The sequence below is a fragment of the Phascolarctos cinereus genome, unplaced genomic scaffold (assembly GCF_003287225.1).
Source record: "Phascolarctos cinereus isolate Bilbo 61053 unplaced genomic scaffold, phaCin_HiC Scaffold_726;HRSCAF=1367, whole genome shotgun sequence".
Lineage (NCBI taxonomy): Eukaryota > Metazoa > Chordata > Mammalia > Diprotodontia > Phascolarctidae > Phascolarctos > Phascolarctos cinereus.
In genome coordinates this window covers 359,394,562-359,532,748 of record NW_027556098.1, presented here as the reverse complement: position 1 = coordinate 359,532,748, position 138,187 = coordinate 359,394,562, and the positions used below count along the sequence as shown (strand labels likewise).

The 138,187-nt window shown below is 41.9% G+C and overlaps 4 protein-coding genes across 13 annotated transcripts; 3 read left to right on the top strand and 1 right to left on the bottom strand.

Moving 5' to 3' along the window:
- The first annotated feature begins 30,577 nt into the window (after positions 1-30,577).
- Positions 30,578-53,936, top strand: GNL2 (G protein nucleolar 2). Its single transcript, XM_020983629.2, has 16 exons — positions 30,578-30,784; positions 34,762-34,846; positions 35,709-35,803; positions 37,504-37,643; positions 42,106-42,290; positions 43,726-43,792; positions 45,097-45,255; positions 46,050-46,163; positions 47,171-47,299; positions 48,255-48,359; positions 49,790-49,948; positions 50,158-50,271; positions 51,946-52,388; positions 52,739-52,818; positions 53,331-53,413; positions 53,750-53,936. The coding sequence occupies exons 1-16, from the start codon at positions 30,721-30,723 to the stop codon at positions 53,900-53,902; spliced, it is 2,175 nt and encodes a 724-aa protein (XP_020839288.1). The 5' UTR covers positions 30,578-30,720; the 3' UTR covers positions 53,903-53,936.
- Positions 53,885-77,738, bottom strand: DNALI1 (dynein axonemal light intermediate chain 1). 2 transcript variants are annotated; one of them, XM_020983631.2, is made up of 6 exons: positions 74,681-75,097; positions 73,791-73,939; positions 61,489-61,658; positions 58,258-58,436; positions 57,540-57,704; positions 53,885-55,811 (listed from the first exon to the last, which is right to left on the bottom strand). In XM_020983631.2, exons 1-6 carry the CDS (start codon positions 74,759-74,761, stop codon positions 55,776-55,778), a joined length of 780 nt encoding a protein of 259 aa, XP_020839290.1. In that variant the 5' UTR covers positions 74,762-75,097; the 3' UTR covers positions 53,885-55,775. The 2 variants fall into 2 exon arrangements, with proteins under 2 accessions (XP_020839290.1, XP_020839292.1); XM_020983633.2 differs by lacking the exons at positions 73,791-73,939; positions 74,681-75,097 and adding an exon at positions 77,316-77,738.
- Positions 77,721-87,073, top strand: SNIP1 (Smad nuclear interacting protein 1). Its single transcript, XM_020983630.2, has 4 exons — positions 77,721-78,116; positions 81,081-81,183; positions 82,004-82,599; positions 83,487-87,073. Exons 1-4 carry the CDS (start codon positions 77,800-77,802, stop codon positions 83,746-83,748), a joined length of 1,278 nt encoding a protein of 425 aa, XP_020839289.1. The 5' UTR covers positions 77,721-77,799; the 3' UTR covers positions 83,749-87,073.
- A 9,526-nt stretch (positions 87,074-96,599) lies between these two features.
- Positions 96,600-127,608, top strand: MEAF6 (MYST/Esa1 associated factor 6). Of its 9 annotated transcripts, none has more exons than XR_002323886.2 (9): positions 96,601-97,487; positions 98,885-99,000; positions 110,057-110,153; positions 110,435-110,480; positions 118,762-118,954; positions 125,226-125,255; positions 125,361-125,418; positions 126,064-126,097; positions 126,799-127,608. XR_002323886.2 is itself a non-coding variant. In XM_020983634.2 (8 exons), exons 1-8 carry the CDS (start codon positions 97,398-97,400, stop codon positions 126,805-126,807), a joined length of 615 nt encoding a protein of 204 aa, XP_020839293.1. In that variant the 5' UTR covers positions 96,601-97,397; the 3' UTR covers positions 126,808-127,608. The 9 variants fall into 9 exon arrangements, 6 of the variants coding, with proteins under 6 accessions (XP_078001584.1, XP_020839293.1, XP_020839297.1 ...); XR_013482479.1 differs by lacking the exon at positions 125,226-125,255 and adding an exon at positions 124,588-124,754 and having other exon boundaries at positions 96,604-97,487; XM_020983634.2 differs by lacking the exon at positions 125,361-125,418.
- Positions 127,609-138,187: the final 10,579 nt, after the last annotated feature.

The window sequence follows — 138,187 nt, the reverse complement described above, 5'->3', positions numbered from 1 at the left end:
ACCAAGGTCTTCTTAACTTTAAGTCCAGCACACTACACTGTATGCTATACTACCCACTCCTTTGAAAAAATGGAGGAGGACTTGAAATGAGTTATAAGGAAAAAGTTCTTGACTGTGAAAATCCTAGAATGTGAAAGTGGGAAGGCACCTCAGGCCTCTAGTTGAACTCAGGTGAACAGGTTTCCCCATTAGAGGCAACTAGGTGGTACAATGGGTAGGGTTAGAGGAGACAATATTTGTAAAGGACTTAGTACCTGGCACTTAGTTGATGCTTAATAAATGCTTGTTCCTTCCCTCCCTCGAGCCCTAGGTCTGAAGTCAGGAAAACCTGAGTTCAGATCTGACCTCAGACACTCTGAGGGGCTGAGGCCCTAGGGACCCAAGGCAAGTCGTTCAACTTCTGTCTGCCTCAATTTCCTCAACTGCAAAACAGGAAAAAAATAGCACCTGTCTTCCAGGATTGTCGTGAAGTTCAGACAAGATAGCAATTGTAAAGTGTGTGGCACAGCTCCTTGCACACAATAGGTACTTAACAAGATAAGCCCATTCCGCTTTTGTTCAGCCCTGTTGGTTAAGAAGCTTTCCTTTCTGCAGAGACCAAGTCTTTCTTTCCATGACTTCCCTGCATTGGTCCTTCCTTGTTTTGCTTGCTGGCGCTATTCCCTCCCCATGTCTTCCCTTTGCTAAATGGATCAGAGAATTGGTGAGAACCTCAGAGGGCATCTAGTCCAACCCTCACCTGATTAGAATGGTAGGTCATAGATCTTCTAACTTTAAATCTGTGATCCCCTGACCCCTTGTTCTAGAGCTGAGAAAAAACTCAGAAGGCATCTAGTCCAACCTCTTCATTTTGCAGAAGAGGAAACAGCGGCTCAGAAAGAGCAAGTGATTTGCCCAAGGTCACACTGGTAGTATCAGAGGTGTGATTTTGACTTCAATTGTCTGAGTCCAGAGCCTACATGCACTATCCTCCCTTCAGCAGTCCCTAAGGCACAACAACAACATTATTCATCCAGCCTGTCCTTGAAGACCTCTAGTGATGGGAAGCTCACACTCTCTGCAGAGGTAGCTCACTCATCCCTACTTAGGACAATCATCATTAAACATCTTTAGATCCTCCAACCAATCCTTGTATGGCAGGGCTTGGAGTCTCCTTGAATGTAGAATAGGTTGTGAAGATCTTCAAGAGGGTAGACCCCTGGGCCTCCTTGTGAAGCAGGGTGCAACACATTGTTCTGGAGGAAAACATATGGAAGAAATAACAGTTTCAACTTTCTCCTGAATTTCCTACCTTACCTACTTCTTTGCTCTATAAGCCCTTTGGCTACTGACGAGAACTCAGAGTGTAGGCTAGAGCTTGGTCTGGTCTATCCACAGGCAACTGAGAGGGACCGGGGCTAAGAGGTCTTAGGTAGTACAGTGCTGGCCCTCAAGTCAGGAAGACTTAAGTTCAAATCCAGCCTCAGATACTTTACAGTTGTGTGACTCTGGATAAGTCACTTCATCTCTATGTGCCTTGGTTTCCTCATCTGTTAAATGGGGCTAATAATAACACCCACCTCCCAGTGTTGTTATGAGAATCAAACAAGATAATAATTGCAAAGTACTTTGTAAACCTTAAAGTAATATATAAATGCTAGTTATTATTATTATTACTAGATGTTACTCATCATAGGGCAGCTAGGTGGCGCAGTGGATAGAGTGTCTGGTTCATCTTCCTAATGAGCTCATAATGATGAACTTCTCCTCAAACCCAATACCCTGATGAATTCATCTTCCTGTGTTCAAATCTGACCCAGACATAACTAGTTGTGTGACTCTGAGCAAGTCACTTAACCCTGTTTGCCTCAATTTCTTCATCTGTTCAAATGAGCTGGAGAAGGAAATGGCAAACGCTTCCAATATCTGCCAAGGAAACCCCAAATGGGGTCAAGAAGAGTTGGATGTGACTGAAACAACTGAACCACAACATTATGCATCAGATGCTTGAAATAGATGTAGGTCCTAGTCCCAGCTCCACCATTAACTTACTATGTTTCTTTGAACTCTGGGCCACCATTTCCTCATCTATAAAATGAAGGCTTTGGGCTTCTGGGACTAAGACTTAGCAATGAAGTAGTTCATGTAAAAAGAAAAAACCTAGGGATTTTAGTTGGGCAGCAAGTTCAATATTAGTCAACAGACTGCCATGTTAGCCAAAAAAGCAAATGCATTCTTGTTACATTAAGTCAGGCACAGTGTTCAGAGCCATGGCCGTGATGGTCTGGCTGTAATCTGCCCCAGGCAGACCCCATATAGAGTACTGTGGCCAGTTCAAGGAGCCACATTTTCAGAATGATATTGACAAATAGGAACTTGTCTAGAGGAAGATGGTTAGGATGGTAGAGATACAGGACCATGACTTTGAAGATGAAGTGAAGGAACCAGAAATATTTAGCTTGCGTAAAAGAAGGTTTGGGGAGAGATGATAGCTGTTGTTATAATTAAAAGGTTCAAGAGACATAGTTTCTGGGTAATTTAATAATTTTATCAATAAGGACAGCATGTTTATTAATAAAAGATGGTCATGTGGCTGTCTGTCTTAGATAAAGATAATTATGGCAGCTGGTTTACAATTTATATACCCTTCCAAGAGTAGGTGTTCCCCAGAGTGGAAATCAATCCTGATTGGTTTACAATTAATGAGAGAATGAATATTACAATGAGGGGCTAAGAGTGACATCATGTCATTCTTGGACAGAGAGACTATCTGTATACCCAGACCACCCCCAGCCTTGGGCAATTTAGATGAAAAGGATCTGTCTCCACCCAAGCTTGATTGAATGGAATTTACCTTAGACTAGAGATTCCTTGTAAGGTTGGGTGGGGTCAGATGGAGGAGAAGGTTAACTCAACCTTCAGAGACTGAGGTCTTGAAAATAGAAAGAGGGGAAACTCTGAATCTCCCCAAATCATTAATCACTTCTCTCACTGTCTTCAAATATTTTGTGTTAAATTTGTTCTATTTAGCCCCAAAGGGCCAAATTAGAACTGTATAAATTCAAATTTGAACTATATGCAAGTCTAATATTAAAAATTATTGGTGGAGTGTACCCTCTACCCCCCATGAGGGGGATTCACACATGTGGCCAGACTGGGTTCACTCCTGCTATAACCTGGATTATAGTGAGAAAGCTTAAGTTCCTTTCTCACATACTTTGACTTTTTACTCTCCCCCACCCTATGTCCCTGAGGGAATATTACTAAAGGAATTAAGTTTGACTGCTGTCTGGAGTCCCCCCCCCCACAAAGAGGGGAACAGAAAGGTACTCAGTGTACAATATGAATCAGGTAGGGCACAGGTATTTATTTCCTATGCACAAAAAGAATGCTAAACACAAAACACAAGTATATAATGATAGAAAGACTTACACCATGATTCAGTAACTTATAACCACTGGTCTACTTTTCTAGGAGACTGAGATTTTAAACTCATTAGAGCATAAAGTAGTTTGTGAAGACACTGAATAGGCATTGTTAAATTTCACCTCGACTCTGCACTGTCCCCTCAAAGTCCACGTCTTCTGGCCAGCCAGGCTCAGGCTGGGGTTACTCTTCTTATGGTGGTCGTGTTATTTGATGTAGAAACTTCTCCTTCTGCCAGTCATTTCTACCTAATGGACACAGGACAGGCAAACCTCTCAAAATCATAAGGTCTCCCCCAAGCCTGGACAAGTCTATCTCAAAATTAATGTTTAGTCATCTATATTCAGGAAAGAAGCACATAATAGAAGAGGTAGCTAAGACTCTGAGATCCAGTCTCAGGCTTGCCTAGACAAGGATATGCATGTTAGGTTCTATGAGACTCAGGTCACTGTGAGGATGACACCTGTTTCCTCTCCATCGCCTCTTCTCATCTGGAAGAGTCAGAGACTAAAAGGGCCAGAGTCACTCCCCTTTTAAAGACCTGGTGCGTCATCTGCTCTTTCTTACCATCGTCAAAACACCCAAACATGGAGCTGTCACATATGGTCAGCTGGCAGTAGGCAGGGTATCTCTTTGTATACCCTGTTCAACTCCCCTGTTATTAGAGGGGAAACTTCCTAAGCATTAGAGCTATCCTAAAGGGAATGGAGTCAGAAAGTAATAGGTTCCCCTCACTAGAGGTCTTGAAGCAAAAGCTGGATGGCCATTTTTCAGGGATGGGGTGGAATGCATTTCTGTTCAGATACATTTTGGTCTAGGTCAGGGTGGGGAACCTGCAGCCTTGAGGCTGCACATAACTCTCTAAGTCTTCAAGTGCGGCCCTTTGGCTGAATTCGAACTTCACAGAACAAGGCCACAGGTTGCCCACCTCTGGTCTAGGTTGTCTCCTGCAGCTTGATGATTCTATTTAACCAAATGATCTGTAAATTCTTTCTAATCATACATCCTATGCTATCTTAGATACCATTGTTTCTTATTTTGTTTCTTCTGCCTTTCTTACTTTCTAATATCCTTCTGTTTCTGGCTATTTTTCTCTCTCTATGTTCCTTTTTTTTTTGATGGGGGGGGGAAGTAGGAAGGGATTAGAGGGGAGGAGGCAAAACCTAGGTCTTGTAATTTCACCAGGGCACCATAAGGAGCTGCCTTCCTCTACCGGTGCGAGTTGGTCCCTTCAATGCCACTTAGTTTTAGAGAGTTGCCTGAGGGCACTGAAAGGATGAGTGACTTGCTCAGGGTCACAGGGCCAGTATGTGGCAGGGACAGGACTTGAACTCAGGTATCATTGACTCTTAGGCTGGATCTCTACAAGACTATGTCAAGCTGATTTTTTCTATGTTTCTCAAGTTTTAAAAAAAAATGACCTGAGGAGAAAAGTTCAAGAAAGAGCCAGTTCTCACTAACTTTCTCCTCTCTCTCTCTCTCTCTCTCTCTCTCTCTCTCTCTCTCTCTCTCTCTCTCTCTCCTCTCTCTATTTCTCAATCTCACTCTGTCTCTGTCTCTTTTTCTGTCTCTCTCTCCATCTCTTTCTTGCTCTCTGTCTCTGTCTCTCTATCTTTCTGTGTCACTCTGTCTCTGTTTCTCTCTCTTTCTGTCTCTTTGTCTATTTCTTTCTGTCTGTGTCTCTCTGCCTCTCTCTCCCCTTCCTCCTCTTTCAACATACTGAATGCTAAAGCTATAGGTGACTAATGAGAGGAGAAATACAACTGCATTTTATTGTGATAATTTAGACAGAAGGGACTCCTGGATCCATTGGGAGATGATGAAGGGAAAATTGCACTGGATTTGGAGTCAGAGGGTAAACCTTAGGCAAGTCATTTCTCCCTTCTGAGCCTCAGTTTCCTCATCTGTGAAATAGGGGAATTAGATCAGGTAATTTTGAGGTCCCTTCTAGCTCATGGTCCATTCTTGGGCCTCCCCTAGTTCTCCCATCCTGATTCCTCAGATCCTCATCTACAAAGTGGGGAGCTGTTTCACCCTCAAACCCAGCACCCTGGCTCTGCAGTACTTATGAGAGGAGGGTGAATATGATTGGTCACCCAGGTTTGATCTCGTATCTTTCCTATGACTCCATTCTCACTTTGGCATCCTAGGTCAGGGAGTTTTCTACACTATGAGATGGGTTCTAGGATAGGGTGGGGAGGAGGGTGGAGGTACAGAGGGATCTGAACACCTGGCCCAGGCATCAGGTGTCTTTCTATTTGAGGCCAGAGACAGAAGGCATTGAGAATGGTCCAAGGACAAGGCCCCTGCCTGGCTCAGAAGCTCACACCTTGATGTATTTTCCAGTCCCAGCAAGTACTAGGAAAGGGCAATCTGTGTCATAGATTCTTTCCCCTTCCCCCAGGTTTTCGGCAACAATAACGCATGGTTTGGAAGTGGCTGTTATCTGCCCACAGTGTTATTTGGAAAATGTTAGCTTTTTCTTCCATGGGCCCGGCGGATTGCACCACATCAGAATGCTGGCGTTTCTGGCTACCGTACCCGGCTCTGGTATGTTCCAGACCAAGTCCCCAGCGAATGGACTTGTTTCCCATTTCAGTCTTTCAGGAGATGGGAATTTTTTGTGTTCTGGGTTTGCTTTTGTTGGATTTGTTGTTTTTTGTTTGGGTTTGGTTTTTTTTTAAAAACTGCTGCAGAGAATGGACAGGGAGAAAGTTTAGGACAGACATCAGCTCTCTGGTCCCCTGACACATTTCCATAATGAAGGTCAGCGGCCAGGGATGTGTCTGTTGTCTCTCCAGCTGCTGGCCATGGGTCCGTTTAGATGGGGCGCATCCAGGGACCCCAGAGAGGGCGTGGGAGCAGAAGAAAACAAGGCCCAGGCAAAAACAATAATTTCCATTTTTACTGCCTAAGTGGATTAATTGCAAAGGAACCAAATTAGCCTGACCCTGAACACTCAGCCAAAAGGAAAGCACAACCATATCAGAAGGACGATGCTCTTGGGACCAAAGTCTGGGCTTGCTTCAGCACACAGCAAGCACCTGCTTGGGGGGTGGGGTGGCCTGGATTCATGCTCTGTAGACCCCCTGGCCCTCCACAGGGAAAGAAACGCTACAGGGAGCTGAAGGCTTAGGCCACAAATCAAGCCAAGTCAACAAATATTTATGAGGGACGTACTATGTGCCTAGCACTGTGCTAAGCACTGGGGGTACAAAGAAAAGCAAAAGCAGTCCCTGACCTCAAGGAGCTCACGTTTTAGAGGTGGAGACAACATGCAAATATTAGGGGTCAGCTAGGTGGTGCCAGGGCTGGAGTCAGGAAGACCTGAGTTCAAATGCTGCCTCAGACACTTATATTTGTGTGACCCTGGGCAAGTCATTTAGCTTCATCATCTATAAAATGGGGCTAATAATAACACGTACCTCCCAAGGTTGTTGTGAGAATCAAATGATATAATAATTGTGAAGTGCTTAGCACAGTGCCTAGCACGTAGTGCTACATAAATGTTAGCTATTATTATCATTATTATGATGTACATAGAAGACATATGATAAATTAGAGAAAATTTTGGAGGGGAGGCATTAGTGTGGGACAGGGACAGGGTGAGGAGGAAAAAAGGACCAGGATAGACTTTTAGAAAAAATGCAGGATTTGAGCGAAGTCTTGAAAGAAGTCAGGAGGCGGAGATGAGGAGAGAAATCATTCCAATCATTGAAGGACAATGAAAAAGTATGAAGTCTGGAGACAGTGTCATGCACAAGAAACAACAAGGAAACCAGTGTCCAGTGTGGAAATATGGCTTGTCTCTCTGCAATATATGCATTGATAACTGAGGTTTTGTTTTTATTTTGTTCTCAGGGGGTGGGTATAAGGGAAAGAGGGCAAAATCTTGCTGATTAAAAAATATATGTGTGTGAGTGCATGTGTAATTTTTTTTTTTAAAAGGCATTACCACTGGATTATAAAGTACACGGAAGGGAGTAAGAAGATTAGAAATGTAGGAAAGGGCCAGGTTGTGAAGGGTTTTAAAAGACAAACAGGATTTTATATTCAATCCTGAAGGTACTAGGGAGCTGCTGGAGTTTGCTGAGCACTCCTGATCTCCTTCAACTTCAAGCTTGGTGACCCAATAGAGAATTTGTTTTGTTTTGTTTCTTTTAAACCATCTTGATGGCATCTTGGATGAAACCGCAGAGGATGGGGGAGAAGAGCAGAGGGCATGATGATGAGGATGGATAGTTAGGACCTTTTCTTCTCCTTCCCTGAGGGTTTCAGGGCACCTCTAGCTGCCCTTCCTTGGTGGTGCTCAGAAAACTGAAATGAGGGCCAGTTGTTGGGGGAATGGGGAGGAGGTGCTGGTGAGGGAAAGGTGGGTCAGATTCTGCCCTAAAGCCTTTCAAGAGCTTAAGTAGGAAATTGCAAAACACATCTACTTTTTGAAAAGAGAAAGTATGTGAAAAATGGTTCCTCCCTCATCCTCCTGGGGCTTGGTGCATGGAGGTGGGTGAGATGGATTCTTGGCTGGAGCCAGACCTGTGTGGGGAGGAGGGCATAGCCAAGCCCCTTGGGGCCCTCAGGTCACAGCAGCAGCCAACCCCTGGTTATTGATTATTGTTATCAGCACGAGCTTGCTCCATCCCTAGGTGAGGGTCATCAGGGCCCAGGGGGAAGAAGTCTGGACTGTCTGCTCTCATTCATGGTTCAAGCTTTTTTTTTTTAAGAGTCGACTTCTGAGGGGCTCCCACCGCAATCCAGTCTGTACCACAAGTTGCTGATTAAATAGTTGGAATGTGCCAGGTGGAGCCAGGCCTGTCCATAAAATGGGAGTCCTTTTGGCAACTTCTGAAGTTCCTGGCACCCTGTCTTGGCACATGCCAGCTTCTCTTCTTCAAGGAGTGGCTTTGGGCTGCATGCCATCACACTTTCCTGGGAAACATAGAAGAGAATTAAAGTCAACACTGTGCTCATCCCCAAAAGGAATAAACCCACATCCCTTCAGGGCAGGGGAAGGGAAAGAGGAGAGAGAGCTGGGAGCAGAGGGGCTGGTGGTGGAAGGGATGCCAAAGAAATAGCTGATCCTTTTGTAAGCCTATCAGTCAATCATTCAACAAGGATCTACTTTGTGCCAGTCACTAGGCTCAGGGCTAAGGATATAGAGATAGAAGTGAGAGTCCCTGATTTCAAGGAGTCTACTACAACCTGCTGGGTGCATGCAGCAATCATAGTTTTAGAGACAGAAGGGACATATGATGTCTTCTGGTCCACTGCCCTCATCTTGCAGATGAAGAATGGCCATACAGAGAGATTATACCACACAGGTAGTTCTGTAAATGGCAGAGCTGGGATTTAAACTTAGATCCTCTGATTCCAAACTCTCCACCTTTTCACTATACCATGATGACTTGTGTGTTTATAGTTATGCAAGCACAGAATATATACATAATAAATACAAAGTGATTTGGGGGTGGGGACACTTACAACTTGGGGGATCAGAAGTCTCTTAGAGGAGGAGGCACTTAAGCAGAGTCTTGAAGTCGGCTAAGAGTTTTAAGAGGGGGAGTTGAGGGGGGGAGCCTTCCAGGCATGGGAGAACAGACTGCAAAGGCCACGGAGATGGGAGATGGAATGTTATATATAGAGAACTGCAAGTAGGCCATCTTGGCCGAAATTTAGAATGTGTAAGGGGAGCAATGTGTGATTAGCCTGGAATGATAGGCCGGAGCCAGACTATGAAGGGCTTTTAATGCCAAACAGATGAAATCGGTTTATGTTGGGTTGTTTTTTTTTTTTTTATCCTAGAAGCAACAGGGAGCTACTGGGACTTCTTGAGCAGGGGAGTGATGTGGTCAGGCTTGCACTGTATGGCTAACCTTTTGGCAGCTGAGGGGAGAATGAATTGGCGCTGGAAAGGGCTGGATGCAGGCAGACAAATTTGGAGGCTGTTGAAAGAGTCCTGGCAAGAAGCAATGAGGATCTGACCTGGGGTGGTTATAGGGATTCTGGAATTGTTGAAGGGGCAGAAACCACAACACTTGGCAGCTGACTAGGTGTGGGGGTCAGGGAAGGGAAGAGTTGAGGGTAACTTCCATGCGGCACAACTGAGTCACTGGACGAATGATAATTCCCTGGGGGCAAAAAGGGAGGTTAGGGAGATGGGAGAGTCTGTGGGTTTGGACATGTCGTATTTGAGAGGCATGTGGGACATCCAGGTTGGAGATGTCTAGTAGCCAGTTGGAAGTGCAGGACTGAAGCCACAGGGAAAGATAAGTAGGTCTGGGAGTCATCTACCTGAAGATGATCATTGAATCCATGAAAATCCTTCAGGCCACTTGGCTATCTGCCTGTGTCTCCTGTGACTGGCATTAAGGCACAGTGGAGAGACTTCTGGTCTTGGAGTCAGGAAAACCTGTATTCAAATACATTCTCCAGAGTTTAATAGCTGATTGTCCATGGGACAGTCACTCTCTGAGCCTCAGTTTCCTCATCTGTAAAATGGGGACAATAGTTTCATCTACCTTACAGGGATATGGGGATCAAAATAAGATGATGTGTGGAAAGCACTTTGCAAAACTTCAGGCTACACACACACACACACACACACACAGAGATATCTACAAGTTATTGTGAGAACAACAGGTAAAAACCTTGGCAGTGATTCTCTCTAGTGGGTGCACTGTGACTCTACTGGGGCACTGGAAGCCATAGGAAGTGGCCTGAAACATTCCTCTACTTGCTCTGCTGAGTCCAAGTCAGCCTTGTGCACGTGCTAATGCCACCACCAAGTCAAGGTCCGCTGTCCCCGTTCAGCCTGCCTTGGGTCTGTGAGTGCTGAGGCTCCAGAACTCCAACAAGAGGAAACAGAGAAAAATAAGAAAAGAAAAGCCTCAAGAAAAATAGACCACTTCCCTCCTGGGGTCCATTGTTTTAATTCATAGACCTGTCACATTAGAATTTAGGTTAGTTGGCATTGCCAAAATGTGGGAAGGATCTCTGATTTTTGTCTACAGGAAGCAGTAGAAAGAGTGTTGCATTTGGAGTCAGAGGACCTGGTTTCAAATCCTAGCTCTGACACTTAACCACCTTGGGCAAATCCCTCAAATTCCCTGGGCCTCAGTTTCTTCCTTTGTAAAATGAGGGGGTTGGATGAGATGCCTTTGAGGTCCCTTCCAGCTCTAGATCAACTCTCCTGGCTTAGAGTATTCACTGAATAAATAACAGCAATAATAACTAACGTTCACATATCGCCTACTTTGTACCAGACACTGTGCCAAGTACTCTACAGTTATTTTCTCACTTGATCCTCACAACAACCCTGGGAAGTTTTTTTTTCAATTGTGTCTGACTCTTCGTGACCCCATTTGGGGTTTTCTTGGCAAAGACACTGGAATGGTTTGCCATTTGCTTCTCCAGCTCATTTGACAGATGAGGAAACTGAGGGGAGTAGGGTTAAGTGACTTACCCAGGGTCACACAGCTAGTAAGTGTCTGAGACCAGATTTGGATTCAGAAAGATAAATCTTCCTGACTCCAGGCTCAGAGCTATGTGCATTATGGCACCACCTAGCTGCTTACTCTGGGAGGTAGGTGCTGTGAATACCCCACTTTTACAGATGAAGAAACCTAGGCAAACAAAGGTTAAGTGACTTGCCCAGGTTCTCTTAGCTGGCAAGTGGCTGAGGTCACATTTGAACTCAGGTCTTCCTGACTTGTTCCCTTGGTATAGTCGGACAGAGAACTGGCCTCAAAGCCATGAAGATGAGTTCAAATCCTCTCTCTGACACATATTGACTATGTGACCCAGGGCGTGTTCCTTAACATCTCAGTGGTCTAGGCAACCCACTAAGAAGATAATTAGCAAAGAAGGTGCTGACCGAACATGGTAGAGGGAATTTCCTCACTTGGGAGTTCCCTATACTAATGAAATTACCAGTCCAGTCCTTCTCTGCTATTTGCTAACCTATTTGCTGTCTGTTGCCGTAGGCCTGAGGGACCCCCAAATGCTACATGTTCCAGACTGATTTGACCTCAGTCCATTGTTCATCCTCTCATAAAAGAGTCCAGGGGTGTCCATACCTGAGGTCTCTCAACAGGCTCTGATGTGAGGAGGAACTAGAGCAGGTTCCCCCAATGTCCACTCCAGAGTGAGCAAGGATGGAGGAAAACAAGGAAGCCTGTCAATGTCCAAGATATTAGAGGAGGCAAGAAACAGCATGGCATAATGGAATGAGCTCTGGATGGCTAACCAGAGGATCTGGATTTGAATCCTGACTCTGCTAGTTAATTGCTCCCTCTATGGCAAAGATCTACATTAGTCAATATCTAGTCAATACAGATCTTGGGAAAGAGTAATAATGGTGATACTTCAAGGAGCCAGAGTTTCACTGATGTGGATACACCTCCTACTAATACAGATAGCAACCCTTCTGTGACTTGGTAGATAGTCTTTAAGACACGCTGCAGCCAATATATGTGTACGTGTGTATTATGGATATGTGTACATGCATGTATATATACATATGTATGTATGTATGATACATTACATACATACATACATACATATATATTCACCTTGAACACAACCGAGTTTTATGGCATTAGGAGAATACAGACCAGACTGTTATTTCACTAGTAGAAAGGAAACTTTAGCAATGCAGCTCATTCTCTGCAACACATAGTTTGTTGCCTAAGTGACTTGTCCAGGGTCACTCAGCCAGGATGTGTCAGAAGCAAAATTTGGATCCTGGTTTTCTTAGCCTCAAGGCTAGCTCTCTAGCCACTAAACCATACTGCCTCTTTTATTATAATAGCTCACATTTACATATGTCTTCAAGGTTTGCAATGTTCCTCACAGCAGCTCTGTGAGATCAGTCAAGTAGTACAAGCATCCTTAGGTCTATTACAGAGAAGGAAAGTGAGATGCAGAGAATAGATCCAAATCCACCTAGGCTACCAGGGGACACAATAGATAGGGCACTGGGCCTGTTATCAGGGAGATCTGAGTTCAGATCCTGCCTCAGACACTTACTTAGCTGTGTGATCCTGGACAAGTCACGTAATCTCTCTGCGCCTTAGGTTCCTCCTCTGTAAAAATGGAAAAATAATAATGCTTATTTGGCATTATGAAGATCAAATGATATAATATATGTAAAGTATTTTGCAAACCTTAAAGCACTATATAAATGCCAACTCCCACCATCATCCTGTGATTCTTTAGAGGACCTAAGTGACCTGGGTCATAGAATTTTAGAGCTGGAGGATGACCTTAGTTCAACCTTCCTATGGGACTGATGAGGAAATGGAGGCCAGTAGGCATTAAGTGACTTGCCCAGGGTTCCACAGCTAGTAGATATCTGAGACCAGATCTAAACTCAGGTCTTCCTAACTTCATGTCCAGGTCTCTATCCCCTGTATCAACTAGCAGCCTATAATTTGATTGGGGGGGGGTAGAGAATATCTATTGGGGCTGAGATATAAGAAGATGGCAATTAGGGATCACGAAAGGCTGCCCAGGAAGATGACTCCTGAGCTGAGCCTTGAGGGAAACCATGGGATTCTAAGACATGAAAATGAAGGGTGAGTTCAAATTCAGTCATGGGGGGCAGCCTATGCAAAGTCTCAGAGAAGGAACATGGGATGCCATGTTTGAGAAACCTCTATTAGACCAGTTTATATGGAGAGGAATAAATATGAAAGGGAATGAATATGAAATAAATTTGAAAAGGTAGGTGGGAGCCAGAGTGTGCAGAAAGAGTTTATATTTTATGTCCTAGCCTCAGAACGGAATTCCTGGAGGCTCTTGAGTTGGGCAGTGACTTGTCCATACTTGGCTTTTTAAAACATTATTTGGCAGCTGGGTGGAGGATGAGAGGGGAGAGATTGGATGCATGAATACTACTTAGCCAATAGGAGACTATTGCAATAATCCAACAGAGAGGTGATGAAGGTGATGACTGAATTGAAGTGGTGGTGGCCACATGAGTAGAGGGATGTTGTGGAGGTAAAATCCACAAGACTTGGCAGTAAATTGGATGGAAGGGACAAGGAAGAAGGGAAGGGTTAGGAGATACTCTGAGGTTGTAAAGCTGGGTAAGGAAGGTGGAGCTCTCTAAAGAAATAAGGTAGTTTTGGGGCAGCTAGGTGGCACAGTGGATAGAGCTCTGGCCTTGGAGTCAGGAGGACCTGAGTTCAAACCTGGCCTCAAACACTTGACAATTACTAACTGTGTGACCCTGGGCAAGTCACTTAACCCCGATTATCTCACCAAAAAAAAATAAGGAAGTTTTGAGGAGGGGTAGGTTGGGGTATGTGGAAGTGAATGATGAGTTCCATTTTGGATATGCTGAGTTTGAAATGCCAATAGGACATCTTGGTGAAAAGATTTAACAGGCTATTGGTGATGGAGTTCAGGGGGGAAAAGATTAAAGCTGGATATAGAGATCTGAGAGTCATCAAGATCATTTAGCCAATGAGAGCTGATGAGATCCCCAAGAGCCAGAGGAGAGAGAGAGAAAAGAGAAGAAGGTCCAGGAGAGATCCTTGAGGAATGCCCATACATGGGGGATGGTAATATCATGCCGGACTAAAATGATCTCTCTTCTTCTCCTCCATCTTTTGGAATCCCTAACTTCATTCAAGACTAAGCCCCAGGCCCAACTCCTACCCAAGGCATTTCCTGATTTCCCCCATTATTAGTTCTCTCCCTGGCAAATTATTTTGTATTTACTTTTCTCTGTGCTTTTTGCCCTTCTTTCCCCAGTAAGATATAAGCCTCCTGAAGACAGGGGCTGTTTTAATTTTTGTCTTTGTATCCCCAGCATGTAGCAGGATGAAGAAGACACTTAATCGATGATTGGGGAATTATATCCAGGAAAGGACACTGAGGAATGGTCAGATGGTTAGGAAAAGAACCAAGAGACAGTCGTGTTCCAGAAGCCAAGGAAAAAGAGAGCCTCCAGGAGAAACAAGCAGTTGCCAGTTTCAAAAAGTGGAATGAGAGCTGAGAAAAAGACACTAGACTTAGCCGTGGAGAGATTTCGGTAGAGAGGTGGTGCCAGAAACCAGATTGCAAGGACAGTTGAGATGTGAATGGGAGATGAGGAACAGAGACAAGAAGCATAGGAGATGCTAGCCAAAAGTGTGGCCGTGAAAAGGAAAAGCTAGAAAACTGAAGAGGGATGTCGGGGTCAAGTGAGGATTTCTTTAAGGATGGAGGAGACCTGGCAAAGGTGAAGGAGAAGGGGGAGAGCTTCCAGAGGAGACTAGGAGAGATGGGATCCAGGGCACAAGCAAGCATTAGCTTTGGCAAAGAAAAGGGCTGTCTCTTCTTCAGAAACTGGAGCAAAGCACAGAAGAATGAGGGATGCTGTCTGGGAGCTTCGCAGTCAGGTGTAGGTGAGAAAAAGGAGCCCAGAAAAATAGGCTCTATTTTCTTAATACACTAGGCAGTGGAGTCCTCTGCTGAGGGGTTATAGAGGGCCTGAGGAAAAGAGAAAAGGAATGTGATCAGTATAATATATAACAATGTGTAAGGCATCTAGTTAGAAAATTTGTGTGACTTTTTATTTGTTTTTATAAATACATATATATATATATATATATATGTGTGTGTGTACACACACACACACACACACACAGAGTATAGCCTCTATTGGATTGCTTGCCTTTTCAATAAGGGGTCAGGGCAGGGGGAGGAGGGAGAGAGAGATTTTGGAACTCAAAAATTTTAAAAGATGAATATTAGAAATTGTTTTTGCATGTAACTGGGGAAAATAAAATATTAAATTATAAAAAATAAGAGCTATGCATTTTTCTAGTCATAGGGTCACAGATTCAGAACTAGAAAGGACCTTGGAAGCTATAATGTTGCTGCTGGTCTTCAGTTGTTTCAGTCGTGTTATAGTCTTTGTGACCCCATTTGGGGTCTTCTTGGCAGAGATGCTGGACTGGTTTGCCCTTTGCTTCGCCAGCTCATTTTACAGATGAGGAAACTGAGGCAAACAAGGTTAAGTGGCTTGCCCAGGGTCACACAACTAGTGTCTGAGTCCAGATTTGAACTCAGGTCTTTCTTGGGTTTATCAAACACTAGGATGCTATGTTCAACTGAGATGCCAGCTCCTGAGATGCCTTTCCTGATCCCCCTTCCCTAGCTGTTAGCATTCTCTTCTTACTGGAATTATTTTGTATGTCTTTGTAGATTCTTTGTATTTGCTTTGCTCAGTACATGTCAGGAGATTATGATAGTTAGTCTGGGCCATTACAAAAGTAAGCATGTTGGTCAGGGCTCATGAGCTATATAGTCTTATGTGGGTAGTTCCTGTCATTGGCTTCACAAAGTCCTGGCCCCTGCATAGGCTGCAGAAATAAATACTGCAAATGTGTCATGGGGGAAAAGTTTAGAACAGGCCTGCACAACATATGGCCAGCCAAAGGATTTCAGGTAGCCTGCAAAAAATGTAGAGCTACCACTGAGCACTCTCCTATTTGTCATGTGGTGACCCACAGCAACCAACCACCACTGGTCTCTTTCTAGTCTAACCTATCTGTGGCCTGGAGAAGTTTACAAGTTGTGCCCATCTGGTTTAGACTATAAATTTGTTTGTAAACTACAACAAAGGAGGCTGCTGGGAAATTTTGAGTAGAATCGATCCATAAACCAGCAAAAAGCAGTGGTGGGAAAATGATATTTACAGAAAATTTAAGGGGTTAAATGAAGTCAGATCATCCCAAGGGCGTTTAAGGCCAAAACTGAAAGGAGAGCAAAAGATGGAAAAGATCAAGTCATACGTCTACACTGTCTGGGACAATCCCACTTTGGGATGCTGCAACATCCATAGAACAAGAAGCCTAGGAAGAAGTGGAGGCCAGTTCAACTCCCAACCCCAGAATCCAGAATCACTATAATACAGTGGTCACTATCCACCAGAGTAGGCTGCCTACACTTTCAGCCTTCCCAATTACTTCTGCACAAGGTCTTATAAATTTAGGTGGAAAGGACTCATGAACTGTTGGTGATGAGATCAGGCTCAGGGGCTTCTGGATCTGAAATGACCTGAAGATGCAATTTCTGGGCATTGTGAGGTTGAAGAGCAGATGGGTATGACCAGCTGTTGCAAGGACTGAGTAGACAATACAAAGAAGGAAGAGGTACAAGACAAAGAAAACCAATTTCTACCAGTCCTAGCACATTTTCTTGCAGAAGCAAGGTAATAGAGACCTTCTGGCTGCCCATATCTGACTGAAGGAAAAAGCTCAACGAAAGCTGGCCAAGAAATGGAAGAGTACATTTACTAGCTGTGTGACCCTGGGCAAGTCACTTAACCCCATTGCCTAACCAAAAAAAAAAAAAGAAAAAAAAAGAAATGGAAGAGTGAATAGAACCAACTCCATTGGAAGCCACACAGGACAGTGGAGCCAAAAGTCGCCATCTTATACACAAACATCACCAGCAGAACATAGTCAGAGGTAGTGCTACCAGAAGGTAACTAACACTGTGGACTAGAAGACCAACAACATATAATGAGTGCCTCCAAGAAAGACCTTGAACCTGGGGCAGCATATTGGGGAGCACATATGCATGAGTTGGGGAGGGCCCCAAGTATTGAAGATATTTACAATTCCTCTTAACACCCCTCAACAAACAAACATTTCCACAAATACCACTTGTCAATTTCTCATAGACACAATAAACTCACATCTCTGTTGTTCCCCCTTCTCTTCTTTTTCTCTCTTTATCTCTAGAATGTGTAGGGTATAGCCTTCTGACCGAGTCTTCACCTGATTCTGCTACACATTTGCGGGCCTTTGCATTTCTGCTTTCCCAGAAATTCTTTATCCTCAAGAGCATGATTCTTAGTTCTTTCCTTAAAAAAAGAAAAAAAAGAAAGAAAATTTCCTTCTGTCTTTATCTTTTCTTCTGATCAACAAAAATTTATTTTCTATCTCCCATTTGCCCACTTATCGAACAATAAATAAAATAAAACGAAATTGTCACAACAAATATGCATTGTCCAATGAAATAAATTCCCCCATTGACCATGTCCAAAAATAGATGTCCTATCCTGCATTTTAGTCCCTTATTTCTCTAACAAGAAATGGGTAGCATATATGTTTTGTCGTTGCACTGATCAGCTTTGTCTTTTTTTTTTTTAACTCTTTTTAGTCATATCTTGACTACTGTTTTGCACACACACATCTTGGCCAACTGACTCCAAAAATCTTTTGCTATGGGACAGCATTGGAAAATAAATATGGCTAACATTTATTATACATTATGGGCAGCTATGTGATGCAGTGGATAGAGTACAAGGCCTAGAGTTAGGAAGACTCATCTTTCTGAGTTCAAATCTGGCATTAGACACTTACTAGCTGTGTGACCCTGGGCAAGTCAACCCTGTTTGCCTCAGTTTCCTCATATATAAAATGACCTGGAGGAAGAAATGCCAAGTCACTGCAGTATCTTTGCCAAGAAAACTCCAAATGGGGTCACGAAGAGTCAGACATGACTGAAAAACAACTCAACTCAACAACATTTATTATTTCATAGTGGAGTGGGTGATAGATTGGGGAGCATAGAAGACCTGAATTTGAGACTTGAAATTCATGGTCTCTAATAGTTCTGAGTCTCAGGCAACAACAAATGATTGCTGTGGTGACTCAGCACTTGGGCTGTGAGCTGAACTCATGGTCAGTGATTTTCCTGCCATCCCAAAATGGCAGGTTAGGAAGCAAGCCCAGAAGATATCCCGGAATCAAGCGCTCATGTCTCCTGTGTCCTGGCTCTGCTATTTACCTGTTGTGAGATATTGAGCAAGTTTTATCATCTCTGGACCTCAGTTCCCTCATCTATAGAACAGGAGTAATAGCTCTGTACTATCCACCTTCTGTAAAAATCTGTTGTAAAAATCAAATAAAATAGATAAAATGATGTGTAAATATCAGATTTCTTTAATTTTTATAAGGACATCCTTTAGAGGCCATAATTGTTATTACTCCTTTCCCCCATTTTTATTTCTTTAAAGAGAGAAACCAAAGAGTTTGGTGGCAGCAGAGTCAGAGGAGAAAAGAACACGTCAGCACCCATGTGGAGGTGTCCATATATGTGAGGGGAAGAGTCCAGGATTCCCAGGGGTCATGGAACAAAAGCCCAGGATGTAGAAATAACTTTTGCTGTTGACATTTTTCTGGTGGAACAGGAGAAGAAGGAGCTGCGGAAGCCCATGGGTACTCCACCAACAGGCTCCTAGTATCTCTTGATCTAGAACCAGGAGGAGTCTTCAAGAGCAGGATTTCCTAGCTTTTGCAAGTATGGGGACCCCTTTTAATGTCGAAAAATTTCTCCAACCTCCACATAACAGTACTTGTACTGTTGGTAGTTATTGGTTGAGAAAATACATAATGGTGAAAAGCTATTTATGAATTCAATAATACTTCTAAATGAAGTTGTATTTTAGTTAAGTGGCTCAATAGACAGAGCACTAGAATTGGAATCAGAAGACCTGAGCTCAGATCCTGACTCAAGTACTTACCAGATGTGTGACCCTAGGCAAATTACTTAACCTCTTTCAACCTCTCTGTAAAATAAAGGGATTGGGGGAGAGAGAGGAGCCAAATTTTACTGACTGAGAAAATAGATAACTTGTAATAGTATTTTATTTTTTCCAATTACATGTAAAGACAATTTTTGACATTCATTTTTTAAAAGTTTTGTGTTTCAAATAACCTCCCTCCCTTACCCCTTCTTAAAATGACAAGCAATTTAATTTAGGTTATATATGTGCAACCATGTAAAACAGAAAATAGATAATTTTAAAAAATAAAATAAAATAAAATATCAGGGGACTAGACTCAATAACCTTTAAGGCCACTGTCAGCTCTAAGTCTTTGATCCTATGATAATCACAACAGTATCTACATACATTTACCAAATAGTAATATATGTTTATGTGAAACAATATTCAGCCCAGAAAGTTGACATTTGCTTATTTATCATACTATCTTGCTGCATATTTTGTTAATAATAAAGACTGAAATAATTATGATTAAATCCCCCTAACCCTGAAATGACCCTGTGAGACCACAGTGGTCTATAGCTCAGGGTCACAGTGGATAGAATATTAGACCTGGAGTAAGTAAGGCCTGAATTAAAATCCAGCCTCAGATATTTATTGGCTGTATGACTTTGGGCAAGTCACTTATCCTCTGCCTCAATTTCCTCATCCATGAAATGGGTACAACAATAGCATCTACCTCTCAGGGTGTATGTCTCTGTGTGTGTGTGTGTGTGTGTGTGTGTGTGTGTCTGTGTGTGTGTGTCTGTGTCTGTGTGTCTCTCTGCATGTCTCTCTCTGTCTGTCTCTGTCTCTCTGTCTTTCTCTGTCTCTCTCTCTGTCTCTCTTTGTCTGTCTGTCTGTCTGTCTGTCTGTCTGTCTGTCTCTGTCTCTCTCTCTCTCTCTCTCTCTCTCTCTCTCTCCTCTCTCTCTCTCTCTCATTCTGTCACTCTGAACGTAGAAAGCTTTCCAGCTAGCTAGCAGGAGCCTGGAGCTACCAGCAGCCTACTAGAGCTCCAACCAAGGGCAAGCCTACAGTTGTGCTGCCCAGACCCATATTGGGGTCAGGAGCTTGCAGAGCTCAGACCTACAGGGGAACATTCAGACTTTGCCCAGCACCAGACATCTGAAAGCTTTCAAGTACCCAACCTAAGTCTCCCCTGAGATCTTTGAAGAACACAGCACCTAATACCTGGAGAAAGCAAGTGTAGGACCTTAGAGAATACAAATCAGAACCAAACAAAGCCAGATATTTCTTCCAGAGATTCACAGAGCTTAGCCCCAACACAAAGTTCCAATTCAGGGAGTAAGGTAGGAAGAATGAGTAAACAACAACAATAAAAACCTCTCACTATAAAGAACTATGATGATGACAGGGACACCCAAGACATAAACCCAGAAGAAAAGATTTATTCCAAAACATCTCTACAAGCAAAGTCTCAAAGAACAATCCAGCTTGGATACAAGTTGAACTAGTATTCCTGGAAGAAATAAAGCAAGAATTTTAAAATGACTTTATAAATGAAATGAGTGGACTAGAGAAAAGATTTGGGGAGGAAATGAGAAATTTGAAGGAAAGACTTAGAAGGAATAATTAACTAACAGTGTAATACAAGAGGTATAAAATCTTACCCAATCAATAGACTCCTTGAAAATTATAATGGACCACACAGAATTTAATGACTTCATGATACAATAAGAAATATTTTGAAAAAACAAAATAACTGTGGAGGCAAAATGCATCAATAAAATCTTCATTTTAAAAAAGTAAAAACTACTTTCTTGAACTAGAGAAAATAGTGGATTTTTCTCTCTGTAAAATGAAGCAAATAAAAATTCTTGGTCAGTATTCTCTCTGTTGCTTGGGAACACAGGTTATCCACCCACCCCCTCCTCCACATCCCAGCCTAAAGTCTTTGTCTAGGGTGGGATTTCATTCTTAGTCTAAGCCGGCATAGGAACACAAGGGACAGAGAAGGCCCCTCTAAAACCCCAGCATGTTGCTGGGTAGAATCAGCCCCCAAGGCAGGACTGACCCTTCTAACAGCTCTCACTTGCTGGACATGATTCGAGATCTGGTTACTGGAGCTCACTTCCATGTCCTTTAAAGTCACATTATTTTCTGGAAACTCTCCAAGATATTTTGTTAACTATTTTTTAAAGTGTTTTCCTAAGGAAAGGAGGTGAGGGGTGGGGAGGTGGACAGGAGTGCCAGGGGGTTAAAAAAAATTGGTCTCACGGGCTTAAAAATCAAAAGGCTGGCTTAACTGATTAATATCAATTGTAATAGGAAACACACTGATACTAAGGGAGACAGCTTTGAGTGGGCCTCTAGCCTTAATACAAGCTTAAACAATTACCTACAATTTGGACCTCTTTTTCAAGTTGTCACATCAGTGTGTGTTCTGGACCAATTTTCCCAAGCTCAAGCCAGGAACCTTAGCTTATACAAACCAGACCCAAAATTAGAGAGCTCTCTAATAGCGCCTTGGAAAACTCATGTTGGGTTTTAGTGTACTCAGAAGGGCCACGGGGATTCTGAGATATCTCACAGTCAGTAAGAGTGCTGCTGGTTATTTTGTCAAAACTTGATCTTAGGGAGCTTTTTGAAGAGCTCCTTAGCCGTCACATGAAGCTGGCCAAGACTAATAGAGGCTATTTGTCTCCCAACTTCACAACCCTGACCAGGCCAAATAATAACCTATGAGGAAAAAAAAGTTTCAATAGTCCAGAGTTAAACTCTCCAGCATGTCTTCTTCAAAAGAGGTAGACGAACATCCCCATGGCCTGCCATAGCCTTGAACACAAACACCCCAGTGGCGTGGAAAAACTCAAATATCCTTGACAGAGAACCAAGGGATGCTGGTCCACGAAGCCCCAATTTACTGGCACCTTGTTATTCTTGGATCTGCTTGCAAATGTAAACTCTCAGCACTTAGCTTTCCTGACAAAGGTTTCTCCCCTCTATCTTCCTAGGGATAAGAAAGAAGAGGGAGGGAGAAAAGAGAGCCCTGAAAATGGACACTGAGTGTCAGCTTCTCAGCTCTGCAACAGCCCCAGAGTCTCCTGCCATGGGGCTGGGAAAGTTTCTCAAGGGCATGGCTCCAAGCCCTAGCAGGAAGGGGTCAGTTCATCATCAAATTGCTAAAGGAGAACCGTAAGGGGAATATACTGTACTCCAGCTATACTGGAGATGTGCACACCAACAAGCTGGCCCTAATTAAGGGCTAATGGCCTGATAGTGGAATGCTGCCTGGGGATGACGACCCTCTGGCTGCAACGTAAACATCAAGGCATTTAGGACAAAGCCAAGACATGCATTTTCAGAACTGGTATGTGTATATTTTAGCCACTACCATAGTCTTCCTCTCCAAGGATTCCAAGACTCTCCTGAGAAAACAGAAGGGGAGTTAATTTGTTAGATTCCCTATTATAGTGTTGTACTTTTGGGTGCTCAAGCTATCACCCCAGAGATGCTTGTCATCCACTGCTGCTCTTGCTGAAGAGTAACCCTGGCTACTATGTTAGCAGGAGAGGGAATAATAGTAAGAATAATAAAAAATAATGGCAGTCACCATTTATATAGGGGCAGCGAGGTGGGCCTGGAGTCAGGAAGACCTGAGTTCAAATCCAGCCTCAGACACTTATTGGCTGTGTGACCCTGGGCAAGGTGCTTAACCGTGTTTACCTGAGTTTCCTCAGCTGTAAAACTCCAGTATCTTTGCCAAGAAAACCCCAAAAAGGGTCACGAAGAGTCAGAAACAACTGAAACTATTGAACAATAACAACAAGTACATAGCATAAACTTTAAGATTTTCAAAATGCTTTAGATATATGGCATTCCAGGAGCACATTGATTCTGACTCTCACTTGCAGATCATGTCTCTTGGAGCTTGGCTACTCCAGGTTCAAGGTATGCTTCTGCATCAACATTCTTCAAACTATAGCTTAGGAGCCCCCATTGATGCATTTACCATTCAGTAATCAGTCAGAGGACATAATTATTTTCAATGCAAAGGCATTTAATGAAATAACATAATCAGAAGATGTTACAATAGAACATTATCTCTGAAAACTTAGGGAGCACTCTCACAAAAACTCACCCTACATCGAGCAGAGAAAGTAGATACATATAGAAGTCATGAATAGAGAGGCACACAAATAGGAAATGTGCATGATGAAGGCATGGGCAAGAAAAAGATACATATCACCTTGTGGTCTAAGGCCATTGAAGTTCTGGTACTACTCCTCCTCACTTGGATCTTAGATGCTACTCCCTGGGTTGCTGCTGGGTGTTGCTTTCTTCATCACCTACACCTTCTGGTTTAGCTAAAATCTCAGTGGATCTGTGCTCTAACTAGAACATGTGCTAAAACCATTAAGACTATCTTTTTCTTACTCTGAGAAACAAGAAACACTAGAAAATTTTCTCTCCTTAAAAGATTCAATGCCTTAGAAATCTCAAACCCAGAAATTCGTTAAATTGAAATTAGTCACAAGGCAACTCTCAAAATTTCTTTGCTAGAAGGCTTGATTCCAAGATTATTCTATCTAAGGGATGAAGAATCTCTCATTCTCTACAAAGAAGGTTGGGATTCAAAAAGCAATGACCTTGAATACATGCAAGCGCATCTATACTATGGCCAGGTGCTTCTGCTGCAAGATGCCATTGCTAGTAGTAGGAAGAAGAGAGAAATCCCCTCCCCTTTTGCTGTACTCTGCAAGAGGCCCAAAAGAAAAGGTAACGAGTGAGTCCTCAGTGGCTCAGTTCTCCCAAAATTGACTGTCCTGTGCTTAATTTAGGTTCTGAGATTTGTCATCTCCCAAGAATCAGGATCCCAGCTCTAGACCCCAAACTCTCTTCTCAAATCCCTCCACTAGAATTGGTTCCCCTCTTTTTGAACTCTCATTTTCTCCCATTCATCCATGTACAGGAGTAGGCAAAGACAAGGAACCAAGTCAGTTCATAACCACGTTATAAATCTAGTTTCTGCCAAGCATCAGGCATATTTCCTGACCCTTATATATACAAACATAATTACTCAAAGTCTGACAGTCTTAAAGCTACAAATGGGCCATTCAAAGAATGGCAAAGTCTAAAGGGGCTTTGCCCCAAACTCTTACATGATCTTCCATATGTGATACTTGAACTCACTTGATCCTCATAACAGCCCTGTGATGTGGGTACTGGATTCACAGTCAGAACTGGGGTTTAATTACTGCCTCTACCACTACCTAGATGACCTTGGACAAGTCACTTTACCTCTGAAGGCCTCAGTTTCCTCATCTACAAAATGAAGGAACTCTAAGGTCCCTTCCTGCCTCAAATCCATGGGGATAATCTATCATCATCCTCATTTTAGAGATGAGGACACTGAGGTCCTTAGAAGTTAAAGGACTTGCCCAGGGTCACACAATAACAACAAATATCTGAGAGAGAATCTGCTTCCAATTTCAGGGTTCAATGAACTATGATACACTGAGTAAAGTGAAAATGGTGCTGTGGCCTCTGTCAAAATACCCCATGTTTTGCTCTGATCAACCTTTAGCTTTGGGTTTCCTCAAAAAGGTGGTATCTCTATCCAGTTAAAGTTAAAGTCTTTTCATCCAGAGTCTTTGAGTTCTATTCAATATGATCATCAGGCCAAACTTGAGTGAAGGTCTAACAAGTGAGGAATATTGCAGATAACACTGGACTTTTGTGATTTGTTGACTGGTCTGCTAGGCTTTTTTCCTTCTCCTCTTCTTCCTTTTAGGAATCCTTTGTCATAAAAGATGGCACTCTGGGAGGGTGTAGGAAAAGACATACAAGGGGAAATTTAAGCAATATAAAAACACACTATATCAATAATACACATATATGTGTGGGTATGTGTATGTGTGTGTGTGTGTATAAAACTGTGGTCACTTGGGACAGGATTACAGGAAATCAAGGAATTGCCATTAGGGCAAAAGGAAAGAGTAGGGCAAGAACATATTAAAAGATGAAAATAAATAGCTAGTATATGTATAAGGAGGCTAAGTGGTACAGTGGATAGAGTCAGGAAGAGTCATCTTCCTGAGTTCAAATCCAGCCTCAGACACTTACTAGCTATGTGACCCTGGGCAAGTCTCTTAACACAGTTTGCCTCAGTTTCCTCATCTGTAACAAGCTGGAAAAGGAAATGGCAAATCACTCCAGTATCTCCACCAAGAAAATTCCAAATGGGGACGTGAGGAATCAGATATGACTGAAAAGTGATGGAACCTAAACCTTTAGGTTTGCAAAGCACTTTACGAATATTTCATATGATTCTCTCATCAAACCCATTATCCCCATTTTACAGATAAGGAAACTGAGGCTGATAATGGTTTGGTGACTTGCCTACACAGCTACCGATTGTTTCCTCAATGACATGTCCACAGAATCACAAGAGCTACAACTAGAATGGACCTTAGGAATCTTGAAACACTACAGAGGCCTAGAGTTGTGAAGAGACTTGATTGGTCACCAGTGGAGGAAAGTATTAAGAGTCTGGTTTTCAACCGAGAACCATGCTTTGGACACGGCAGACGTCAGGAAACACTATCAACATTTTTAAAAAAATTGTGTTTAGCTAAAAAAAGTGGTTCAGGCCCTAAAGAATGGAAACTTCCCGGGTGCAGAGACTGCTTCATCTTTAGCTTTTGTGTCCTCAGCACAGCTCCAGGAATAGAATTGATACTTAATAAATGCTTGCTAATTAATTGATTGAAGAAAAGAGAGGGCCAGGCCACAGCCACACCAGACTGATCACCATTAATCATGGCTGATTGCTAACTCAGGTTCAAAATTGAAGACAATTTCTGGAGTTCAGAAGAGGCCGTAGCAAAGGGCCAGGAACTATAAATAGAGGAGAAAGTTAATATGGTAAACCCAAATGGAGTGCAAAAGAGGAGAGAAATAACCCTCCGTATCATCTGGGAAAATGAAACTCCTTGGCAGGACTTCACAACAGTCTGATTCAAAATTTCATAATGAAATTATGTCTCTGACCAAAGACCATATGAGCTCTTGAGGCTGATTTTTTGCCATCCGTGTTTATTCTGTTTTTGTACCAAGTTGAAGCATTGGACAGTACTTTAAGCTTTCATCTCTCTGGGGCTAATCTATTATGATTTTGATTCTGGGGGTCAAAAAGTGTTTTGGGGGAGTTTGAGAAAGTACCATCAATCCTTATAGACCATGAAGATGTCCTCACATTAGGTTTTGAAGGTCCTCTCAATATCAGCATTAGGTCTAGAACCTTTGAACCAGGGTTGAGTTTCATCTCAGCTCTCTCCTTGACCTTGGGAGAACAAGTGAAGAGAATGTCTTTCCAGCTTATGTCTGGGATTTGGTCTGGTTTTGCTCTAAGAGGAATGTTTCCAGGCTCGGGTACTAGGTTTATTTGTTTTCATTTGGACACAGGAAAACAAATAAAACACCAAATCCCCCGAAATGAGGGTGCCTCCCTTCATAAAAAGGTATTTGTTTTTACTAAATAAGCTGTAACATAGGCCCAAATTTGCCCTCACCCCAGCCCCACACTCCTGCTTAACAACTTTTTCTCTGGGCCTATCCTGAGGACACACAAGGTATACTAAAAGATGGTGGGGGCAATTTGGGAACAAAGACATGCTAATTTCTGAAGAAAAGGTAGATAGCCAAATTGTGAAGGGCTTTAAATTCCAGACTGAGAATTGGAGGTGCCAGGGATAAAATTCTGAGCTGTCAAACCTTTTGCTTTGGCCATTGGAACCAGAGACCTCAGAACTGGTCCTTGCTGGGGCTTCGCTTGGTGTGCAGCTTCAGGCATGATACATTTCACATAATTTGTAACTGGAAGGGACTTGGTACAATGCCTCCATTTTATAGATGGCAAGACTGAGGCCCAGAAAATGGACATGATTTGCCTGTTTCCTAACTTCCTCTGAAACCTCGGATCTGTGGAGGCAGGATTCTGTTTTATACTGAAGGGGAATGGCCTGGTGTCCTAAGATTCTCTGGCAGAAAGTAGCTTAGCACTCATTGGAATCCACTTGACTTTTTCCAATTCAATTCAAAAAGCATTTATTAAGCACTTACTAAGTGCAAGGCACTGTGTCAAACACTGGGACATTGAGGGACACAAGGACAAAAAAAAATGAAGCAGTTTCTTACCTTCAAGAAACACATGGTCTATATTCTATTAGTATGTGTGTGTTTGTATGTGTGTGGGTGGAGGTAGGTGGGTGGGTAGGTAGGTGGTGGAGGGGGATGCAATATGTATATAAGTACATTCTAAGTAAACAACATACATACAAGTAAATTCTAAGTAACAGAGTTTAAGTTTAAAATAAAAGTCAGTTTTAAAAATTAAGTAATACTGAGTAATTTCCAGAAGGAGAGGGTGCTTAATAGGGGAGGGATAAGAATTGGAAAGGTGTTGCATAGGCAATCGCAACTGCACTATGTTTGGAAGGAGGCTAAGGATTCAGAGGTAGAAGTAAACAAGTAGAGCATTCCCTATACAGCAGACCATTTGCGGCAAGGAGCAGGGAGATGGGATGTTAAGGGTTAGGGATGGCAATCAGTTGAGTTTGACTGAAATGGAGAGTGTATGATAGAAAGGAAAAGCAAATAAGAATGAAAAGGTAGGTGGGAGCTAAATTGTGGATAGTTTTAAATATTTAACTGAAGATTTTGGATCTCCTCCTAGAGGGAATAAGGAGTTCCTTGCAGTGGTGTTATAGAAAGAATGCTGGATTTGAAATGAGAGAACCTGGGTTCAAATCCTACTCCTGCTACTTCCTATTTGTCTCAGGCAAATCCCTTAACTTCACTGTTTCCTTAGCCTCAGTTTCTTGTCTGGAAAATGAAGGAGCTGCTTCACATTGGCAAAGGTGATAAAAGTTGAAGATAGTCAGTGTTGTGCTGTGATAAGACAGCAACACTGATACACTATTGTGGAAGATATGACTTGGTCTAGACATTCTGAAAAGTCACTTGGAATCATGCAAGAAAAGTTTCTAAATTATCCATATACTTTGTTCCACCAATCCTCCTAATAGGCATTTATTCACAAGGGGTTCAAGGACAGAAAGTTTCTAGATGGACTAAAATATTCATAGCAACATTTTTTTAATAGTTGCAAAAATATGGAAACAAAGTATCTGCTGATTGATGGAACAAAATGAATGTAATAGAACTCTATCATACCTTAAAGAATGACAAATTAGAATTCAGAAAAGCCTATGGAAGAATTTTATTACCTGATAAGAGTGAACAGAACTAAGAGAGCAATGGCCCGTGTCTGGCAAGTGCTAGGTGCTTAATGTTTGTTGATTAATTAGTTGATGCACACAATAATGCAAATGAAAACAATACTAAAAGACAAAAGGATTTAGAGCAAATACAAGGAACAAGATCCTAGAACGGTGACTGATGTTAAAAACACATTTCTGTCCTAAAACAGTAAATTAAAATGGAAATACTATATGCTCTTTCAGTTTCAAACAATGTATCAGATAGTATTGTTTAACTTTTTTTCCCTTTTACATGTGTGTGTGAATGGCCTGGAAGGTGCTGTGTCCGTGTCACAGATGTTGGTGTTGGGAAGTAACTTTTCTATAAAAACACAATGTATTAATGAAACTCTTTTTTTTTAAAGAAGGGATTGGAAGAGAGGATCTCTGGAGTCCTTCTCAACTCCGATATTCTATGTTGAGGGCTGTTCCTTCTAAGGTTTGTGTTCAGAAGTCCCTGCCCACTAACATTCTAAGTTCAAAGGTTCCTTCCACTTTTGACAGTTGATGTTTTTAGATCTCTTCAACCTCTGCTACCCGCCCAGACCACCAGCCCAGCCCTCACAGTCATACACCAGGGAAGCAGCTCCTGTAGAGAAGAGGACAGCCAGCCCAACCGCGGGTCAGCTAACTGCTGCTCCTAACGGGAGCAGGCCAGCTGAATTGAAGAGGGAGCACATGGAAGGAGAGACAGGAAGCAGAATGTGCCGAGAAAGTCAAACCAATAACATCATATCTCTTCACATCTTGATGGGGCAGCCTAGTATCCTGAGCCTCCAAGCCTTTGAAATAGCAAACTTCCAGAAGCATCCCCTGTAGAGATGCAGTCTGGCAACTGTTTCTGTAGGATGCTAAAGGCACGAGGACTAAAGATTCAGAAAAGAAAGTTCTTGTTACCAATCTTGGCATTGTCAACTGGCTCCGCATCAGAAACTGATACAGTGTTTCTTTGTGGAAATACCATTAAAGAGGGGTATTACCGTCAACGTTGCCACTTCCCCGGGAGGACCATGAGACCTTCACATCTGACTCGCTGCTGAAACCTCCAAATGTGCAGTCTCCGTCTTAGAAAGTGAGTGCCTCCACAGCAAGGAGTCTTTCTTCTCTATTTGTATCTTGTATTTGGTACAGTGCTTTGTCGGTAGTAAGCACTTAATAAATGCTTTATCCATTCATGTATTCATTCATTCTGAGGTCCCATTTAATTCCGATATTCTATACTCTGAAATCCTCCTTGTTAGCTCTGACATTCTACATTTTATTTTCAGAGTACCCTTGAGGGGGCAGCTAGGTGGCACAGTGGATAGAGTACCGGCTCTGGAGTCAGGAAGACTTGAGTTCAAATTCAGCCTCAGACACTTGTCACCTATTAGCTGTGTGACCATGGGCAAGTCACTTAACCCCCAATTGCCTCACAAAAAAAAAAGGGTGAAACTAGGATAGGCTGGAGTCAGTTTGAACTATGAGCATTTAGACCTCAGAAATTAGCAAATACTTCAAATCAGGGCTTGATTTATTGTTTTATTTTCTCTATATAAGAAAGGATGAGGCAAAATGTTCGTAATGCAGATTAGACTTAAAAGTGCATGGCAGTAACTTTTTTTTTCTTCAGAGAGATGTTAAATATTAACCAGCACAGATATTCTGCATCCTAAAGGTCCTCTTCACCTCTGAGGTCCCTTCCACCTATGGACGTTCCACCATGTACCACCCCCAGTGCTGACCACCTCTCCTAGTCTATATAGTGAAGACCCTTCCAGCTCTGACCTTTTATGTTTCATGTGCTTTCTAGCTCCATCGTTCCTGGGTTCAAAGATCCCTTCCAGCCCTGACATTCCACCTTTAAGGCCAATTACTCCTTTATTGGTTCATTTATTCATTCAAGGGGCATTTGTCAAGCTCCTGCTGGGGGGGAGTCCCTGTGCTGGTGCTTGGGGGCACAAAGCAAAAGAACAAAGAGCAAAAAGCCCCGCGTGGGTCCAGCCCTCGTGGGCTCGATGGGGGCCCAGAGTGGGCGCACAAATGCAGAAATAACAAAAATGTGAGCAGAGGGTGGAAAAGAAGGGGAGAGGGGCGCTCAAGGTTCTGGCCTGACTTAGTGAATGGGGGATTTTAGAGAAATGACAAACGTCGGGCTTAGGTAAAGAGCGGCCAGGTGGAGAGGGGCGGAGCCCGGCACGAGGCCGATTCGGGAGGCTGCGCAGTCGCCGCGTGCTGCGGGGCTGTGGGGGTGGGGCCCGGAGGATCGGCCGACGGGAAAGTGAGTGCGAGCTGCGCGTGCGCATGCATCCGCCGGCCGGAAGCAGATGCGGAGAGGAGGAGAGGAGAAGGGAGTCGCGGGCACGCGGGAAGTGACGTCTTTCCCGGCGCGCAGGGACTGTAGTGGTGGTTGCGGCACTCCTCAGACGGTCGCGGGCTTAGGCCCCGAACCCGAAACTTGAGTCCCAGTTTCCCCAGGCTCCGGCCCCCGACTTGCCGGCAGGATGGTGAAGCCCAAGTACAAAGGACGGAGCTCCATCAATCCGTCCACCTCCAGCACAAACCCGGGTATGGGGGCGGGGGGAGACCGGGGAAGGGGGAGGGGCGGAGGAGGCTCTTGGGGCTGGAAGCTATGGGGGAAGGGAGCCTGAAGGGTGATGGGATGGGGAAGGGGGAATGGCCCCGAGTCTTAGCCAGCGTGGGGGGACAGGGGGAGCAGGCTAGCGTGGTGTTTCGGGAGGGGTCCTGGGACTCCTGGGTTGTCGATCCAGTGCTACGCAGGTCATTAGTGAGCGACCTTGGACAAGTCAATCGCCATAGGAGGCGAGTGGGGTGGGGATTTGGGAGCCCGAGGAGCTGGTTTGGGCAGATCGCTCTTTGGACCTTAGTTTCTTCCACTGTAAAATGGGAGGAAGGTGGATTTGATGACTTCAGAGAGCCTTTTCAGTCCTAAATCTATGAACTCCGAGGTCCTCAGTTTACACATCTATTAGATGAGAGGTCTTGGACTTGATGACCTCCAAGGTTCCGTGGATGTAATGGTATCTGGCTTGATGGCTATGTAGGCGAGTATGATTTCGTTGGTGTGGGAAACTTGGAATTGAGGAACTCCATCCACTGTTGCAGATTGGAACTAGTCTGTAATTTGCAGCCTTAAGGAGTTGCTGCAGGGGTCTCTCACCTGCTTTTATATAGTAATGTTTCAGAGGTGGGACTTGAGTATATTCTTCCTGACATCTGGCTCTAAAGAGTTTTAAAGTATTCAGTTTTTTTAAACTGTAAGTTTAGACTCTAGGTAGGTAGAAGTGGTAGGGCACATTTGAAGCAACAACGGCACATTTGGGCATCTCTAGGTTGTGAACTGAGTAGAATTTCAGAGAGCAGGGCTTTGAAAGTGGTGACTAAACTCCCTAGTTTCCTTCTTGTTGAGTATTAGGGGGTGGATCATTTGATACAGTCATTTAAGTTTCCAGCTGAAGGATTTGACAGCAGAAGTAGGAACGATGTGTGCAAATTGCAGAGGCAGCTTTTGGCCGGATATAAGGCAAAACTTCCCTAAGGATCAGAGCCGTCCAAAATTAAAATAGGCTGTCTCAAGAGGTAGTATTCTTTTTCAATGGAGATCATTAAGCAGTGATTCGAAGATCTGGGATAATTGAAGTAAAAATTGAGTGACAGTTTGTTGGAGATGCTGCAGAACAAATTCCTGTTCAGATACAGGTTGGACTAGATGATCTCTGAGACTCCCTCCAACTCCAAGATTCTCTACGTTTGTGACTTCCCATCTGCAAGTTAGATGGGCATTAAAGCAGGATAAGGTGATGTTTTAGCCTCCTACATTTAACAATGGCTTGCACCTAGTTCGGATTTAAGCAACTCAATAGGAAAAATACAGTAGACCTGGTCCCTAGCATCATCCCCTTTTTTAGTACCCTTAAAAAAAAACAACTCAAGTTACAGAGACATGGATCATTTAAAGCAAGAGATTATGATGTTTACTGTTGTAGTAAACTTAGTGGTTTTCACTTGTCATATTAAATTTGTTTACTCTGAAGACTGTAGAAGCTGTAATTGCAGCATGGCAGCCTCTTTGGAAGAGTTCGTCCATAAGTGCAGCTTCATTTCAATCATAAAATCTTGAGTGAGCACTGGAAAGGAGCTTAGAGACTATCTAAATCCAACCCCCTCATTTTTACAGATAAAACACAGCTCAGACCCCGAGGCAGAAATTGGTATAGACATTTTACAGTTATTTAGTATTAACAGTCTTATGCATTTTTGGATCTCAAATGTCAATACATTCTTAGAAATATTGACTTCAAGAAAAGCTGTGTAATTTGGAACTGTGCCATAAATATTTTCTAATATTTTCTGCATACCTTTTGACCTGGCAATACTACTGTTAGGCGCATACTCCAAAGAGATCAAAGAAAAAGGAAAAGGTCCTATATGTACAAAAATATTTGTAGCAGTGCTTTTCGTGGTGTCAGAGAACTAGAAACTAAGAGGTACATATCGCCTGGAGAATGGCTGAACAAATTATGGTATATAAATGTAACTGTGCTATAAGAAATAAGGAAAGAGAAGGTTTTAGTGAAGCTTGGTAAGATTTATATGGATTGATGCAGAGTGAAGTGAGCAGAACCATTAGAACAGCTGTACCATAATATCAGCATTGTGAAAACGAACAATTTGGAAAGACTTAAGAGTACTGATCATGATTCCAGTAGACCAGTGACAAAGAACACCACCCGACAGAGCAGTGATGGACAAATAAGCAGAGCAAGACACACAATTTTACGTGGCCACTTTGGGAATTTGCTTTGCATGACTATATTTATTTGTTTTTATTTTTCTTTCCCATGGAAAGAGATAAAAAAATAAATGCTTGGTAGTTGAAGAAAGTAAAATTTAATGGGAAAAAAAAGGGTGTATACTTGAAGAGTCCATGAGTGGGATAACTAAGAGAGATAGTAAAGTATTTTTTTCTGGAGATTTTATAGAGAGTAGATGTTTTTATTTCAGTACTAACAGGAAGCAGGTAAACAAGGTTACCTTTGATGGTACATTTATTCAAAGTTTTTTTTTTTTACTTTATAACACCAACAATAATTAACCATTCTGGAAATCCCTGATTTCTCATTGTCTTGAGGAAGTAATGTAAGCTAGAAATGGCCAGGCAGAAAATAGTACATTGAAGATATTTAAGTCAAAATTAAATCAGAAATAAATATTTCTCTAAAGTATTTAAAACCAAATTAAACTCTTTGATTGCATTGAAGAACCTTTGGGAGTTTTCGTCAAATGTTAGTAATTCAACTTATTGAGACCAAAGTCATTGAATATTAGAGCAGAAAAGGATCATAGGGATCATATAACCCAGCTCCCTCATTTCATAGTTAAGAAATAGATCTGTTTAGGGTGAAGGCTCTTCACCTTCCTTATGCCGTGAACCACTTTGGCAATCTGGTGAAACCTAGGAACCCCTGCTTAGAGTCATATAGTGTTTGTTTTTAATTCTAATAGAAGGAACTTCGAAATCTAAGTTAGAATTCAGTGAAAATAAATATGTAATTTTTTTTCCCATCCTAGTTCATAGACACCCCTCTAAATAATTGGTTTATCTCAAGTTAAAAATCCATGATTTAAGGGAACTAATTGATTTTCATGAGATTATACAGCTAGTTAATAGGGTTAAGGGGGAAAGGAAGGGAATAAGCATTTTGACAGTGCCTGCTATGTGCCAGGCCCTATGCTAAATACAAATATTGTCTCATTTGATCCTCACAACCACCCTCCCAGGTAAGTGCTGTTATTATCCCCAATTTATAGTTGAGGCAAAGGGTAAGTGACATAGAGCAATTGAACTGACAGGTCTCCTAACTTTTCACTTCAGTGCTTTTGGGGAATTTTCCTCAAATGCAGTTGAATAAGTCTCTAGTTTTGTAATGCACAATCTGAGGGGTTCTTAGAGATTACTTAGGCCTACCCCTATTGAAGGATAAGAAGGTGATTTAATACTAGAAGGAATGGAATTTAAGAAAACCTAGAAAGGACAAGCTGCATCTGTTAATACGGTGTATTTTTTAAAAATTTGTACAGCAAAGAAAATAGAGGTTGTAGGATGAAATTTTTTATTTCAAAGGAAAATAATGCATACATACATATATGTATTTTATATATATATATATATATAAAAATATAAAAACTGATGTACCTGGTCTTGTGTCAGAGAGGCATAGAAACAATTGCCAGGCTAGTATTTGCCTTGTTCATCATTATCAACTTTTTAGTTGAAGAAAGTAAGGGAGTAAATGACAGTATTAAACTGCAGATCAAGATTTGAAGAAAAGTTGTTTCATTTCATGTGACTTTAATGATCATTTCATGATAGCATATGATTAGGCTAAAAGGAAAGTTAATCTTTTGAGGGGAAGAGGCTGCTGTTTCAGAGAAATGTTCAGTTGACTTATCTGGTTATCAGTGGGGTATAAGAAGTGACTTGTTAGCTGGACAGTACGCCATCTAACTTTTTTATGTCTTAGATCGAGTAAAAGGAGCTGGGGGTCAAAACATGCGGGACCGGGCAACAATTCGGCGCCTTAATATGTATAGGCAAAAGGAACGAAGGTGAGCTGATGTTTATATATGAAATAGCTTTACCAAATCTTAATGCTCTAAGTAAAACATGTTTTGACATAAATAAAATCTGTAGGTTTTCAAGAATTACTTTGAAATCTTTCCAGGTTTATACTATCATGGTATTAAGTTGAAAGACAATAAATATTTTTGCTGATGATCTTATAGGTAAGAGTTTTTAACTGCCAGATTGAAAATTGATTTTCTTTTAACAGAGAATATGGAAGTATTGTTTTAGAACAGCCCAAAACCCTACCTCCTGTCTACCCTTTTAATGTCAAATTTTAAAATGAAAAAATTCTGACACTTGTAAAATAGTGGCTGTGATTCTGCTGAGACAGCCTTTACTATGATGACTTGCTGAGGGTGGCAGTTTACTGGCTGGTCCTAATTTGTTTGATAATTAGATTCTCTGTCCATTCTTAAAAAATGCATTATAACCAAAATTTTGATTAAATCAGTCTGCCTTAGTCACTCATTTTGCAATTTGGTTTAGAATTTTGAGTTTTAGCATAAGTCAGCCACTGCTTAAAATTCATTTAAACCAGCCCAGCCTGTACCAAAAATATTCAAGTATGTGATTTTTTTTTCCCCCTGCCTTCCCCTCCAAGTCCACAGATTATAAATCAGCACTGTTGACTATTCATCCAGGAGAAATCATTATTTGCTCCTTTCTCACAAATGGGTGTGTAAATGGCTCTTTGGCCATCTGATTCAATTGAATGAGACATTTAGATGACTGAAATTTTCATTATTCATTTATCTTTCAAAATTCAAGATTCTTGGGTCATCAGTGAATCATACTTTTTCATTGACTTTATATCATCAACCAAAATGTATTTCTTCAATTTAGAAACCGTCGTGGTAAAGTAATTAAACCTCTACAGTATCAGTCATCAGTGGCTTCTGGCACAGTGGCAAGAGTGGAACCCAATATTAAATGGTTTGGTGAGTATTTGTATTGTCCACCTACTATTCCATTTGTTTTATGAATAATGCATTAAATGCTGGATAGAGTAAAATATTCAGGGTCTCTAGTAGCAGTAGGTGTTTAGGTAGATAGCGTAGTTCAGGGACTCACAACTAGGAAGGACAGTGAAATGATTGACTTTGAGGTATGATGGTAGTATTTCATCTGCAACTTATTATTTTGATACATGATTGTGGCTAATTACTTAAGTCTTCTAGAAACACATTTTTAATGACATGAAGAACCTTTAAAACCTTTCTGGTTTTTGGTTGGAGAAGTGGTTGTTAATACAGGCCCATGGGTATAGCATTACTTTGACAGACTTTGACCATGTTAGTCAAAAAAATTGTTTAATCTAAAGTTCTTCAAAATTCCTTTTTTTTTTTTGGATTGGCTGGATACAGATAGTGTTGGCAATAACAGATCTCATTGATGACTTTCAGTGAAAGGATAGTCAAGTCTTGAGTTTCAAAGCTTCATACAGGTTCCATCTTGAAACTCTACCCTCATTATCATATTTCCTGCCTGCTTATGGTGTTTTTTAAGCCGTTACTTAGCATATGGGGTACTGCTAACATAACCAGACTTCCTCATGTGTGAAACAAAGCAGATTATCCCTGCTAATTCCCTTGCTTGAGGGCCATGGACTCTTGAGTGTGCCTTTAGAAGAATCTTGGTCTCTTGTAATAGGATGCCTCTTTGCATAACAGAGCAGCCTGTAGAAAATTCTTTTCTGGGACCTGAATTCTCTAGTTATGCATTTACTGTGGTTTAATTGCCTAAGATTCCTTAGAATTTAAGACTTATATGATATCTGTCCAAAGGAAGTTTAGTGTTTGTTTTACTTTGTTCCCTTGCATGGATATATTGATTTAAAACATCCTGTTAACAGTCCTTAGTAATTCTTCCAAACCTTTGCGTACTTGGGGATAGTAAATGTGACACTGTACTGAACCTCTATGTGTTTCATGCTTGTTGGCCTCCTTCTGGTTGAGTGCCAGTTCTCTTGCCAGATCTATCAGAAAGGAAGTTTGTCAACCCCAACTCCATTCAAAAGGATGTTTATTTTCTAGTTTCATCCCCACTGATGTCTTCCTCTGATGCCTCATCATAATGTGGAGGGGGCCGTAGGTTCTTGAAGCATGTGCCAACAGAATTCAAGTTCTGGCAGGGCTTACTAAATTGTAAAGCCTTATATGAGCCCAGTGAACTATTGCTCCAGAATTAGCCTGGTTAGAAGCTCCATTAGGAGATTGACCACCAGGTAATGAATGTTTTTGGCTGTAGCAATTCAGAACTCTAAACCATAGAGTTGTAAGCCCAGTCAGTAGAGGAAGAATCCACAGGAGGAGAAATCACAGATCTTTTGAAATACTGAGATCAGGAGGCTAAAAGGAGGCTAAAACTCATTATTTGGCTGATTAATGGGTGAGCTATTGTTAGAGGGTGAGTGGAGATAGGTTTTTTTTTTAAACTTTTATCTTCTTATGTCTAAAAGCAGAAGTAGATGGGCACATTTTTTTCTTTTTCCAGCATTTTTTGCTCCTGTTAGATGCTCCACACATAGTCACTTAGTTTATTGAATGTTAGATATTTAAGGAGTGGGAGGTTTAAAATCTGCCCTTTACAATAGCATAGTCATTATAGTAAATTGAACCGTCCTTCATTTATAAAACAGGAAATACACGTGTGATTAAGCAGTCATCATTACAGAAATTCCAAGAAGAAATGGATAAAGTTATGAAGGATCCATACCGAGTTGTCATGAAGCAAAGCAGATTACCAATGTCTCTCCTCCATGACCGAATCCAGCCTCATGTAAGAATGTGATCCGCACCTTGTGTGGAAGTGAATTAGGTCTGATAAATCCATCTGTCCAGATTTTTTTCCTCTTAAGAGGATAAGGAAATTTGATTTAGTAGTAGGAATATTTGTAGTCTTATTTTCTTATCACCTCAGGACTAAGTTATTTTGATTTTGTGAGTGGGGTGTTCTTTTTGTCGTCTCTGACTTAAGTGTTTTGGGGTAGGTGTACAACCTTGTTTCATTTGGAGGATAATTCCGTCAAATGTCTGGAAGTAAGTAAAAAGTAGAGAGAGGTTGGTTTGGGTAGGATTTGGGTTTTTTTGTTTGTTTTTAAAGAAAACAAAATTTGATGGAGAAAATTGTGTTGAATTGGAACCAGTACTTTTAGGTTCAGTAAATTTTGAATTAGTGACTTGGGCTGCATTCAGATGAGGATATTCTCTTTTAGATGAGAAGGTAATAATCCATCAAAGTGGAGCTCAGTGAAAGCCCAAGCTGGCACTTAGATATGACTGACCTGTCACTGAACCAGAGAAATGGACTAATGTTTACACATTTGTACTTGTTTTGAATAATAGTTCCTAGAAATGTAGTTAGTACTTATAGGTTCAATTCCACTATAAGCTGAGGGGTGGAGAGTGGAGTGGCAGGGGGACATAAGAGTTCAAAAAAAGTGTCTTTTTAAACAAAATAAGAATCAAGGGAGGCAGCTAGGTGGCGCATTGGATAGAGCTCCAGCCTTGGAGTCAAGAGGACCTGAGTTCAAATGTGGCCTCACACACTTGACACTTAGCTGGCTCTGTGACCCTGGGCAAGGCACTTAATCCCAAAAGGATTAAATTTTTAAAAATTTAGAACTAAAATTAATTAATTTAAAAAATTTAAGAAATTTTAAATTAAATTTAAAAAAAATCAAGGCTTGTTTATTCCTTCAGATTCAGGCAATTAATGGAATGACTTCCTTCAGAGAAACATATCAGTGTAATTCATGAGCCATGGACGAGTTGCTATTTACATTATTCTATTTTCTGTTATCCTAAAGGTAGTCATTTATAATTAGATTGAATCTAGCGTATGAGGAAGGAACAAAGAGGTTTTATTATAGGCTAATGTCTTTTCTCAATCCTTGTCCTTCTTACAGCTTTGGATACTGCTGACCATCCCTGTCTCTTGAGAAGTTACTCTTTTCTCCTTGGGTTTTCATGACATAGTTCTTCCCTGATTTTCCTACCACTTTTTATTCTTACTTTGAGTTGGGTGTAACCCAGGGCTCTGTTCTCTTCTTTCCCTTCACTCCTTTCATTGTAATCTGATCAGTTCCCATAGGTTCACTTATCATCTTTATGCAGATGAATCCCACATCTATCAAACTTCCTGAGCTCTGGTCTCAAATCATGAACTGCTTCCTAGACATTGTTGTCTGGATGGCCCATAAGCAGCTTTTTTCCCTGAAATTCACCCCTTTTCCTAACTTTACTATTTTTATCAAGGGCACCACTCTCTTTGTAGTTATTCAAATTCACAAGTTAGGAACCATTCTCAATCTCTTTACTCATTGTCCATATCCAAGTCTGTTAGTTCTGCCTCTACAACCTTTCCTGCATCTAGCTCCTTCTCTTAACTCAGACTCATTGGTCTACCACCTTAGATTGGGCCTTCATCACCTCTTGCCTGGACTATTGCAATAAATTCCTGTTTGCTGTCCCTACCTCACACCTGTCCCATCTAAGCTGCCCAGTTGATGTTCTTAAAACACAAAGCTAGTCACATCACCCTCCCTCCTGCTCAGGAGGCGTTGGTGGTTCCTGACTGCCTCTAGGATAAAGGATAAAATCTGTTGGCTATTTAGAGTCCTTCACAGTCTAGGTTCAACTTGTATTTCTGGACTTGTCATTTCTCATTACTCCCTGTCACATACTCTTATGTTCCAGCCTCCTTGCTGTTCCTTGTGACATTATATATCCTATATAGGAGCCTCTGTACAGTCTATCTCTCCACACCAGAAATGTTTTTCTTTGTCTCTGCCTCTAAGAATCTGTAGTTCCATTTAAAGCTCAACTCAAGGGCTAGCTCATTCCCTCTCCCCCAGCCCAAAACTTCTGTGTGTGTGTGTGTTTGTTTGTTGAATTTGTCAGTGTATGTTATTCACCTTTAGCAATATATAAATTCCTTGAAGAAAAGGCTGCTTTGATTTTGTCTCTATATCCCCAGCCCTTAGCCCAGTGTCTGGTACATAGTAGGCACTTATTAAATGCTTGTGGAATTGATTGAATTATTGCCCATTCCAAATATTCACTATTGCTAAAACACTTGGCATGTATATTTTGGTACAAGAGAGTACCTAGTGTCATTGGTACAACTGGTGGTTAGTGCAGTTTGTACACTCCTTTATCCTAGAGGCAGTTAGGAACCACTGCAGCCACCTAAGCAGGACAGAGGGTGACATGATCAGACTGTTGCTTTAGGAACATTAGTTGGGCAGCTGTGTGGAAGATGGATTAGATGGGAGAGATGTGAAGTAGGGACACCAAACAAGAGGTTACTGCAATAGCCCAGGCTCGAGGTGATGAAGGTCCGAGCTGGGTGGTTTACCAATGAGTCTGAGTTGGGAGAAGGGGACAGAAACAAGATGTGTATATGTTGTATGGGTAGAATTGATCACTTGTATATTGGGCAGTGAGAGAAGTAAAGAGACTGAGGATTGCTTCTAGGCTACAGGAGGATGATCTTATTCTACCCTGATAAACACCATTTTCTTATTTTTCTTAAAAAACATAACAAATAACCCAAACCTTCAATTCAACAATTTCAACAAACATTAAGTATGTGCCATATATAGACAGTTCTCGCTTTATGTAAGTGGACCATTCATAGACAATTTTTACATAATGTGAATTTGCCCAAGGGCATGGGAAGGGAGTGAGGGAGACAGGAAGGACATGTGGGGGCTGGGGGGCAGAGAAGTGGAAGCAGGAGGAGGAACTTTCAGAGGCTAGTGCCAGCCATGTGGAAACCTGGTGGGAACTGAGAGGAAGAAGATGCTGTGGACAGATACATGAGGGCCATACGTGGACACAGGAGAGAATGGACAACACGTGAGGGCTGGGGAAGGACATGTGGTACCGAAGCTCAGATGGGCAGAAGACAAACACGTGGGGGCCAGACACATGGGTGGGTGGAGCAGGACAAAAATCTCTTCTCTCAATGTCAGAGGTCTCAAGCCAAGCCTGCCCAGTCCAGCGGCAGCAGTGGTCTCTCCATGTGCGCATTCTTCTGCTTTCACTGGGAGGGGTTTTTTTTAGGTGGGGGAGGGGTGTGGAAGAGCATGGAGCACTGGGCCAAGGAGCAGGAGAGCACAGTACTGTGTAGCAAAGTTAACATAGATATGGTTTTGGGTTTTTTTGTTTTGGTTTGGTTTTGGAAATGTGGATTTCTTTCAGAATTCTTTATGTAATGCAAATTTACATAAAACAAGAACTGTCTGTATGAGAAACTGTGCTAGGCTTTTGGGATACAAAGATGAAATAAGACAGTCCATGCCTTAGGAAGCAGATTGCTGTCTGTGAAAATGTTCTAATGCTTACATTTCCAAATGATTACAATTAAGGAGCTAAAAACACATAAGGTACCGTCGCAATTTAGCAATATTCGTTGTTTGGTTTGTATAAAAGAACTTGAAGTGATAGGCAGAAGACAGTTTGTGAGGATATGCACTCCATGCTGCTAACATCCTGTTACGTGATCGATCCCAACCCAAACAGTCACTTTCATCCTGCTTCAAAAATTCCTATGCCTGTAACCTCTTTACAGGCACATCAAGTTTTAGTTAGTATCAGGTTTCTTTTATCACATCTAAACTATTATTTTGGACTTTGGCTAGATGTTTTTCATCTGAAAAACTTTCCATGTGTATTTAATAAAAATGTTACCTAAATTAGGGGAAATGTTATCTGAAACTAAAATTCATCTTACAAAACAAGCAATTGCTTTTAGCCGTGAAAGCAATGAACTTCCAAGAAAAAGTTGGCATTTACAGTTGGTTTTAAAAAAACACAAATTTGAGTATGATTGTCCTTGACAAAATCTGTGAATTTGGCAAGTTTCGTGCACTTGTTTTTAAAACCCCCAAAAAAGTGATCAGAAAGATAAGTTAATTTTCATCATTGTAGCTTTAATTACATTTGACTAAAGTTTATGATAAGTGAAATAAAGCAGAATTTTTGGCTGATCTTACAAAACTGTTCATATTTGCTTTGATTATTTGTATTGCTTTGGTGTTTCTCCAACAAAACTTAGAGGATTTCAGAATGGAAGAACGAGTGCTCATCCTCCTTAATTAAGCATTTCTGGTGTAAAGTCACGTTAAAGCCACACTCTTATAAATGAATATAGAAAGCCTTTTCGAGGTAGATTGCAATTTTTTGCTCTTTCCTTCTACTTTCATTAGTTTTTACTATGATTTATTTCTTTTTAGCATTCCAAGGTGCATATTCTTGACACAGAAACTTTTGAAACAACATTTGGCCCAAAGTCACAGAGGAAGAAACCTACTCTCTTTGTGAGTGATATGCAGTCTCTCATAGAAAATGCAGAAGCCTCAACTGAGACTTATGACCAAAAGAAAGATCGTGACCTGGTAACAGAAGATACTGGTGAGAGGTAAGACACTGGATGAAGGAATTAAAAGTGGGATCTAATGGGTATGTTTTTTTCTTTTTATTCAGTTCTAGAAGCTGGGGCAATGCCTCTTTGAAAATCTCATTTGCTTTTTTCAACACAAATTCACTACTCCTTGTCTTAAACAAATTTGCATTTTTGAAAAGTTTGAAGTGGAAAGAGTACTGAACTTGGAATTGGATGCTCCCTACAGACAATAGTTTTCCCACCTATAAAATGGAAATAATCCTACAGAAGCATCTTAGTGTAGGGGAAAGAACATTAGATTGGGAGTTAGAGCATCTGGGGTTGAATTCCAACTCTTGTTTCTTACTTGTATAACATATAATTTGTATAACACTTAACCTCTCTTGGCCCCATTTTCTAAATTTCACAAATGAGGAGGTTGGGCTGATAATCTTTAGGGTGTCTTTAGTTCTCATACTGTGACCATACCTCACACGGTTGTTGTGGCTCTGTTACTGTAGAGCAGTACTGACCTTTTTGCTACCACTAGCACCAGCCTCTGACTCTCGCCCTTGGGCTGCTTCCATCTTTGCCCTTATTCAGGAAAGCAACCCTTGGAGATGTGGCCTAGCAATTGCTCCTAAGGGTGCTATGGCCACAGCTATGGAAAATCTAGCCATTAAAGTCCTTGGTATTATTAAGTGGTTCAAAATGAGAAACTGCTGGGATTTTTATGACTGGAAATGATATTAAAGTTGATACATTATTTTGCCATTGCATCCTGAGGACCATGGGGCCTTTCCATCTCACTTGAAGCTGAAACCTTCCATATGGGTTGGATCCCCTACTAGAATGTGAGCTCCTGGAGAGCAGGGATTGTCTTGCTTTTCTATTTGTTGTATTGCCAGCATTTAGCACAGTGCTTTACACATAGTAAGCACTTAATAAGTGTTTTTTCTTCATTCATTTTTGGAGAGCCCATGGGCTCCATTGTTAATGAACACAAGTATTTTAGAGGAAGGCCCCCCCAGCATCTCTGGTGGACCCCTGTGGGGAACATTCAGAAGGATGTGGACCAAAATTACACAGACTAAGAAAGCATGGACGGATTAATCCATTAGAGGGAGTTATCCACAAAAGTATCTGGTCACTGCCTCTATGTACCCTCTCCCTCTTATTTTGAAGCTCAGATAAGATAATGATCATTATAAGCTATATTTTGTTCTACAAATATAAAGTGATAGCATTAATGTGGCAAAGACTTCAGTTGAGGCCCTGCCAATTTTATATCACTGTCCTGGTCCTGCTTGCATTCAGTCCGTCAGCGTCAGTTGCTGATTGACAAACACCGGATCACTGGTGTGATCTTTTTTTCCTTCTGGTATGTAGCTGGCATATCTTAAGCATCATCTTCATTAAGTTGAGAGCGCTCTACTATTTCACTTGCTTACCTGTGACCTTTCTTATTTAGAAATGAAGCACAAGAGGAGATATTTAAAAAGGGACAGTCCAGACGAATCTGGGGAGAGCTCTATAAGGTAAGACATTGATCTCAAAGCTTCCTCAGTGCTGGGTTTCTTTGACATAACAGATCTTCTTTGAGAAAGATGACTTTAATTTATTGAAGCAAGGGGAACACACCCCTCCCCTACCTATCCTCGAGGAGGGGTGGAGCGTCCCCTTATGAGTTTGAGTGCAGCCAAGTAAGTGACAGATATATTAATTGGTCCAGGCAAATGCAGCTTTCTCTTTTTGGTGTTATGTTACTTGTAAACTGCTGACAGTCATCATCTAGGAGAATTGGAGGTAAGCTGTGGCCAAGATTTGATTGGAGTATCTGCTATAATGGTACTTCTGTTTGGATTTGTCTGATCATAGAGTCTTAAGTTAGAACTAGAAGGGATTTTACAGATTGTCTAGTCCAGTACATTCGTTACAGATGAATAAACTGAGTCCTGGAGAGGTAAAGTGACTTGCCCATTGTTACCAAAGTGCTAAGACTTGAAGTCAGGTACCCTGTTTAAATGGTTGAGTCCATTTTGCTTCTTACCCAGAAAGCAGTGGTTTTTTTATATACGCACTTGTTTATATATGTATGTGTATGTATATGTGTGTTTGTGTACACACATGGTCATAGATATGCATGTATTGGTATGTTAAGACAGACCTAATGCTTTATCTGAGAGTTAGAAACTGTTTTGGAATAACACTGGCTCTCCTAATTTAAATTCATAATTGAGGTTTTTAAGAACTTCTGTAGGCTCAAAGTACTAACTTAGTAATGAGTCATTTTAAGAAATTAAGAAAAGGGGCTTTGTTTGATAATGCACTAGAATCATATAGTAAGACTACAGACAGATTAATCAATTTTCTTTTTAGAAACTTCTATGCTATCTTTTGTTTTTATATGGTCTTCATATATATTGCAGCAGAGTAAAAGAGTAAAAAATAGTATAGTTTCTCAAAACTAAAAAAAATCCATTGTTTAACATTATTTGAAGCATTCCATAATTTTTGAAAAAAGCATTCAGTTTTTTATTGTATTTTCCATTTACATTGTCATAGTCATTGTGTCTGTTGCCTGTTCTCTTCAATTTGCATCAGATTAATCCATTTCCATTAATTGCAAGAGAGGTATTTTTAATAGACTATAAAAGGTGAAAACTCTTTGAGATACTATTTGGTCATGAGAATAGGTGGCAGTTGTATGTCTGCTTGTTACCCACCCTCCCTTCTCACAGAGCTGTTGCAGTTTTACTTGTGGGTGCAAAAATGGCACCTTTCCCTATTGAATTTTTCTGTTATTCTTTGGTAAGCCACTTTTGCCTCTCTGGATTTTTAGGTGATCGACTCATCAGATGTTGTAGTCCAGGTTCTTGATGCCAGAGATCCAATGGGTACACGCTCTCCTCACATTGAGACATACCTCAAAAAGGAAAAACCTTGGAAACATCTCATTTTTGTTCTTAACAAATGTGACCTTGTCCCAACTTGGGCAACAGTAAGTATAACCAGCCCTCTATCCAGGGACTTTATGGTGGCTCTTGCCTTAGCAGTAAGTAATTTTTGAAGAGGTTATGTGTTTTGGGGCATTTGTTGGAAGTATTACTGGTTTACCATGTTATCTGTTCTTCTTTAGTCAGTAGAGTTATGCTATTTTAAATATGACCAATTTGTGATTAGAGTGATAGAAGTGGGAATTGTACTGTTTCCCTGGGGTTGTAAGACAAGTAACAGTATATGAGTCACCATAATATCTTACATTGTCAGGGATCCCTTCATTTTTTTAAAGCCCTTTAATACATGGGCTCTCATTTGATTCTTTAAGCAGTTCTGTGAGGCTTCAAAGTCATATGCTATCATTCCCATTTTGTATATGAAGAAACTGTTGTTCAGAGAAGTTGTGACTTAACCCAGGCTATGCCAGACAACAACACCAGAGCTCCAGTCTCCTCATTCCTAATAAAATGCCCCTTCCATCATCCTGTGCTGGCTCTCTTGTGTGATGGGACAACTCACTCCCAGAAAGTGGTAAATAGGCAGGCCTTTTCAGGAGGCAGCCATCACAAGCGCTGGTCTGTTTCATATTTTGTTAATTGCATTTAGCTAGAAGTGAAGGCATTTCTAGAGTATTGTTTTACATTTATAAAACAATAGACAAAACATTAACTGTGTATTTCAGAAACAGTCCTGTAATTCATGCTCTGGTCTTGCCCTGTACTGTAAATAAACAAGTTAGAGTTTAGGGTTTGCTGTGTGAGTCTGCTAGTTTACCAGTATATTTTTTCTCTTTAGAAACGATGGGTTGCAGTCCTCTCCCAAGATTATCCAACACTTGCCTTTCATGCAAGTCTCACCAACCCCTTTGGCAAAGGAGCATTCATACAACTTTTACGTCAGTTTGGAAAGGTATTAAGAAGTGATCTGTTTCTCTTGGAGTTATTTTGTGTGAGATCTATTTGTTGAGTTAATTTGAATGTCTTTTAATGGTGTTCTTCAGGGAAGAGTGGCTATTAACCACTGAGTATTTGGCAAAAAAGCAAGTAGTGAGAGGTAGATAGTATACAAATGCCCTTTATCTAAATATTTCAGATCTAGTTTGCCTTGAGAGGTAAAGTGTGGTCTAGAAATTCCAAAGCTATTTGGAGTTGTTTTCCTTTGGTATGTGGGACCAGAGATGAATGTGTTAAGTACTGAGAGAGAGGCCTAGTGAATTGGTAGTGGGACGGACATATGATTGTTTCTAAGGATTCTCAAGTCAGGCTCAGTGAAATGTTAGTGGCTATTTCTCTCCTTATGCTGATGACTAATCCTTTCTCTGTGGTGTTATGTTGGATTTTTTAAAGTAAATTTTTAACTAACCATAGTGATTTCCTATTTATTTCTGGGTTTCACGACCTACATATTTTAAAACTTAAGACATACATATAATTTCATACAGAAGACAAAGCAGATTCTTTGACTTATTTAAAATCTGTGATTCCATTTGCTCATATACAAATGCTTTTCAGTGTGGCTGTCCTCTCTAGTCTTCACCAGACTAATGTTATTAGTTCTTGTGGCTAAAAAAATGCATTACCTAGTGGCTAGTGCTCTGGTGATAATCCTCAGCCTTGTTCGAGCCTCATTTATCTGACCCAAATACTGTTGAGCTTTCTCAGTTTGGGGGAGGATGCCTGCTCTTCTCCCCCTCACCCCCACGCCATCCCATTTATGTTTTATTGTTATTATAGGATCTTGGATTGAAAGCTGGAAGGTTCCTCCATGGGCATCCAGTCCATCCCCCTCATTACTTGTAGGAACCTTGGTTTTCTTCTGCAGTGATGAGATTAGGAGCAGAGATAAATAAGTAAAAATCCCCTCTGTGTTAAGGTTTTTTTAATTGTGTATACAATTGATTGTGTTTTTTCTGACAGTTGCACACTGACAAGAAGCAAATCAGTGTGGGGTTCATTGGCTATCCAAATGTTGGCAAGAGCTCTGTGATAAATACTCTGCGTTCCAAGAAAGTTTGTAATGTGGCTCCCATTGCAGGAGAAACCAAGGTAGGTCTGTTTGGAAAGGGAATCTTGTGGTTATATGTCTCTACCACAAAAAAAATGGAGATTGCCTGGATCCCTGGGGACTCCTATCATTTTCTGAATGAACCTACTTTGGAGGGTTTAGCCTTGTAGACTTAGTTTGGGAGCAGGAAACAAGGACAAGAGATCTAACTTGTTGGTGTATTGTAAGTTTTTGCATGTTTTGATAAAAGTTAAAGAGCATTTTATAGGCCAATGTGAGGCTTTGGCATGATTGGGTACATGCCATTCATATTTGCCTGTTTTTAATTTTTCTTAATCCTACTTTCTACCTCAAGCAAAATTTAGCCTAAGAAAATGTCTGAATTTAAGAAGAAAAAACACGGTCATTCCTGTGTCTGGGTTCTGGCCATTGGGGGTACTAGCCTTGCACACAGGGTGTTTGGAGAGCAGTTTTCTTCTTCGTGGAGGGAGAAAGGGCAGATTTGCTCTTAAGATTTCAGCACTTTTAAAAAGCAGGGGAAAGTTTACTTCTGAAATGGTTTGAAATTTGTTAGCATCATTTTTACTCTATTAGGTTATAGAAACTTCTTTACTCAGTGGAAGTGTCATGTACATGGCACAAAGTACAAGAGGTAATTGGCAGTTGGGGCAACTAGTTTGTGTAGTGGATAGAGTGCTTGTCCTGGGGTCAGAAGGACTCCTCTTCCTGAGTTCAAATCCAGCCTCAGACACTTACTATAGTGCTCTGTGACCCTGGGCAAGTCACTTCACCCTGTTTGCCTTGTTTGCTGAAGAAGGAAATGGCAAACCTCTCTAGTATCTCTGCCAAGAAAACCCTAGATGGGGTCACGAAGAATCAAACACAAGTGAAGACAACAGTTGCTATCCTTGGGGTCTCACATGAGGGCGTAGTGGATCGATTGCTTGTTTAGGACAGATTCCCAGGAAGGCTTCTGACTTTTTGGTCTGTCTTCAGGTCTGGCAGTACATCACCTTGATGCGTCGGATATTCCTTATCGACTGCCCAGGTGTGGTTTACCCTTCTGGGGACTCTGAAACGGACATTGTGCTGAAAGGAGTGGTGAGTGTTTGGTCACATTTAATTATGACCTTTGGAGGGAATTCTTCTGTGGGGGGTCCTTTGGATGACTTCTGCTTTATTCACACAAAAGTAGAGGTCTGTCAACACATGATGCTTAGCAGGACCTCTCTACTCCACTTTCCCCGTCTCAGGAGTGGGTGAAATCCACGGCATCTCTGGTCAGCATCGTCCCACAGAGGATTTCTTAGTGTATACATGGGATCCAGAAAGAAGCTGGATCTGTGTTTATTCTGGGCCTGTGTTCATACTTCTGGGTTTGAAGAGTTGAGTCATTTTGGAGTCTAGCTGTTTCCTTACTTGTTTCTGCATATAACCAAAACCACTGTGTGGTTCCTTTTCGCCTTTAAAGGTGTTCATGACTGTCTCCTGTCCCATTTTAAACTCCTCCTTCCTCATTAAACTACTGCAGTCGTGCAGCATTGGCAGGCTGCAGGTGACTAGCAGAGGCACCAAGGGAAAGCCAGCAGCTGGAAGTTTGTGAGAGAACACTCAGTTCATGGCTCTTAGTCCTTAGGGCAGCTCCCGGCGGTGTCGGCGCTCGTTGAATGGTGTTGAAATCTTTTAGCAGCCTCAACGTTGGATGTGGTTTGAACGACGACAGGTCTTGCTTTTTCTTTTTCCTTCACCTCTTTGTCATCCTTCCCACATTGCCAGACATGCTTTTTCTAGTTCATGGTTCAGATCATACATCAGGCCACTGCTTGGCACTCCTCACTCCTTATTCTCCATTGAATACAGTTCATACGCTTTTGCCTAAAATTCAAAGGCCCTTCAATCTGGCACCATCTTAACCTCCCAGCTTTTTCTCACTTGACTGATTCCAGGGAAAGATTGCTGGGTTTGGAGGTAGAGGACTTGAGTTCAGATCCCAGCTCTGCCATTTACTGTCTATGACCTTGGGCAAGTCACTTCACTTAGTTTCTTTATGTGTAAAATGAAAGGTTTGGACTAGATGACTGAAATCTATAATCGCATGTATTCTAGAGTCCAGCCCAATTGGACCACAGGACCAACTGGACCTGTACACCCTCTGCTTCGCTGCCGCCATGCTTAGAGAATATCCTCCTGGTGCCTACTGAATTCTTATTCATCTTTCAAAGCCCAATTTAAAAATTACCTCCAGAAAACTTTTCCTGATTTACCCTAATTGGAGATCATGTCTTCCCACTCTGGACCTCATTTTGCTATACAGTATTTATCGTCATTTTTTAAAAAACATTTGTATGTATGCTAATTACTGTAATCTCCATAAGTCAGGTACTGTATCTTATTTAAACTTTCTCTCCCTCAGGGCTTAGCACAGTGCTTGTTCTGTAGAGTCTAATGTTTGGGGATTGTTTAAAGTTTAACTGGGTAATGTTTTTTAAAACTATGATAAAGCTTGCAAGCATCAATTTATTATTTTCTAGGTTCAAGTTGAAAAAATTAAGAGTCCTGAAGACCATATAAGTGCTGTGCTTGAAAGAGCGAAGTCAGAATATATCAGTAAGACATATAAAATTGATTATTGGGAAAATGCTGAAGACTTCCTGGGAAAGCTAGCCTTCAGGACTGGAAAGCTTTTAAAGGTAAGTAGGAACATCCCCAAAGTGTAATGTTCTGTCTGGTGATAAAACCAACTTCTATGTGCTTAACAATGTAATATGGAAATTAATTATGTGATCAGTAATAATGGAGCTGAAAAGTGAGGTCTACATAAGGGGAACTGGCATATAGCCATTCTGGGGGCTAGCTTTGTTCAGTGTCCCTGATGAAAATCTGTTGTGTGACTTTTCAGGGTGGAGAGCCTGACCTGCAGACTGTGGGCAAGATGGTTCTCAATGACTGGCAAAGGGGCCGAATTCCTTTCTTTGTCAAGCCACCTAATGCAGAGCCCCCTTCATCCTCCCAGGTAGGAATGAGGTAGAGACCACACTGGGAGATGTTGATATTGATTTACATGCTAACCTCCTCTGCTGCATTCACCTGATGCTTGATTTCATGTTGTAATTTTACCTGTATGACTTCTGTTGTGCTGTGAGGTCCACTCATCTTTTCTAGTCCGTTAGGCAATTAGCATTTGGAGTTTGGTAAACAAATATCATGTGGCTAAGTTTGGAATGAGTCTTAAGGGATTGTTTATGACAGGTATTTGCTGAAAATATAATTGTTATGGCACATGTAATTTTTGTTAGGGGGAAAAAAACCCAAAACTTTGATTTTCATAGCGCTCCCAGGTTTGTAAAGTGTGTTACATTCATTATCTCATTTGAACTACAAAACAACACAATGAAATATGTACTACAGAGATTGTCCTCGTTGTACACGTGAGAAAACTGAGGCTCAGAGAGCAGAAGGGACTTACCTATGGTCATAGAACCATTGAGTGACAGCGTGGCAGTTCAGACTTGAGTTTTCCACTCTGCCCTGTTCACTCGACATCACACCTGCCCTGCCTCAGTTATGGTGAGGGTGTGAATGGATCCAAATGTGCTTATAGGACAGGTTTGGATGAAAAACCTCATCTTTGATTTGGGCTGACAGAAGGTAATGGAAGATGCTCTTGATCTTTCTCTTGCTGAATTCTGAAGGCCCTCTGTTCACATTTATCCCGTTCCTTTCTCTACTCTTCACTGCCTCTCTTTCCATTAGCATTTTGACCTTCAGACACGTACAAGACTTCCCTGACCCTGAAAAAACTTGTTGCCCCAAGATAACTTTGTATTTCTGTTTTGCCATTTACTGCCACACCTCTTGATTTAGGGTTTTGTACTGCCTCCCTTTCTATGCTTAATTCTACCTCCTAATCACTGCCCTTCAGGATGATAATGTTCTTGATTCTCACCAATAATCTCCATTGCTAAATCATAGGTATCACAGGATTTTTAAGTTAAAGGGACCTTGGAGATCATCTGCTACAGCTAGGTGGCGCAGTGGATAGAGGCGGGCCTGAAATCAAGAAGACCTGAGTACAAATTTGGCCTCAGACACTTAGTAGCAGTGTGACCCAGGGCAAGTCACTTAACTCTGTTTGCCTCAGTTTCTTCATCTGTAAAATAAACTGGAGAAAGAAATGGCGAACTGCTCCAGTATCTTTGCCAAGAAAACCCCAAATAGGGTCATGAAGAGCTGGACATGACTGAACAGTAACAACAAAGACATCACCTACATTCCATCTCCAGCACACAAAACACACACTCACACTATTTCCATGACTCTGTTTGCTCTTCCCAGACACTTACTGAAAGCCTGAGTGCTTGACCTTGTGATCTTCTCTCACTGCGTTCTACCTCTGAGACAGCATTCCTTGTGTTGAAGACCTAGTTTTCATGTTGTGTTTAGCATTGAATGCATGTTCTCTATTAGAATATGAGCTCCTTGAGGGTAAGGACCACGGTTTTGCCTGTCCCCAGCACATAGTAAGCACTTGACAAGTGCTTGTTGACTGCTATTGGGTTAGACTAATTCTGTGCCATGACTTTGGATTTAGAGTATAGATGGGGTCTTAAGGGTCCAGGGAAAAGGCAGGCCTTAGATAGAGACTGTAAGGTAAAATCTTCATTCTTAGCTTTTGCTTTTTCAATAGTTCCCAGCATCCTTGGCTGTTTCAACAGCATCACCCCATGAAACCAAGGAAGGGGGGGAAACTGAAGGTCAAGAAGCTACGGTGGTGGCTGAAAGGAATGAGGAAGAGAAAGAGAGCGATGACACACATGCTGAAATGAGGGAGCTTCTGGCACGTGTTCGACAGAACTTTGGCAAGATCAATGTCATGCCTCAGTTTACGGGAGAAGATCTGGTTCCTGTGGAGATCTCAGACAGCGATGGAGAATTTGATGACTCTTTGGGAGAGGAGGAGGAGGAAGTGGAAGAAGAACAGCGTAAGGAAGAACATAAGGAGTTAAACCAGGCATCCCAAGGAGATGTAGAAATTGGTACCAAAGCAGTTATTAAAGCTCTGGATGAAAAAATTGCTAAATACAAGAAGTTCTTAAACAAAGCTAAAGCCAGAAAGTTTTCAGCAATCAGGTAACGTGTCATTGCATCTGACAACTGCAGTTTGGGTGTGAGGCCTGCTTTTCTTCCCAGGTTATGTGTTATAAGGTCCTGGGACAGTACATAGAATGGAGTTCACTTTTATCTCTAAATAATAACAACATATAAATAACATTCAGTTAGCTGAGTTACAGAGGCTTATTCGTTTCTTCTTCAAGTATAGAAATAATGAGGGTATTTCTCTTTGTTGACAGCGGAGCTTTCCTAAAGGGTTTTTCTTTAGCCAGATGAAATTGTGTGTGTGTGGCTCAGGATGTTGTCTTTGTTATATGGTGAGAACCTCTGCTCTCTGGGTCATTTCATTGCTTTCCTTTCTCTTGTAGAATTCCCAGAGGACTTACCGAAAAGGTGTTTTCCAAATCTGAGCCCAGATCCAGAGAGCAAGATGATATAGAAGAAAAAGGTAAAGTAAAAGTCATTTAAACATGGTTTCCCAATTGAGTAATGGAATGAGCATTGATTTTGAGAAGGCATCCTCTGTCCTCCTTGGCTTTGACATGTGGCTCTGGCACACATTTACTGGGTGATTCTGTGGAAGTCACTTAATATCTCAGAGCTATAGATCTTTCATTGTCATTTTGTGAAGAAAATGTTTGGTAAATTTTAAAGAAGTATGGAAATTTGAGTTATGTATGATTTTCATGTAATAGTAATGGTAAAGGTAGCCTCTGTGTTTTGTCACTGGATTTTTTCTTTGTGCACACTGAAATTTCCTGAAGTGTTTGTAGCTGGTATTGCCCTCTTCATCTAAGGATATTATCACAACTTCAGTAGCATATTCACTGAGATTAAATGGAAAATGCAAAGAAAGTTTTCTAATTTCCTTCTTTGAGAAGAATCCAGTATTGGTCCCAAGCCAGTCATTTAGTCCACAGCCTTGTAGTTTGTATGTTCAAGTTACCATTCCTTTTTCAGGACATACCAAGAAAGGAAAAAAGAGAAAGGCACATGAAGAGGAAGAGCCTGAAAATAAGTCTCCAAAGCTTACATCGAAGGCAGTAAGTTTTCTTCATTTTCCTCTACCCCAGGTGCTTGTTATAAAGACCACAGTGGAAACCCTCATAGCATTAATGTGACTTTTTGAAATTACTAGCCTGTCAGGGAGCCAGAGCCCTGTATTGTGACCACAGTCCTAGTAAGCTTGGGGGTCATTGACATGTTCTAGAAGTAAATTAAGTAGCCGAAACAAGGCATGATTACAGGACAGACTTCTGAACTAAACTCACATCATCTAGTAGCTATGGAAGGCTGTTCAGGAACATCCCACTGACCAGAAAGAAATGTCCTTTTTGTAGCTTTCCTGGTTTGACACTTGACCTTCTTCATTCTTGCAGCGAAGGCAAGCAGACCGGCAGAAGAGAGCCAAAAAGGTTGGGGTTCGCTACTATGACACTCACAACGTGAAAAACAAGAATAGGAACAAAAAGAAGACCAGTGACTCAGGGAGACAAAATCATCACCACAAACAATTCAAACGGAAGCAGTAACTTTTTAATTAGTTTATTAAAATTTACAAAAATATACGATTAGTTGTGTACATTTTCTTCATGTAGTTTGTATTTCCAAGACCACACTGCTACTGTTGTGATCTGACATTAGAAATCAATCATGTGTACTTGAGAAAACACACAAAGAAATACTGCTATCTTGACTAGTTAAAGTCATATTAGGTGATGGAAACCTTAGGGATTTTCAGGGATACTTCAAGTAACCCTCTGAGTCCTGCCAAGAGGTAGCTTTATCATGGTACTTAGCTAGCAGATGTAGAGGAAGAATGGTTGTCTAATCATTTGTTTGTTAGATCAGAAACATGAGAGTCTTGTGAAATGGAATACTTTCAAGAAATATTTTATGTAGCCTAAACTTAAGATACAGCAGCATCAGCTTCCTTCAGGAACTCGAGGTGCTGGGTGGCAGGTCCAGAATTTGGAATTCACTTTCAGTGAATAGAGTGCCATGGATACTCACAGCCCATGCAAATTTTCATAGCAGAGTCTGAGAATTGCCCAGTGCTAGGGAGGCACAACACCTTTTCTGAGTCTGAGGATGGTGAACGTGTAGTGCCTGCCTTAATGGAAGCAAATGGTTCCTGCAGGATATGGCCCTTTTTCAAGCAAATCTCCCCACCTAAATAGTAATGAGCGGGATTCTGGGTTTCCCCTGCTGACAAAGAGACCCACTTAACTAGGGAGGTTCCTTCTCCAGCTGCCCTAGGTGCCAGTCTCCATGAAGAGCAAGTGCCTGTAGAGCCTGCCATGTTAAAAGTCTTTGCCATGCTACTTGGAAAAACTAGTTTGAACAGACTAAACCCATTTGGCCCCAAATAGAAATGAGTCAGTTCTTTTTCCCCTCTTAGCTTCAATTTTCATTTACTAGGCCATAAAATAACCTTTAACAGGTATAGTGCTACAAAAATAAAGAAACCCAAAAACCAGGGAACCTGATTTTGATTTATTTTACTTTCACTTGAAAGTTTACCCTCCTGAACAAGAGTGGTAGCCATTCCTGGTCAGTTCTCACTGATTGGTTTACCAGTAGTAATAAATCAGAGTTGCTTCCCTGGGGTTTTGATCATCTCTGATTAATTGGGCATAGCTAATTAGAGGACAGGTCCTCTTTCTGCAGTCTAAGAGCAAGTACAACAACAGATACTTTCTGAAATAGGTTGCTGTGCCACCTTGGTGTCTGTATGTGGCCTCCCCGTGATAGACGTCTGTGACCCAGATTTCTTTCTAGCAAATACCTAAACAAAGCCACAAATGTTAAAATCTTACTGACTGCTGGCACCTTGAAACAGTTGAGGCCATAGTGGTTGACTGATGAGAAGGGTTGGGCTAACTGGAAGCAAAGCATAAAACAGGTCCTAAGGACTACAGTTGAGTGGGGAAAGACAGACCCCAGACAGGTGACCCTTTGGAGGAGAGTGGAAAAGGTAGCAAACATTGGGAGAAGCACTGAAAAAGAGAGAAGTTTGGAAAAGTAGAGTTCAAAGGAGAAGGAGCTGCTTCACTTGGCTAGAGGAGTAAAGGTGGAACAATGGCCACTTCAGCCCCTGAGCTGGACAGCCCTTGCTCAGAGGTCTACGTTGAGCAGTGCCAAGTGGACTCTCAGCTAATTCCAAAACTGTCTGGCAAGCCAAATGTGGAAGATACCTGGGAGACATGAATTCCCATCATCCAGCCTTGGACATTACCACCAGATCTTGAGGTGTTTTCAGGGCATTTAGGCAATGGTGTAAATGTTGCATGATGATTTTTCTGGAGGCCAGGAGCGTGGGCTGGTTCACTCACTGAACTGTAGCTTTTTATTACAGGGGACTTTATATAGGGATAGTTCTCACAGGGGCCCACATGGAAATCTTCACTTCTTTGGTGCAATGATGCCTTCTAGTTGGGCCTGAAAAACAAAAAACAGAAGCCATTACATTTAAGTTGGAGCCTTCTTCCCAGAGTCAAGCACTCCAAGGTGAAAAAAGTCCCTGAAAAGAAGTAGCTGCAATAGTCCAGACAGCCAGGCCCAAGGTTTTTAGGGTTTGGGTTTTCTTTTTTTCATTCCTAACATCATATTTTCTAAATTTGTTTCTGGCTTGGCAGCATGGTCTTGCTGCATTAGGAGAAACCAGAGCTGCTCTGGTTTGCATACAATGGCCAGGCTCAGGGTATAATGTAAAGCATTGAAGAGGAAATTGAATAAAAGTTGTTGAAACAGTGGTTTCAGGACTCACATTTCAGGCTTGACTGTGTCCACTAAATTAAACATTTGGCCCTCCAGTTTTGGAACTCAGGAGTTGTGTGCCAGGTGGGAAAAGGGGATGTGGAATAGCAAATTCTCCATCACTGAGACAACTTGACGCCCAATTAAAGAAAACTGCTACTAGTGTATAGTTTGTCTCCATTTTGTAAGTCAAGCTGATGGTGCCCCGAGAGACACCTGTTCTGTTTAAAATAAATCACTGTGGTAGGTACATCTGTCCTGGGGTGGGGAAGGCAAGCAAGCACTGCTTTTGAAGCAGGACAGCTTTGTGCTCATAGAAATAACTCGTGTCTAAAGAATCCTTCTTCCTAAGGATTAGGTAGTTGCTAGGATGTGTTAGAAAGATGCTAAGGTAGCTTCCTTTGCTTTTGTTATTGCAAACTCCCTGGCAGATTAAGATACACCAAAAGTATCTGTGAAAGACAGGAAAAGATTTACTCTCAGGACTACTTATCTGCCTGTAAAGATTTCTGGATTGATCTTTTTCTTCTTAAAAAGAATTTTGAGTCACAACAGCAAATCAATTTTCGGCAACAAAGACTGATACCACTGGAAGCAACACTCCCTTTTTCAGATTGAGTATTTTTGGTGTGTGGAAGCCCGTGTCCCTGCCAATCTCAAAGTTACAAGCTCCTGCTAGGTCTTCCATTAAGGAGAGAGGAGAGACAGTGGGAAGATCCTTCTTCCTAGAGTGCCTTTGCCGGCCAAAGCCCAGAAAGACCTCCCTCTAGAAGATAATGCAGCATTCTCCCCAAGAGAGCCTTCAGTGGTGGGCAGAGGAAAAGCAGCAGCAGTGGCCGTTCCACACTCTCAGTGGATGACAAGCCATCTTGGCTGTGTTCCTCTCTAGGTAGATAAAGGGACTAAAGCAGAGAAATAAACAAATGGCCAGCTCTTCTCACAGCATACCATGAGGAGACTTAGAATTGTAAAAGTTTTTTCTTGCCCCTCCCCACTCTGGGGCCTTTCCTGACCAGGTCAAGCTCTGGCCTAAGGGACCTCAGATAAAACATCCATGTGCATTTGAAGCCTGGCCCTTCTGAATGGGAGTCTCTAAAATGTCAGGATGAGAAAATGTAATGACTTGCCAGGGAGGACTTCCTGTGCTGTTATTCTGTTATTCAGGGGGAAATGTTGCCCAAACCAGAGGCTCAAAGGTTTTAGTTGTGGTGGGATGTAAACCTCACTTTCTTCCACACCCACTTAGGGAACAGATTTCTCTTGAAGAGGGAGCTATCCATCTGAGCCCTGGGAGGTAGGAGGAGGGAGCCAGCCCATTGCTTTCTCCTACCAAGCTAGAAGAGAAAATGTTAGGCTATGGTTGGCCCTCCAGAGAATTAGGTTCACGACCCCAGAAGTGACAGGCCTCACCTTCAGCTGCTGATTGGTCCGCTTCAGGAACTGAATCTCTTCATTGTGTTTCTTCTCTTCAACCTGCCTCCTCTCAATCTCCCGCTTCTCAGTGGCCTCACACTTAGCCTTCTGCTCATTTACTTGCCTCTCCAAATCTTTCTTCTCTGTTTCTAAATCTGCAATCTGAGCAAAGGAGACATTTCATTTCCTCACAGAGGAGGAAGCCAGAATGGGTGTGTGTGTGTGTGTGTGTGTGTGTGTGTGTGTTGTGTGTGTGTGAGAGAGAGAGAGAGAGAGAGAGAATGTGCGTGCAACAGGTTGAGTTAGATCTAAGTTCATGTATGAAACCAAGGGGAAAATCCCATATTCCCAGAATCTTTACTGCCACCCAGTGGAATTCCAAATTGTTGACACCGAAGCCCAGGAAAGAAACCCAAAAGTAAACTCCACCATATGCTTAGAAGGTGATTGTGATTTAAAATGGTGTGACCTACTGAAATATAAATGATGAGATTTATATGAGACAGGACTGTTTGGCATAATTTTGCTGTGCTTTCTGAGAACATGAGGAACATGAGGAGTGTCCTAGGGGACTCCAGGAGTCTAGAATGGAGGGGGACTTCTGCCTCCTGGACCGAAGTTGAACAGAGGGGCGCAGGAGAAAGAGGGGACAAGCATCTGCAGGCTTGGCCATGGGGGGCAGAGAGTGCACGATGAGTCCCCTCATCCCACTCACTTTCCTCTCCATGTCGGACTTCCCTTGCTCAGCTTGGAGTGCCTTCCTCATGCCAAAGGCCACGCTGCTTTCATACAGGGTCTGATAGGCTGCGATGGTCATGCGGATCTCATCCCGGACACGCAGCAGCAGCAAGCCCCGCTCTGCACAATTTATGGTCACTTCTCTGATCAGCTCATCTTCCAAGACATAGGGAGACACACACACACACACACACACACACACACACACACACACACACACACACACACACACACACACACACACACACAAAAAGAGGTCAGTGAAGACAGCAGGTTGGAAAAGGCAACTTGGGTATTATCAACCATATTTTCTCCCAGGGAAGAACGCTTTTGACTGCTTTTGACTCAAACTGGGGATGTGGTCCAAGGTAAAAAAAAAAAACAGTTCAGGGAAAACTGGGGGGGCACTCTCTCTCCCTCATGGGGCAGAAAGGAAGGAATGTGATGACTCACAGAGTCCATTCCCACCAGACCAAGCACTTCTCTGATGGAGACAAAATGCCAAAACCAAGGTTTGTGGAGTACCAGGCAGTCAGCCTAGGACAATGCCCTGACAGCAGGCCGGAGTTCACCTCTCTGTGGAATTGAGGAGTTTTAAGATATGTTGAGGATACAAGCCCACTACTCAGTATAATTGTTATTCCCATATCTACACTGGGGTTTTTCAAAGGGCTTTTCTCACAAACACCCCCAAGTTACCTTACAGATGAGTGGAAATGAGGAGCCTCCCAAGAAGCTAAGTGACTTGCCTACAGTTATACAGCAGTAGCTGGGCTGGGACTTGAGCCTAGATCTTCTGCCTCCAAGTCCAAAGTTGGTGCTGTTTGGGGCACTTTGCATCCTCACACCCCTCCCCAGTCAGTAGCAGAGAAGCAGATGCCAGAGAACCCCAAATGTTAGAACTGGAAGGGCCCCAGGAAAGCATCTCATAGAATCTTATGCTGGATAGGAATCCCACCTCCAGCCTCCTGAACAAGCTGCCATCCAGCCTTTGCCTGAAGCCCTCCAGTGAGAGGCTAAGAGCCTGCTGTATCCAGAGGCAACCCATGCCACTTTTGAAATTGTCAACATTTCTTTGGGGCTCATTCTGGGCTTGTTCATTTGTTGCTTTTCCAGGTTGTCTGAATACTCAGTGTCTTGATCCTCTCCTTTTCTGTTCTGTTAGTCTAAGTTTTTAGAGAAAAATTTTCCTCTGAGAACCATCTAAGCTATACCCCCTCAATGAGTTTCAGTGTCATTCTCTTATACATGGAGGTTGGTAGAGTTTATGATTTACACTCTGATCCTCTCATTCTATGTTTAGATATCTTTCATTGTGAGGAAATTTTTCCCTACTTGGAGCTTAAATCTTCCTCTCTATTCTCCACCTGCTTACTATGGCTGGTACTGTCCTCTGAGGTTAAGCAGAAAAGTTCTAACCTACTTCCAAATGGCAAATTCAACTGTCGTGCGCACTCCAAGGGTTCTCCATGGATCCTTGTAAGGCATGGTACCTAGTGCGATCAGAACCCCCTCATTTAACAGCTGAGAAAACAGAGGCTCATCTTGGCAAGGGGAAGTGACTTGCTCAGGTCAGACAAAAGGTTAATGACACCACTGGATCTGAACCCTGTGCTCCTGCCTGACTCCCAGGCCAGTGCTCCTTCCACTACAATTCAGCATTTATTACCCATCTATAACCATTTATCAAGCAGATGCTGTGCATGGTGTTAGGAAGTCACTTTTTTCTGTAGGAGACTGGGAAGGCATCCCGTATGGCCATCTGATTGGTTAGGCCTGGATGGGGCTATTGGGCATCTCAGTTCTCCTGGGGTCCTGATTAGCAAGTGCCTAGCCTGACCCTGAGAAGCTGGGGAGCATCCAAAAGGAGACCTCTTGGTGAAATCTCTTGGCGCCACTCAGTTTATCAAATGGTAAGCAAATTAGTCTCTGAAATAAGTTTCTGGACTGTGGTCTGAATGTGGTTGGATTGTATATTTTCAAATCACCAAAGAGTTCTCTTTTCCCATTCCAAGCAGCTTCTAAACACAAGCAGTGACTCCAGTTGTAATGAGGGTACTGACAGGTGAGCTGAGGCGAGGTCAGAAGTAAGAGGCGTCAGCTACTCCATGTTCACGTGGCCTGGTCACAACGCCAGGGGAATGGCCGCCTGAAGCTGCCGAGGTGGGCACTATGGGGCGGAGCAGTCTGTGAGGTGCCCAGGGCCTCCAGAGGCCAAATGCATGAACACCAGTATTAAGGGGGGTTTCTGTAAGGAGATTTGTGTTCATTACCAAGGAGGGAGTTGAATTAGCAGAGGGGACCACCTTGGGCTTGGAGATGGTAGACTACTACTAGAGCTGGATGTGACCTTGGGCCTGGTACTTTTAAAAAACCACATTTGTCCCATCTACAGAGAGTATGAGTATTTTAATCAAACAAATGGCAGGAGTTGTTAAGGCACAAAAATCAGTGGCTTTGTTTATACACAGATTTTTAAAAAAGAATTTCATGTAACAAAAAGCAATACCCTTAAAGGCAAAGAAACAGACTGGCAGAAATTATCTTCTGTGACTATATCAGATAAAAGCCTGATATTTAGAATCTATAAGAAACTGAGACATATCTCTAAGTCTAGTCCACCCTTCCTGGTGGTCTTGGACCTCTTATCACAGCCCCCCCTCCCTTCCAACTCTCTGGGACTGTTTCCCCTCCTCACCTCTACTTTCTGGCTTCCTTGGCTTCCTTTAAGACTCAGCTCTAATCCCACCTTCCACAGGAAGCTTTCCCAGTCTTCACCACGCCCCACTCCCACTGCCAAGCCCGCCCTCAGAGGTTAGCACTCCTTTACACTGTATATGTTTTGTATGCACGTGATTGTTGGCCAGTTGTCCCCTCCATTAAAATGGCAGCTGTCTGAAGGCACAGACTGTTTTTGCCTTTCTTCGGAGGCCCATCTGTGCACGGTGCCCGGCACACACAGTGAGATCCTCATGAATGCTTGCTGACTTACTGACAACCCCTCTGGGCTTCAGCACCCCAACTGTGAGAGCCCCAGTTCCGATGCGCCATAGCATCTTCATAGCCGACGACGCCAGGGGAGGAAACCCTTCGAGCTCTTCAGAGGATGAAGTCCCAGGTGGCCATTATCACGAGCTGAGCCCAGCTGGGTGCCTGTGCTCCCCCTGCTCCCCACGTTGCCCACCTTGCCGCCCCCAGACACACTCACCGAAGCACTGTGAGTACAGCTCCCTGCGCACTGGGCAGATGCCAGTCTCGCGAGCCTGGCGCTGCTGCAGCTTCAAGTCCAGCTGCTCCTGGAGACGCACCACATCCATCCTGGTGCTGGGGGTGCTGGACACCTGCTGGATCCATAGCTGAGTATCTTCCACCCACTCTCTGTGGCGCGAACACACAAACCAGGGACAAAGTCAGGAGCAGAGGTGGCAAGCAGACAGGCACCACAAACTCACTGAGCTCACAGCAGACGAGATGATAGGCCCTCTCACCAGCTCCAAGGCCCAGGACTTGGGAATCCCAGAATCAGAGACTCATCGCACTGAAGACTGTCGAAGCTGGAAGAGACCTTAGAGACTATGTGTCTAATTCAGCCCTTTCATTTCACAGCTGAGGAAGATGAGTTTGCCCATAGTCAGACATCTAAGTGACAGAGCTCAGAGCTCAGAACGGAACCTAACATTTTGGATTCCTAAGGTCAGGTAGTCAGCCATTAAGCATTTATTAAGTACCTACCATGTGTCAGACACTTTGCCCAGCACTGGGGATACAAAGAAAGGCAAAAGACGGTCCCTGCTTTCAATGACCTCACAGTGTGACGAGAGAGACAACAGGTAAATAACTAGGCACAAAGAAGATATATGTAGAATAAAAGTGGGGACAATCAACAGAGGGAAGGAACCAGCATTAAGGGTGACTGGGAAAGGCTTCTTGTGAGTGGGATTTTAGCTGAGGCTAAAGCCAGGGCGGCCAGGAGGCAGGGATGAGGAGGGAGAGATTCGGAGGCATGGGGGACAGCCATGTCTGAGGAATAGCCAGGAGGCCAGCGTCACTGGATCATGGAGTCTGTAAAGGGCAGGCAGGTGTGAGAAGACGGTGAAGAGGCTGACAGGGGAGGGGGAAGGAGGAGAAAGTAATGAAGGGCTTTGAATGTCATTCAGAGGATTTTTATTTTTTATCCTGGAAGTAGTAAGAAGTCACTGGAACTTATTAAATGTGTGTATGTGATGATGATGATGATGATGATGACTGCACTTGTGCTTTTAGGAAGATCAATTTGACAGCTGAGTGGAAGATGCATCGGGGAGAGGAAGAGACTTGAAGCAGACAGACCCACTCACCAGCAGGCTGTTACAATAATCCAGATGTGAAGCGATGAGGGCTTGTATCAGAGTGGTGGCAGGGTTAGAGGAGAAAAGGGGATGTATGCAAGTGATGTTATTAAAGTAAAATCAACAGAACTTGGCAACAGATTAGATATGGGGGATAAGGGAGAGTGAGGAGTCAAAGATGACACCCAGGTTTTAAGCCTGTTGGAGATTCTCCCATGATAACCCTCAGTCACCAGAAGGCCATGCACAATGGGGGTTCTCTCCTGCTTCCCATGAAGAAGCATCTCAGGCCCTATCACTGGGTTTCTAAGCAGCTTCACCTTCCTCCCATCCACTAACTACCGCTTTCTGGTAGCACCCCAGCTGAACCCAAGTCACAGGGTAAAGGAGCAAAGTTTATTTGAGACCCTTCTCATGTTCCTTTCTTTGCCTCCTCCTATCCTCTTAGGTGTTCAGATGTCACATCTACTGTGGCCTCGGACAAATCTAATTTTGTCTACTCTCACTACTTGGCTGCTAAGTGTCATTGAAGAAAATCACAAAACTGAGCTAATTTCACTCTGTATAAATTAATTGGCTATAACGTCTCCTGGCCTCTAATTGCTTCTTAACAGTCTTTCTACTCCACTATCAGGGTGCATGGGGTGTGCAGGGAGGACTAGCAGCTTTGGTGTGAGGGCTACTCATCCACCTCTGGTTTCTACCTGTCACCCAACTCTCACCTGTAACTCCAAGAAGTTGTAGCATGTGCAGCAGCCACACCCTGGTACACCATCTCAGCAGATGGGCTAACCCAGGTTGAGGGCAATTGACAGGCCTCAAATCCATCAGTGAGTTAGGGGCATGTCTACCCGAAGCAAGTGAAAACCCCTTGCAGAATGGGCAGATGAGAATAATTTGTTGCAACGGCCATGAACAGAATTGGTGTGCTATGGTCCATGGGGTCAAGAAGAATTGGGCAAGACTCAACAACAGCAATGGTTTGTTGTTAGCACTTTCTGTAGCTTCTGATGGTGTTAAAAATCCACCCCAACCTCTATCCTGGACACTGTCATTTCTTGGTTTCAGAAACACTCTTTCGTGGTGTTTTGCTTTTTTTAATTCTCTTCTCACTCCAAGCAACTTCTAACTAGACATGGTGACTCCAAATGTAATTAGAATGCCAACTGGCGAGCCAGGAAGAGTCCAGAATCAAGACTGATTATTTTGCAAACGTAAATTGGTTCTCCTACTTCTCTAGCTGCTTCTCGTCTAAACCTTCTACTATGGGTGTTCCCCAATGGTCAGTCCTTGGCCCTCTCTATGCTCTTTCCTTTGGTCATGTCATTCACTGTCTCCATATCACCTCCCACATCTAGGCAGAGGACACCAAGGTCTATCCTTTCAGCTCTGACCTTTCTCCTAAGTCCTAAATGGGATTTTCAACTCATGAATGGCCCACCAGCAGCATGTCCAACTAAACAGGTCCAAGGCCAAGCTCTTTATTTCCCATGCTAAACTAGTTCCTTCTGTGGCACCACCATTCACTTTGGCTCCCATATACACAATGCTGAGTTTATCATTCAGTCTTTCCTCTCCTTCACCACCATATCCAATCAGTTACCAAGTACCATGGATTATATTTTTGCCACATCTCCCATTCTTCTCTTCCATTCCATTCCTACTACCACCCCCTCATACAGGCACTCATTGCCACTCAACGAGTTTACTGCAATACCTTCCTAACAACTATTCCTGCAAATTCATTCTTCACATAACTTTAAGAGTAATCTTGCTAATGCATAGATCATACCAGTCCTCTGCTCAAGTCCCTTTACTGGCTTCCTATTGCCCACCCAGTAAAGTCCAAACTCCTCTGCCTGACATACAAGGACTTCTGGTGTCATTCATCTTACCTTTCAGCCCTATCTCATGCTTTTCTCCTCCAGGGACTAGAGCCATGTTCTCACACCAACATGCCTTTGCTAGAACCATCCCCAGTGTTCAGCTTCCTCTAGGAAGGTTTCCCTGATCACAACCTCCAATCAATAATTATATTCTTGCTCCAACCTGAACACTGAACTTTGTGTGAATATAATTTGTTGTTGTTGTTGTCGTTTGCCCTTTGCTCTGGAAGAGGACCCATAACATCAGGAGGGCGATGTCTTGACTTGAGTGAACTGGATTGAAGTGAGGCAGGGCTGGGCGAGGTCGTCAGCCTCACTCTTTCCTCTACGGCCATCTGAGTCCAGTGGCAAGGCAGAGATCAGGACAACTGGAGATGACCCCAGATGCAGAGGGTGATCTTAGTCTTTTTAAGCTAAGGTTTTTGCCAGGTCTCAGTTTGTCTGAGGCAACACTCATTTAGTGATTTAAGGACAGGTAAGAAATGAGGCAAAAGATAGCCCACTTTCCCTACTTAAAAAAAAAAAAGTAAACTGGGAGGGGAGGACCCTCCTTCTTCTGTTCTGGCCAGAACAGAAACAATTGCTATTTACACTCACTCTGAGTCATCAAAACCCAAACAATGACTTAGGGAGGCTCGGGCTGGGACCTATTATTGGTCAATCAGTGAGAGCCAGAGTGATTGGGTTTAAGGCATGCTCAAGTACTTCTATTTGAATCCCAATGGCTTTATCAAAGCCTGGTTTTCCAGAGCTCTATTTCAAGAAATCATTTCTATTAAACAAACATTAAGCCATGTGTAAAGCACTGTGCTATGCTAATCCACTTTTGCTGTGAAATTGCATATTATAGTTATTTGTGCCATACTCTGCCCCCCCACCCACCCAAAGCGTGAGCTCCATGATAGCAGGGACTGTCCTCATCTAAACGTTAAAGCTTCTCTAGAGCCTAACACAGTATCCTGCTCAAAACAGGCACTTGATAAATGCTTAAGGTGTAGAGTTCTGTTTCCGGGCATGGTCAAGGCAGAAATGAGTCACTCAGGGAGCTCACAGTCTGTCAAGAGAGAGTAAAAAAGTGAGTAACTCACAGTCCAAGGTTTTGATCAATGCTGACCAAACTATAGCTGGAAGAGGCTAGATTACTATGGGCTAGGCCCAATTGGGACAGGCTTCCAAGGGAAGGTGGGACTTAAGAAGGGGAGGAATAAGGATGGATAGAAAGCACAGTTAAAGGAGACCAGAGAGGATACTCCAGATAGTTAGAAGTGGTCTAAGCAAAGATGTGGAAGATAGAAGGCACCAGGTGTGTGTAAGGCACTTACCTGGCTGGTCAATCTTTTGCTAGTTATTATCCCTTACCCATATTTGAATCAACCATATTGTGAATTATCCACAGATAGTTTTTACCCCTAGAATTCTACCCCACTACCTGCACAGTCAAAACCTAGAATGCTCTGAGGCTATCTACTCATGTTATGCTTCTCATGCATGCAAGAAATGCACATTAACACTGGGCACAGGATGTCACAGAGAAAGTCTCAGTACAAAAAATATTTATAGCAGCTCTTTTTGTGGTGCCAAAGAATTGGAAATTGAGGGGATGTCCACAAAATGGGGAACAGCTGAACAAGTTGTGGTATATGAATGTAATGAAATACTACTGTACTCTAAGAAAAGACAAAGAGGTAGATTTCAGAAAAACCTGGAAAGACTTACACAAACGGATGCAAAGTGAAGTGAGCAAAACCGGGAGAGCACTGCACACACTAACAACAACACTGCTCAATGACCAGATATGAATAACTTAGCTCTTCTCAGCAATACAATGATCCAAGACGATTCCAAAGGAATCATGATAGAAAATGCTATCCACGTCCAGAGAAAGAATTGATGTAATCTGAATGCAGATCAACGAATTCTAGTTTTACTTTATTTTTTTCTTGTTTTTTTTTTGTTTTTGGTCTATTTCTTCTCTCACAACATGACTAATATGGAAATATGTTTTACATGATTGCATATATATAACCTACATCAAATTGCTTACCTTTAGGGAGGGGAGAGGGGAAGGAAGATGGGAAAAAATTTGGAGCACAATTTTTAAAAAAAGGATGTTAAAAATTGTCTTTACATGTAATTGGAAAAAATAAAATATTACTTATAAAAAAAGCTGATATGATTTTATCAGTGGAATTGATATTAAAGAAGACATATTACCATCTGTTTTGCTGATGGACCCAAAGGACCTGAAGGTTTTCCATTTGATGTGCGGATAAAACCTCTATGTATTGTCCCTCATTAGAATGTGAACTCCTTGAGAGCAGGAATTGTTCCCACTTTTCTATTTATATAGAAATACTTACACAGGTCATATGTGCTTAATAACTTCTTCCTTACTGGGAAAAAAAAAGTCTCAGTACAACAGACAGATCTTCAAGTCCCAGCCCACTATGTACCTAACATGGCTCAAAAAGAAAAGAAAAACAGAACGAGCAGAATCAGAGGCTTTTGGAGTATGCTGTAACAGGTATCAACCAAGGGTCACAGAATACCAAGGCTAACCCATCCCCCTCATTTTATTTTACATATAACAATACCTCACACTTCTGTTGGACTCAGAAGTTTACAGTGCTTAGAAAGCTTATTGGCTCCATGTCACAGTTGTGGACATTGAGGCTCAGAGAAGTCAATGGATGTACCCAAAGTCACACAAATAGTTAAACATCAGATCAAGGAGTTAACCCAAGGTTTCTGATTCCAAGTCTGACGATCCTTCCCCTAACCATGGTGTCTCTTGACCTCCCTCTAGAGTGCTCTGACTGCCTCCTTCAGTTCTAGTCCCAGGCTTTTGTCCATTTCTCATTTGCTCAGTCTACCCCACCCTCCAATCTGAAAAGGCTTCCATGACTCCTAGTCCACCCAGCTATTGTTTCATCTTTCACTTTTTCTTGACTGCAACACTCCTTGAAAAAGCCGTCTACCTCTCCATCTCTGACCTCAGCCCTTACTGTCTATTTTCCACTAGGTGATGCACAGATAGTTGCTGACCCTTTCACACCTCCCCCCCTACCCCTTGACCCTGGGACCAACTAGGTTTTTTCAAACAATCATTGATTGGGACATGGCCACTCAAACAGTTTATATGGTCAAGGAGTCACCAACTACAACCCATCTAGGGACATGCTAGATTCCTGGGCCTTACTATCTATTGTCTGGTTGGCTGTTGTCCTTCCTTCTCGAAGAAGACCAAAATGACATCACTATGTTAGAGTCAAGCTAAAGTTCGACCTTATCTATGGTAAAACCACAGAGGCCCTTACTGCCCCCATGTGCTTCCTTGTGGCCTGCTGCTAAATACTAAGGAATCCTGGATCTTCTCATCTACCTTTCCTCTACACCCTAAGAACCAATGGGCCTTCAGTCTATCCCTTTTTAACTAAAACCTTTTATATATGTTGGTTTCCCCTTAATGTGAGCTCCTTGAGAAGAGGGACTGTATTGGTTTTCAATTTGTATTTTCAGCACTCAGCACAGCGCTTCACACATAGAAAGGAGTAACAAATGCTTTTCTATCCCATTCCATTCCATTTTCTAGAGCAGCTACAATATTACAATAATAGCTCACATTTATATAGTGCTATCAACTGTACAACAGCCCCAAGGGAAAGGTGTGCAGAGATTATTAGTTCCACTTCACAGGTAAGAAAACTGAGGTGGGGCAGCTAGGTGGCGCAGTGAATAGAGCACCGGCCCTGAAGTCAGGAGGACCTGAGTTCAAATCCGGTCTCAGACCAAACACTTGACACTCACTAGCTGTGTGACCCTGGCCAAGTCACTTAACCCCAATTGCCTAAAAATAAAAAAAAAAGTTAATTAAAAAAAGAAAGGAAACTGAGGCCCAGAAAAGTAACTCTATTTGCCTGGGGTCAGAGAGCCAGGACTGTGTGGCAGTCCTGGGAGAATTCAGTGCCTAGCAAAGTGTCTCACATGCAGTCTGTACTTAACAAATGTTTGTTAAATTGAGCTAAACTGAGCCCATGTGTTCCAGACCCTAACCCATGCTTCTTTTCATGGATCATACTGTTTCTGCTGATAAAAGACCCACTTGGGCTTTCTCCACCACATTTTTGAAGTTAATGACAAGACTGGTTTCCTTCACAATCACAGAATCACTAGATGTGATAAGGAGGGGCTGATGCTGGCCCATCACTTGAGTTTGGGAGTTCTGAGCTGCAGTGGCCTAGGGCAATCAGGTGCCCCCATTGGGTCTAGCCTCAATGTGGTGAGTCTTGAGGTTGAAGACAGAACAGTTCAAAGCTTCCATGCTGATTAGCTGTGGGATCAGGCCAGGAAAGACCACTGCACTCCCAGTCTCAAAAACAAAATCATAGCCTCTCAGAACTGGGAGGCACCTCAGAAGTTTCTAATGGAGCCTGTACCTGAACAGAAATTCCCTTATGACATCCCCAAATGGTCTTTAGCAATCTAGACTCTCCAGCGAGGGGGAAGCCATTACTTATCAAGGCAGTTCATCTCATGCTGGGACGGCTCTGGTTGATAGAAGGTTCTTCATTATATCTTGACTGAGTCCTAATATAAGGAGCTCACTTCAGAGAAATCCTGCCCTGTTTCTTGAAGCCTTCTGTGCCCAAGGATACAAGAACAGATGAGCCAGAGCATGAAGAAAAGACTCTGGAAATGGATCTGAAGAAGGGTTTGGAGAAGAACCAGTACAGAAGAGTAGAAACATTAGAAGAGCCAGAAGTCCTGGGTTATAGTCCCTGCCCTGAGACTTCAAAGAAGCCCAGAATATGACAGTTAGAAGGGGCTGGAGAGGCCAGCTCATCCAACATGTACCTCACAGGATTCCCCATTACAACATCCCCCAATAATGTTCCACTGGGCCTTGCTTAATTGTTAGGAAATTTCATTACACCTAGCCAAGATCTGCCTCTATAATTTCATATTCACAGAGTGTCAGGACCCTCAGAACCCATGTAGCGCAGGTCATACTGTCCCAGAATCCCCTCTGGCTGGGCAACCATTTAGTTCTGAATTGTTTAAACTGTGCTATTGTCTAGGTCTCATTCTTCGTGGTCATCTAGCTCCTGCTCGAAGATCTTGAATGAGACGGGCATCTGCTGCCCCCCAGGTCAGCCCTTCCCACTTAGGGCTTACACTGCTAGGAAATACTTCCTTATATTGAGCCTCAATCTTCCTCTCTGCAGCCTCTACCCATTACCTCTAGTAATGTCTTATGGGGCCAAGTGGAACAAGCTTAATTCCTCTCCCATGTAAGGGCCTTTTAAAGACTTAGAGACAATTATATCCTTCCATAGGCTTCTCTTTTCCTAGGTAAACATCCTCAGCTCCTTCAACCACTCCTCAAAGAGATAGATCTCTACTCCATGCTCTTCTCCTCCCTGCACACCTTCTCACTTGCCACAATTTGTCATTTTTAGTTGACATACCATTTTTCATGTCTGGCCTCCCATCTATGTCTTATCCAAATCAATGACAGAAACAGCAAACAGCTTAGTGGCAAGTACAGCTCCCTGGGGTATTCTACTGAAGACCTCTTTCCAAGCTAACATCAAACCTTTCATGACTATTTGGAGTAAGGGGAGAGGCCACCCAACCAGTTCTGAATCTACCAAACTGTGCTATTGTCCCCGCCACCCCCCACATCTTTTCTGCAAGAACAGCATGAGAAACTGTCAAATGCTTTGCTAAAATCTAGGTGAAACTGTTGCAAGGCCCATTGGTACAGAACTCTCCTTATTGATGCAGATGAGTCCCCTGAGCTGTGGGAAGGGTGGGGTGGGGCTGGTGAGAGACAGAGAGCTCAAGTTTTTGACAGTCCCCTTGTGGGACTTTTCAGGGACAGTCCCCTTTGTCAGGGACTTATCAAGCTTCAAGACTTCTTCAAAGTGTCCACTAGCTTCAGGAGCTTTTGGCTTCTAGATTCAAGAGGGAGAAGATGGAAGGGGCCAACCCCACTTCAGGCTGCTGAAGGAGAAGACTCGGGGCAGCTAGGTGGCACAATGGATAGACCACTGGCTCTGGATTCAGGAAGACCTGAGTTCAAAGCCAGCCTCAGACACATAGCACTTACTAGCTGTGTGACCCTGGGCAAGTCACTTAACTCCATTGCCTATCCTTTAAAAAAAAATGAAGGAGAAGACTCTGGGAAGACAAGAGAGGAACTAGCAGTCTCCACTATGTCCCTACTCCCAGCTTGCCACTATAGAGACAGTAGGGAGTTTCCCCTTGGGAGAAATCCAGGACTCTCTCAGTTGAGCTAAGTTATCTCACTCTCAATGGGAGAGCTCCTTCACTCTGTATCATCTGGTATATATTCTCCTATGTGTACTTTCTCTGATTTCTACTTTATGATTTCGATAAATGGATTTCATTGCTATTTGCTATGTGTGTTCATTGTGGGGCTAGGGTTAGGGAGGGAAGGGCTCAGAGTTTACAGTCTCCTTTGTCCCCAAGAAATGACAGAGTGACACAAAGTGATCAAAGGTTACTTTGAACCCAATCATATCCCCTAAATGAATATTTAAAGGAGCAGACACATTTCCAGCCTAGCACTTCCCCTCTCTGAGGACAGCAGAGTGGCTTCTGGTCCCAACTTCCTGCTTCTTCTCCTGGCAGGAATGAAAGCCTCCCCTGGAAAAAAGGACAGAGAGAAGAGGCTCAAGATATTTAGTCTGCCTCCCTTCAAGCTACACAGTGACAGTCTTTGCTACAAGTGGCTTCCTCTCTCTCTGTCTCTGTCTCTCTCTCTCTCAGTAAAATATATCTGTAGCATCCTCTCAATCCATCTGTCAAAAAAAGAAACTGAGTTTACTGTCGCATCACCTATGTTGAATAACACCGTATTGCTTGTGATCATCACTTCCTTTCCTAGACAGTCACTGACCCGCGTTTTAATATTATGTTCTAGAATTATGCCAAGAATTGAAAAGAATAGATAGCAGCTTATATAATATGTAAATTCCAGTCTCTTCCTTTTTTGAAAATCTATCCTATAGCATCTCTCCTATTCTCCACAATCTCCACCCCTCCTCTGTACCCACATATTCAATGAAGTTTAAGTACTTACAGTACAATAAGCAAACTGTTGAACTAGGTACTAAGGATACAAAGGTACCCCAAACCCCCTAATTTCTTCCCTATTTTGACAGGTGGGTGGAGGATGAAATGGAGAAGAGGAATGTCTGGACCATCACATGGGACCATTACCTCCCATGTTTATGTTGTTTATGGTTCCTCAGCTAGCCAGTGGAAGAGCCTAGATCAGACTTGATGTCTCATGACTCTCCAGTGCTCTTTTTCCACTCCACCACTTATATATCAACAATAACAACAAGTATTCATTAAGCTTACACTGTCTGCCAGACATTGTACTAAGTGCCGGGGATACAAAGACAGGCAAAAGACAGGTCTCGCTCTCGAGGAGCTCACAGTTTAACGGGGGAAGAGCATGCAAAGAACTGTGTGCAAACAAGATATGGACAGGATGCATTGGAAATAATCTCAGGGGAAAGGCACTAGCATTAATGAGGATCAGGAGAGACTTCTTGTAATAGGTGAGATTTTAGATGGGAGTTGGAGGAAGACAGAGAATCCCAGGCATCGATGACAGCCAGTGAACATGCACCGAGTCAAGAGATGGAATATCTGGAGTGAGGCACTGAAGGGAGGCCTGTGTCACTACTGAGGAAATCCATAATCTTTAGAAGGTCACTGAAAGTAGCTCAGTCGTCATGCCAGTCAGTTGTGTTACCACCTTGGGATGGAGGTCATTTGGCTCTAGTGACTTGAGCCAGTCAAGGACAACCAGGTGCTTTCTTATTATCTCTTTATTTATCTTGGGTTCTGATTCCCTAATAGTGATTTTCCCCTTGTCCCTTCCAGTCCAGAGATCATTATTCTCGGCAGAGAAAATGGAAGTAAAGTAAGACTTTATCAGCTCTGCCTTCTCTGCATTGCTTCTTGTCATCATTCCATCTACCCCCAAGCAGTGATCTGATCCCTCCTTGGAGCTTCCTTCCACTGTGACCCTGGGCAATAATGGTAACGATAATGATAGGTAGCATTTATGTAACACTTTAAGGTTTACAAAGCACATACGTTATTATCTCACTTGATCCTCACAACAACCCTGTGAAGCAGATGCTATTGGTTTACATATTACTAATGAGAAAACTGAGTCTGACAGAGGTTAAATGACACCCTGGTTCACACAGCTAGTGAGTGTCTGAGGCAAGATTTGAATTCATCTTCGTTAAAAGAAGTGACCACTTCCCTAGCCTCAGTGTCCCCATATGTAAAAATGAAATGGTTAGAACTGGATGGTTTTGCAGTCCCTTTCAGTTCTTGTATTCTATGATCCCATCAGGATAACAGCCAGGACAAAAAGATGACCTATTAGGCATATGAAGGACCCTGAGCTACTTGGAGACCTTGGGTGCTAAGACTAATTGATCTTAGACTGGACTCTGGATTAAATAATATTTAATTTAATATATATATATATATATACACATATATATATATATATATATGTATATATATGTATATATACATAATATTTAAGGCCATTTCCAGGTCTGACATTCTATAATGCAACAAGAAGTCTACTGGGTCATACATGGATTACAATTAGAGGACCCTGGTGTGAAGAAACTCAGACCCTTGGGTTCTAGAGCTAAGTGACCTTGAAGGGGAAAAACATCCTAGTATCTTTGGGACTTAAAATTCCTGGGCCTTCTGTGAGTGTAAAGCTGGTACCAATCTGTTTGTATCATATAGCACTGGTCTTTAGAATCAAAGGACCTAGGGTTGAATCCAGGCCCTCCAATTTACTACCTGGCTCTGTTTCCTTATCTATAAAATAAGGAAGGGGTGAGTTTAGACTAGTGACCTCTAAGGTCCCTCACAGCTCTAAGCTCTAAATGTTCAATCCTGTGATCCTTTCCCCAACCCTGGGCCCTGGGGCAGGTCAGGGTTGGGGAGACTGTGGGACTCTCTCTAAGACTGCTGGCTAGTCTGGCCACAAGGTGCTGATATCAGTACTTCAAGGATATATTATCTCATCTGGGGCACACAGGATGCTTCTGAGATATCCCTCTACATCTTAGTAGAGTTGCTATGATTAAAAACCTCATTGCCTTGCAGCCAAACATAGAATAAGCCTTTGCTAACTTGGCCAAGCCAGCCTTTGGACCACAGCCATACAATCCATCCCAAGACTTTCCAGCTTGTTGATTATCCCTTGATCTTTTTACCTGGGGGGCAAGATGGAGTTCAGGATCTCTTCAGCCTGCTTGGTGGGGTCTGGGGTAGCAGAAGTAGAAGGGGTGGCCTTGGTTTTGGGAGGCTGTGGGACTGGCCCTGTAGCCAACGGCTGCTGGGGGCTGACCTTCAGGGGACGGGCCTGGGAAGGAGGTGACAGAAAAGCTCAGACAACTGGCCCTCAGAACTGGCCTTGGGGCAGCCATGGCCCTGGTTCTTTTCCTGTATCCTTTCCTTTCCTTCTTCCCCTTATTTCTCTCTTTCTACCCTCTCATCTTCTTCTGCTATCTCTCTTCTCATGATACCCCTCTTCTCCTCCTTCCCTCTCCCATATATCTACCTTCATCTTTCTCTTTCCTCATCCTACCACCATCTTTTCCCCTTCTATAGCCACTTCTGTGATTTCCTCCTTTTGCCCACTTTTCTCCTACCTTCCACTTACTTCCTCCCCACTTTTCATTCTTCCTCTTTCTTCCTAACTTCCACATTCTCTTCCTCCCTCTTTGCTCCTCCCTCCTATAGTCTCCCCCCTCCCTTTGCTTCTCCCACTGTCTTTTTTCCTCTCATTCTTCTTCCCTACCCTCTCTCTTGCTAGTTACTCTATCCTCCTCCCAACCACATCTTCCTTTCTCCTTCCCATTCCTCTTCATGCTTCTTCTGTCTTTTCCCTCCTCTGTTTTCCACTTCCCACTTCCACCCCACTCCTCACTCCTCCCACTATTTCTTCCATCCTCCCTCTCCCTCTTCCCCCTTATCTTCCTCCCTCATCCTTTCCCTTCCCACTCTCTCTTCCATCTTCCTCTTTCTTTCCCTCTTCCCTTCCACATTCTCTTCCTCTCCTCCCTCCCTCCCTGCAGTTCCCATTTACGGCCGTGGGTACTACCTTGGGGCTCCGCTTCTCGGTGTTCCGGCTCACTAGCACCGGAGTGTCATACTTGAGGAGAGAGTCAACTGGGGGAATCATGGTGGCTGCTGCTGCAGCAGTGGCTCCGCAGCCTTGTTTACTGTCACCATGGAAACCGACGGCCGCCCCCCCCCACTCGTGCCCAGCTGTCTCCAATGGGGGGCGGAGCTAGAGGTGGGGTGGGGCTCATAGTAGGGCGTGGCGATAGGAGAGCTGTGGGATTGGCTAACGTCCTACCAGCCCCGAGTTCTTAGTGCAGGTGTGTTGAAAAGAATCCTGGACTAGGCACCCACCCAGGAGCAACCATATGGAACTTCATTTCTGTTACTTAGTTGTGTGGCCTTGGGCGAGAGACCTTCTGTTTCTGGGGCATATAGGATGCTGCTGAGAAAAGCGCTTTGTAGAACTTAAAGCGCTATAAAAATAAGAACTCTTAATTACCATAGTCTCCTTTATATTATTAGGTAGGTGTTCTTAACCCTGGGTCTGTGAACTTGTTTATTTAACATTTTGATAACTGCACTTTAGTATAACTGTTTTTCTTTATAATCCTGTGTGGTTTTTTGTTTTTGTTTTTTTTGCTGGGCAACTGGGGTTAAGTGACTTGCCCAGGGTCACATAGCTAGTACGTGCTGTGTGTTGTGTGCCTGAGACCAGATTTGAACTCAGGTCCTCCTGACTTCAAGGCTGGAGCTCTATCCACTGCGCCACCTAGCTGCCCCGGATCCTGTGCGTTTTATTTCAGGCAGCTGGTGGTGCAGTGCATAGAGTCCTGGTCCTGGAGTCAGAAAGACCTGAGTTCAAATCCTCATTCAGACGCTTACTAGCTGTGTAACTGTGGACAAGTCATGTGACCTCTGTCCGACTCAGTTTCCTCATCTGTAAAATGGGGATAATAGTCTCCCAGGGTTGTGGTGAGGATCAAATGAGATACTTGTAAAACAAATTTGTGAACCTTAAAGTACCACATAAATGCTAGCTATTACTTATTTATTTTTGGTGAGGCAATTGGGGTTAAGTGACTTGCCCAGAGTCACACAGCTAGTGAGAATTATTATTTTAAAACATAAGATTTATTTAGACTATTAAAAGGGTCCTTCACATATACACAATACACACACACAAAGGTTAAAAACCTCAGTGAGCATCTTCTGTCCTGTTAGAGGACTGGGAATGAGCTGCAGGGGGCAGAAGCCTGGGTTTGAAACATACCTGAGGCATTTGCTGTGTAACCCTGAACAAGTCACACTTCTCATTCATTCACAAATGAGAATTTTTTTTTCTGTTGTTATTTTGGAGTTTTATTTGTTGGACATGAAATTTCATTTATAGGGAATTCCTGGTGGCAAAACTACTTCCAGTGGTTCAGACAGGCAATCCTTCTGTAACTTCTACAGACTTAGAAGGATCTGCCTTGGGCCAATGAGAACCTTAATGACTTGCCCAGCATCCTACAACTGCTCTGTGTCAGATTCCATCTTCCTGACTCCAAGGCTGGCCCTTTATTACACCAGGTTGCTTTTCCAGTTATTATTACCAGAATTCTTGATCTTCCTGCAGCACTAAGCCCAGTCCTCTGCACACAATCAGTGCTTAATAAATGCTCGTGTAATGATGGAATGAGTCTGGTGCCATGCTTCACCCACAGGAGCCTGTGCTATTCATCCATGCCTTCCACTTGTAGCCTGAACCCCTCCTGAAGCCTGTTTCTCTTTTACAACTCACAGAAATGCTGTTATTCCTTGTCATTTGTGGTGCAGCCAAAGTTCCTATGGGAGACATGCTAGGGTAGATGGTGACAAGTGAAGACAAAAATCCCTCCAGGGAGATAAGGAAGCTTTATGCTGGATGCCCTAAGAAGATGGCACAGGTTGTTTCTTGGGTCTACTCTAGACAGAGCAGAGTTTAAACCAAGGATGTTAAGTAAGAAAACATCTGTGGTCCAGTGGAAAGACCAAAGGACTGGAGTTCAGTGGACCAACCAACCTGAGTATGGATTCTGACTCTGCTCCTTATGGTGTGTGGCCTCAGTCACTCAGCCTCCCCGCATATCCTTTCTGTTCTGTAAGATAAAGGGATTGGACTAAATTGTCCCTAAGCCTCCTTCTTCCTTTCTTCTTCCTTCTTTCTAGTCTTCCTTCCTCCCTCTTTCCCTCTCTCCCTCCTTCTTTCCTTTTTTCCCTCCTGTCTCTCTTCTCTCCCTTCCTTTCTTCTTTCCTTCCTAGTATTTATTAAACACCTACTACTGAACCAGGCCCTGTGTTAGCACTGGTTTAAAAAAAAATGCCTCTGCCCTCTAAGAGCTTGCATTCTGTTGGGGAGAAAGTTCTACAAATTATGATCCTACTCACTACCCCATCTCCTCATCCCCTCCTCCACCGGCTCTTCCCTTTTTCTAGCAATAATAAGATAATGACAACGATACAGTCTGGTATAGGGGAGACAGCAAGGGGCTTTGAACAAGAACAGCAGGGTTCGAATCCTAACTCCTCCAACCTTAGCTGCGTGACAGTGAGCAGCTAGGTGGCCCAGAAGGCTGGACCCGGAATCAGGGGAAGACCCGAGTTCAAACCCGACATCAAATCCGACTTCAGACACGACCTCAGACACTTACTGGCTGGTTGAACCTGAGCAGTTCACTTCCCCTTTGCCTGGTTCCGTTTCCTCATCTGGAAAATGGGGGCAGTAACAGCGCCTACTCTGCAGGGCTGTTGTGAGCATCCGATGAGGGTCTTCTGGGAAGGCCGAATGAGTCCCAGCTGTTGCCCGGGGAAAAGGCTGGGTGGGCGTGGTGAGAGACAGTAGGTGGGGGCGGGCCAACGGAACTTTTTTTTTTTAAGGTTCTTGGTTTTCAGGTGCCTGTGTTCACCTGTAAGCCTGTCCCCGAGACTCACCGGGACTTCTCTCACCTCTTCCAAGAGCCGCGCCGCTTCCAGCAGCGCCCATCAGGGGGCGCCAACACGACGTGACCCGAAGTCCTCCCGGGGCCCGACTTCCGTTTGGCCGTCGGAAGAAGAGTGGAAGCTGCCCCGGAAGCGGAAGCGGCGGGGTGAGGGCTCGGGCCGTCGCAGAGGAGCCGACTGGCCCGGGCCGCGAGGATGAAGGAGGCGAAGCCCGAGCGGGAGCGGAGGCAGCGGCGGCGGCGCCGGCGGCGGCGGGAGGACGAGGACGAGCCGGGGGAAGCGGCGGGGAACGACGTGCTGGTGCCGGATCTGTCTCTGGTGAAGCAGGAGCGGCGCAGCCCGACCCCCGCGTCCCGCTCTCACCGGCCGCGGTCGCGGGCCCGGCGCGGCTCCTCGGGAAGTCCGAGCCCGGTGCCGGAGGAAGAGGCCCCGCTGCCGTCTCCTGCCTCGGCCCCGGCCCCGCGAGCCCGCGGCGCTCGTGCCTCGGGCGACCGCGCCGGCAGCTGCAGCAGGTACGAGCCCATTTCCTCCTGCCCTTCAGACTCGGGCGTGCCTCACTGGCCCTCACTCCGTCCTTGCTCCCTCAGCCGGTCCCTGTTGCCCTTCCTCGTGCCTTCTCAACCAGCTCTGGAGTGACGCTGGTGTTCAGGCTTCCGCCTGTGATGGTTGTCCCTCCCCCCCACCTTGGGTGCCCCTGCTGGGTCAGCCTCCTTGGCCCACTCCAGCCTCCCGATCTGATGACCCCGAGCCTTTGTCCAGACGTCCAGCGTTCTGGTTACTCCGGCTCTTCTGCCCGAGATCCATCCTTTTCCCTTTTCCTAGTCCGGCCCCAGTCCTGTCCCTTCTAGGAAGTCTTTTCTTACGCTCTTTCTCAACTGTCCGCAAACTTTTATGGTTCTTTATAGGACCTTTCCTATGCCTTTGGTCTTGTTGCGGTCTAGGGGTGCTGGGAGCCCCCGAAATTTAAGGGCAAAAGGCGCGGGTCCTGCCTCGAAAGAATTCGATTCAAGCCTTCTTTCAGTCAGAGACAAAGTTTATTAAAACACCGGTTGGGCGGGCGAAATTCCTAGTGAGTCTGCACTGTTGGCCAGATTTTTAAGAATCTGGGTAATTTAATGGGGGTGAGATGGACTCATATACAGAAAGGCTGTGGGAAGATCTGGATGTGATCAAGGAGGGCTCAATAACTTGGGGTGACTGGAAGGTACCCCGAGAAGGGGTCTAGATAGGATTAAGGGTAGGAAATAGCCTGCGGTGGTCCTGAGGCCACCGACTATGAAGGGCTGGCTTAGAGGTAACAGAATTGAAGGTCAGAGCCGTAGTGAAACAGTTAAAAGGATTGTGCCCGGTGCCTCAGGCAAACGCCGGAGACTGAGAAAGTTCAGGGGCTTTTCCTTTGTGTGTGGGTGGGGAGCAGATCCCAAAGACGTGGTCTTTTCCTTTTAGGGGTTCAGATCCCATCCCCATCGGTCTTACTTGTAGCTGTTCCTGAGCAGATTTATTCTCCTTAGAGAGGTAGCTGTGGTGTAGTAGAAAGAGCCCTGGCCAATGAGACCTGGCTTGTAATTCTGGCCCTGCCACTTATTAGCCTTCTGATATTGGCTAAGGTGATTTCTTTTTCTGGCTCTCAGTTTTCTTATTTGTAAAATAAAAGTAAGAATGCTTGCATAAATTATGTTTTTGTTGTTCAGTTATGTTGGAGGCTTTGACCCCCATTTGGGGTTTTCTTGCCAAAGATACTGGAGTGGTTTGCCATTTCCTTCTCCAATTCGTTTTACAGATGAGGAAACGGAGGCAAACACGGTTAAGTGATTTGCCCAGGGCCACACAGCTAGTGAGTGTCTGAGGCCAGATTTGAATTTAGGAAGATGAGCCTTCCTGAACCCAGGCCTGATATTCTATCTACTTTGACACCTAGCTGCCATATTCATTATATTAGAGAATTATTTTGTGGGTGAATTGAGATAATGTACCTAAGGGCTTTGTAAGCCTAAAGGGCTATCTGTATGTGAGTGATTACTTTTATCATTATTTACTGCCATTATTTTTTGTCCCAGAATATGGAACTAGGCATTGTTGGATTTAATTAATTTTATAGGGTTATTGTAAGGATAGGAATTTGTAAACTGTACAATGTAACTGTAATCTGTTGTGCTGTTCCTCTGCCCCCAATACTTACAAACAAGATATTACGCCTCTTGAAGGATCTCTATTGCTTTTTAACTTTATAGCCCTTTCACTACTACCCTATACCCTTCCCCCCAATATTTTGTTCATGTGTTTAAGATTCTGTGATTTCTTTAGTATGAGTTACCTCTTCTTTTAATACAAATTGAAACATTCCTCTACAATTTAATAGATGGTTTTTATGAACTGTTGTGGTCAATCACTTGGCCAACCTTCTAGCAATGAGCCTCTTCAAATTTATCTAGACTGGTCTTGAAGCAACAGACACAGCCTTATCACCAGTGCTGAACTTGAAGCCGTGCCAAATTACTTCAGGCATAGTCTTGGGTCACTCAAGATCACATTCATCTCTGGAGGAAGCATTGGAGATTTCAGTAAAGCAGAGTAATGGGGCTGAGGGGATGGGGTAAGGTAAAGGTTACCAGTAAAATCTTCCCTGGAAGTTAAAGCTGGAAGGATTCATTTCAGTTAAGTAAAGATGAGGCTATAAAGAAGAAATAAGACACAGTGTATGAGGGGATCGGGTTGATAGTGATCAGGGAGGATCTTAATAGAAGAGGTGACATCTGAAGGAAAGAGAGGAAGTTGGAGGCAGGTTCTAATCCAGGTATTTAGTCTAACTGAATCTTAGAGATGGGGAAATTAAAGTCTAGAGAGGCAAGGACTTGCTAATTGCAAAGTATCTTCTGTACCATGAAGCCACAGGGTTTCATATTTCATAGCCCTATGTGATTGCTGTCCTGTCCCTATACCCCTGTTCCACCTCCCTTTTTTTGGGGGGGGGGAAGAAGCAGCATAATATAGTGGGAAAAGCACTGAGTTTGGGATAAGAATATCTTTGTTCAGAGTCCTGGCTCCAGCATTCTTTGACTCTTATTAGCTGTGTGAGCATTGTCTAAGCCTTTTTGAGCCTCAGTTTTATCTGCCAAGTGGGGATAATCATACTATTTGGTTCATGGGGCTGTCACAAAGAGGTAGATCATTTTGTAAATTGTAAACTGCTGTAGAAACGTGAATTATTATAACCCATGATCATACATTAAGTGGCAGATCTAAGACAATAATTTAGATCTCCTCATCTAAAGGTAGTTTTTGCAGTAGTATAGTCCTTTTTTTTCCCCCTCGTGTCCATTTATGAATGCTTGCAAAGTTTTATTCTTCAGCAAGCCAGTGATAACTCATAGCAGACCAGGTAGGAGATGTCAAAAACTTTTTTCTTTGGGGAGGGGAATTGAGGTAGAGATTCAAAGCTTAGCCATCAATTCCTTTGTGTACTGTGTTTTCTAAAGATCACCAACCAAAAGGAAAAACAAGTCCTGTGGGAGAAGAAGCAGATCTCCTCGGAGTAAGAGAAGCCGTAGTCCTCACCATCCAGTAGTCAAGGTGAAGCAGGTAATTGCAATTGACATGACTCTTTCCCAAGTTCTGAATCTAAGAATTTCTTCATACTAGTGTCAGAATGTGGGCTTTCCTCTTAAATTGGGAAGTGAGTCCCAAGGTTACAACATTACTTTTATGGAGAGAGAGGGGCAGGATATAGACTAGTTTTCATTAAAAGAACTAGTTACTTGAAGAACTTGGAACATAAATGCACATACTATCATTTTTAAGGTTCAGAACAAGAGTAGGGAAGCCCTGGCCCATGGCAAGTGTTCCGTGATGAGCTATTGGTTCTACCACTTGGAGAATAAATTATCTTTGGGCATCTGATTGTAGCTTTCCCAGAGTGGAACCCCTGTCTACATGCTGTAGCTCTCTATCATCTAATTCTTAAATGTACAACTCTTTAATATCTCATTTCTTTAACAGCATGTTACTGTTAGTCTCAGGCTTTCAGAATGTAACTTTAAAAAAATATCAAGTATCTTGAAATTTCTCATCTTCCTTCCTCAAATTCCTAAAAAGCTGGTAACTGAATGAATCTCAAATATATATGTGAGACAGAACAATGTGGCCCAAATTTAATATTCATACTGACTAATTTTAACACATACATTGATCACTTTTGGTTTATCCCAAATAGAAATACAGGCAGCCTCTGTTTTATAGGTACCTATAAGGGAAGCGAATTGTGAAAAAATATGGCGTAAGACTTTTTTTTCCTATGGGGATAAGTGTTCTGGGTTTCAAATAGTGAACCTGCAAATGAGCTTTGGAAAGTAACCTCATTAATTGGGAACTGTCTACATTTGAATGGTTCCTTGAATTTCAGGAACGTGAAAGTGAAAGCCGTCCCCGGAGAGAAAGAGATGAAAGGCAACACAGGGAGCAATCAGAACAAGAACACAGGCGGGAGAGAAATGGTGACCGGGACAGACACCATAGTCATTCTAATCAGAGGAAGACTGCCAGTGAGAGGCCTGGTGGTGGGCGAAATCGAGATGCCCAGAACCTACAGGAACAAGAAGCAGAAAGAGAGTTTTATAACTCTCGGCGACGGGAGCGTCGCCAGAAGAAAGATGTGGGTGGCAGCAGTGATGAGAATCAGGAGATTGTTCTGCAGTCTGCTGGTGGCCACAGTAAAGGAAAAGACCCACCAAATAAAGAGAAACCCAGCTTTGAGCTGTCAGGGGCACTCCTTGAGGATACCAACATGTTCCGGGGTGTGGTGATAAAGTATAGTGAACCTCCAGAAGCACGGATCCCAAAGAAACGCTGGCGCCTTTACCCCTTTAAGAATGATGAGGTGCTCCCTGTCATGTATATCCACAGACAAAGCGCTTATCTTCTGGGCCGACACCGGCGAATTGCAGATATTCCTATTGACCACCCCTCCTGTTCAAAGCAGCATGCAGTATTTCAGTATCGGTAAGTCTTAGTAAAACTTCAACTGGTTACCTTTAAGGTAATCAGTAAGTCAGGGCCTCTATGTAGCGATTTCTGCAGTCGCTCTTAAAACAAAGCTGGCCCATGTTTCCTTACCACTTGGCAGTTTACAAAGTAATTTTTTTCACAGCCATCTGAGGGAGGGTAGAGCAAGTATTGTTATTTATCCCCATTTTCAGATTAGGAAACTGACAAGGCTCTGAGAAACTAAATGACTTCCCTACAGTCCCACAGTTAGTAAGTGCCAGAATTAGGACTTTTTAAATCCAGGTCTTTGAACTTCCAAGTCCAGTGCTCTTATTCTTTCCACTACATTACACTACCTTCTCAAGCTTTTGACTTAATTTAAATGTATATGAATAACCTGAGTACCTCCATTTGTAGGACTGAAACCCTGTTTTGGGGTGATCAGACCCCATGTGTCTCATATTGCCTTTGTGGATTTCACTGAGCTAAATGGAGCCTGGTTTTCTGTGGGTCTCAGTAGGTGAAAGAAAAATCACATAGATATTTCTTTAATTTTCTTCACACACTAGCCATGTCATGAGACCTTTTCTTCTGAGCAGCACTAATGAATGGGTTTGCTTTGATTTTTCAATTTATACTTTCCCATCCCTTGTCTTTATGATCTGTAAGAGTTCTTCAATAGGCATTATGCACTCTTCCTGCAACTTAGGTATATGAGCAACTTCCTCTTCCCGTATATCTACTCTAATTTCTTTATTTGGGGGAACTTTAACTTGAGCTGGTAATAACATTGTTCATGTCATGTGTCTACTTAGGAAAAGACAGCCGTACGTTAGTGAGCCTGGTCTATATGTCCACTGATTTTGCATGAACTAATTTAAAGTTCTGATTTCTTTTGCTAGGCTTGTAGAATACACCCGTGCTGATGGAACAATTGGCCGAAGGGTAAGGCCGTATATCATCGACCTTGGCTCAGGCAATGGGACCTTCTTGAACAACCAGCGCATTGAGCCACAGCGTTACTATGAACTAAAGGAGAAGGATGTGCTCAAATTTGGGTTCAGTAGCAGAGAATATGTACTGCTTCATGAGTCTTCAGACACCTCTGAGGTGGATAGAAAAGAAGATGAGGATGAGGAGGAGGAGGAAATATCTGACAGCTAGCAAATTCAGAAGAAGTTCCTGTAGCTGCTAAGAGAATTTTTCCTTTGTGGAAGGCCTGGACTTGGGATTTAAAGAGCAGAGCAGCACTCCCTGGTGCCTCTTATTGCCTTAAGTCTTTTCTCTGTTGCTGATCAGCTTATGTTAAAATTTAAGAAATTTGATAATTTGTGTTTTTGGTTGAACTTATTTCTGTGATATGTTAGCCACACAAGTGTGGACATTTGCTTTCAGATAATTTCACCAATAACAGTAGTCCATTGTGTGTAGTAGAAGCATGATGGCGTGGCATGAGTTGGTGCTCTGGAAACTATTGCCTGGTAACTGTAGACCCTTGGTTAAAAAGAGAAACATGGCATGTTCTCTTTGTGCAGCTATTTGCTTTGTACAGTGACTTTTTAAGAAATACGGACCAGCAGTTTTTCATGTTTTATTTTTTGTAAATACCTAGACAGAGAATTTGGCCCAAGTTTTGGTTGTCAGCAGAACAGACACCCCTCCCTCTCCCCTGCCCTGCCCCCATTGTATGCTCTGAAGCTTCTATCCAGTTAACACTGAATCATAGAAATCTATTTCATTATTTAGGTCTTTGGGGATGAGAATTCCACCACACATATGACTTTAGTGACTGCTTATATGCAGACAAGTATTGGGTCCTGATGAAATACGTGACAGAGCAGTAAAATCATGGCTGTTTTGAGGCAGAGATTAAAATGGTCCATGGATCCTCTTACATAAGAGGATACTGTATTTCCCAAAGTATCTTGGGTCTGTCATCAATTTGGGTTTTCTTGTCTGTTTAACTGCTTTGCATTTATTATAATATCACTTTTTTCTTCTAATTCATAGCATCACTTGTGTGGAAGGATTACCTCAGGTGTTGGGAGCAGTCTGTTCATTTTAACTAGATTTGTGTGTGGTGGAAAGAAATTTTTGTTTTGCTTATTTTTTAATATCCTGAAAGGCCATGTCTGTCATCTTCTCCGCGCCCCCCCCCCACCATAAGCAGGGAGGAGCTGAGGCAAGGGAAATACCTATTTACTAATCTTCCCCAAGTCAAATACATGTGCATCGAATTTTGTCTGTGTACCTATGTTGTATATATAAATTGGATGCTAGTCTGTGTGGGTGGGTGGGTGTGTGTGGGTGGTGGCTGGAGGTGTGTACTACATGCATCTGAGTGGGGTTTTTTGTAATGTAAATGGAATACTACATTATAAGTAAAGGCGTAGCTCACCCTGTTATTTGAATAGCAGGATCTCATTTATATATGGTTTGGGATCACACAATAAAAGAATTTGTAAATGTAGCCCTACTCAGTCCCAAAGTGTAATACTTTTCTAGTATAAAAGTTTTTGATATTTTTTGTTTTTTAAAAAGGTTTAAGTTTTTAAATTTTTTTTTTGAAGTGGAAATAAATGATAATTGAGAGGGGAAAGAGGTGGGAACACCACTGACAACCTGAACTAAATTCCAGATCACTAATCCATATAAATGAGTATTGAAGCATCAGTGCTTTCTAAATTGGGAGCGAAATGTTTATCCTTACCAGTGAGTGTAAAGAAGCTTTTGTGTATGCTATGTATAGTTGGCTCTGTATAAACCAAGGCCTGATTATTCAGTTGATGGATTATCTGTGCCCTTCCTCTCTTCATCTCCCATAGGGCCTTGCTGTTTCAGTGTACACAAACACCACTAGCAAAATGCTGGTTAGGGAAAGGAAAAGAGAAATGGAAAGTCAATCAGTTTTGCTATTAATTAGTTCTTAGGTTGAAATGTATGAGACTTTGAGATCATCTCTGCATGTGGTTATTTATCCCCTGCTTTTCTCTCAATGTATCTTGTTATGGATGATGTTCAGACAGCTGACCACTGGTATGTGGTGACATGGAGTGGGGTTTAGTGTTTGTTGTTCAGCTTGGGGGACAAAAAGCCTTGGAAAACACCTGAGATTTTGTGGAAATAAGCTTAAAATTCAAAGAGGCAAAAACTTAGCCGTTTGCAGTTTGTTCCCCTAGGTCTTTGTCTCCAGTGACTTTCCCGGCTACTACATGCTTCATGTCCAGTACCCAATGTATGTATGTATGTATGTATAGAACCTGATTTTGTGTTTTTAAGTTTTCTTTGAAACTGACTGAGTTTTCCTTTGGCCCGCTCTTGTTCTTTGTCTCTCTCACTCTGGTGCCTCTCTGATCAGCTGTGTTGCTACACTGATCGCCGGTGGGTTTTGAGATCACTTGACGCTGCAAGGCAGCTCTTAAGTTTTACTTCTAGCCTCCACCCTGGTGGACATACCAGTAGAGCATGGAGTAAATACCAACTTTCCTACATGCTTATAGCACAGACAGATGTTTTTGTACTAGGTTTTCTTCTTGACAAATGAGTAATGGTTATTGGATTCGATGATTCTGATGGAAGATTTCTTTATAAAGGATGGAAACAGTGGGCCTGGGAGCAAGGCCGGCTGAGATGCGATTCTCCTCTAGCTCCAAAGCCAGGTATCACCAGCAAATTTCTAAACTGGAGTAGTGACAAATGTTGTACAATAGTTCTTATACATTGTCTGAGAAACATGTTTAGTTGGACGATTTGGTTTCCTCTTCTGCCATCTCTTGTCAAACTTACCTAGTTTGTTTTCAGTACCTTTTCTACTCCAAGGAAGAATGACTGTCTAAACCAAAGCAAAGTGAAAATCAAAATGCTTTTGAACTCTGGTCATTTGCATCTCCTTACTGAATTCTGCAGTCAATCTGAAGTTCCCCTGAGTTCTGTGTGAGTCTCATTTCCTCAAAACTTCCCATTAAGTGTTTTCTCCAGTCGTACCATACCCACCCTCTCATCCTTTTATAAACAAGCAGCATCTCAGTAATTGCAATTTGTGAAGCAACCTTTGTCCTGACTTAGTAATAAATAAAAGCAGAATTAATAGCTTGTGTCTGTAAAGAATAATTTGATTTGGGTTGGATTTTTTAATGGAATTTTTATTATTGTATTTACTCTATGTCAGTATGCAATGCAGCAAGGTTTTAGAAATCTCATCACTTTTTAAAAAATAGATTTTCAGGATGATTATTATTTGATAAATAGTACAAATGTTTACATTTTTATAAGTCCTTTCCTCCCTTTTAAAAAATCAGTTATTTGGCCAAGAAATGAAACAGTGTTAAGTTGAAGTAGAGTTTCCACATGGTATGTTCAGGTATATGCCAGCAGTCTCTGAAGTTTAAGATAAAGTATTCAGAATATACTATGTTCACAAATGTATATAAGTTTGTATGAAGTGAAATAGCTACTCACTTTTAAATTAAAGTTTTGGAATTAAAAACTTTTTTTTGGCTTTGATCTCTTGGTAACTCGGGGGGTATACTTTAACATAGGAACTAAATTAAGAGATTTAGCTGGTTCTGTCATTGCATTTTTGAGATCTCCGTAATTCAGTAAATCTTCAAAAGGCAATCCCTTGACAAACCTTGCTGATAGTCTACAGTATTTGGATTTAAATTCCAAGTAATAGTTACTAGAGGATCCCCATTACCACTTCCAAAATACCCACTACGTGAATGGTCTTGCATTGGGAGTCACGTTCCCTGAATGGAGATGCAATTGGCTCAGTCACACCATACATTATACAAGAAATAAATTAATCACACGTTGTCTTGAGTGCTGGGGAAAGGTATAAATTTGGGATGACAGGGTCCTGATTCATAGCCTTGTGTGCAGCATCATTAATTTGCTAGATAATAATGCTTACCCATAATTTAGTATAGGAAGAAGTAAAAGGTTCTCCATTTGTCAAAATTCCAGGGGCATTTTTAAAGAGATTAGTTTTTGATTATCCAGTTGGAAGTTAACTAAGGATGCCAGGCAGTTTAGATGTCTGTTTTTTGAAAGCATGGACAGTGTAGTATGGTAGAAAGAGAGTGAACTTAGGAGGACTCAGTTTCCTCATCTATAAAACTTAGAAGCCAAACTCCAGCTTCTAAGATCTTTTAAGGCTCTGATCTGACCTTGTTACTCTGGATAGTTGTGATAGTTTTTCATTTATTTATTTCTTTATTTAATTTTTTTGGTGAGGCAATTGGGGTTAAGTGACTTGCCCACAGTCACACAGCTAGGAAATATTAAATGTCTGAGGCCAGTTTTGAACTCAGGTCCTCTTGACTCCAGGGCCAGAGCTCTATCTACTGCGCCACCTAGCTGCCCCCACTAGTATTTCTAAAGTATAGTTGTTTAATCACATCCCTCTGTTTAAAAAAAAATCTTTAGAGCAGAGGTTATTAACCTTTTTGGTATCATGAATCTCTTTAATGGTTTGATGAGGTCTATAGACCCTCTTAGAATATTTTAAAATAAAGTAATAAAGTACATGAGATTACAAAGGAAACCAATTCTACTGAGGTAGGTATCAAACAAAATTATTTTTGAAAGTTTGCAGATCCCAGGTTAAGAGGCTCTGCTTTAGTTGAAGCTTCTCATGACCTATTGACTAAAATCCAGACTACCTTGTGTTCAAAACCCTTCATAACCTGGTCCGAACTAATCTAGGCCCACAACCTTAGATGTAAGCTGATCTGGTACTATTCCTCCTTGTATGCTGCAAGCTGCAGTCAAATTGGACTATTTCCTTCAAACACATTACATCTTTCCCCACCTCTGTATTTTTAATTAAACCTACCCCAGTGCCCAGGATGTCATCTTCCCTAGTCTCTCTGCCTGTGGCTATCCTTCAAGGCTCAGCTCAGATGCATCTCCATTGGGAAGCCTTTTCTGATAAACATAGCCAGAAGAGGGCTATCTGATCTGAAATATACGTATATACATATATATATATATATATATATATATATATATATATATATGAACACACATATACACATACATACATATATATACGCACATATACACACACATATATATACATACATATTTATTGGTCCAAACCTGATTTTATTAGAGAACTCCTGATGAGGTGATTTCCTCTAACGATTCAATCCAGCTACCAATGCAGCTTCCACTTTGTGAGAGCTTAAGCAATTTATCCAGGATCATGCAGCTAGTATATCTCAAAGGTGGAACTTGAACCTCTGTCTTTGTTATGTTGAAGCTGACTCTGGCCACAAACCCGGAATTCTTATTTAATACACATATATTCTAATTTGTGAGGGCCAGGGCTATATAATTTGCCTCTTTCCCAGCCCACGTGTAAATGTGCCTTGCCTATGACTAATAAATATCTGGGTAAATTCGAGCATTTTTCCTAGTAAGAATGAATAGAGGATCTATTACCTGTTACCCTTGGCAGAGTACTAATTACCTACCTTTTTCCAATTCCTTAAGATTAACTCACAAAACTTGTGAAATAGGTAGTTGTCATCATCATCATCATCATCATTTTACAAATGAAGAAATAGGTTCCATGGAGGGAAGTTACTTGCCCAGAGCGTCAGAACCAGAACTGAAACCATGATCTTCTAACTCTAGGCTTTTTATCTGTGGCCACATTTTTATACAATTGCATGAAACTTTTGTCATGGGCACAAACTCTTCAACAAGTTATTTATTAAGTGCCTACTCTGAACCAGGCACTGTGCTATGTCCCGAAGACAAAAAGGCAAAAATAGTTCTGCTGTCAAGGAGCTCACAGTCTAATGGGAAGCACCACATACGAACAACTATGTACAGACAGGCTGTGTACAGGATAAATGAGAAAAAGCAGAACGAAGGCACTAGCGTGAAAGGGGAATGAGAAAGGCTTCTGAAAGGTGGGATGTTAGCCGAGACTTGAAGGCAGCCAGGGAGGTCAGTAGTCAGAGCAGAAGAGGGAGAGCATTCCAGGCACGTTAGTGAAAACGCATCAAATTGGGAAATGGAGTAGCTGGATTGGTGTCTGGAAGGGGAGTAACATATAAGAAGACTGGAAAGATATTTTTGAAGTTTTCCCAACAGTAATATAAAATACAAAGTATAAGTACTGACAGTAGCTACAAAGCTGGGAAGCCTTTCAGTATAGACCCAGCGACACGTTTTTCTACTGAGAACTGGCCTAGCTAAGTTTGGAGAGGCATACTGACAGATTAGCTTGGGGGATGATGAACCTTAATAGGCCTTTGGGAGACCTATTAAGTCGTAGAGTTTGTGATCTGTGATGATGGACACTGATGTAATTGCATCTCATTGAAGTATTTAATTTAACAAACATTAATTATGCACTTAAACACTGAGGACATAGACAAAAAACGACAAACGTTTCTGCCCTCAAGGAGTTTATATTCTGGTGGGTATTAGTCATTATTAAGTGACCATTTTCATCAAGACCAACACCACTATGTGCATCCTTGATCCCTCCCATATTCTTCAGCAGATTGATTCTACAATTATTACCTCCCCACCTCCCTCCCTGTTTAATCTCTCCCAATTTGTTTCTTTCCTGTTGCTTACAAATATACCCAATCCAAATACACCTGGACTACCATCTCCACTTGAACCTTGACGGCCAAGACCTTGAGCCTTCAGAATAAAAGCATTCCCCAAACCACCAAACCTGTTTCCAGTCTAGCCTCTGAGCAGCCACCATTGAGGGGAGAAGTCATTGTGGAGAAGGAGCTCACCTTCCTTGTCACCAACTGTGACCATGAATAGGCAAATAGGCTCAAAAGCCTTAGGAGTGGTAGCCCCCTCCATACTACCAGTTCTGCTTCCATTCTAACCATCAGCCAAAATGGGGGAGGCAGCTTCTATGGAGAAGTGAGCAATAGCCATCAACTGCTAACCAAGTGCTAACCACAAGGCAAGCAGATCAGCCTAGCTGAGGGAGAGACAGGAGGCAGGATGTGCCAGGTAGTGTCCCTTCAAGACCCTGATGGAGATGGCTCAGGACCCTGAGCCCAAGAGCCTCTGTAATAGCAGTGCTTCAACCCCAGTGTCTGCAGCCATCTTCTAGTGAAACAACCCCGGGGAGATGCAGCCATCTTTTGAAGACCCCAAAAAAGAAAGTTGTCACCAAAGTCCTTGGCAATGTCAAATGGCTGCCATCAGAAACAGATATAATTTTATCAATGAAAATGACATCCAAGAAGCATTACCATCTGCTTTGCTGCTGTATCCTAAGGGCCATGGGACCTTTTCATTTAACTTAAGAGCTGAAACTTTCCATGTATGTTGTCACCCCCATTACAATGTGAGCTCCTCACAAGCAGGGACTGTCTTTTCTATTTGTATCTCTAGGGCTTAGTGTAGTGCTTTGTACATAGTAAACAGTTAATAAACGCTTTATTGATTTACTCAAGTCTCCCCCATCAGTTTTCAAATCCCTCTTACATATATAATATTCATGCATAAGAAAAGCAATATGGCATAGTAGCTAGAGCCTTGGAGCTATGAAGACCTGCATTTACAACTTGCCTTGGATACATAATCTAGGTAATCTTGGGCAAGTGGCTTAACTTCTCATTCTGCTAAGCAACTCTTTCAAACTTTAAGCTGCAGAGAAGGTGCCTGCCTGCATTGATACAAGGAATTTCCTCATCTGGGAATTCTCTATAACAGTGAAATCTCAGATGTGTATATTTATGTGTGTATGCACTATATACATATTGTTTACATTATATAATTTAACATAATATAGTTGAATAATAGAATATAAGGAATATAATGTATTATGAATATAATATAATGAGTAATAATTCATTATATAAATAATATAGTGAATAATATAATAGCTGAATAATATAGTATAAGTTGAATATACATTTATTTCCTCTAATAGGATGTAAGCTCCTTGAGGGTAGGGGCTGTTCCACAATAGCTGTACTCATTTTTGTCTTTGAATCCCCCAACACAGAGTAGGAGAGTGCCAGGTACAGAGAAGACATTTAATAAATGCCTGTTCAGTGACTGATATCTATTGGGAAAAAAACACTGGATTCAAAGTCAATACATCAGATTTCAGGCACTGTCCCTGTGTGATGTTGGACATTTAATATCCTTGAGGGCAGAAGAAATGAGAAAGGCCAAAGACTTTTTAGACTGTACAAAAGATCGTACAAAAATTGTACAAAGTTGAAGTCTCACACTTCTATATCACGAATACATTTGTCAAAAAAGAATTGGTAGGTACTAAACGTGATGAGCATCATACAACATTGCAAAGAATGAAACTGACTACATGTTAATGGAAACACAAAGACTTATTTTGGATGTGGGAGTTATCTCTGAATTATCAGTCTGCAAGTCAGACAATTCCTTGTTTTGTTAGGACTAAGATCAGACTTTATAATTAATAAAAAGAAAAATATTAATGAGAAAACATATGATACATAATTAAGATTTAACCTTAAATTGAACAAACTATTGAAGATTAAAAAATGGGAACTGCACAACAGAAACTACATAGACACAGACTATAATCATTTCATCCAGAGGCTCAACCAATGAAAATTAGCTCCTATAACACGTACAACAAAACAGTAGAGAGAGCACATTAGTCAGTAATTATTTGGCTTGCTTGCCACACAGACAGAGATGACTGCAACACCAGGCTAATAAAGTCAAGTTGATAAACATCTATTAAGCACATAATGTATACCAGGCATTGTGCTAAGTGCTGAGAAGAAAGGCCAAAACCAAAAAATAGTCCTTGCTATCGGGAAGCTCACAGTCTAATGGGGGGGGGGGAACATGCAAACAACTATGTATAAACAAGATATATACTAGATAAACTGGAGATAATCTCAGAGTGAAGGCACTAAAATTAAGGATTACTGCAAAAGGTGGGATTTAAGCTGAGACTTGAAGAAAGTCAGGAGGTAGGGAGGAGGAGCAAGAGAATTCCAGGGGACAACTAGTAAAAATGCCTGGAGTTAGGAGATGGTGTGTAGTATGTGAAGAATAGCAGGAGGCTGGTGTTACTGGATCAGTTAGTACGTGGAGGGAGTAAGTTTATAACAAGACTGGAAAGAGAAAAAGGGGCCAGGTTTTGAAAGGCTTTATAAGCCAAACAGAGAGTTTTATATTTAATACTGGGGTTAAAAGGGAGCCTCTGGAGTTTATAGGAGGGTGATAAGGTCAGACCTATGCTTTAGGAAAATCGTTTTGACAGCTGAATGGAGGATGGAATAGACTGGAGAGAGACTTGAAGCAGGGAAGGTAGAAATAACAGGACTTGGCAACTGATGGGATATGGGGAGTGAGAGAGAATGAGATGTTGAGGATGATGCTTAGGTTTTAGAGCCTGGGTGAGGAGAATGGTGCTACCCTTCACAATAAATTGATAACTAAGGAAGGGAAGATTTAAGGGGAAAGATAAGTTGAATTTCAGATGTCCAATAGGCAGTTGGAGATGCAAGACTGGAAGTCAGCAGAGAGGTTAGAACTGAACAAATACAACTGAGGATTATTTCTACAGAGATGATAATTAAAAACATGGGAACTGATAAGATCAGCAAGTGAAAAAAGTACAGAGGGAGAAGAGAAGCAAGTCCAGCATGGAAACTTTGGTAAAACCTATGGTTAGCAGGCTCAACCTGGATGGAAGATTTAGCAAGGGAAACCAAAAGAGGTCAGATAGGTAGGAGGAGAAATAGCAGAGATCAGTGTTATGAAAACCTAGAGAAAAGAAAGGTGCATATCAAGGAAAAGAAGGAGATCATCAGTGTCAAGGCTGCAGAGGTAAAAAATAATGAGGACTGGAGGGAAAGTCATTAGATCTGGCAATTAAGAAATCATTAAAAAAAAAAAAGAAATCATTGATAATTCTGGGGAGCAGGTTTAGCTGAATGATGAGGTCAGAAACCATACTGTAGAGGGCTAAGAGAGCGAGAGGAAAGGAAGTGGAGCTTCTGCTTGTAGATGGCCTTTTCAAGGAGCTCGGCTATGAAACAGAGAAGAGATATAGGGCCACTTCTTCATGTGAGACAGAGTGATGGAGGAGATAGTAGTGCGATGTATCTGAATGATTTGAGATGAGGAAAGGAGAAGAAGGAACTTTTGGCAAATGGCCTCGATTTTTTCAGTGAGATATAAGGTTAGGATACAAAACTCATCTGGAAAATCTTATGAATAAGGATGATGAATAGTTATGAACAGTATTATCTCATAAAGCAGAGACAAAATAAGTCTAAAGAAAGCCTGGCAAAATATACAACTGTGCAGTCATCCTAAGAGAACTCAAGGATGAAAACAGCAGGTGAACTACAAAGAGAAGAACATCTGAAAAGATTTTCCAAAATTATTACAATAAACGGTTTTCTCCATCAAGGATGGTGGAACCACTACACTTATGTCCTAATATCACAGTCTCTAAGGGGCCTACAGAAGTAGAATTGGTACTAAAGAACAAAGATGGGGAAAGCAGCTGGCTTGGATCGAGTATATATGGACAAGAGCCACGGTGGAGGTGATACAATCGTGAGGCAATGAGGGACTGATTCACAAGGTTGGCTAAAGGAGGATACCAAAAGGCTGGGGGAAAAAAACCAACAAAAACTCACACCTAATTGATTCCTCAAAAAGTGACTGAGAATACATCAACAGACCTATGACAGTTCTTGTCCAACATCAGACAATATCGATGGACAATGAGCTGGACCCAAGGTTGAAAAGGAGGATTGGTTGGATTGCTTTCAGGAAAATGCAAAGCACTTTTACTGACCCCCTCCTCCACCCAAGCTCCCCATGACAACAAAGGTCTATCTTTTCAATCCAAGTACAGTCTATAAAAACTGGGGTCCTTAGACTGGGTCCCAAGGGCAGGGAGGTTTCCTCTATCAGCTTGAATCCCCAATCTAGTATGTTCTCCCCAATGGCAATAGCTATTACAGTTAGTTTTTCCCCTAGGAAATTTCCTTTAGATATTAGGGCTCCACGATAATTTAAACAATTAACATCAAATTTGCTTTTAGAAAGGGATACTTACCGAGAAGATATAGCAGGAATAGAAGGATAAACCATTTTCCCTGAGCACCTCAGAGCGTAGTCCTATACCACCTCAGTCCCTAGTGTTTAGGGGGCACCAGCCTAAAGCAATTGCTACATACCATTTATTTTGCTAAGTTCCCTTCTAAATGATCTACAGCAAATGGACAGAGTCGATCCCTTGCTTGTAGGACCCCACTCAGTGCTTCTGTTACTGGATCACCCACTGCTTGTCTGGGCTCTGTAGATCATTTTTTAAAAAACAGTTATCGAAAAGATTTATTTAAAATTTCACAGATTCCAGGTTAATAATCCCTGCTTTAGAGACATATTATCTGCTAAGTTCTTTTTAAAATTGTATTTTTAGTTTTCAACATTCACTTTTATAAGATTTTGAGTTAAATATTTTCCCCCTCCCTAAGAATGCAATTTGATATAGACCATATATGTACAATCATATTAAACATATTTCCACATTAGTCATGTTGTGAAAGAAGAATCAGAACAAAAGGGGAAAACCACAAGAAAGAAAAAAAAAAGAGAGGATATAGTCCTCCTCAATCTGCATTCAGACTCCATAGTTCTTTCTCTGGATGTGGACAGCATTTTCCATCATGAGTCCTTTGAAATCGTCTTAGATGAGGGGTGGGGAATCTGTGGCCTTCAGGCCACATGTGGCCCTCTAGGTCCTCAAGATTCTTTAGGGCTGTGTTGGAGTTTTGTTAGCCTCAACCATGGACTCCTGCCACTGGACCTCTGTTCCTGAAGCTTTTAAAATCTTACCAGGTTGTTCTACCTTCAATATTCCTTCACCATACAGCATGAAAGTAAAGACAATGGAAGAAATATGGCTTCATGTGCACCCAGTAAGGAAAGCAGACGGCTGGTACTGCCTCTTTCTGAAACAGCAGGTCCACGTGCTTCATACCGGCTCTGGATGAGAGGGGGCCAATGGCCCTAGAGGCCCATAACAACTTCTCTCTGGACACCAGGGAAGGAAAAAGGACTGAGTTGCTCTCTCAGTAGTCTTTTGTTTACAGTCCCAGTTCTGGTTCAGCAGCCAATCAAAAGTCCATGTCTTTACCATGTGTTTAGGGAACTGGAAATAATTAGAATAACTGTGCCATGCATGTTCTAATGTGGAGAGCAGGGCCCTCCATTACTCATCTTCACACGCTTTCCAAGGCAGGTGTGGCAGCAGGCAGAGGGCACTGCTGTGCTTTGAGGACAGAGCTCCCCACTAGTGCCCCCCTTTCCTCACTGCTTCTGAAGAACTCAAGATGAGCATCACACAGAAGACAATGGAAAGGCTTGTGGTCAGAGTGAGCTGGCTGCAACATAGAACCAACTCTGAAAAACAGGGGTAAACGCTTATCATCAGAGAAATATATAACAAAGAGAAGATGAACTGTTCACTAGTAGCTTCTCTAAGCTGGGAGAAAGCAAGGAAGGCCTTCAACTCATTGGGTGGGCTCCTTGTACATACTCTTGGGAGGACTAAGATGAGAATGGCACATGACAGGCAGGCATAGGATGGGTTGGGATATACACTGTTGGAGTCATTTGAGTACCTTTGAGAAGTCTGGGGCTGTTAACAAAGACAAAATGAACCAGTCCCTCATGAAACTTGCATTCTTGCATGTAGCAAGCTTAATTAATGCCCGTTGAATTGAGATCCCTTCCCTTTTCTGTGTCTCAGTTTCCTTCCTGGTCAAATGAGGTGGCTGGTCTTTAGGCTCCTTTCCAGCCATCCTGCCCCCATGGCCTCAGGAAAGACTAGAGGATAAAGCTTTCAAAATCTCTCTCTAGCTATTCTCCCTCTATTTCCTCTCTCTTTTTCCTCCTCTCTTCCTCCCTCCCTTTCTCTCCTCTGTTCTTTCCCTATTTATTCTCTAATCTCTTTTCTCTCCCTATATTCCCTTCTCTCTCCCCCACTATCTCTTCTCTATTCTCTCCCCTTCTTTCCTCTTATCTCCACTCTTTTTCCTCTCTCTATTCCCTTCTCTCTCTCCCTCCTTTGGTTTCCTCTATTCTTGTTCCTGTTTTCTTTTCTTCTCCAGTTCCTCTTCTCTCTCCCTTCTTACCATTTCCTCTCTATTATCTCTGCTCCTCTCTCTCTTCATTTCCTGTCTCCTCTCTCTCCCCTTCTTCTCATCTCTCCTCTCCCTTCCTATTTCCTCTCTATTTTCTCTCCCTTTTCTCTTTATCTCTGCTCTCTCTATTCTCTCCCCTCCATTTCCTCTCTATTCTCCTCTCCTCCATTCCCTCCTCCCTCTCTTCTGTCCCTCCATTTTTTCTCCTTTCTTCTCTGCTCCCTCCTCTCCATCTCCTCCTCACCTTTCTCCCTATCTTTTCCTCCATTTCTTCTCTATTCTGTCTTCTCTCTCCATTTCCTTTCTTCTCTCCCCTTCTTCCTCCTCTCTCCTCCTCACTTCCCTCTTCTCTCTCCCTCCTTTTATTTCCTCTCTATTCTCTCCCTCCATTTCCTTTCTCTATCTTTCACTCCCTCTATTCTCTCCTCTCTCGCTCCCTCGATTTCCTCTCTACCCTTTTTTGCCTCCCTCCCCAGCCCGTTTCTCGCGCTGCCTCCTCCCCCACTCGCCCGGGACGCCAGTGCGCAGGCGCAGTGGCGGCAGCGGCGCCCCCTGGCGGCTGAGGGGCGGGGGCGCGGCGGGGCCGCCTCCCTCGCTCGCTCCCTCCCCGGCTCGCTCCCTGCCTCCTTCCTCGCGCCTCGGCCCAACATGGCGATGCACAACAAGGCGGCGCCGCCGCAGATCCCGGACACCCGGCGGGAATTGGCCGAGCTGGTGAAGCGCAAGCAGGAGCTGGCGGTGAGGGGGCTGGAGGGAGAGGGAAGGAGGGAGCCCGGGTCTCCCCCCCCCGCCCAGCTCGGGTGCTTCTCGGGGCGGGGGTCCGGCCCGGCCCGGCTTCCTGTTGGCCGTTATGCCGGCGGCAGCGGCGCGGGCCCTGGGGCACTCTGATCACCCGGCGCGCGGCGCCCTTTCTCCGTTTCCGCCTCGCGCGCCCCGCGGCCGGGGGGCCCCAGCCTCATTCCCCGGGGCCCAGACGCGTTCGCGCTCGCGCTCGCGCCCGCGCCCGCCTCCGCGACTCCGCGCGCCCGCGCGCCCCTGGTGACTGACGGGCACGAGGCGCGGGGGCGGGGTCGGGCTGGGCGCGGGCTGGGCGGGGCTAAAGAGAGGGATGGGAGGGGCGGAATGGGGAAGGCGTCTGGTACCGGAGCGGTGGGGACGGGGCACATAGGGGAAACCGAGTGGGGTCGTAGGACCATAGATTTAGAGCTGGAAGGGATCTCAGAAGGCCTTCTAGTCACTTCTTCATTTTACAGTTGGGGAAACTGAGGCCTGGGGAGAGTCTGTGAGGAAGCACATGGGGACAGAGTAAGGGGGCCCTCTGAGGAGGTGGTGGGGGCAAAGGGGATGGGACAGTTGGGGAATTGGGAGTTTAGGTGGCAAGGTGGGGGTGGGGAACATCGACTTTGCTCTCCAAATTGTACCTCTGTTGGGAGGGGGAGGAGGTAGATATGAGAAAGATTTGGCATTGGGAGGTATTTGGGTGAAGGGAAACGATTGTGTGGGAGGGATATTAGGGTTGGGGGAATTTATGGTTGTTTGGTAAGAGGAGAATAGAGGCAAAGAGTAGTGACTCTTGAAGAGAATCTTGCAAAGGGTTGGAATCCTGGGGCATCTTCACCTGGAGCAGCAGATGTTGGTTACCATAGCAACAAGGAATCTGTGCACAGCCTGGTGACATTTTCTAGCCCTTACTAATAGAGAAGGGACCCTGACCCTTAAAGGCTCTCTAAGCCTTATGGATGGAAGGCCCTTCCAAATCTCATGCTACTCTTACACCTTTTACCCATGTGAGCAAAATTCCTTTGTGGCTATCAGCCAGCCTGCTCCTCTAGGTGTTAAAAGCAGTGTTATTGTACTCAGAAACAGTGAAGGGTTTGATTTACCCTGAATCCTAACTTTGCCTGCCAAAGCCAAAGTGAAGATTCTGTAATAGTTTGGATATAATCATACATTACCCACTCTATGGAGGATGAGAACTATTTGGAAATGTACTGAAGAAGTGGTATCAGCCGTGAATTATTGTGAGACAAGAGCCTCAGTTTTAAAAGTTGACTAAATCTCCGTTTGGTCAGACTGAATATTCCACCTTGAAAGGTAGTAGCATCCCTGTGCTTTTTTTTGTGTGTGTCCACCAGGAGACGCTGGCAAACTTGGAGAGGCAGATCTATGCTTTTGAAGGGAGCTACCTGGAAGATACCCAGATGTATGGCAATATTATTCGGGGCTGGGACCGCTATCTGACAAATCAAAAGTGAGTCAGAAAGGCTTCTGTTTTATAGCTGATATTTTGGGTAGAATGTTACCAATTTCTGTTTTTAAGAGTGTGTCTCTAATAGCAGTTTCTAGTTTGTTTTAATGTCTAGCACCATTTGTCATTATATATGGAGCCATATAACTTAGCCATTTCCAGGTAGCAAATCCACCTTAAGTGACTGCTCAACAATTCTATGTGAGTTTGGCATCTGGGATTTTTTTGTTTTACTGCAGTGATCTGTTCCCAGGAGTCAGTCCAGTTTCTCTCCTAAGCCTATTACTGTGCTTTATGCTGTCGAGTGATGGCAAGAATCCTGAATTTATAGTCAGAGGCCTTCTGTTTGGATTCCTGCTTTGTTACTTAACTTGTTTTTTAAAGTGATTGCCGAAAGTCACATCTCTGGACCTTCCATGTCACTGTCTGTGAAATGAGAAGGTTGGTAATATATGATGAATTCTAAGGTCCCTTCTAGCTTTAAAACTTATGATTCAATTTGTAGTTGATATCCAATCACTGGAGAGAATGACTTCTTCATTTGCTGTTCCCAAAACTCTTCTGAAAACTGTCAGAAAAAGAATCTTGAAATTTAGTGGGTAGAAGCAGCAACTCATCAAACTCATCTTTTGTACTCTTCTGTGTAGTATACTGTTGCTTCTGAGTTTTAACTCCTAGTGTTTTCTGCTTTTAAAGTAATGGTGCTTATTTAGAAATCATAGCATTTCCCAGATGGAAGAGAATTTTAAGAATAAGTAGACTGATCTGTACATTTTAGACATAAGGAAACTGAGGCCCAAACAGATGAAGAGCTGTCACAGAATCTAAGAGTCAGAAAAGTGGCCGTCAAGTCCAAATGGTAGCTGGGGACTTAGTGGTAGTTAGTGAAATGACCGGCCTTTGGAGTAGGAGCCCTGGAGTTGGAATGAGAGGGCCAAGAGTCCTCTCTTACTTGTCGGTTCTTGGGCAGGTCACTTACTTGAGCTTCAATTTTCTGTGTTTTATGATGAGGATTGAAATCTTTGTACTACCTTCCTCACAGGGTGGTGGTGATGAAAATTCTTTAGTAAACTTTCAAACTAGTATTTTAACCCACAAGTGCAGACTACCCTAGTTCATTTTTTCATTCCTTTTCAGTAGTGTTTGTCACCCTTGGGGACCAGAGTAGAAGGTAATTTTGATGTTGCATTTTGGAATCCTTGAGGATAGACAGTGCAATAGAAATACATCGTGAAATGGATGCCTATATGAGAGCTTTAGCTCTGTGGTAATGTTATCCTCCCACCCCCTCACCTCACCCTGGTCATTAGGTGCCCTGAGATCATCCTCCCAGATTCTCCAGGTAATTTGGATAATTTCTTTTGGCGTTTCCGAGTGGTAAAGTGAGGATGAGAGCTGTGGAAGAGTTGTGAACAGTGTTTAAATCAGCTTTTCAAGTGACAGCTCAATCCCAAGGTCAAGTAAACAACAAGGTGTGAAAAGAGTTAATTTACAGTTAACTATTTGATCAAATGTTACAGTGGACTTAAAAGAACTTTGTAAAGCTTTATATACGCTCAGCTGTGAATATTAACTCCCTCAGTATTCATCTTTCTGTTCCTATTTTACTTTTTCTATCCCATCTTATATGCCCTATCCTTCTCTTTGTCTCTCTCCCTCTCTCCTATCCGTTCATACATAGTGTCTATGTATATACCCTTTCCTTTGCTCATGTCTCCCTTCAGTCCTTCTCTACTTCTTTAAGCTTTTTTTCTTGAATTTTGTGTCTTTTGTTCTTGACCTTTGTATATATTTTGTTTTCTTCCTTGTTCTTTATATCTCTCCTCTGACTGTTGAGTCTTGTTTTTTTTAATTGTCTCTTGCTTTTGTGGATATCTCCTTTATTGTGGTTTATCTCTCCTCTTTTACTTTGATGTAGACCTTCCTCTTGGTATGGGGAAGAGAGAGAGAGAGAGAGTGAGTGTGTTTGTGTTTGTGTGTTTCTCTCTGGTTGTCTCCTTGGTGAAGGTGTCTTTTTCCTTCCTCTTAGTGTGTGTGCTTTTGTGCATGCATGTGTGTCAGTCTTTTTCTATTCCTTTTGTTTTGTGTCTGTCTCCTTTTCTTTCCTCTTGGTGTCTTTCTCTTTTTTTTCTCCCTTTCTTCCTCTTGTTTGGTTGATGTATTTGTCTCTGCCTTCCTTCCTTTTCATTTGTGGGTGTCTGTTTCTGTCTTTCTCCCTTTTTCTTGGTGTGTGCATCTGTCTCCCTCTTACTCTTGGTTTGGATGTATGTCTCTGTCCTCCTTGGTTTGTTTTTGTCTCCTTTCCTTTCTTCTTAGGGTGTATGTGTGTGTCTGTCTCTGTCTACTGTGTGTTTTGTGTGTGTGTGTGTATGTATGTGTGTAAACATGAATGCATGTGATTTCCTCTTGGGGAGTGTCTTTTCTTTTTTCTCGGGGTATGTGCGTCTCTTTCTCTCTCTTGGTGTGTTTAATTGCCTATCCTCTTCCCAGGTTGTGAGAAACACTGAAGCATTCTTAAAGGGAAAAGAGGTGAGAGTTGAGTGGAGGAAAGGGGAATCTGAGTCGGAGGAGGGGAATCTTGACCCTTGCCGAGTAGGTGAGAGAGTAGAAGAGTGTTACACAGAGGACTACAGGAAGGAAAGGGGCAGCCATAGACTTAAAGCTTAAAAATACAGATTTGAAGCTTTCCCTGAAGAGGAGGGATTTGGATCCTCTGAGGAAGAAGCTGCAGCTTGTCCTGTCAAGTTTAACTCGGTGGTGCCACAGAAGTTATTAGGTGAGAGATCATCCCAATAAGGGTTAGAGGAAGAAGCAAGGAGCAGCGTGGTTGGTGATTCCTGCCTCTAGGTACTGAGGCCACTAATTGATGACTGTGTTATAGGAGCAAAGAGGTTTGTTGGCTTTCCAACAAACGTACCCAAAACAAAGCAGACAGTGTCCCAAGGTTTATCAAAACAGATGGCGACTACCTGTTTAGGGCAGTTCAGTTGAGCACAAAAGATACTGCTAGAAGTAACCTAGACAGTATTGCTAAAGAAAGCAAGTCATGGGCAAGAAACTAAAGACCATAGGAGCACAAGTTGTAGTTTCCTCATTCTTGTCCATTGAAGGCAAGGGAAGGAAAAGAGGGAAGTTGATCTTGGAAATGGAGGACTAAGAAGACAGTGTATGAGAAAGGGATTTGGACTTCTGGTTCATGGACAGCTTTCAGTGTCTTCTCCTGGCTCTCCTTGTTCCTTACTTGCCAGACTTTTCCATGTCCCAGCACCTCTCTTCTCTAATTGGTGAGTTCTTTCCAGAACTTTCATTTTGAGGAAGTGCCCAAGCCAGTCATACTCATTCACTCCTTTCTCAGCTCCGCTCCTGACTTCCCGCCCTGTTGCCACTTTTATATGCTTTCTTCCCCCATTAGAATGTGAGCTTCTTGCCTTTCGGGGACTGATCTGAGTTTCTTTTTGCTTGTATTTGTGTCCTTAGTGCTTAGTATAGTGCCTGGCACATAGTGAGAGCTTAAACCCTTGTTGACTTGGCTTAAAATATAGGGATAACAGATTTCTGACCAGGGATTGAGTACAGCTAACAAAGGCTGGTGAGAATGTCTTTGCCAGGTGTTTTGCAAATGTGATCAAAATGGCTCTGAGCTAAAAAGATTTTTTGTTGTTTCATTCTTCAGTCGTGTCAGCTCTTCATGACCCATTTGGGGTTTTCTTGGCAGAGATACTGGAGTAGTTCGCATTTTCTTCTCCACCTCATTTGATAAATGAGGAAGCTGAGACAAATAGGGTTAACTGACTTGCCCAGGGTGATACAGCTAATAAGTTTCTGAGGCCAGATTTGAGCTCACAAGGAGTCTTTGGAACTCCAGGCCCAGTGCTCTATCCACTGGGAAAAAAAAAACTGCCTAACAAGTTGGTTATCTAGAGAGTTCCTATAGGACTTCTGGGTCACATGAGCCACAGGATAGAATACTAGATAGATCCTTTCTCCAGACCTCTACAAAATAGGAATTTTGCATAAGAGAGAAAACAGTTTCAGCTGTCTCGTGGTCTAGGACACCAAGAACCTTGACCAGGTAGCAGTTCAATGAACTAGCTGAAAAGAAGGCTAATCTCTAGTTCATATCATCACTCAGCACTCCCTTCCTCACTGTCCATTTGGAAACTCTGGCAGCAGGACTGCACAAGGTGACCGACCACACTTGCCACAGAACTCGGTTCTGCTCCCTTACCATTTTTCTTTTAGTGCAAAGGAAAATCAAAAGCCAGAAGCTTGCTCAGCGAGAACAGCAATGGCGGTGCTCTGTGCTGTGAGAACGGAGGAACCGAGATAACTGGAGAAGTACACGTCTACGGGGCTGTGGCGCTGCGCTGAACCTGAGGAAGAGCACAGAGGACAATGAGATGTAAAGGGCCCGACGTGAGAGGAAGCTGGTGTAGCTTGGAAAGCCAGCACTCAGGAAAGCTGCTCTCAAAAGGGAGGCTAGAGGAATTTAATAAGAAACATAGCAGACTTCTGGGTCACATGGCCAACAAGATGGAGGGCTTCATGACCTCTCAGAGCTCTCCAAAGGAACTATTAGGCACCAGATATTCAATCAGTTTTGGCAGTCTTCATGGGCCAAGCTATCAAGAACTCAAACAAGGTAAATACCTGATGAACTGACAGCAGAGAAGTCTCATCCCTAGCCCCTGACTTGCCCACACAGTACTCCCTTCCCCACCACCCACCACGTTCCTAGAAGCAGGTCTGTATAAGTCACTTACGTGAAACAGAACTCAACTTTCCTTCAACATACACCTTTACCCTCTCTTCCCAGTGCCTCAGAGATCCAGATGGTAAACATTTGCAAAGAGTACCAGTATTCTGGGCTGCAGCAGAACTTGAACTAAACTTGGGAACAGAGGGAGCTGGGGTTGCATATGTGGGTGGTGAGGGGCTGTGTGGCTCTTCACTGAACCTTAGGGATAGAGTCCAGCGTCCAGCTGGAGCCAGTTCTGTTCCCCTAGAAGTCAACTTGGAGCAGAGACCAAGGCTGGTGAACCATGAATTGTCCGGTGTGGGAGAGGCTAAGATAATTATGAGATCCAGCTCCCAGGGCCATTGCCATCAGAGGAGTGGGATCCAGATTGAGCCATAGGGAAAAATAAAGAAAAAAGATGGAGCAAAGATCTCAGGAGGAAGAAAACTCAAAGACCTTGAACGTAAGCAGAAAAAAACAACAAGAAAGATATTAATAACAGAAGGGGAAACAGCTTTCAGATTAGGAAACAACGTTCAGGCACCTGTGAATTAAGTATTGCAAGACAGAGGAAGATAAATCAACACCAATGAGGCAGAAGACCCTGTGGATTCCCAAGAGAACATGGAACCACAGCAGGATGTTCCTGAAAGGTGTAAAAGAGAAAGAACAGTTGAAAGAACAGTTGGAACAACAGAAGTTCAGGCCTGCATAGCAGAAATAATTGGAAGAGTAGAAAAATTTGAATTCATCTTGGCAAGTCTGACCAAAGAAATTGAAGAGAAAATAACTGATTGGGAAGGCAAACACAAGGAAGTAAAGGACAATCTGGAAGAAGAGAAGCAAAAAACTACTAATATTAAAAGAAAGCATGAGCTCCATATAAGTAAAACGTATTGATCTCAAAAATAGGATGCATAGAGATGACTTAAGGATGATAGGTCTCCCAGAAGAACATGACTAACCAAAATACCTGAACACCATAATGTTAGAAATAACGTAAGAAAACTGTCCAGAGCTACTACTTTTTTTTTAAGGCAATTGGAGTTAAGTGACTTGCCCAGGGTCACACAGCTAGTAAGTGTCAAGTGTTTGGTCTGAGGCCAGATTTGAACTCAGGTCCTCCTGACTTCAGGGCCAGTGCTCTATCCATTGCACCACCTAGCTGCCCCCCAGAACTTCTGAATACAGAAAATGGTGCCAGTTGAAAGAATCTATACCTTTCCTTCACGAAAAAACCCATGCTGAAGGCTCCAAGACATAAGAGTGGTTAAATTTAACAGTCTTAAGAAACGACAAATTCTCCAAGTAAGGAGCAGAAAGACCTTCAAATATAGAGGAAAGGAAATTAAAATGACACGATTATCCTGCACCCATCAGAAACTGCAGGAAGAAGCAGAATAGTTTGCTCCAAAGAGCGAAGGAGTTGAAGATGCAGTCCAGCATGACATACCCTGCAAACCTGACCCTAATTATTAATGAGGAAAAGATGAGATGTTCAGTTAAGAAAAGGAAAGTTTGAAATATTTGAAGCAGACATCAAATAGAGGTGATAGGGAAGAAATAGGCCTGAAATTATAGGCAACACTTTACAGTACCCCACTTCTAGGTGAATCAGTGTCTTGTTTTGGTTTTTCTGGTGAAGCTAAATTACAGATTGAGAAGGTGCATAAAAAGGGGAAGGGGAGGAATATGATAGAGGGGAGTATGTGATGCACCCTAATCAACTCAAACCTAGCAATGAAGGGAAAATAATTTGTCTAGGCTCTTAGGAATAAGAGAGCCTGTAGGAGAATGGGCAGGGAGGCAAAGGGAAAGAACATCAGAACAGGGAAAGAAAGGGAGAAATCCTGTTTCAGTGGTGGGAGGGTATACTGTGCTATCATGGAAGAAGAGATTCTATACAGGGAGTTAGGGACCTTACAATGGGTATTATCTGCAGAGATTGGGTGCTTAGAGAGACCACTCATTCTACTTTTGGAGAAAGGAAATCAGGGCCGCTGGGGACAGTCCACATCCAGAAGAATATAAGGGCGTGGACCAAGGGAAGGGATTCCATGGTTATTAGGGAAAAAAAATAACCACAGGGTGGGTAAAGGTTAATCATGAACACACAACTAGGGACATAGGAAAATTCTTACCATGGACCAGTATCCTTTCTATCATCTGCTTTCTAAGAGTGAGGAGGCACAACAGGAAAAAGGGATCAGGGGACAAGATCCACAAGGCATTAAAATAGAAACTGTTTAGAAGCAGGAACCCAGCATAGTTACCTCAGAAGCTTTTATTCCATGTGGAATTGAGATTAAAGAAAGACTTAGTATAAGGGCCATGAATCGAAGAATAAAAGTCTAGAATGAACAAAAAGGGAAGGTAAATAATGAAGAGGAGGGAAGAAACTTTTTTTTAAAGGCATAGAAAATAAAATTTAATGAACAAATTGAAGGGGGGGGAGGAAGTGTGATTTTACTTGACTGCTTAAATGAGAGGAGAAAAGAGCAGGAGAATTAACTACATAAAATAAAAGGAACTAATAAGTAAACTTCCAGACTAGAGAAAGGGGAAACAAATGTAATGGGAGGGGAAGTGCTTGAGGAAGGAGATATGAGAACCAGTGAGAATAGGGTTGCTTTAACATAGATTAATATAATTGAAGGGACAAAAGTACTGTTTACAGAGGAATAGGGGGGAAATCCTAATTGGAGAAGAAATATTAGAGAACAATGGAGGGCAATATAATCTTAACTTATAACTTTAAGTGTGAATGGATTAAACAAAAAAAAAGAAAGAAAAAGAATGATAGGTTGGATAACAAAGCCCAACTCCATAATTCATTGTTTACAAGAACACATTTAAAAAACAGACATATACAGAATAAAAATGAGGGGCTAGAAAAAAAAAATTACTATGCATCATGTGAATCCCCAAAAGCAGGGACTCCTGCTGTTAGATAAAGATAGTATTAGATTGAATGAATAATCATGCTGTTAGACATTCATTACTATCAGACATTGCTAGTAGACATGCTATTAGACATTCAGAAACATTCAAAACATAAGAAGGGATAAAGAAAGAAGCAGTGCCAAAAAGGAACCATAGACAAACAAATATCAATATTAAACTCATATCTAATTTCGTAAAGAAAAAAAATAACTACAAGAAGACAATAATATAAAGTAACAGGAGATTTCAATGTTCCTTTCAGTTTTGGATTCTTTTAAATGGGACAGTTAGAGAATATATATATTTCCCAGCACTACATGGAACTTTTACAAAAATTGAACGTGTATAAGGGCACAGATCTATTGTAAGTCAGTGTAAAAAGGCAGAAAGTGTAAATACATCCTTTACAGACTATTACTGCAATAAGAATAGTAAGTTTAGAGAGCACAAAGACATAGGCAAATGGAGACTTAACAATGAAATTCTTAATATTGAGTGGGTCCATGAACAAATCATAGAAACAATAATGAAATGAAAGAAAATAATAATAACGATTACATAACATACCAAAATTTCTAAGAGTTTTCATAAGGAAATATCATATCCCAACAAAGACACATTAACAAAATAGAAGAGAAAATTAATGAACTGCTTGTATTTTTTTAAAAATTGAAAGCAAACATCTAAAATAAACACAAAAGAGAAGATGTTAAAAATTAGAGGAGAAATAGATAAACTGGAAACTAAAAAAGCTATAACAATGATAAATAAGATTAAAAGCTTGTTCTTTAAAAAACAAAACAATAAAATTGATAAATCTTTAGCTAGTCTGATTAAAGAGGGCAGAAAATAAAATAAGCAAAATAGCAAATAAAAAAGGCAAAATCACAACAAAACCAGAAGACACAAAAATAATTATGAGGGCCTTTTATGCAGTTATATGATACAAAAACTGAGAACAAAAAAGAAATAGAGATTTTCTGCAGTGCAGGAAGAAGAGGGTAGCAGTTGAGATACCCATAAGAAACGCACGAAGAGAGCCAGCAGTAAAATCTGTGGCCTCAGATATATATGTACACAAATGCCCAAAGAGCTCCTAATTCAGAAATCCAGGAATTAGAGAGGGGGAAAAGTGAGGTGAATATTTGGGTGAAGGTCTGTGAAAGAGTAAATAGAGGTGATTTATTATTGGGGTATTCTACAGACTATCTGGACAGAAAGAGGAAATAGACAAGTTTGGGGAACAGCACTACGCTTAGACTTTAACATCATAGGCCTGGTTGTGCTTACAGAGGAAGAGCAGTACCACTGAAAGGAACAAAGATTAGAAAAGCCACCTGATTGAAATAAGTATAGGTAGAGCAGATATGTGCTGGAGGTGATTAATTGTGAGTACTTTGGGGAATTAATTTACATTGTATCTGAAGGAGAAGATACCAAAGACATAGGGGAAAAAGCCTTTATTAATTCCCATCACTATCCCCACCCAGGCAACCAAGAGAATTTCAACTACTTTCCCATTTATATAAAATCTTTAAGATTTATCTGCAAAACCATCAAAGACATTCTCACTGATAGTAGAGAGCAGGTTTTCACAAGCAATATTGTACAATGGACTGCATCTTTACCATCATGAAACTTAAGGAAAAATGTAAAGACCACAAATTTATACTGAACTTATTGCTGATTATGAAAGAGCTTTTGATTTGAGCCACCTTAAATGCTCTCTTTCAGCAAGGTGTCTCCCATTCATAAATCAGAATCATTTAAGATTCATTGAAAGATACAACAACAAATAATGACCTTATGCACCTACAGTGCCTTAACTGCCTTCTCACTCTGGAACTACTCTCAGCACCTGCGGTACCCTCGTCTTGAAATATCTCTCCTGCTCTGTGATCTCTTCCTTTCGTTGCTGAGTTCCTCCTGGGGCCTCTGTTTTGGAAAAGGGCCCAGGCCAGCCTCCCTTCATTTCCCTCCTGGCTTTGCCTCTGATTGCCATCGTGGGGCCGTGTGAGTACCTACTCTCCCTCTAACCGCCATTTTAGCTCTTCTGTTGTCTTTTTCTATTAGAATGTAAGCTCATTGAAGGCAGGGGCCAGCTTTCTTTGTATTTGTATGCCTAAAGCACAATTCTTGGCACATAATAAGTACTTAATAAATGCTTATTGATGGACTGTTCAACAACCTAATCATAATCCTCAGTTGAGACATGAAATTGATTCAGCACACATCCGTGTTGAAAAGGGATGTATATTGTATGTATCTTGAGATCTTACAGATGTTTCTGTTTGTAGGTGAAATTGTGCTGGTTTCACCCATCCCTGGAATATCCCTGGGAAAGATCCGAAGCCATTCCAAAGAGTTGACCTTACCATCCATGTGGGAAAGAACAAGTGGTTGTGACAGGAGTTTGGATAGACAGCCCTTAGAGCTTCTCCATCAGTGTGTGTATCTGAGGCAAACAGTACAAATGTACAGTATCCTGGTTCACAATTAAATAGGAAGAGAGGAGAAGGAGAACAGGCTGGATTTTATTCAGGAAATTGTAAAGCTCCTTCAATGCTCCATCCCCTTCTCCCAGAGTCCCATGATTTTAATACAAAATGTGGAATATAGTCTATGAATAATTGGAAAATAGAGATGTTCATGATAGATCCAATTAGACTTCAATATATAATCAATGATGAATTTTTAAGAGTAGGAGTAAAAGGTATATTTTTTCTTGGTTGGTATCTTCCTGGATTACTCCTGGGATGTTTGTACGTACGTGCGTGCGTGTATGTGTATGTGTGTTGCTGACCCTCTTCCTTTTGGTTGACTATCTTTCCATTCCTTTGTGGTGGGTGAGTGCATGTGTCTGTCTGTCCCTTCCTCCCTCCCTCTCTTTCCTTTCCTTTTGGGGTTTGTGTATGTTTCTGTCCATCTCTCCCTCTTTTTTTGGGTGCCTCCTTTTTTTTTTGGTTTTATCCTCTCCCAATACGTGAGTGTATTCGTTCCTTCCTGATTTTTTCTCTTCTCTTTGTTTTTCTTACCTTCTTTCACTTTCCCATTCTCTTTTTCTCTCATCTCTTTTCTGGTCTTTCTGGCCAGTATATGGAACTGAAGTATCTTTTTTATTAGTTTTAAATATTAAATTAAAGCTTTGTTTTCCCATTCTTAATTTCAAAAACGTGTGAGTGAATATTCTATTACTTTAAAGCAAAAAAGAACTAAATTAAGTTTTTTACACAAGTGCAGCTTTCAAATGAAAATTTTTTCATTTTGGATAGGTTCCTTCAGTTCCATTTCTGAAAATCATTTTTTCTTCTCAAATCAAGATATGGAATAAACTTACATGTGGCAAGTGTTTATGAGGGTTTTTCTTCTCCATTTTAGAAACTCCAATAGCAAAAATGATCGTAGGAACCGAAAATTTAAGGAAGCCGAGCGACTCTTCAGTAAATCCTCAGTTACTTCAGCAGCTGTAAGTGGGGTGAGACTAGTGATACATTTCTGATGGTTGACTAACCATCAACCCAGGTGAAACTTAGATCAGTTTTTTGGCCAGTTCTCTGTTAAAAAAAATACTTTTTTTGTATTTGATGTAAAATTTTCACATTTTATTTTAAAAATTCATATTTTTCCCAAATAAATCTGTTTAGCCAAATGCTGCTTTTCTTAAATGAATGGTTTTTGTAATACCCAGATTAAAATCTAATTTCTTTTTTATCCGACTCTTTTATCAATGAGTTTTTTGGTTTCTTTCTCTTTTAGGCAGTCAGTGCATTGGCTGGAGTTCAGGACCAACTCATTGAAAAAAGTAAGTTTTTTTGTTCTTAGGATCTGATCATCCTTGCGCGTAAATGTTAAATCCTTGCAGTTTCTTTGAGAAACCCAGAGGAGGCTGTCATGCACTTTTATTTCTATTCAAGTACAGACCCCTACAGGTACTATGAGAGAGAGAGAAAGAGAGAGATTGATTGCACATTCTTCCTTACCTCTCTTATTACTAGGAAGGTGGGCTCAAAAACCTTTCTGAAATTCTCTGAAGAAACACAAGTATGTGACCCTCTTTAAACCCACTGAATTAAAGGTATTGAAGAATTTTTATTTCAGAAAGAGGCATCCTGGTGAAATGGAAAAGGCCTTGGGCTTGGAATCAGCAATCCTAGATTGTGGGCCTAGCTGTACATAATCTCGGCTAGTTCATGTAGCATCTCTGAGCTTAGTTGCTCCCTCTTCAAAATGAAAAGTTTGGGTCTCCAGTGTTCATTCTAGGTCTTCCATATTCAGTGATACCTATAAATCTTGTGTATAAAATGGAGAAAATACTTATCTTTGCCCTTATTAGATGGTGGATGCTTTGAAGGACAACACTATGCAAATATGAGCAACTTTTATCATTTAATGAATGGAAACAATACTTTGATTCTATTTTGACTTCTGAAACAGTGATTAGAGATGGATCTATCTTTGTACTTCAGTTTTTGGAATTCTCCATGTTGTAGCTTCTTGAAAATCAGTATATCTTTAGAGGATCAGCTTTTCATGCAAATTCAAGGATGAAGGGAAACCAGCAGAACAGAGAGAGAGATATTGACTTGGGAGATGATTGTTTTCTGTAGGTCATTCACTTCCTCCCTGCTGCCATGGTTGGCATCATATCCCGCTGATAAATGTAGGATGAGAAGTTCTGTCTTATAGGGTAATAGAATACTAGGTAAGGATGCTTTTTTATTATTATTATTCTAACGGGAGAGTATAACAGAATTAGGTCATGTGAATACTTTTCACTAGAATTAGATACCTACATTAACAGTGATATACAAGGTAATGAATTAATTCAGGGCAAAAGAGTGCTTATTAAACCAGGCTCTCAAACCACTTTATGAAAGAGTACATGTCAAAGCATTGTAAATTAGTATGATTTATTTCTTCTGTAAATGACTAGAATTTAAAGATCATTCAGAAATGTGGTTCTTCCCATTAGACCGCTTTCAACATCTCATGGAAACCATATGTAAGGAAGAAAGATTAACTGATTAACAGTCCTTTGCAGTAGACATATTCTTGAAAAAATATATATAAATTGAATAATTTTAAATATATTAGGATATATATACACACACACATATATATACACGCGCGCACACACACACATATATAAACATTTTTGTAAGGAAAAGTTCTTTTGTAATGTATTTAGTGAATTGGTGTTCTTAAGATAACATGTATCTGTTTCTTCCTGACCTTTGTTCCATATGCACATGAATAAAAAGGGCCTGGTTTAAATTTGTATTTACTTTAATCTTTGACTGTAAGCCCCCTTCTCTTCCTGTCTGCTGAATTCTGACTAGATATTTCAAGACTTAAATAACCTAATATTTTGATCACTTTTCAGTCATAATAGAAAATTTGAGGTATACTCACCTAGTGTAATAAATAAGGAATCCAAAAATATTCAGGTGGGAAAAATGGAAAATAAAAGTGTTTATAGGAAAAGTGAGTGTTGGAAGAGACTGGAGGAAATTATGAAGTTAAAAAGATATATTATTGCATATTTGAGCTCGAGTTGTGATAATTTTCTCATTTGCTATGTTTTGTTTTCCAAAATCTTTTCATTTTAAAGGTTTTTTGTTACTTATTGAAAGACAACTGTCCTTGAAATTGCTGTGAAACAGTTTTTTGTTCATTACATCAAAAATTGGTATCTTGAGAGACAGCTGTAAATTGAGAGCTTTTTTGGAGGAGTAATATTCAGGTGACCTGTATCATAAGATCAGGTAATCAAGATGGATTTATTAAGCACCTGCTATGTGCCAGGTGCTCTGCTAGGTGTTTGGAATCAAAGATAGATTCCTATGCATAACTCATCGAATGAGATATTTATTTCTAAAGAATTGACCATATTTCCCTTTTTACTTGCTTTACTGTAAGATAATTTAATTTATAAATGCCATGCATGTGTACTATCCTATAACGTATAATGTGTGTGAAGATCTCTTATTGAAAACATGTATATGTACACACACATATATATGTATATATATCACCTTGGAACTTATGTCTAAGCATCTTAGTATTAACAGTGGTTTAGTTATGGGAGGGAGAAAGATCTTGGGCATGTCAACTTCTCTCCTCTAGGTCCCAGGTGTTTTTTTTTTTAATGAGAAGATTGAACTGGTTGGTTTGAAGGGATCTTAGGGTCCCTTTCAGCTCTAACCTTCTGTTATTCCTTCATTGTACTTATTTCATTTGGGGCTTTATCATGATGCTTGTGGAATGTAATTAAATCTCTACATTGAAGCCCTAGTTTAACAAAATAATTTTGAAAGTTTGTGATTTATGAAGAATTGTTTGTTCGCTTTAGACATCTCTGTGTACATAACTCAAAGCTATATCCATGGCCTTAGTATGTAGAGCTCTTTTTTTGTATTTCTAGCTTCTTATTTGGACATTTTTACTTCTATAGATTTAACTTGTCTGTAACAGAAGTGCTAGTTTTTTCTTCAGAACGAGCTTTCCAGCCTAATTTTTCTTAATAATAGTACCTGCTGTCTCCTGGTCACATAAATTGGATAACTTTGGGTTATGCTTTACTCCTCTGTCTTCCTAAATTCCTGTGTCCCATTGTATGAACAAATCCCATTTTCTTCTTTCCCAGTCTCAAATCAGACTTTTGTTTCTTTTCTGTTCCTATTGACTGCTACTGAAGTTTAGGCTCTTAACTGATACTCAAACTGCATTTATATCCAAATGTGTATGCCTTTGAAGTAGTTTAGGAAGCTAAACACTTATTCCAGTAATGCTGTTACTGCTCTCAACACTTTTAGAGTTCTTTTCCAACTGCATTCAGAATTTCTAACATGTTCTTTTGGCCATCTTCAGATGTGGCAAATCTGATGGGTGTCATTTTGGAAAGTTGCCAAAAATAATTTGTAGTGAATCCTGGTGAGTAAACAGTCAAGCTGAATACCATTTTTTTTTTGTTCAGACATGTGACAGCAAACATACCATGAGCAGAAGTGTTGTCATGAAACAAATATCAGGCTTCAGTTTACTCCTTTTTACGTTGTACAGAATCTCTCAAAAGTCTCAGTTTCCACATAAGTCTAATGCACCTATCCTTTGGAGCGGATTTTGGTTGACTAGTGCGTTTGGTGTTCAGATCTCTAGTGAAAATTTCTCTTGGTCTGTTCCTCTCACATACTTAGGACAATGGCGTTTCTCCCTGGAGACTTGAGTCTTTTTTTCACCATAGGCTAAATTGGAGGCATCATGTTTCACCACTGGCTATCGTTTCTCTAGAACATGCAGCATTTTGTTTAATGTCTCTGGAGCAAATAAAACACACGTCTAGTCTTCCGTTGCTGCTTATTTGAATCTGAAACATATACACATATTATCCCTTCTGTGTGACATCATCTTCATTGAAACTTGATGTTGATTTTCTTTCAGAGTGAACCTGTCTTTATCTAAATTTAGCTACTTGGCTTTCTTTATCATAATTTATTATCTGTTTGAATGAACCCAATTTCTAATTTTTCATTAGCTCTCTAGACAACTAGACAGCCATTTTGTGCCATTATTATGGAGGTATTTAATAAATTAGAATCACTAATTAGAGCTGGCAAGGGATCTTTGAGAGCACCAGTTCAACTGCCTTATTTTACTAATGAGAAAACTGAGGTTTTCTAGCCATACTAATGAGGCGCTGTGATGGCGTCCAGACTGGAGACTTCCCCCTGCCCACCCAGCATTCTCTGGCATGCTCACCTGCTACTGCTGCCTAACCTTGTATGCCCAACGTACATCTTCTTTTTGAAGTTCTTTTGTTCCCATACACTTCTTTACCATGTCAGATGTTTTCCTTGCAGATTTAACTTCATACAAGCTTTGATATTCTTTGCTCTAAATAAGTTGCTCATTTTTATGTGGACACAAAGCATTATTATGCCTTGTTCTTCATTATAATAGAAAGTTGATTGGCTGACATTGCTGTGTGTGCCACATAGCCCTCTTTTATCATTTATCTTCTACTTGCATAAACCATACAGTAATATAGTTTTCCTTACTTTGCAGTACTCAAATAGCTTTCTAATAAACTAATATTTAATAATAAAATAACAATAGCTAGTACTTATAAGAGCCCCATTTAAAAAATAATTTTTAGTGGTATTTTCAGTTTCTTATATCACCATAATATCCCATGTATCTCTTCCTCTCCTCAAGAGCCATCCCATATGACAAATAGGAGGGGTGGGGGTAGATAGGAAAAAAAAAATCAGCATAACTAATCATTACATTGAGGAAGTCAAAACATGTGCATTGTGTAATAGCTGTGGATCTCCCACCCCCACCAAGGGATATTTTGGGGGTATCTTTTATATTTCTTCATCTGAATCCTGCTTGATATAATTTTGTTAGATTTACTTTTGGGTTTTTTTGTGTGTCATTGTTCTTTTCATTTACAGTGTTATATTATTGTGTATATTATTTTCTTGGCTCTACTTTACTTTGCTGTGCCTCAGTTCACATAGATCTTTCCAAGCTTTTCTTGTCTTCATCACATGCATCATTTCTTACAATGCGGTAATATTCCGTTGCATTCAGTTTGTTTAGCCATTCTTCAATTGATGGTCATCTGCTTTGTCTCCGGTTCTTAGAAATCACAAAAAATGCTGCTCTCAAATAGCACTTTAAAGTTTGCAAAGCACTTTACATACCTTATCTCATTTGGTCCTCATAACCCTGGAAGGTAGGGGCTGTCATCCCAATTTTGTAAATGAGAAAACTGAAGATGAAACAGTTAAGCGACTGGTCCAGAATTACCCAGCTAAGTAAATCTCTGTGGCAGAATTTGAGCTTAGGTCTTCCTGAATCCATGTCCTCACTCTCTCCACTGTGCCACCTAGCACCTTCCCTATGCTAGCTACTGGGCTAGATGCTGAAGGTACAGAGATAAAAATGAACTCTCTCTGTCCTCAAGGAGCTTACATCCTATTGAGAGACACACCATTAACAAACAAATACAAATTAAATACAAGGGAGAGACAGTGTCCTAGAGGCTGGGAGAGCAGGAAAGAATAATGTTAGTCGTGTCACTTGAGTTGAGTCTTGAAGAAAACCATGATTTTTTTTCTTTTATAAAAAATTATTTTTTATTTTCCATTCCATAATTTTCCCTACTCACTGAGAAGGAAAGAAATATAATACTAGTTATACATATGTAGTTATGCAAAATACATTTCTTCATTAGCTGTGTTTAAAAAAAGGCAAGAAAAATAATGAAAGGAAAAAATAAATATGTTTCAGTCTGTTCTCTGAGTCCATCAGTTCTCTCTCTGGGTAGCGTTTTTCATCATGAGCTATTTGGAACTGTCTTGGATCAAAGTAGATTAGTCATTCACAGTTGATCATCATTGCAGTGTTGCTGTTATTGTGTTCAGTGTTCTGGTTCTGCTCACTTCACTTTACATCAGTTTATATATAGGGATAAGTTATGGGGCGGGGGGGGGGGGCGGAGATGCATTCCATACATGGTGAGCCCAAGGTAAAAGGTTTAGAGCTGGAAGGTGGAGTGTCATTGTGAACAGCAGGGAAACTAGTTTGTATAGACCCTAGGGGTGCCAACCTGCCTTTTTAATTTTATCCTCAGCTATTAGAACTGCCCTTTTTAAGCCTTAAAAATCTCCTTTTTCCAGGTGGCTCTGAAGACCCCATTTTATTGCTTTACTGATTTTGCTTATTCTGTTCCTCCTTCATGGCATGCCCAACCTCTTCCTTGTACCTGTCTTACTCATACTTCTTCTTACTTATATTTCATGATCCAGGTCCAGTCTTATCTCTTCCATTAAGTTTTCCCTGGATGTGTTTTTTATAATGACTTTTTTGTTAATTTATTTTGATTTATCAGAAATCACTTCCATAAACTTTGAGTTTTAAATTTTCTCCCTCTCCCTTCCCAAGACTGTGAGCAGTCTGATATAGGCGCTACACACACACACACACTCACTCTCCTAGTAAACATATTTTCACATTAGTGATGTTGTAAGGAAGTATTAGAACCAATAGGAGGAACCACCAGAAAGAGGAAACAAAACAGAAGGAAAAAAAATAGCAAATAGTGTGCTTCGATCTGCATTCAAACTCCATAGTTCTTTCTTTGGATGTGGATAGCATTTTCTATCATGATACTTTTGGAGATGTCCCTGGACATATTTTGAAGTAACCTGTCTCTTCTCAAAACTCCTGTAGCATTTGTTGTCCCTGTCATTTATTCATTTGGAACTTATTTACTGCTTGTTTACTCCCTCTCCCCAATTAAAATTCCTTTTTCTGGAAATGTGAGTTAGGTGATTATCCTATCAATCTAATTAAAGGCCTCCTTACTTCCCTCCCTACACACTCTCTAGGGCAGGGGTGTGGAACCTTGAGCCTTCACGTGTGCCCTCTAGATCCTCAATCCAAACTTCCAAATCCCTTTAATGAAAGAATTTGTTCTGTGAAGTTTGGATTCAGTCAGAGGACCATACTTGATGACCCTACCCCTGCCTCAGGCAAGAGAGGGTAACATAGATCTCCCTGCTGGATCTGAAGGGTCTCTCAAAAGAGGGAAAGGGTTCAGAGATGCAAGATAGAATCAGTCTCCTCCCCTGGGTCTCCTCTAAGTTGTGAGTAAATTTCTTTGTAAGGCTGTTTGATTAAAATATTTTGTATCTGTCCTTTAAAAGAAAAGATAAAATAGATACTTTTGACTACATGAAATTGAAAAGGTTTTACACAAAATTAATACATCTAATTGAAGAGCAAAGATTGACTTGGGAAAATCTATGTATTAAATATATAAGATAATATATAGAAATAGAAAAGACAAAAAGCTGTTTCCCAATAGAAGATGGTCAAAAGATATGAACAGTTTTCAAAAGAAGAATTGCAAACCATTAACAACTGTATGAAAGATTGTTCCAAATTAACAGTATTACCAAATTACCAGAAATGGATCAAAACAACTCTGAGATTTCACCTCAAACCCAGGAAGTTAGTAAAGATGACAAAAGGTGTGAAAAAGCTTTGTAGGGGCTGCAGAAAGATAATCAATACATTGTTGGTGGAATTGGGAATTAGTTAACCAGTATGGACAGCAGTTTGGAATTAGGCTAAATATTGACTGGTCTGTCCCTACTCTTTGATGCAAAGATCTCACTTCTAGGCATAAACCACAAGAAGATCAAAAGACAGAAAATACTCTGTATACATCAAAATATTGATAGCAGCACTTCTTACGGTAGCAAGAATTAGAAATAAAGTAGATGCTCAATCCACTGGAGAGTGTCTAAACAAAGTCTGGTGGATGAATATAATAGGATATTACTATGCTGTAAGATAAGGCAAACATGGTAAATACAGAGAAGCATGGGAAAATGTAGGTGAGCTGATGCAAAGTAAAATAATATACCATGTAACTAACACAATATAAATCAGTGGAAAGAACAACTATCACAAAGCAATTGAAATGAAATGTTGCATGATATTAAAGGCCAAGATTGGCTCCAAAGAAGAGATATGAGAAGATACTCGCTCCCACTCCTTGGAGGGGTCTACCAGTGTGGAACATTGCATATAGCATTATTTTCCCATGTGTTGATTTTGCTAATTTTTTTCCTTTCCTCTTTTAAGAAAATTATTTGATGCTTGGAAAAATGTAGATGATGTAAAAAGATATCAGTAAAGATCTAGACAATATAGCAAGGTTGACATATCTTGGTTGTAGGTCTCTGTCCTCCAGTGTCTTCAGCTTTAATGTTTCCAATTACTTGGTATTTTTTAGGAAGCTAAGTAACTTGAGCTTCAACTTCTAATCTTCTTTCTCCAATCAGCCAGTCAACAGGCATTTATTAAGCACTGTGGTGGTGGGTGCTGGGGATACTGATGCAGTGAATGAAACAGTCTGTACTTTCAAGGAGCTCATGTTTTATCCTCAGGCAGAGTGTAAATTCTTTGGGGTGAAAGTAGTGCCTGCCTGGTAACAGGCCTTTGTGAACTCTGTTGGCTGAGGGATCCTGAAGAGGTTCTTCTGAATTTGTCTGTCACTCCTACAGGGGAGCCAGGCAGTGGTACAGAGAGTGACACATCTCCAGACTTTCACAATCAGGAGAATGAACCCAGCCAGGAGGACACAGAGGATCTGGATGGATCTGTGCAGGGGGTGAAACCCCAGAAGGCTGCTTCCTCCACCTCTTCAGGGAGTCATCACAGCAGCCATAAAAAGAGGAAGAACAAAAACCGACACAGGTTAGTGGTGTTGGGGCCATTCTCCAGGGCTGAGGGGATGATTATTTCAAAGGGATATTTTTGGAATACAGATTCTTGGGTGCTGTTGTTGGGGATTTGCATTTTTGCAATCAGAAGGAAGGGCCTCTGCTACAAGTAATATGGCCTCATTTTTTTTTTCTAAATTGATGGATAACAAGGCCAGCAATGCAGAAGGAACCCAGTTTTTTGGATTTTGGGTAGAGAATAGCAGGTGTAATTTGTGTAGAAGAACCTGTATTAAATGAAAATCCTATGTGAAATGCTGTATTGGGGTTATTTTTCAATTGAGGGAAAAGGGAGTAGGATAGACGAAGGCTCTGAGAACTAGCCAAACACATTATTTTTAAAATGGCATTTGAGTGATTGCTTGTGCTCCCTCCTTCCTTGTCCCACTCCCACTCATTTCTCTGCAATATACTGAAACATATTGAAGTATTGGAGTCCAAAGCCCTATTAAATAAGAGTGTGCCTTCCCAGATAACATTTGTCAACATTACTTTCTGAGGTGTGAAATGAAAGATAACATCAGCAGTCTGTAGAAGGCAGATATTAAGAAAGGAGGATTTAAGATTGCTGTCAGCTTTTGATTACAAATGATAATGTTGTAAACCATTATAACTCATAACTGAAAATAATGGACAGTCCATTCAAAAGTGTTGCCTTCTTGTAGAAGAGAAAGTTGCCATGGGAGAGAGAAGTGAAGTTGTAGTTCGAAACCTTTTGTGAGTCAAAGAATCCAGACCTAAAGAAAAAATGTCAATAGCATTACCTTAAGGCTCCTCAAGCATCGTTCCAGTGAAATTCCTTGCAGCCTCTTTGCTCTGAAGGCAGCAGGCAGCCTCTGGGTGAATGTACTTAGTCAGTGAGATCAGGAATACCCCTCACTCTTGATGGCTTGGTAGGTTATAGAATGTAGAAGGTTTGAATGGGGAGAGAGCCTTTTGAGATCATTGAATCCATCCTCCTCCTTTTATAGCTGAAAATAGGATAAGGGATTCACCTGAGGTCAAGTGGCTAGTGAAATGGCAGAGCCAGGACTGGAAGCCCCACCTTCTGATTTGTCGTCTAGCCTTCCTTCTACTACCTCATACTTCCGATTGTTGTCTTTGGAGATTGAAATTCTGTAAGTGAAAGTGGTTTTTTGGAAACCTTGGAAAGCAGCAGATTTTTTCATAATTCTTTTAATTTTAAGATTGCAAAAAGGGGAAAAAATCCCTCCATGCAACTCTAATAAGAAGTCAACACATTAACCTCTTAACAGTGGTAGGAAGTAGCAAAAATTACCTCTGCTTTCTGGGGCCACCAGTTATGTCATCACTGTCCTGGTTTATCACCAATAGTACCAACAGATGCATTTTGCATCTCTCTCAGATTTAATTTCTGCTAGGAGCTTACCATTCTCAGATTTCTTTCTCTTGTCCAGGAAGTCAGATACAAAGGTTATGGTGAGGCTTGCTTTGGGACTTTCTTAGATAGCTACTAAGTGTTATGTGAATCCTCAAATAATGGTTCTGTCTTTATATTGAATGAGAGAAAAGCTCAATCATTTCTAAAGGGCCTTATTTAGTTTGTGGTGATGGGGATTCCTAAAATTGCTTATGTTTGTTTCAAGTGACACCTTATTTTAATTGAATATTATCAGTAGTCACTGAACTCAGAAGGGGGTGTAAAGTTGAGGGGAAAATAACAAAAGAAGGAATGTAGGAATTTGAGATGGATAAGAGGAAAATTGATGCAGTGGAGTCACTGTTTGTTGTCCATTTTACACTCCATATATCCAGAGGCCTTTCTCTCCATGTTACAGTAAATAGGCACATAACTTTCTTCTCCTGGCAGCTGCATTGCTGCCCTCTGTTCTTCTCTCCCCTGACTTGCAGCTGAGTGTTTGAGCAATACAAGTTATTTGCGCATATTTTTAAATACTCAAGATGTGAAGAACTAGCTAAATTTTGCCCTTTTAAAAACTTCTCAACAAGCATTTGCTAATCATTGTACATGAAGCATTGTGCTTAGCACTGGGGACCAAAAAAAAAAAAAAGGACAAAAAGGTTCTGCCCTCAAGAAGCGTGCTTCAAATGGGAGTGAAAACATGTCAATAACTAACTAGTCGTGTGGAATAAATGGAGTGTCATCTGAAAGGGGTAGCATTCGAAGGAGGGGTACCAGGAGAGGCTTCCTGCAGCAGGTGAGCAGAACTACAGACACTAAGAGGTAGATGTACATACAGGATAAACTGGACATGATCTTGGTGAAGGCACTAGCATTAATGAGGATTGGGAAAAGCTTCATGTTGAAGGTGGGATTTTAGCTGACATGAAGAAACCCAGATAAGCCAGTAAAAGCCTAGAGATGGGAGGTGGGAGATGGGTCATGGAAGTGTCATGTTCAGGGCAGTGCAGGCAGGCCAGTGGGACTGGGTTGCAGAGTGTGGAGGGGAATCAAGTATGAGAAGCCTGGCAAGGGAGGAAGGGGCCGGGTAAGAAGAGTTTCAGTTGCCAGCAGGGAGCTCACTGAACAGGAGTCAGCTCTTTTTTGGATAAATTTCCTTTGGCAGCTGAGTTGAGGATGGCCTGGAGTGGGGAGAGAACTTACGTAATTTGCCAGGTTCAGTTGGTCAGGATGTGTCAGAGGCAGGACTTGAATACAGGTCTTTGTGACTCCAAGGCCAACTCTGTCCATTACACCCCACTGTCTCTCATGACACTAGTTATTGACTTTATAAATTAAAATGAAACTTAATCAGCACTATAGGATGTCAGATCCTGATGTTTAGTTTTCTGTGACTGGTTGGTAGGGGGGTGTAAACCTTTTATTTGTTCCTTCTGAACATCCTCTAGCTCTTCCCCCCCTTCTGCTCCCCCCCCCCTTCATTGTAGGTATCTCTCCTGGGAGGAGAGTTGAACTATCCTCTTTTCAGGAGCAGCTACCTCCAAACAGAGCTCAGAATTGCTGGGTCTTTGCCTTCTCTGACCTGTGACAATTTCACTTAGCCTGATTCTCAGCAGGACCGGTTTGGACGATCTGTGCTTTTGGGGACAAGAGCAAAGTGTCATTGAGAGGCAGTGGGGTATACTAAATAGAGGGCCAAGCTTAGAGTCAAGAAGACCTGGATTTGAATCTTAAACTCTGACACAGACTAGCTGGGTGACCCTGGGCATTTCAGTGCCCCAGACTACTCTAAGACTATTTTAGAAGAGCTTCTGGTCTGCATTAGTGAAGGGATTTTTCCATACTGAGAGTTCTCTATACCAATTAATTCATAGGATCAGACCCTTCCTCTACTCCTCCTTTCTCTTCCCACCCCTACCCCCACCCACCCATCTACATTAAGAACACAGTCTTTGTGATACAGTATTCCTTCCAAAAAAGGAATACTCTTTAGGTCCACAGTCTTGAGTAGATCATTAATAATGAAAATACTGTTCTTTGATCCTATATTTTATACTATTAAGAATGATTAAATCCCAGCTGCCTTTAAAGAAAAGTATTTGAAGTATTAATCCATAGCTGCACTTCTTTCATGTGTAAGCACTTTGTTTTAACAGACAGGTATAAGTTACTTTTACTGAAAGAAAAAAATTGAGTTGAACAGCATGGTTATATTATACATGTTTATTCAGTTTATTTTAGTGATTGTTGAGTGCCTATTGAGTGTAAGATAATATGCTAGACATTGAGGATAAAAAGATGAAAATTAAGTAGCTTTTGCCCTCAAGAGGCCATGTTCTACTGAGGGAAACCCTATGTACATAAGTAAATGCAAAGTTTATACAAAAGTCATCCGAAGTAATTTCCAGAGGGAGGGAGTGTTGGTGACTGAGGACATCAAGAAAAGCCTCCTTGAGGAGGTGGCAGCTCAGTGTGCTTTGAAGGCATGCAGGGACTCTGCAAGGTAGAGGTGAGGAGATGAGACATTCCAGACATAAGGGAATGAACATGAGATGGAATACTGTATATGGGAAACAACAGCTGGCAGGCCAGGTGAGCTGGAACAGGAAAGTGCAGGGAAGAATGAAGGTAAGGAACTCAGACTAGAAAGGGATATGAGTACCGGTTTGTGATAGGCTTGAAGTGCCAGGCTGAACACTGGATTTGACCTAGAGGCAATAGGGAGCCTTTCAAGATCTTTGAGTAGAGGGAGTGGCGAGGTCTGTGTTATAGGAAGGCTAATTTTGCAGCAGGTATGGAGAATGGATTCCTGTCTTCTGTTGTTCAGGAATATTGAAATAATGCTTCATCCCAGATTTACTCAGGTATAGACTGACTAAAATCCTACCACCTCAGATAGGAAAATGCATTGCATGGTAACCCAGAACTAAATGCTAATGGCAAAAGCATTTGACAAAATACCATGCTGGTTTATGGTAAAAACCCTACAAAGCCTAGGTATAGAAGAGCCATTTTTTAATATGATAAAAAGTATAAATCCGAAACTAAAAGGTAGCATTATTTGCACTGGAGAAATACTAGATTTTTCAGTAAATATAAGAGTAGAACAAGTATGTCTTATTATTTGATATAGTTTTAGAATTGCTAGTAGTATCAATGACAAGAGAAATTAAAATAGGGACAAAGCATGATTTTGATAATTCTGACATTCAAAGAGAGCGGATATAAAGAAGAGACAAAACTATTCCTATTTGACAGAATAGGACAACTTATTTTAAAAACCCCAGAGAATCAGCAGAGAAACAGAGATAATTATGGCTTCAGTAAAGTAGTAGATACAAAAACACACCCAGAAAATCAATGGCATTTCTAACTAGCAGTAACAAAATTCAGGAGGAAATAATAGAAAGGGAAGTCCCATTCACAGTTATTACAAAATTCATAGATTGTCTGGGAGTCATTCTACCAAAGCACACTCAAGGCTTGTATAAATAGAATCACAGAACATTCATACGAAAAATCAAGAACAGTGATGATGAGAAGAGAGAATAGGAATGACTACCAAGTACTAGAAGTCTGTTCAGTGGGTTTAACTGGTCTTATTTGGTCTAATTTAGATGTGACAGTTTTCTTTTTCTAGTTTTATATTTTGGCAAAACAATGGAAATAAACAGTGTTTAAAAAAATTAAAGAAATAAAGAACAACATATATAATTAATAAGATGAGGTATCCTACAGCTTGTGGCTGGGAGTCACCAATATTCCCTGGAAGGCATGGGAGCCAGCAAGGAACTCACTCCATATGTCTACTGTTTGTGTGGCTAGCAGCAAAAAGATATTTTATAACTGTTCTTGTACTTGCCATTTGCTCTACCAGAAACTGTAACACACTAGTGGTTTACAGTGGAAAGAATGTTGGATTTTGAATAAGAGGACCTGGGTTCAAGTCCTATTGCTTTGACTTATTAAGTAGGGACAAATGACGATGGCTCTGGGCTTCGGTTTCCTTGGCTGTAAAATGGGGGTGGAAGTGGGGTGGTTTCAGGGGATGACCTCCAGGGTTCCTTGCAGCTCAAAATCTATGAGCCTGGGACTCAGTACTACTTCTACCTCAATTTCTAAGAGCATAGAGGAAAGTTTGGGATACTTGTGGATGCTCAAAGTTTCTTCCAAATGCTTGGAAAACTTTGGAATGCCTAAATTAAAGCCCTGATGTTTAATAGGTAACTCCCGTCAGCTGTATTGCATTCAGTGATTGAGCAGTTTGACCAGCCCATCTCCTGAGTGAACACCTTGCCATTGAAGGGTATTCATTCAGCCCTTGACTTCCAGGAAGAATGAGAGCATCAGGTCCCCGGCCTAGACACCTGGTTGAGAACATATTACTTGAGTATAGTGTTGCAGAACATTTTCTCTTTTTCTCCTTTAAAAAAGAAAAGTTCATGCTGTTATTACTGGGTTATAAGTTACTGTTTTTAAAGCATTTTTATTATATGCCTAAACTCTTTTCTCCCCATTTCGTCTAATGCCCTAATTCTTCTACATTTTCAGTCCATTCATGTATGTTTTAAAAAAATCTAACTCTGCATCTGGCAGCTAATGAAGTGGTCTACATATCTGGTAGAGTTCTAATGAAATAACCATCCCTTTTATAACAATACTATACTTCTGATGTAAAAATCTGTGGAGGGAACCTTTTTACTATAGAAACCTGGGTGCTTTGATGTTTGAGGTTTTATGGCGTAAGATTCTTAAAGCTGATTTTGTTTTTAGTAATCTTGCTAGGGTGGCTAATCAACTAATTTATTTAATTAGTATATTAATTTCTATTGCTTTCTTCCTTTCAAATGCTGCCCCTCAGCCCGTCTGGCATGTTTGATTATGACTTTGAGTAAGTTTGATTTGAATTAGTTCTTGTGCTGTGTTGTTTAGTGTGTAGACACCAGTATGCCTTTTTGAGACCTTTCTAACTCATAGTTTATCTGTTTAATTGTAGGTATGTATATTAGGTTAGGCTGGGAAGTTTTTTTAAAAAACAGAAAAACGTGATGGAGGTAACATTTCATTTAATAACTTAAGCAAAATTAAGTAATCTTCACTTCTATTCATTTTTATTTTATTTTAAATAGACCAACTTTACCTTATTTCATATTTAAACTGATTTCCTGGCTTTGCTTCATAAAGAGATTAATAGTATCAGATTTGGATATTTTGCTCTGGAGAAGTTTAATAAATGAAATTCACTTAATTCCTGTTATATCTCACATGCTGAAATACAAACTTCTAGTCTTTCTTTCCTGAACTTACTTGCCAATGTGTCTGAGTAATTATCAGTGATATAGTTACACAGCTAACAAATTAATGTAGAGCATGCCCTTTTAATCCAATCTCTCTAACACATAATTTCATAGTAATTTTTAAAAATTATAATGGCTTTTACAACCACCATATTTCTTACTGGGTTGTTATCCAAGTTTGCATTTTGGCAAGGTCTAGAGAATCTGCTCTTACAATTTTTAACTGATCCTTGCTCAATAATAAGTGGGTAAACAACTAAATTTGACACGTAGTCTAATGAAAAATGTGGATTTTTCTTAACCGAATAGTCTTTGTTATAGCTTATACCATATGCAGTCTCTGATTCTTGGAGCCTCTTTTTGCTGTTAAAATACAAATATCTTTTGTCTTTTTCACCACAGGATTGATCTGAAGCTAAACAAAAAGCCAAGAGCCGTAAGTATCAGTATTCTGAGGTCACTAGAGAGAACTGATCAGGCTTTGCTGGCTGACTCAAAGCTATGGCCTAGAGCAAAAAATGAAAAAGCAAGAAAGTTCTGATTGCTTGGTCTGTGTTTACTTTTGGAGCCTAGAATAGTTTTCTCAAACATATTTTTAGATGTTAAGAGTATCCTGTTCTTGCTTTATATCTTAAAAGAAAATAAATTCTCTAATAGTTTTACTTTAAATCATTTCCTTTTGATTCAACAATTAAGTAGTCAGTACTTGGGCTTTCCAAGGCAGGGGAGCTCAGCTGGAATGTGTGGTGCTACTGAAGACAAGCTTGCCCTTTCTGTGTATTTGGGGCTTCTTCTCTTTGCTTTGGTTCATTCTAGACACCCTTACCTTTGACCAGGTGTTGCTTCCCAATCCCTGTGGTTGGTTGGTCTCAAGGTAGATGCTGTGAGATGTGTGGATGGATGCATTAGTATTTTTCTCTGCCCTTTGCTGAGGGAAAAAATAGACTCAAAAGTGTGTTTGTCAAAAGAGTTGCGAAGGACAGGACATTGCTTTGAAATAAGCTCTTAAGCTCTGCAGCTTTCTGTACTTGAGTACTCTAACAAAAAATTGTTTTACAAACCTAAAATAATAAATCCTCGTGTTCTTCTGAGTTCATTTAGTGTAATAATTTGGAATTTTGCTTTTCTCCCCCACAGGATTATTAGAAGACCCATTAGTACAGAAGCTTACAGGCAGTAGAGCCCTGCCCTCATACAACTTCACCAAGATAAATACACCTCCACTGAGTGGCCATTAATGTCTGCGCTCCCAGACCCAGTGCCTGCATTGAGGAGTAGTTTGTTCTAAAAAGGGGTGAAAGAAAATCCTTTCTGTAAAACCACATCAGACCATTTACCTCGTGTCATTTTTAGTAACTGAACTGCAGGAAGACCAAGGCATGGTGCAGTCCTAGGTTGCCTACTTTCTGCATTTCTCCATTCTTGGGATTGAGTACTTCCCAGCACTGGCTGCTCTGGCTGCATCAGATTCTTCTGTGATACCCATCAAGAGATGTCTTGGGGTTTGTTTTTTGTTTTTTTGATGCTGAAACCAGCGCCCAGTTGTGTTTTGTCATATGGAGGCTGTAAATATCAGGCATTTCCTTATTCTGCCTTATGTGTTGTTTGTTGTTACTGTCTTGTTTTCTTTGAGGGGTTTGTTGTAATATGCTTGTACAGCTTATGGCTTCCTGCTGTTTTCTTTGGAATCTGATTATCTTTACTTGGCTTAGAGGCTGATATCCTAACACAAATAATCCCTAGTAGCATAAATAAAGTGGATGACTTGTCCTATTTGTCTTTTTGCAGGGGGAAGGTAGAGGGTTATTTAATTTTTTTCCCATCTTCTGAGTTGGAAGCAATTTCATGTACAGGAAAATGGTAATAGCTAAAAAACATAAGTTTGAATCCTTTTAAAAACCCAAGTTTTTATTATTTTGTATAAAAAATAAAATTTCACAGGCTTCAGTCTCTCTTCTCATGCTTTACTTTTGCATTTGAGATTTTTTTCCCATTGATTTTTATTTTCCTCATTTCATACCATACAGAAAATATCTGGTGTTTGACACTCATCTCTCTTTTCATCTTGTCTGTAATCCTTCAGTTGGCATTTACCCAATTCCACAAAGATCCATTTTTAAGTTTCTCTCTGCACTTCCATAAGATGTAAGGAAGAATTAAAGAATTCCATAGATAAATGACTTACATGGAGTTTCTTTTTATTTTTTTAAATGATTTATTTATTTTTAGTTTTCAACATTCACTTCCATAAGCTTTTGAGTTTTAATTTTCTCCCCTTCCCTCCCCACCTCCTTCCCCAAGAAGGCATGCAATCTGATATAGGCTCTACATATACATTCATATTAAACATATTTTCATGTTAGTCATGATGTAAAGAATTAGAACCAATGGGAGGAACCTCGAGAAAGAAGAAACAAAACAACAAAAGAAAAGGAGAGCAGATACATGCTTCCATCTGCATTCAGACTCATAAGTTTTTTGTCTGGATGTGGATAGCATTTTCCGTCATGAGTCTTTTGGAGTTTACAAGGAATTTCCCAAGTTGGAAAGCTATTGTAGGCTAGTTAACTGACTTACCTTCCATTTTAAGTTGTGGGGAGGGGGGCTAACAGGTTGATGAACCTGAAGAACCTAATGAAAACTGTATATAGGAACTTGGCAGTTTGATAATTTGACTTAAAGCAAATGTTAGGGTTTATTCAAAGGAACAAGACTTTGGGGGTTGGTATTTTGTTTTATTCCTTTTGTTGATGGGTCTTACTAGTGTCCATGTCTTTATTGGGGAAAATTTCTCATTTGCTAAATTCTTTTTTTTTTTAATGAGGCAGTTGGAGTTAAGTGACTTGCCCAGAGTCATACAGCTAGTAAGTGTCAAGTGTCTGAGGCTGGATTTGAGAGTGTCTGAGGCCAGATTTGATAAATTCTTGATAAATCCACAAAGTCCCGAAGTTTTTTTTGGTAATGGGATGAGGTTCCTGAAGAAAGGATGCAGTATCTTATTAAATCAACACCCTTCCCCCACCCCCAGTAAACAGCATTGTGTCTGTGCTCTCAGGCCAGCTTTTTGGATTTGGTGCCTCCTCAGATAGGCTTGGTTTTGTTAGCAAGAGTGCCTGCATCAGAGTTGTCAACAGAACAGTTAGATATTTATACCAGGAAGGATGGTGGGAATAAGAGGCATCTTGAAGAAAAACCTAGCAGCTGTCTCCTCCTCCTCTATCATACTGGCCCCTTTGTCCAGAGGAAAGGCCAGCACTGTTTCTCATGTATTAGTCATTGGCTTCTGTGACACTTAACCTAGCACACAGCAAAACAGTTGTATCCTCGGCTCATGATTTGGATTTTGTTAAGTGATTTAGTGGCAGCATACTTAAAAGGTGGTTTTTAAATATACGTATATTTAGTATTCACTCTCCTCACACCCACCACCATAGGAATTGCAATATCATTATAAAGCCAACTGCTTTCATTTGTTTTTTTCTATCAAAGGGATCAGTCCCATAGAGACTTTCTGGTTTTAGGTAGATCTGACTTGGAGTTATATGCAGCAGTATAAAAGAGATTTTTAATTCTAGGATTTCCCCTGAGACACGTGGAAGAACTGCAAGATGCCCCCCAAATACACTTGGAGTATTTGTCATTTTTGATTTAAACTAGAAAGTGCAGGACCATTGCCCAGCTTAATAAAGAATAAATGCTTATCCAGTGTCATCTTCGATCCAAAGAAAAACTTGGGGAATGTAATAGAACGGGAACACATGGAGAGAGCACCAGGAGCTCATAGCAAGCAGGGCCTTGCAGGTAAATATTTGTTGGTTTAATGTGATTGGGGAGATTGGTTACCCAAAACCTTTTCAAATTTAATCCTTCTGGTTTTCTGAATGCCCTAGGGTTCCCTCTGTTCTTGGCAGTTGTTAATGGCAGAGGTTAAAATACTCAGAAGTACTACCACAAACTATAGAAAAACTCTTTTTAATAGTACTGATATCTTGGGGGAATTTGAGTTTCACTTAAGGACTCTGGTGGATTTGTTGAGACAATTGTCCTAAATGAACAGCAGTGAGTCGCTTTATGTGAAGTGCTTAGAAATATGTAGGGTACTATGTAGAAGTCAGCTGCTACCTCCCCTTCCTTTTAGCTCCCTTCTCCCCATTTCCCAGAAGCCAAATAGTCAGGGTGGGGAACTTTCCCTGTTTTTTCCTTTCTTCCTCATCCCAACCTTTGCCTTAGGGAAATGTGAATTTGTTCCTTCTTACCTCATTTCCCACTCTGTAAACTGGCTTACATTTGAGACATTTCAGAGAAAAGCTTTCCAAGCAGTTTGTTGGTATGCTTTTTGTTTCATTATTTATAGGGGGAGGTGACATTTTTGCAGTCAAAAATCAAAATGTCTTCATCCGTGAATGCCTTCTTGTGGTGTATTCTTGTGTAATATAGGGCTTGCCTTCTGTCTTTGGGCCTTGGGAGGTCCAACATGATGGGAATTCAGATTTGTATGTCATAGTTAGTTACAACTGGGCACTTCTCTGAACAGCATTCATTTCATCCTTACAAATGGAAGATTCCAAGCAGTGACCAGGAAAAGAAATCAGTTGAGCCTACAACAAAAGTGTTAGTCTAGCCACGTGTAAACTCACTCGAGCAAAGGGGCTTTTCTCAGGAGCTGAACTGGACAGGGATATTCAGGGTGGTAGCTGGTCTGTGGGTCTTTGGGAATCTTCTGAGTGCTTTAAAGAGTAGGTGAAAATAAACCTCATTAGTGCTAAGGGCGTTGGGGTTCCGTGTAGCTAAACTGAACTGGGCAGATTCATTACTTTCAAGTATTTAACTGGCACAAGACTAAAGTGTGGTAAGTAGAGATCCTCTGGGACCCACTTTAATGAGCAAAAAAGAATGATGTATAGTTTTATCTGTGAATGTTTTGAAAAGTTTTTCTTAAGATATTTAAACAGCCTTCTTACTATCTTTGCACCATTTTCTTAGAAAGCCTTTTCTTCAATATTGTACAGAAATAAATTTCCAATTCCCATTTCCAGCCTAGACCTTAGCGATCACGTGGTCCAGATGAAAAAAGAACCCTAGAAAGAAGGAATGAGCAGCAGAGCTGGACTAGAACCCAGGTCCTTGGTCCCCCTGTCCAGTGCTCTTCCCATGAAGTTTTATTGTCATCAGATGCTTGCCTGAAGCTGGCTTTTGTTACATCTTTGACAAGAAAGGGTATGCTAAGCAAGTGAAATCAGTGAGAGGGCAGGGGGAAGGTTTAGTTTGTGGATTAAAGCAAACAATTAGCATATTTTAAGCTCATTAAGGAAAGTAGTTAATAGTTTAATATTAGATTCAAAAGTAATACCAACTCTTTTAGAAGGTTCTGTATTTGGATTTTACATCAATTTACGGATATTCTCCCATCCCTCCCTCCCCCCCTCCCCCAACCAGTTTATTCCATTTTCATTCAGGAAGCTTGCTTACGTGTGGCTTTTGTTCTGGTGATGCCTTAGGTTAGGGGGTTCCCTACTTTGGGTGGGAAGGGGAGGAAGGTCAGGTTTTTTTTTGTAAACACTTGTTTTTCCCCAAGAGGTGTCATCCTATTTACAGTGCCTAGAAATGGGGTATGTGTGAGTGTGTGTATGTGTGTGTATGTGGCAAATGCCTCTGGAAATAAGAGGAAAGGATTGGAACAGCCATTCCTTCCATTTGCAATCAGAACAAGTTGTATTGAAGTCTTTTGGTTTCATAGGTGATGTTCTTCATCATTTGGAACAAAGTGGTGTGTGTTTTAACTTTGATAATCCTGCTCCTCTAGAATAAAGGTTCTCTTTCACTCTCTGAAATTTGTTTTGGTGAAATTGATGGTGGCTTTCGATTATCCAAAGCTGAACCAATTTGCTGTCTTATTTCCTCTGTTCCCCCCACATCACACACTTCTATTTCTCAGTTCTGTGGCTCTGGATTACCCAGGCCAATGAGGTATCATTCCACATTCAATTCCATCACCTTTCAGAGAGAATGTCAAATAAGAGTGGACCTTCTTTCTGCCTTAGTTGTTCCTTGCCCTTCCTGTTGCTGCATTTCAGATGCTGCTTGTGAAGTTAGGACTTCGTTATCCAGAGTTTTTTATTTTTCAGTTGCTTTGAAGAAGATAAATTACTTGAATTTCGCAAATCATGTGGAGCTGCTGAGAGAATAGATAATCCTTGAATTTGAATTTGTGTAAGAGTTCTCAAAACCATTTGACAAAGATTATCATTTCAAAAATCCTTGTAGGTGAAGGTGCTCCTTCCATCTTCTCAGATCCTAAACCTTTCCTTGCCTTAGTAGATCTTCCTGAGTAGACTGAAAAATCCATGCCCTGGTGATGGGCCTTTTGGAATGTAGCTTGCCTGGTTTTGGGACAACAATCTTTCACCAGGTTGTACTCCAAGTTTTCATCTTGCTAGGACCTGTCAGAGTTTATGTTTGGCTATCACAGAGCTCAGGGTCTCTCCATGGCATGAGGAAGTCTCCCAAATTCTCTGTTGGACCCCTTGCAGTAGGTAGAGCCAAAGTTATCCTGTTTAATAGTTGGAGGAGTTTGAAGCTCAGAGAGTGTAACTAAAATCAGGCTCCTAGAAGATGGGAGCTGGAAGAGGTTTTGGAGTTCTTATAGTACAAAATCCCACCCCATCCCGAGTGTCAAAGAGGGTAAGAAGACAAGATCACACAGGAGGTCAAAGGCAGAGATGGAACTCAAACCCCTATTTCTTGAATTTCTTGACTCCAGCGTTCTTTCTGTTACGCTGTGGGTCAAAGACTGCCAGTTTCCTATTGCCAGTGCAGGAAAGCCAACAAATTCCCCAGAACAAGAATAGTAGTGGTTATCATAAGCACATTTGTGAAAATATAAGCAAGAATTACACTGCTTTATTATCAATAGTCATAGGAGACAATCTCTTGAAAGACACGGAAAGCCCCTGTACAACAAGAACGATCACTTCATCATCCTTTCCTCTTTGCAGAGATTTACCTGTCCACTGGGGTTTGTGTGGTACAGGAAAGCAGAGGTCTTACTATTACCAGTAGGTACCAGTAGATGGCAGGCCGTGCTCCCATAAATGAATGGTTCTGCCCCCATTCTTCAGGAAGGCACCTGGAAAAGGGAACAGGAATATCATGGGCCTCTAGAAGAACAAGTCTTTGAAGCAATTGGCCCTTTTCCAGACTAGGGATCATAAACACAATAATTGATAAAATCATATGCCTAGAATGCTTTATTATGGTTTACAAAGTGCTTTCTTCACAGATCTGTGAAATAGGGCAAGTAAATCTTAGGCCCATTTTAAAATTGGGGAAGCAAATTCAGAGTGGAAAAAGGGATTTGCCCATGCTTGAACAACTAGGGCTGAGGCTGGGACCTGATCCCAGATCTCATGACTCCGTGGAAAGAGTCTGAGGGTTCTGGAGTCAGGAGGTCTGTATTCAAATCCCAAATCTGCTACTATTTGTGTGACTTCGGGCAAGTCATTTAACTTCCCCTGGGCCTCTTGGTTTCTTCATCTTTTCAAGAGAAGGGGATAGATTAGATGGCCTCTGAAGGCCCTTCTAGGTCTTTGATCTTAAGTCCAGAGCTTCCCTCTATTGTCTATATTTAATTTTTTAAAGTTTAATTTAACAAAAACTATTTAAATTTTTTAAATCTATTTTATCTCCTGTTCCCTTACTGGGGAAAAAAAAGGTAAACAAAACTGTTAAAAATATGCACTATATTGGCCATCTGCACCCTGAGTCCATTCCTTCTTGGTTAGGAGGTAGATGGCATGCTTCCTCATTGGTCATCTGAAATCCATGGTTGGTCACTGCATTGAGTAGAGTTCTTAAGACTTTCAAAGTTGCTTGCTTTTACGATGCATTTTTTATTGCATAAATTCTCCTGGTTCTGCTCACTTAACTTCTGCATCAGGTCATACATGTTCTCCCAGTAGTCCAGATCTCTTTCCAGGACACCATGTGGAATTAGCAATGGACCCAGCTCATTGATATTATGACATCTAGTCATCCAGCTGATGGCGTGCTTGGGTGCTTGTACTTGGACCCCACTTTCTCCCTAGTCTCAGAGACACTGTCTCTGACAATCACTCCCCAGCCCAAGGACACTGTGGCTCATGAATGGGCCCCAGCAAGACCCTTATCTCCCTTCCTGGTGCAGCTACACAAAGCTTCCTGGGAGAGAGTGCTGGTCTGCTCAGGCCCCAGCCCTCAGATCAGATCTCTGGAAGCCTCCCAATTCCAAAGCTTTTCTCTTGTTGCAGAGCATTCTGTCATCAAGATAGAAAGGGGTGCCTTGCCCAACCCAAGGAGTTTTGCTTGGCTGGCCCAAGGACTCTTCTTCCTGCTAGACTCCCAAGATCCATGCCTCTGTCATCTCCCTCCCTGTCTGGTATACTCCCTATACTTTCCCATCTATAGCTCCCAAAGACACCTGGACCTTTAGATTACCTAATCGGTATCCCTGGCATTCATTTCCCATGCCCTTTTCCATATAAACCCTAGCTCCATCCTCAGTCTCTTGCAGGTTCCTTAAGAATCCTTGCCCTTTCAGCGTAACAAATCTTTGTCACCTTGACTTAAAGAATGCTTGTCTGTGAAGTCATTCCAGATGACCCCATCCTGTACCCAGGTCTTTGAGGGATCTCAGCCTCTCAGACTGCAACACAGCCACTATTTAGACAACTAGACCAGTGATGGTGAACTCACTGGCTATGACGGAATAACACTCATTTAAGTTTTTCAGTATATTGAGTTGAAATCCATCTTCTTTCTATGCACCAATTGCTCTTTGTTATTCTCTTTGAGAGTCAAGCAGACAAATCCAATCCCTCTTCCCTATAACAGCACTCCAAATACTTAAAAGACTGTGGTCCTGCTCCACCCCCACCTTAAATTTTCACTTCTCCAGGCAAAACATCCCCAGTTCTTTCAACCCATCCTCATATGATAGTTTCAAGGTCTCCAAATTGGCCACACTCCAGGATGCTTGGTTGAAGCCTAGAAGAGCTGCAAGGGTGGCCCCTGCCTTCCCTCCCAACACTCCTCCTCCAGCTTGAGAAGAGTGGAAGAGAGAGTACCAATGGATGGGGGCAGGGCCTAGAGGAAGGGGGTTTAATGGTGGTGGTTTGTTGTTCAGTGGTGTCCAACTCTTCATTTGGGGTTTTCTTGGCAAAGATACTGGAGTGGTTTTCCATTTCCTTCTCCAGCTCATTTTATAGATAAGGAAACTGAGGCAGAATTAAGTGACTTGCCCAGGGTCTCACAGTGTCTGAGGCTGGATCTGAACTCAGGAAGACGAGTCTTTTTGACTCCAGGCCCAGCACCCTATCCACTGCTCCACCTACCTGCCTGTGGCGGTGGTAGGGGGAGATAAAATGCCCAGTTCTCTTGGAATGGCCTCCCCATGCTGCAAGCCATGGATTTCCCAAGGACCAGCCGCCCAACAAGGGAAGATCAATGAGAGGGCTAGCCTAGGCCTGCAGCCACAGCCGAAGACTCCAGGAAGCAGCGCCCTGAGGAGGCCCCAGGCCAAGGCGGCCACTGGGGCCTCCCGGGATCATTTCCAACCTGGAGAGTCGAGCAGCTGTCCTCTTCCCTCCCTTCCCACTCCACACCCCTTCCTTTCCTTCAAGATTTGCATACTTGCTTGTTTCCAATTGGTCAATTCTCATCTTCAGGAACCAGGAAGGCTTTGGTGAGGCCCTTTGCTAAAGGCAAATTTTCCTGGCCTAGGAATCCAGAGACTAGGGTTTGAATTCAGACTGCCCATTTCCTTGAGAAAAGTCTTGTTTCCACTTTGGCCCTGTTTCCTAATCTGTAAAGCTGAGGAGGAATTAGACCTTTAAAGTTCCTTCCATTTCTTTACATTTTAAAATACTACCGGGAGGGTGAGGAATTGACAAGATGGACAGACAAGTCCTTGGGAACCAGGTGAATGCTCTCAGCTGAGCCTTCTTTACCAAGAACTGACTTCTCACCCATGACCTAACTTGCCCTTTCAGGGACCAGTCTCTATTTAACTGATGTGGAAACTAAGGCCCCTAAATATGGCTCACCAGCAGAGACAGAAAAAAACCAGTGTCTGCATTCCCAATTAACAGACTGCCCAATTAATTGTTTTCCTGATCCTTTCTCCCCATGAACTTTAAAAAAAAAATACCTAAAAAGGCCGTGTCATAACTCTGAAAGCATTTCTTAAAGCACCCACTATGTCATCAGATCATAGATTTAGTGCTGGAAAAGAAAAGAGAGTGGTATAGTCCAACTTCATGTTACAGGCTAAGAAAACTGAAACTCAGCAAACTTAGACAAGTAGACAAGCCCGAAGTCCCACGTGTTGTAAATCAGAGACCCAGGATTTGTACCCAAGTCTTCTGACTTGAGTGCCAGAGAACTCTTTCCCTTGTATCACACTAGCTCCTCAAAATGAAATGGTCTGACTACTCCCAGCCCTAAGTTGCTGCCCCTGAAAGGCCCTGCCTGGAAGATAGATTGGGAAATGGGGAGGAAGGAGGGAAAGAGGGGAGGGAAAGAGGGTTCCCTGAACCCAGGAATCCTAAGCTGGGAAAAGTAGTGGGCTGCAGATGTCATGGTGACTCAGCCTGCCTGGCAAGTCCTGATTCCCTTGTCCATTCTCTGACCTACCAGTCTCCTCCTTGGCCTTGGCCCAGGATATTGCAGAGCTCAGTTTTTGAATCCAAATGGCAAGATGTGTCTCCTAATGCCCCAGTAACATAGCAGCCCAGGCCAGAGATGACCACAGGCTCTGGCAGGGTGGTCTGGGAGAACAGTGTGCCCCACAGCTGGGCCCCAGAGGCTTGAGGGAAGGGCCTGGACTTCGATTCCCCTGGGCCCCCAGGTTCTACTCTGATTTGGCTGGAATCTGAAAGAAGATAAGAAACAATGCTGGAAACTGAGAGAAAGAAACTGAAGGAGACAGGACCTAAGTGGTGACAGGAAGAGACAGAGACTGAGAGAAACAGAGAGAGATTGAGCTCCCCTTCTGTAAATTGAGGGGTTTGGAGTAGAAGAGATGCCAAGTCCTTTCTAGCTCTAAATCCTAAGACCCTGTAACTTAAGTCAGGAAACAGCTACAGATAAAAAGACAGTCCAGGCTGCCGCGTATGAGTGCTGCTGGGGCCAGGGTGTACAGCAAAGGCTGCGTCTGAAGAATAAGCAAGTTCAGGAGAGCAATGAACCCTATTGAAACACACATGCAAATAAGACGCAAATGAGATGGGAGGTTCCAGGTTTAAACGTGGCTCCCCCTCTGCCCTAGGAGGATGAAAGGAGCCTGAAGGGGCCTTTGTGGCCTCTTCCCAGGCTCGGGAAAGAGAGCGGGGCAGTCTCACCAGATCATTCAAGCCCTGTGGGGCCGGCGAGGGGACGCAAGAGTAAGGTTCTCCCCCCACTTCCCCACCCAAGGCCCGGCTCAGCTTCAGGGGATGGGCTAGGGGCGTGGCCAGATAGCCTGGGGGTGGGGCCACGGAGCCAAGGGCGGGGCTCTAGAGGTCTGGGACCAAACGTGCCGCGTGTCAGAGAGTACCTGGCATAATATTAGAGGCTCGGGCTAGGCCTGGGTCTGAATCACCGCTTCCTGGAAGTGGGTGCGGCCCGACCCGCCTTGCCTGCCCTGGGACTGGAGGTCTAAACTGTGTTGAGGAGCTAAGAGACCCCCGGCCCAGGCTTGAAGGGCAGCCCCAGGAAGGAGCTTCCCCCCTTTTTCTTTCCCAGGAAAGGCAGAGCCCTAGTTCCACAGGCTAAGCAAAGCTGAAAGTGCCAACAGCCCCCTACCCTGTTCCAGGATACCTGGGTCACCAATTGCTCATCAACCTTTTTGCCTTTCCCTGGGCTTACTCCTTTCCCATCAAGAGGTGGCCCCTGGCAGGGGTGGAGGCCTTAATTTTCCCTGCTCTCATTCTGGGCTCCCAAGACTTCCCAAAGTCAGCATTTTCTGGGGGTGGAGGTGGTGCAAAGGTGAGCAGGACAGCCCACATTTGGTCCTGCTACCCTCCCTGCCTTTCAGACCACTAACTCAGATCAAAGTTGGGAAAGTGAGAACCCCACAGGATCCAAACTATAGTAAGGATGGGACAGAGGAAAGAACTTGGGACTGGGGAGTCCTGACCCTCCTGTTGACTCCTTTAATTATTTAAACGCTTATTAAGTGCCTACTGTCTACAAGATCCTGTGCTGGGCACTGGAGATCTACAGATGAAAAGCAAGCTAACTTTAGTAGAGACCCTTAATTTTAGGGATAATTCTAATTTTCTGTTCTGCTTTCATCTAGAAGTGCTCATTTTATTGGGTGTTTATTAAATTCTTAATAAAAATAATGAATTTTTAAAAATCCCTCCAGTTCAAGCACCACCTTCTACAATTCTTTCCTGCTATCAATTAATCAATCAGCAAGCCTTTATTAAACACCTCCTGAATGCCAGGTACTATGCTGGGGGTTGGGGAACTAGGGAAGGTTGTAGAGAAGGCTGTACCTGAGCAGTCT

What these genes read in the sequence shown, in the direction of transcription:
- GNL2 (XM_020983629.2), top strand. Translation starts at nt 30,721, where the DNA reads ATGGTGAAGCCCAAGTACAAAGGACGGAGCTCCATCAATCCGTCCACC. An exon ending in CACCTCCAGCACAAACCCGG is followed by an intron (nt 30,785 to 34,761) that starts GTATGGGGGCGG and finishes TTTATGTCTTAG; the next exon opens with ATCGAGTAAAAGGAGCTGGG. An exon ending in ACATTGTGCTGAAAGGAGTG is followed by an intron (nt 48,360 to 49,789) that starts GTGAGTGTTTGG and finishes ATTATTTTCTAG; the next exon opens with GTTCAAGTTGAAAAAATTAA.
- DNALI1 (XM_020983631.2), bottom strand. Translation starts at nt 74,761, where the DNA reads ATGATTCCCCCAGTTGACTCTCTCCTCAAGTATGACACTCCGGTGCTA. An exon ending in GCTGTACTCACAGTGCTTCG is followed by an intron (nt 58,437 to 61,488) that starts GTGAGTGTGTCT and finishes ATGTCTTGGAAG; the next exon opens with ATGAGCTGATCAGAGAAGTG. An exon ending in GGACCAATCAGCAGCTGAAG is followed by an intron (nt 55,812 to 57,539) that starts GTGAGGCCTGTC and finishes TTTGTTTTTCAG; the next exon opens with GCCCAACTAGAAGGCATCAT.
- SNIP1 (XM_020983630.2), top strand. Translation starts at nt 77,800, where the DNA reads ATGAAGGAGGCGAAGCCCGAGCGGGAGCGGAGGCAGCGGCGGCGGCGC. An exon ending in CGCGCCGGCAGCTGCAGCAG is followed by an intron (nt 78,117 to 81,080) that starts GTACGAGCCCAT and finishes TGTTTTCTAAAG; the next exon opens with ATCACCAACCAAAAGGAAAA. An exon ending in CAGTAGTCAAGGTGAAGCAG is followed by an intron (nt 81,184 to 82,003) that starts GTAATTGCAATT and finishes CTTGAATTTCAG; the next exon opens with GAACGTGAAAGTGAAAGCCG.
- MEAF6 (XM_078145458.1), top strand. Translation starts at nt 97,398, where the DNA reads ATGGCGATGCACAACAAGGCGGCGCCGCCGCAGATCCCGGACACCCGG. An exon ending in AGCGCAAGCAGGAGCTGGCG is followed by an intron (nt 97,488 to 98,884) that starts GTGAGGGGGCTG and finishes TGTGTCCACCAG; the next exon opens with GAGACGCTGGCAAACTTGGA. An exon ending in CCTCAGTTACTTCAGCAGCT is followed by an intron (nt 110,145 to 110,434) that starts GTAAGTGGGGTG and finishes TTTCTCTTTTAG; the next exon opens with GCAGTCAGTGCATTGGCTGG.